Here is a 118,811-nt window from a genome sequence, read left to right on the forward strand (position 1 = left end):
TACCTGTACACAGCTGTGCACACCTGTACACACCTGTAACACCTGTAACACGTGTGCACAGCCGCACACACTGCACACTCGCACGCTGCAGTGCCCTGTCCGGGACATTTGGACACTTCTCGGGGCTGCGGCTGGCCCGAACCGAACCGAACCGAATCGAGCCCCCGCCCGGTCCTGCCCGGCCTCCGAAGGGGAGGCTGCAGCCGTGCCCGGGACCACCGGAACTCCTCTCCCCTCGGCGGGGACAGATCGCCGGCCAAACGCGTGGGCTTCGAGGAACCGGCGCGGGGAAGAGTCTCGAGGAGCGCCGCCCTCTCCTCTTCCTCCTCTCCTTCCTCCTCCTCCTTCCTCTCCTTCCTCTCCTCCTCCTCCTCCCCCCAGGGCTCCCGCAGCCCTCCCCGCACCCCCGGCCGGGCATTCCCTCTTCTCCCGGCCCTGACTCATCCATCGCGGTGCGGGGAAGCCGCGGGGACCGGCCGGGAGAGGGGAGGGTTGCGACCATCCTCGACCACCCCACACCGCCCCAAACCCGGGCCGCCCCCTCCCCAGCGGAGCCCCCGGAGCTGCGCATTGCGGGGAGAAGGGACGAGCCGCCCCCTTCCCCGGGCCTGCAGCACGGCCGTGACCCCGGATTGGGGGGGGTCCCGTGGGGGGCGTGGGAGTTTTTGGGGGGGCGTGGGGGGGGGGGGCTGTTTTTATGAATGAGCAGCGATTACGATGCGGCGCGCGCGCTCCCGCGCTGCCCGCGCGGGCGCTGATTGGCTGCGGCGCGCCATTGACGTCACAGCGGGGCTCGGGGCTGGGGGGGCCGTGAGTCACCCCGAGCCCCCCGGACCCCCCCGGCCCCGCTCGGCCGCTATAACTCGGCGGCGCCCATGGCAGCGGGGCCCAGCCGGGCAGCGAGCGCAGTGCGGGCCCGGCAGCGCGGCAGGTGAGTGCCCGGCACCGGGGGCACAGAAACCGGGGCACAGGAACCGGGGGGCACTAGCACCGGGGGCACCGGCACCGGGGGCACAGGCACCGGGGGGCACCGGCACCGGGGGGCACCGGCACCGGGGGCACAGGAACCGGGGGGCACAGGAACCGGGGGGCACCGGCACCGGGGGCACAGGAACCGGGGGGCACCGGCACCGGGGGGGAGCCCTCTCTGCTCTGTGGGGAGGGTGGCGAGGGCAAAGCCCGGGCAGGGGCTGCACTGCCCGCATAGACCCCCAAGGTGAGAAGGGATGCGCCGGAGCGGGTAGGAGGGGTCTGTTCCCGCTGATCGGGGAAGCAGGGTCACCCCCTTTTCCTGCAGCTTGGGATCCCCTCACTTTGGCCCCGAACTCCTCGCGGGGGAGGGTGTTTTCCTCTGCCAGTCCTGCTGCCCTGGATTTATCCATCAAATCGGGCAGTGTCCAACCCCCAGCAGCTCAGGCGGGCAGGAGCAGGGATGGTGAGTGTGTGTGTGTGTATGTGTGTGTGTGTTCCTTCCCCTTTATCCACCTATTTATTTTAACACTAAACTATCTCGTCCAGAAAAATCTCCTCGGAGCAAACAGTGAGCACACCCTCAAGCTTCACTGCCCTGCCCACCCTCCTGAAGACAACTTTGGAGAGGTTCTGTCCCGTCTGGGCGGCACAGGGGCAGCTCGTGGACAGCAGGTGCCGGGGGGCTGCTCTCGCAGGTCACCCTCTGCCATCATGATGGAGAAAGGGCCCCCCAACTCCAGCGAAGGCCAGCAGGGCTGGTTCTCAGCCCGGAACGGCAGCGGCAGCTCCTTGGATCTCGAGTCCGTGGTGCAGCCTCTCGCCCTGAACCCGTGGGACGTTGTGCTCTGCATCTCGGGGACCGTCATCTCCTGTGAGAACGCCATCGTGGTGGTGGTCATCATCTACACGCCGGCCTTCCGCGCCCCCACCTTCCTCCTGATCGGCAGCCTGGCCGCAGCCGACCTGCTGGCGGGTTTGGGGCTGATCCTGCACTTCGCCTTCGTGTACTTGGCCCCGTCGGAGGCGGTCAGCCTGCTCACCGTGGGGCTGCTGGTCACCTCCTTCACGGCCAGCGTCAGCAGCCTGCTGACCATCACCATCGACCGCTACCTGTCCCTCTACAGCGCCCTGACCTACTACTCGGAGAGGACGGTCACCAGGACTCACATCATGCTGGTCCTCACCTGGGGAGCCTCCATCTGCTACGGGCTGCTGCCCGTCCTGGGCTGGAACTGCCTGCAGGAGCCCTCGGCCTGCAGCGTGGTGCGCCCGCTGACCAGGAGCCACCTGGCGCTGCTGTCCGTGTCGCTGCTGGCGGCGTTCGCCGTGATGCTGCAGCTCTACGTGCAGATCTGCCGCCTGGTGTGCCGGCACGCGCAGCAGATCGCCGTGCAGCGCCACTTCCTCGCCAGCTCCCACGATGTCACCAGCCGCAAGGGCATGGCCACGCTGGCCGTCATCCTGGGCACCTTCGCGTCCTGCTGGCTGCCGCTGGCCGTGTGCGCGCTGCTGGGCGACGCGCGCTCCCCGCCGCTCTACACCTACGCCGCGCTGCTGCCCGCCGCGCACGGCTCGCTGCTCAACCCCCTCATCTACGCCTTCCGCAACCCGGACATCCAGAAGGTGCTGTGGGCCGTGTGCTGCGGCTGCTGCTCCTCCGCGCCGCCGTGCCGCTCCCGCTCCCCCAGTGACGTCTGAGGCGCCCCCCCGCACCTCTCGCTCGCCCGTGGCAGGGGGATGCGCTCCGAGCCTCCCTTTCCGTTCCCCGAGGCACATTGCAGGAGCTCCTGGAACCGAGCAGCTCTTCCTGGCCTCATCCTTTTTGGGCACAACGCTTTCTTTTCGCCTATTTTTCCACTTTTTGAATAGAGAGAGAAACGTATTTTTTATCCATAATATAATCTATATTTATGAGTGAGAGAGAGGGGGCAGATCCTCATATTTTCTTTATAAGTATTTATGATGCTTTATTTTCTTAAGGCTGGGGAAACACCAGGAACGTTCATCCCCCTCTTGTTTTTTTTTTTTTTATTACCTTGTTATTTACCTCAGACAGTCAAAATATATTTTTTACATTTGGGGAAGGGGTGGAGAGACTCGTTGCCAGAGGAGGAGGGACTCAATCCCCTGTCCTCCCCTCTCCTTCTCCTAGCCGTCCATCCATTTATTTATTTATTGGTATTTGAATTATTATTTAATTTGATTTCCGTGCCTCCCTCCCGCCGCCCAGCGCTGGGCCCTGCTGCCCTCTAGTGCTCGCTGCCTTCAGGAGGGGCTGCCGGAGGCTCTGCGCCCCCAAACCCACAAGTCTTGGGGTCCCCTGTGTGCTGTCACCCCCCCTCGCGGCACCCAGGGCTCCCCCTGCCAAAGCCTTTCTTTGCACTGGGGTTGGATTTGCACATTTCTGGGCTGGGGAATGGATGTGAGGGGCCCCTGGTGCAGGGGACCCTTGGGGATGGGGATCCCCTGGGGATGGGGATCCCTTCGGATCCCCTCTGGATGGGGCCTCTCGGTGCGTCTGGGTGGGGTGGGGGGGCTGCTTCTTGTTTACAGCTCTGGGAGGGGAATAAATGAATTTGTGGTACGAGGTGCGGCTGTTTGGTGTGGGGAGGGGTGGGATTTGTTTCCCGAGGGGGCAGACGAGGCTGAGGCTCCCGACCCCCATCAGGGCCCCCCCGCTCCGTTTCCCTGCTCCGGGTAAGAGATGCCGAGTGACAGCGCTGCCCCCACCCATCACATCCTGTTAGCAGGAGCTGGCCCGGGGGAGCAGCGCTGAGCCCCGACCATCCTCATCCTCAGAGCCCCGCCGGCACAGGGGCTGCATCCGGCTCTGCTGGTGACATCCGAATGTCCCCCCGCCCAGGGGTGGTGTTCCCACCCGGGCCCTGCATCCAGCAGGAACCTCTGCCTCCATCTGTGCCCCCCGGTCCCTCCCCTGTGAAGGGGGCACGGGGGGCCGTGCCCAGCACCCCCGCACTGATTCCGGCGCTCCCGAAGTCACCAGGCACACGGGATCGGAGCGCCCACCCTGCTGCCCCGGCTGCCCGCGGGGTCAATGATAGCACAGCTAATTAGGGCGTCCCCAGAGCCCCCGGAGCCCCCCGGGTGAGGAGCAGCGGGTCTCTCACAGCCCTTTGTGCATCCGCCGGGTGCGGCAGAGCCCGGGGCGGGCGAGTGGCCGGGCCCCTCTCGGTGCCCTGGGGACCTGGTGGCAGCCCCGGGGCCGGGGCTGTTTATTGCAAAGGAAATGAAGATTTGCATGGGCTGAGCGCTGTGTCAGCAGGGCTGGGGGGAGATGGGGCCGGGGGGGGCCGGAGGACCCTCAGATCTGCTCCTGCTCTCCCGGGCTGCGCTCGGCGCTGGGCACGGGGAATTTCGGGCTCCCCTTGTCCTTACCGAGGTTCAGCCAGAGCTGCAGGTGTTCGTTCTGCTCCAGGGCTCAGCTGAGCTAATTCCCGAGCCTGCCTCCCCCAGCAGTGAAAAATCCCCTAATTCCCAGCTCCGCTGCATTCAGGGGCGGTTTTTACCTGGTGATTCTTAGGTCACCATCACATGGCAGCTGAAACAGCTTTTCTGTCCCTCGTGCCTCCCTGCTGATGTCTTCAGAGGGAGCTTCTCCTCGGTGTGCGAGCCCATCCAGTTCCTGCCCCTCCCTGGGGTCGCTGTCACTTCCCCTGGGTGACACACCGGAGTGTGCAGGGCACCGTTCAGGTCTGCTGGAGCCCTGCTCAGGCTCCCACCCGCCAGGGCCGGCGGCGGGGGTGGGCAGGGGGCTGCAGCCCCCCCCTCCCAGCTCCGCCAGGGCTGTGCCGTGGCTGATGAGCTTCCCAGACGGACCGAGGGCATTCAGGGGGCTCAGGAGCCGCCGTGACCCACAGTGACAACGGGGCTTCAAAAGCCATCGCAGCTCAAGCCAGGCATTCCCCCAGGACCAGAAACTCGGGGGCAGTGGGAGCTGAGCCCTCACTGAGTTCTTGTCACCACCACCCTGAGAATGTCACCCTCACAGCCCCGTCCCCTGCTGCAGCTCCGTGTGCCCCTGCCCAGGTGGGAAGCGCCCCTTTGGCTCCTACCTGTGCCGGTTCCTGTCAGGATGGGTGAGGGTGGAGCACGGGCTGCAGGAAGCCACGAGCCGGCGCTGCCTGCGCTGGCTGCTCCCCCAGGGACGCTCCCGGCCCTTGGGGATGATGGAGCAGGCGGCACCGGGCGGGGAGATCCTGCAGGGCCCAGCCTGCTCCCTTTTTTGGCGGAGAAAGATGCAGAAAGTGAAGCTATAAAAAAGAGTCAAATCCATCCAAGAAGGTGCCAGAGCGCTGAGCAGCCACCCCCACGCCAGGGATGTGCAGGAGAGGCTCAGGGGGGACCAACAGCCCAACTTTGGGGTTAAAATATGAGCTGAGAGACGTGGGCACAGCCTCACCCCAGCTGTGCTTGCACATCTGGCAGGGCCAGCCCTTCCCAGCTCCCAGCAGATGCCGCAAGCACAGGCAGCTCTTGCCTCCCTTGCTGCAGTACAGGCAGGGGGAAGGGTTGGGGTTTGCTCCCCTTCTCCCGTGTGAGCAGCCCTGGTCCTGTTGGCAGCAGTGGAGCCCAGACCTGGCTCCCAGCACTTGCCCTTGGCCACCGTGCAGGTGAGAGAGCTGACAGCACCCACAACAGAGCCAGGGCTGGTCCCAAACCACCCGCCCTGGAGCCCCTGCTCCCGCCCTGGTGCCAAAACCATCTGGGTTTTGCCAGATGGGAGGAGGGAAGGAGGTTGCTGCGACCTCAAAACTCCTCCTGGCACCCTGAACCCCAAGTCCCCTGCCTGGGGCACAGCTGAGAGCTGCCCTTCCCCACAGCTCATGCCAGGGATGGCTCTCTGCTCTCAGTGCCTTACTGGAGTTCCCCACGATGGGACCACGAGTCCTGAGGTTCCTCCTGCCCCACCCTGGGACTGCCGGGCCGTGGGGAGGGCTGGCAGTTCCAGTTATGGGCCTGGGTTACATCTAAGCTAGAAACCTCAGCCCTGGCTGGGGGGATTTTGTTTCCTTGGAAGCAGGAGCAGGCAGGAAATGAAGAAAACACGGCCCTGCTGTAAGTGTTTTACCAAATGCCGGAGGCAGCGGGAGGCATTTCCCAGCACAGCTCAGCCTCGAGCATCATCCCCAGCCACCACCATGGCTCTGGAGGCATCAGATGGTGCTTCCCAGGGAGGGAAGTCTGTCTGAAAGGGCTGTGCTTGGTGGGAAACAGCAAAGTTCATGGAGAGGGGGTCAGCAGCCTCCCATTTCATCCCTGGTGCCGCGTGTGATGCAGAAGGGTTCGTGCCACGAGCCCACGGCTGTGCAGGGACCAGCAGGACCCTCTGCTCTCCCTGGGAAGCTCCCAGAGGAGCAGGCTGCCATGCTGGCTCGGGGCTGGGGCTTTGTCTGACTGCATAGGGAGAGTAATTCAGCCCTGGCCGCAGCCCCAGCTTCTGCCTAAGCCCTGGCCGTGCCGGCGCTGGCCTTTGCAGAGCGGCTGAGCCCGGCGCAGAGCTGCTGCCCTGCCAGACTGCAGAAACTTGAGCTCCAAATAACATAATTCCTCTGGCACCCCGTGGTTATTTGTGAGCTGCTGTGAGCAGATGGAAGAGTTACAGATAAAGCCATCCGCAGCACGGGAGCCGATTGCCTTCCCCACACACCCGCGTAGGCAACGGCAAAGGCAGGAGGAGGAGAGAAAAACCCACCAGGCAGCAGGAGAGCGAGAGAGGAGTCAGCCATTTCTGAGGGGCTGAGCTGCCATCTCAGCACACCTACGTGCGAGGAACGGGGACTTTCTGCTGGCACGGGGGGATGGCGAAGGGGGGATGCTCTCCCACCGGCCGCGGCTGCGGGGGCAGGGGCGGCGCCGGCCGGGGTGACATTGGCACGGCGGAGCCGCCGCGCCGGGAGCGCCGCCGCTCACGCTGATCCGAGCTGGCAGCGCCCGCGCTCGCCTCGGTCCCACGGGGGGAATTAAGGGAGAGAAGCTGACGTCAGTGGTGGAAAGGACACGCAGCCCACTCGTCCAAGGCAGCCAGCAGCATCTTCTGGGTGTTGCTAACACCACCTTGAAGGAGAAAATTAAATAGGTCTTTGGAGACGGGGGCTGCTGTGAAGGCACAGCGTGGCCAGCTGCGATGCTGTGCCGAGTGCCGTGGCAGACACCGAGGGGCAGGAGAGGGACCAAAGGCCGGGCCAAGGTCGGTGTGCCAAGGCTGCAGGGCTGTGGAGACGCTGCCCCAGCTGCAGCAGCAGAGGGCTGGGGCTCACACCATCCATCGACCTCTGCTGGGCTTCTCCTCCCTGCACCCAGCCAAACCCCAGCCTCCAGCAGCTCCCCGGCTCCCCGGAGGGTGGGACCACAGGGCCCTGTGAGCTACCCAGGAAGGCAGATCTGGGGCTGATTCCCTGGTGTTTAGGGGGTTAAACCAGCACAAAATTCACCAACACCCCCCGAACTCTGATGATGACTTCCAAGGGCTGTCACTCCTAAAGCCCAAGGCTATGTGCCCCGCACCCCAGAAAAGCAGAGGCAGCACCTGGCCACAGCCACACCCACCCGAAGGCAGCCAGGAGCTCCAGCTGCTCCTCCCGGGCTCCAGCTGGAGCCAAGAGCTGGGACATGCAGCTCGAGGGAGTGTGGAAGCCCCAGAGCTCCCTCCTTCCCTGCCCTCTGCGCCCCAGCATGACTAAAGGCCTTGCTTGTTCAGGAGCTGGCAAGGCCAATTAATCTAATGAGGTTTTGCAGCCAGGGACCGTTGTGAGCCAAGAAAGGCACAGCGCTGCGGAGCGAGGCACCGGTGCCTCCTAAAGCCAGGGGAATTTGGCAGAGCAGAGCCCGTGGTAAAAGCAGGGGCAGCAGCAGCAGGGACAGAGCCTTTTGTTGCTTTTCACCAGGCAGCAAGAGAACAGAGCCCCACAGAGCAGGGCCAGACGAGGCACCTGAGCTCGGGGCCAGCAGCCAGGGCTGCCAGGCAGCCACTGCAGCTGCGAAATGGAGGCAGAGCTGCAGCAGCCCCTGCCCAGCCCAGCTGCAGCCACTCTGCTCTAAGATGGAGCCTGGGCTCATCTCCCAGGGCAGGGGGGCTGGAGGCTGCTCCTGGATGGGCTTCCTTGGTGCTGTGACCCCCAAATGCCACTGTTAACAGCCCTCAGCCCACCCTGGCACGGAAAAGGTGCCTGTGCAAAGGTGTTTGCAGACACTCGGGAGGCACCAGCTTCCCTCGGCCTCCAGCCGGGCAGGAGGCACCTCCTGGCCTTCCCAAGGGCCACCCTGGTGGCACTAAGGACACAAGGACCGGCCCAGGTGGCCCCAGAGCTCTCAGGAATGAGCTGGGTTTGCCCAGCAGCTGTGGCTGTCCCACCCCTGGAGTGTCCCAGGCCAGGCTGGACAGGGCTTGGAGCAGCCTGGGACAGGGAGAGGTGTCCCTGCCCATGGGATGAGATGAGCTTTGAGGTCCCTTCCTGCCCAAACCTTTCAGTGACTCCAAGTCACACACAAAGCCACTGCAGCCCCTGTGCCAGCCCAGGCTCACACTCCCCCAGTGACACACACAGGCACTGACTGGATAGAAAGATTTTATCAAGTTTTAAAAAAGAATCAAAAAAATTATTACTTTTTTTTTTTTTTTTATACATGTACATTACAAAATATTTGCAGTTGGAATCTTCATCCAGGGGTTACTGAGCTGATTATTAAAAACAACAAAACAAAGCAGCAGGAAATCTGGCTTATACAGCAACCGACAGGAGAAAGAAGCACAGACATTACATGGGAATCCAGGAGGCAGGATCTGCACTGGGATGTGCCAGGATGGAGCAGGGGTGGGCTCTGATCCCCCCAGCACTGCCTCCCTGCAGAGCCCGGCCATCAGTGTTTATTCTGCAGGGGTAAAAACAAACCTGACACATACACGGTATTCTGCTCACATGTTTGGGGTTTTTTGTCCTTTTTTCTTCTTTCTAAGCAGAGTTTCACTGCTGAAACTCCTTTGGTCTGAAGTGAGGAGCCCCCTGCACCCTGAGAGCATCCATCAAACGTGGCCTGGCTGGGTCTGTGCAGGGCCCTTCCCACCCCTCCTCTCCCACCTTGCCTCCTGCCCAGCAATAAACCCCTAAGATACAAGTGGAATAATTACTCTTATAAATATATTTATATCATGTAGGAAAATAAGGCACTTCAGGAGGGGTTACAGCATGTCTAATTCTACGACATTCTAATCAGGAAGAAAAATGGGTTAGTTTCTGAAGTGAATTAAAATGAATGTTAATACAGTAATAAAAACATCGGATCCACTTCCACTTCAAGGCTTTGTTTAAAAAGGAAGAGAAGAAAGCACCCCCGAAATCCAACAGCAGTGAAACCTGACCCGGGGCAGCTGCATCTGCCCTGCCAGGCAGCTCTGTCCCAGAGCCCCTCCAGGGCAGGGACTTCCAAAAGAAACACGTTAAATAAGTTCATGTTCTGGAGAAAAAAAAAAAGGAGGAAAATCCACTCTACCCTTTCCCTGAAATGACACTGTGCACGGTTCCCCAGGCAGCAGGGAGCTCCGGGAGCCCCTGCCCTGCTCCGGCAAGGGGAGGAGGAGCAGGGAAGGTCCGGGCTGAGCCCGAGCAGCGCTGGCAGCGGGGGAGGCAGCGGGAGCAGGATTACCGGGAGCAGGGGAGGGGACACGGGGGGAGAGGGGACAGCGGGGAGAGAGGGGAGACACCGGGAGAAGGATTACCGGGAGCAGGGGAGGGGACACGGGGGGAGAGGGGACAGCGGGGAGAGAGGGGAGACACCGGGAGAAGGATTACCGGGAGCAGGGGAGGGGACAGCGGGGACAGAGGGGAGAGAGGGGACAGAGGGACAGCGGGCAGGGCAGGGAGCCCTGCCTGCCTGGAGCTGCAGCTCCCAGGATGGGAGACATGGCTGAGAGCTGGCAGGAGGCCGTGCTGGGGGCCAGCAGCTCGGGGGGAGCAGCAGCCCCTGCCCTGGGCTGTGGGAGATGCTCAGGAGCAGCAGCGCCTGCCCTGGGCTTTGGGAGATGATCAGGAGCAGCAGCTCCTGCCCTGGGCTGTGGGAGATGCTCAGGAGCAGCTCCTGCCCTGGGCTGTGGGAGATGCTCAGGAGCAGCTCCTGCCCTGGGCTGTGGGAGATGCTCAGGAGCAGCTCCTGCCCTGGGCTGTGGGAGATGCTCAGGAGCAGCTCCTGCCCTGGGCTGTGGGAGATGCTCAGGAGCAGCTCCTGCCCTGGGCTGTGGGAGATGCTCAGGAGCAGCTCCTGCCCTGGGCTGTGGGAGATGCCCAAGAGGAGCAGCTCCTGCCCTGGGCTGTGGGAGATGCCCAAGAGGAGCAGCTCCTGCCCTGGGCTGTGGGAGATGCCCAAGAGGAGCAGCTCCTGCCCTGGGCTGTGGGAGATGCTCGTGGCTCGCCCCAGCCCCACAGAAGGGAAGCTGTAAGAGCCCAACACGAGGGCAGAGGTGGTGGGGCAGCCCTGTGCTCCCAGCACAGCTGCTCTGCCTTGCAAAGGTTGCTTTTGGCACCTCTCCTCCTCCCCTGCTGCTTTCAAAAACATTGAGCTCACTTGGTGGCCCAGAGCTCTGTGATTTTGCAACCACACTCAGAGATGGTCCCTCTCTAGAGCAGCTGTCTCTCAGGGATCCCCACACAGGCTAAGCCTGCTTGGCAATCAAAGATTTAGGGGGGAGAAAAAAAGAAAAGAAAAAGCAGGAATCAAAGGAGATTTTAAAAACACTCCAACAACCAACCTCCCCCACCTGCCCACAACCCTTCTGATGAGGGTCCTGCAGCTGAATCCCGCCCTGGGACGGGGTTTGGGAGCAGAGGGTGTTCCCACTGTCCCTGCTGCTGCCTGGGGCCAGAGCAGCAGCTCCACCCTGAGCTGCCCACACGGCAGCACCCTGTGCAACAGGCAGAGAGGGCTGTGTCCCAGGGGCTCAGAAAGTGGCACTGCTCCCACACCCGCTCTCCTCCCCAGCCAGGGCTCAGTCGAGTTAAGGCAGTCTCAAATCCAGCCAGGGCTGGCATTTGTGGGCTCCTTGCCTCCCTGTGTGATCCTGCTGTCAGCCTGGCTTAGCTCAGGGCCTGTTTTTCCCAGAAGGTGTCTCCCAGAGCAGCAGCACTGAGAGGCAGTGCCTGTCTCATCCCCTCGCCCAGCCCTCAGCAACCAGCCCCTGCATTTCCCAGCGTGTCCAGGCGCCCCAGGCTCTGGCACAGTGCTGCTCAGGGGCTCCCAGCCCAGGGTGGGCACAGGGAGCTCTGGGGTCTCTCTGCCCCCCGCCCACGCTGCAGCCCAGCCCTGCCCGCAGGGTAGCACACACACAGGAGCCACTGGCAGCTCCAGGCACGGGCTGGAGCCATCAATCAGCTCCCAAGCAGGATTCCAGCAGGCCTGGGGCAGGGCCCAGCGTCCCAGGTATCAGCAACACCGGGAAAGGAGGCGAGGCAGGGACAGGCTCAGGCACAGCTGGCCAAATACTTCAGGAAAGGGAGAAAGATGGCAGAGTTGGTCTTAGTGGGACTCACATCCCACAACAGCTGGACCCATAACCTCAAAAAGGCTTTGGAATTGCTTTTTGCATGACCCTTACTGAGTCATGTCCAAATTAAAATACACATCAGGGTATCTGGGTTAGATTTCCAAGATATGCTCATATTCTATGTAAGGTAACATAAAACAGCAATAAAACTGAGGTCAGCTAGTTCAAGTTCCCCATTTTCCCCTGCCAGTACTGGATCTATAGTGAGCAGCCTGGGAATTAATTCACAGGGTTAGTGAGGAGAAAAAACGTTCTCTTAAAATTAACTAATGAATTATAACAACAAAATTAGGGTAGGTTAGGTCTGATGTAACTGATGGGCAACTCAGTTCACACACACAATGTTTTTAGGCACACAAACTCCCCTCCCCAGGGGAAAGGGATAAGAAGCAAAGGCAATACCAGCATTGAAGTCCCTGTGTTAAAGTATGGTCACCCCACTAAAAAAAGCACCTCTCAAACTGCCCTGGCAGGGCCAAAGACCACCACAGTGCCTGGTGTCCAGAGAACCCTCCCCACCCACCTCCCTGTCTTAGGCACTGGATTTGGAATTTCAAAACACAGTCTCAGCATGAATTGGAGAAAATCAGCCTGGCAAAGTCTGGCCCCTGCTCAGAGCTGACCACAGACGTGTCTCAGTGGGGCAGTGGCCCTGTTCTCCCAGCAGTGGGAAGCTGAGAAGGATCCTGCCCTGGTTTTACATCCCTCTGTGCAAGTCTCCTCTTGGCAATGCAGTCCAGGAGATTTGAGGAAGGTAAAGGCAGCTTCTAAAAATAAAACAGTCCCTCCTTACACTGCACCCAAGGCACTCAGCAGCCTGGGAGCTGGGAAGTGCACCCCACGCAGGGTGATCTGGAATTAATACTCAGGGGTCAGGGGGGAAAGAACTGTGCACTATTGCCAAAAACCTGATTATTTGACAGCGGGATGCAGCAGAGAACTGACATTTAAAGCCCATTTTCTTGCAGCACTACCAGTATTCACTGGCAAGGAAGAGCCATCAGATCAACTGTCTGCTGTTGCACTGAGAAAACCAGCTGAAAATGTCCTTCATCCAAAAGGCCACACGGCCACAACAGGATCATCCATCTTTACTTTAAAAATCCCTCAGGATGGAGGGTTTATGTGTGCTCTGCCTGGTGGCATCAAAAATCTGGAGGTTTAGCTCTCTTTTAAATAAGCAACCGTTACAGCCCCTCCAGCTAAATCCCAGCTCTGCATCCTCAGGCCCGCGAGACCTTTTGGAAAGGCAGAGCACGGATTGCTGCCAAAGCCGGAGGGGCGGCACAGGGGAGACATGCTGCTGGTTGTCTGAGAAACCCTTGGCACATCTTTGGTTAGAGGATGAGAAGGATGCGGCGCGGGGCTCGGCCACCTGATTCAGTGAGCAGCGAGCCCGGAGCGCAGGGGGAGGGCTGGGAGTGGCTAATCCGACCACTCGTCCTCGTCGAACTCGGAGGAGTCGTCCTCGGAGTCGCTGTACTCCACGGCGATGCGCCGCGACAGGATGGTGGCCACGTCGTTGCCCACCACGTCCCGCTTCTCCTGCTCCCGCTGCTCCTCCACCCGGCGCAGCTGGAAGCCTGGGAAAGGGCAGGGCAGGGCGCTCAGCCTGGGCTCACACTGACCTTTGTGGCAGTGCTCAGGCTGGGGTAACCCTCAGGGTGACAGGCTGGCTCAGGACGGGGATGGGAAGCACACGGGAACCCCACTGCTGGACTCGCCCCAACAAACCGGGGTGGCACCAAACCCGGCCCTGCCACCTCCAAAAGAGCTGGGGGAAGCACAAAGCCCAGCCCGGGGCTGCTGAGGGTGGGCAGCAGGGAGCCCAGGGCACAGCCCCGAGCAGGAGGCAGCCCCAGGGAAGCTGCCGAGGGTGTGAGAGGCAAAGGACGCTGCCGGCACCGAGCAGCACCTCACCTTGCCGAATGGCCGACAGCAGATCGCTCCTGGCGTCGCTGACCGCGGGCAGGGACGACTTGGGCTTGGCCGAGGAGGGGTCCGCGGGGGGAGGGGGCGGCGGGGGCCCGTCCAGGCCGGCGGCAGCCAGGGGCGGCGGGCCCGGGGGCGGCGGCGGCGGCGGCGGCGGAGCGGCCCCGGTGCCCGGCGCCGGGAGAGCAGCGGGGTAATCCAGGGCTGGCGGAGGAGGGGGAGGCGGGGGGGCGGCGAACTCGGGGTGAGGGGGGAAAGAAGGGGGCGAGGGCGGCGGGGGGGTGGCCGGGGAGGGGAAGCCCACGGGGGGCGGCGGAGGGGGGCTGCTCTCCATCGGCGGGGGAGGGGGAGGAGGAGCGGGAGGGGGAGCGAAGCCCGGCCTGGCTGCCGAGGGCGATCCGATGGGAGGAGCTGGCGGTGGGTGGCTCGGGCTGACCAGGCTGGATCGTTTGGGCCCTCCGGAACCAGAACCTCTTTGGTTGTCTGCAGGATAGCTGTGGCAACAGAACGAGAGAGACGGGGAATTAGCCCTGAGGCCACATCAGACTGTACAGTCTCCGTGTTAATGCAAATCATGTGTGTTTGCTGCAGTCCAGACAAAAAAATCCCAGTTCCAGCTCTGATGTTTCCATGAGATCTCACTCCTTGGTTTCAGCTCCCTCGCACTGTTTCTTTTGGCCTTCACCTCCAGAAAAAGGAAAGCTCCTAGGGATGGCAGGAGGTCAGGCCAGGGGCAGGCAGGGATCAGGGATCAGGGATCAGGGGTGTGTGCTGGGATAACCTGCACCAGGAGAGCTCTGAACACCTGCTGGGAATGGATCTCCTCTCTGCACTTGGAGCTGCAGTGCAGCACCCGTGTCTCGGTGATGGGGAGGACGTGGGAACCCAACCTGCTCTTATGGAAAACACCAGCGTGTGAGGGGCTGCATCTCCCACTGTGGGGCTCTGCTCATCCCACAGACTGCACTGCCCGTGTGACACAGTGACATCCTGTGCAATGGAAGCCCCAAACTGACACTTCCTTCCACGGGACAGAAAAATAAGGTACATTTGCCACAAAAACATCACCATTTTTAACAATGCTGATACAAAACAGACTCCTGGAGATCAAGTCTACCTCCCAGGGTTCCTTAAAAACAACCATCAAAACAAAACCAGAGAGGGGAGATCTGTGGGGTTGGGCAGAGATCTAAGCAACTGCAGAAGGCAGAGAGAGCTTCATCTGAGAGCTGGTGTGTGCTCTGCCCGAGAGGCACAGGCTGCAGAGCGCAGTGCTGGCTCTCTGACACATCACAGGAGCCTTTGCTGCAGCATTGCTGCCTTTGGATAAGATGGAGAGAAGCCAAGCAGCCCTGTCTATCAGACAGACTTTCTCTTGTTCCTCTTGACTCTGTTTTAATGTCTTTAAGAAAAAAAAGAAAAAGTCCACTTTTGTTTCGCCCTTTGTGTCTTGAGCCACTGCTGGACCGTAACTCTCATCTCTGGAGGTGCCTGGGAGTCACCATTTCATTCAATCCCAAGTAAATGACCTGAACTTGCACCCAAGTCTCTGGGAAGGAGGCAGCTGCTGTGCTCAAGTCCTTGCAATTTAAATACATCTCCATCTCCAGTGCCCACGTTGTGTGTTTCTCACAGATCAGAGCAAAGGAGGTTAAAGAAGCTGTTCTTTGCAAAGCTCTGTCATGGAATATCCTGAGTAGGAAGGGACTCACCAGGATAATCGTGTTCAACCCCTGGCCATGCACAGGACACCCCCAAGAATCCCACAATGTGCCTGAGAGTGCTGTCCAAGTGAAGATAAGGAACAGAAGTCCCTGCTATGGAACAACTGCACTGGAAAAGCAAGGCAATGGAGCCAAAGCAGCCGCTGGGACTCTGCAGTGAAGGTGCTCTGGTTCTCCCCTTGTGCCCGGGAATGGCGACGGTGGCTGGGACTCAGGGAGAGCCCTGCTGCCCGTGCCTCTGCCCTGCCTGCAGCTGCAGCTCCTGTGCAGACAGGGGCATTCTGGATACAACAGCCTCTGCCCTGCCTGCAGCTGCAGCTCCTGTGCAGACAGGGGCATTCTGGATACAACAGCCTCTGCCCTGCCTGCAGCTGCAGCTCCTGTGCAGACAGGAGCATTCTGGATACAACAGCCTCTGCCCTGCCTGCAGCTGCAGCTCCCGTGCAGACAGGGGCATTCTGGATACAACAGCCTCTGCCCTGCCTGCAGCTGCAGCTCCCGTGCAGACAGGGGCATTCTGGCATACAACAGCCTCTGCCCTGCCTGCAGCTGCAGCTCCTGTGCAGACAGGAGCATTCTAGCATACAACAGCCTCTGCCCTGCCTGCAGCTGCAGCTCCCGTGCAGACAGGGGCATTCTGGATACAACAGCCTCTGCCCTGCCCGCAGCTGCAGCTCCCGTGCAGACAGGGGCATTCTGGCATACAACAGCCTCTGCCCTGCCTGCAGCTGCAGCTCCTGTGCAGACAGGAGCATTCTAGCATACAACAGCCTCTGCCCTGCCTGCAGCTGCAGCTCCCGTGCAGACAGGGGCATTCTGGATACAACAGCCTCTGCCCTGCCCGCAGCTGCAGCTCCTGTGCAGACAGGGGCATTCTGGATACAACAGCCTCTGCCCTGCCCGCAGCTGCAGCTCCTGTGCAGACAGGGGCATTCTGGATACAACAGCCTCTGCCCTGCCCGCAGCTGCAGCTCCCGTGCAGACAGGGGCATTCTGGATACAACAGCCTCTGCCCTGCCTGCAGCTGCAGCTCCCGTGCAGACAGGGGCATTCTGGCATACAACAGCCTCTGCCCTGCCCGCAGCTGCAGCTCCTGTGCAGACAGGGGCATTCTGGCTGCCGTGCCAGATCCTCTGCTGGAGGATCTGGTCCTGCCCGAGCCGCGCTGTGCCGGCGGCTGCCCGCAGCAGGGGATGCTCACCTGAACTCCAGCGGGGGCGGCGGCAGGCTGTCATCGGGGGGCGGGGGCGGCGCGGGGGCGCCGGGCGGGGCCGCGGGCGGGGCCGCGCTGCCGTCCGTGCTCTGGCCCGAGCCGATGCTGCCGTTCTGGTACACCAGGGCCGGGGGGAACCTGCGGGCAGCAAGGGCAGCGCCTGCCTAAGCTGTGCCCCCGGCAGTGCCAGGCCAGGCTGCACGGGCTGGGGGCAGCCTGGCACAGGGGGAGGGGTCCCTGCCCTGCCAGGGCTGGCACTGGGTGCACTTTAAAGCTCTTTCCAAACCAAATCAGTCCGTGACTTTACAACATTTGTTTCTCAAAGGCTCCTATATGGAGAACCATGTATGTGTTTGCTCCATGTAATTCTTTGGCTAAAATTTGCTCAGGTGCTGCCTTGTTTATGGCTGCTGCACACCAGAACAGCAGGAGTGTGTATTTTAATAAACAAACACCTGAATAAATGCATTTTTCTTAACACCTGATTTTATAAAAACACTTAGGAGTGTTTCTACCAACTTGGACTTAAAGAACTTGCAGTTACACTGAGTATCATCAGTGGCAAGAACAGGAGATACTCAAAGATGACAAAAAATAAGCTCGAGAATAGAAGATTAAAATGGAAACTGCAATGCCATTAAAACAAGTACTCAAAGCTGGAATAGTACTGAGAAGAGACTCTCATGCTTTCAGTGGACTCATTTCACTGTGAAGAGGGGGAACCACCCTATTTTTGGGGGATCTGGACCCCAAGTGAATCCAAATGCAAGAACACACTCACAGGAGAAAAGAGAGGAGCAAGAAAATGGTGCTGTTGTGCTGCTCGATTCCCCAGCTAGAAACCAAACCTGTTCTCCTATTAAACTAAAAGCAAGTTTTATTTTTAGCTGGAGAGTGTGATTTAAAGAGAGATTTTTTTTCTTATATGAAAGGAAGCTGCAAGGAAGAAGAGCATTGTGGGGAATTCGGTCTGCTTCCAGCCTTGCTGGTGTCAAAAGTTAAATGAATTCCCAAGCCAGAAGTGCTAAAGAGAGATCTGTAGCTTGAAATGCTTGGATGGGGACAGCCCCCGCTTCAACTTTGGGGTGTGAAGAGCCATTTGTGAGATGTAACAAAGCCATCACACAATGGCACCGAGGTGTGAGGGAAGGGCACTGCCTGGGGCAGAGCCAGAGCTCCCAACACCTCTGTGCCCACAGGCAGAGAGCAGCCAGAGCCACTCCTGCCGCCCTGCTCCAAGCTGCAGCTCCCTGATTTATTTGGCAAATTTGCCATCAGCAGGCGGATTTACTTTGGAGAATGTGATTAGTGGCAGTATCGACCCGGGGAGCTGCAGCACAGGGTGAACTGCATCCCAATCACCCAGCCCAGAGTGCTTACCCAGCAGGACCGTGCTTGTCCTTTGACTCCACAAACTCCTGCCCCATTTTCAGCTTCTCCCACTCCTCTTTCCGGGTTTTGATTTTCCGTGGATTCACATTTCCTCGGTTCGGATTCTCCTTTTTCTCTTTCTAAGAGAGGAGGAATCAAACACAAGCTTTACTTTGCTTGGCATTCACTGGGAATAGAGAGGGGCAGGACAGACCTGGAGCAGTTACAGCAAGACACGTTCTCAAAGAGGATTTTTAGTTTACTTTCCTGATTGCTGCACTCTCCAAAGACCTTCCATATAAAAAAGCTGGAGCACACACAACATAAAAAATGCCAGACAACATCAGGTTGCCCAGTGCAGCCCAGACAATGCCATCATCACCCCTGGCATAAGCAGCTTGAGGGCAGAGTAAAAGCACAGTTCCCACACCAATACAGCTTCTGGCCTCTGTCTAGAGACCCAAATCTCAGCTCCACCCTGGTGTGTTCAGCGTTCTGGGCTGCAGGATGGACACTCACCCACAGAGAACTGGGCTGTAGATGGCCTCACTCAGAATTCTAACACACCCTAAATCTCTTGCTATTTTTCACTGAAACACAATCTGTTTTCATACTTAATACTCCAGTTTCTCAAAAGCTAAATTAAGTATGTTAAGACTACATCTCTTATGTAATAATTTAACATTAAGGCCCAAAGACACTGGCATTTGGAAAAAACCAATTAGAGGTATCTTTGTTCTCTTTTTTTTAATTAACAAGGATGTGGGTAAACCAGATAAAAACTTCCCTGAATTGATCCCATAGGAGTCCAAAAGTGCAAACCTGAATTTTGGATAGCAAATTTGGAGTCCAAAATTTATTAACACTTCCCAGGTCCTATTCTTCCCTTCCTCACCCTATGTTTCCGCTTTTCCTTCATGATATCCTTGGTGTCCTGGAGCATTTTCTCCCTCCAAAGGTCGAAGAAATATGAAGGATCTGTGTAGAATTTAAGCGCCTCTTTGCCATCGTCCCTGGAACAGGGAGGGGAGAAAACCACAGACAAGGATCAGGCCCATATTTCTCTAAGGAAACACAAGGCACTGTCTCAGAGAGTTCAGAAGTGCAGTGAGATGGTCACAGGTGCTGTTCTTGCCTCTGCCCCCATTTCAGAGCAGGAGGAGACCCCACCCCAGCCACCCCAGCCCTCCCAACCCCACTCCTTCTGCCCTCACACAAACCCTCCACTGCCCAGCACTTGAGCAGCTCAGCTGCTCTGAGCAACCACCAGGAGAGCAGCAGGTCTCTCACTTCAAATCCCTTTTGTTTGTGCTGTATTTTGGTGTGAAAAAGCCTCCTCCCCCAGCTCAGGAACCCTAAATCAGAGCAGCAGCGTCCTTGAAGCTCCTGAGTGAGTGCACAGACTCCCTCTCCTCCCACTCTGCAGTGCAGCCGTGTCTGGCAGGAGACAGCTGCCTCCAGCTATCTGTAATTACTTTTTACCTGCTCAGAAGATATTTATGGATGTGGGATAAGTCTCTGGATTCTGACCCCCTTTACTTCTACCTACAAGATGGAATCAGAGTGGGACTGCTCAGGACTGGTTACACAGCCAGTGTGGGTCCCAGCAGATGGCTCGAGCAGGCACTGGGGCCACAGGAAGCAGCAGCAGCAGCTGCAGCCTGCTGCACCCAGCTGGGTGAGAGCCTCCTCCAGGTGAGAGCTCTGCACCTCACACTGCAGCTCTCTGGAGAGGAGCCACTGGGCCAGGAAGGAGCAAACAAAAACACCTCATCTGCAGCACACCCAGCACAGCTCTGCAGTGCCAGCCACGCCTGGCCCCAAGGCTCTCACTGAAGTGACAGCAGAAAACCAAAGGGATCATTTTCTACCTATGTCCAGTTGTATGACCTCAAAAGCAAAGTTTCACATAACCCAAAGGACACTGATTTCCTGGTGGATTTGTTTAGCAACTCAATTTCCCAGTGGCAACAGCTACTTCAGTCCAGCACAGCACAGGAAAGGAGCTCCCCAGAGGTTGGGAGGAAGAGGTTCTGGTCTGCAAGGGAACAAGAAGGTACTGCAGCCCTACCTGTAAGGTGAGAGGATGTTGAGAGGTGGAGGGGTATTGCAGCTCCTGTAGGTTTCGAGGACAGGCACAGGGAGAGAATCTCTGTCAAAGAGCTTCTGGTCCTGAGTGGTGGAGCTTTTGAAGGCCTTCCTGGTGTTAATGCCTTGCAAGGAGACTGTAAGGAAGAGGAGAGAGCAAGTGAAGAACAGCTTGACCCAAGCCAACGACACTGAAGCCCAAGCAGTGAACATCTGACTTCAGTTGCAGCTCTTGGCACGCTTTGCAGCTCTTAAGGTCAGGTTCCCTTTCCCACAGACCCCTTGGGAAACCCAACAAATCTCCAAGTGCTGCCAAGATTCACTGCTCCACCAGCACAGCTCTCCCTCGAGGGGCCCTTGGGCTTTGGGAGCTCCAGCAGCTCCTCCACTGCCCCCAGGGCTGCAGAGTGAGTTCCCACATGGAGTCACTGAAGAGCAAAGCCAGAAAGGCTGTCCCAGCCTGTCCCAGGGCTCCCCTGGGCCCCAGAGAACACATTCCAGCACTCATGGCAGGGTCAGCTGCAGTTCCAGTGCTGAACCAACCACGCTGACTGGAGCAGAGCCTCCCCCTGAGCTCCATTACCTTCCTCCTCTTTGGGATCCAGCTGAGTGACTTTGACTTGCAAGCGGTCAACTCTCTCCACCAGAATATTCACCCGAGAGGCAAAGGTGTTGGCTTGAGTAAACAACTCTCCAAATATGTCTTCTGCAGATTTACCTGCAATATTGAAGTGTCCACATTACCCTTATGAACCACATCAGACCACACTCAGTCTCCCAGCCTGTTTTAAGAAAGAAAGAAAGAAAGAAAGAAAGAAAGAAAGAAAGAAAGAAAGAAAGAAAGAAAGAAAGAAAGAAAGAAAGAAAGAACCAACCACTCTTCTTTTCAAGCTTGTCAGTGCTGAGTCTAAAATCCAGGAAGAAAGTGCTTTGTTCCACCAAAACCTGACATTTCCAAGGGATCTTCAAGCAATAAGGAAACAATTGAGGCATACTTTAAAGTCTATTAAAGCAACAAACTAAAGAGGGCTGACAACACTACACTGGTCTGAATGGGGATGGATCTGAAGGTCCTTTAAGATTCTGTGCTGCTCTGGTATTAGACAAGGAAATACAGTTAGATTTTTATTGCTCTGGAGAATCTCAAAGGCTCCCAGTCTCTAGAAGGCCTGCCTCCAAGAGAGCTGGCACATATTTAAGCTCAGAGCACTCTGGAAGGAGAGAGAAGACCCAGCCCTGGGTGCCAAAGCTGGAGCTGCAGCTGACAGCACTGACCCTGCTGCTCCTTCAGGTGGCAGTGTCTGAAAAATTGATGCATTCACATTGATTCTAAATCAAAACCAAAGGGGAACTTCTCAGTCGGGGACATTGTCTCTGGAACAGTTTGGACTACCCAGAGGGCTGCTGTGACCAGCACCATCCATGGCTGGGGCCATGAGAGCACCCGGGGCTCAGACCAGGAGCTGCACCACTCACAGGAGTAACAGAAACACAGCCCTGTCCTCAGGAGCTCCAAACCTCCAGTGCAACAAGAGATGGCACAGCTAGGCAGAGGTGGGAGAGCTGAATAAACCCAAGAAGCTGCAGTGGGTGCTGTGTTTCTGTTTGCCCCTGGGCACAGCCCAGGGCAGGGAGCCCCAGCCATACAGAGCACTGGGCACAGGCACGGCCCTGGAGCTCCCACTGATGGGAAACATCTCCAGCCACGGCTGCTGAGGGCAAGGCTGCTCCCCATCAGCCTCTGGCTTTGAAGTGCATCATCATATGGTCAACAGTTTGTTCTGGAATCTGTCACTCTTAAAGATCCTCTCTGACATTCAGGGAAGAAACACCAGTTGGAAGTCTGATTTCAGCAGCAATTTTGGAAGTGTGGTTGTGTGCAGAGTCAGAGAGACAAAGCAGCCCCTGCCTGAGGGCATCCCCCAAAGGCCAGCTGCACAAACACCCCCATATCTAACCCCACATATCAACTCCTTGTTCCTGCTCCCAGGAGATCTCCTTACACTGCCAAGCACGGCGAACAAGCCAGGTTAAAATTCAACTTTCTCCACCCCTTCTGGTGGCAATGCCAGGTCCAAGTGTTTGTAGAAAGCAAATGCTGAAGGTTAACTTCAACTGACCTCTTCCTTCCACCCTCCCAGACAATGCAGACTGCACAAATGTTCAATTAACGAACCCAAACTCATGAGAAGGATTTTAGGTTTGGAGATCTAAGGTAGCTCTTGTCGTAGCCATGTTTCATGAAACAACTTCCATTTTCACCATTAGCCCAGACCAGCTCTCTTATTTGACCAAAGAGAGCAAAAATTTATCTGGGGGAAAATGTGAAACCTTCCAGCAACGACTCAAAAAAAGTAAAGTTTTAATTTCGCTTCTACTTTCACAAAAAGTGAAAAAAAAAAATTCTCAATTTCACAAGGAACTGCAACAAGCACTAGGGGAAAAATTAGGTACTTGGTTTGCAAAGTGTATTTCATGTATAAAATAATATATATCAGCATTTTCTATGCTGGTTTTGACCCCGGAGAGAGAAGAAGAGATGGTCTGTGCTCCCTTGCCTGTGTAAGAGCACCTGGAGTTATCACCCAGCATCTCTCACCTCACCTGAGCTTCACAAACACTTTTAGATGGGGTGAGACAGAGATTAATTTTTTTAGTTTAGTTACTTTGACTGCAAAAGTGCAGCCTGCAATCAGAATTATCTTTGTCATGCACTGGCAGGAAGACAGACGGCATGATTTAATAGGTCCTTCCATCTTTAGCTTGTGGATTCTGTACAATCACACAAAACTCCCAGCTGCGATAGTAACGAAGGGTAAACTCACTGGAATATCAAAGTTTGACAAGATTTATGTTTGCATCTTTGTAAAGAGACTGTGGTGCACCAGGCATGGCTGATTATTCACTTGACAGGGCTGTCACAGCCTACTGAACCTGCTCTACGTTCCTCTAATAGTCAAGGTGCAAGGAGAGAGAGAATTTGTTTTTGGGAGGGGAGAGGAAAGGGCGGGGGGCAGGAGTGTGGTCATTTGGCTGTGAGTTTAAACTTTGCTTTATTTAAAGCACTGCTGACCCTGGGGAAGTGGATGGTGCTCACGTTTCTCCTCTCACACCACGGGTCAGCAGCAGCACCTTCCTCAGCTCGCCCCCACAGCTCCCACCTTCTCCCCCCATGCCCACAGCCCAGCTCCCAGGGTGCCTTCCCAAAGAATCCAGGCTGTGATTTGGCTCCAGAGGCAGAGAAGCTCTGGGTACCTGTGCAAAGCAGGTCTGAAGCTGAGGGATGTGGCCAGGGCTGTCACACTAACCAGGATGAGCTCTCCCTGCAGCTGGGCTCTGCACAGCTCTGCTGCCTCCTTCCTCACCATTTCACATGCAGGAGATGGATCTCCCTCACGCTCACAGCCATCCTGGCTACCAGAGCTAGCAAATGAACACGGGGGCCAGTTGAGCACAGAGCCTGTGCAGTGACATTTCTCCAACCCAACAGAATGTGACACCGACTGGCAGCAAACACGGGCCCAGATTTCAGTGACAGCCACGGTTTGCACTGCTGGAAAGAGCCTGCACCCAAACTCTGCCTGCCACATGGCACAAGGCAAGGGCTTGCTTTGCAGAGCAAGCAGAAGGGCTTGTAAACACCCCAGAGAAGCTGAACAATAGATTAATTTGATTATCAAAGTCTTGCTTCAAGGACAAAGGTGGTTAATCAGAACCTAGAGCATTTCAAGAGTATGGAGTCATCCCGGAGAGACCACAATTAACTCTTTGTTTCTCCTATGGCACGTAGGCCTGTGTGCTCCCTCCAGCCTCTCCAAGGCTGAGGGTCAGCCCAGGCGTGGCTCCAGCTCACGCTGCCATTGGAGTGAGCAGCCCCAAACCACTGCTGCTCTGGAGGCACCACTGGGCTCAGCCCTTTGGGTCTCACAAGGCAACAAACAGCAGCAGGGGCAAAGAGGAGCTTCCGTGTGGGGGCTCTCATTATCTTTCATTAAAATAAGACTACTGACATGGTGTAGGTTCCACAGAGTCAAGCTCCATTTAGTGGCGCAGGCAATTACAGGCACGTTCTCTGACACAAGATCCTGCCTGCTCCGAGAGCCTCCCATTTTACAAGCCTGAGTTGTGCTCCATCCTTCCATCTGCAGTTCCACTGCAGCCTCTCACATGCACACACACATACACACACACCCCCCTCCCCATTTTCTCTTAGATAGGAAGGCAGTGGGACCGGGGATATGAAATTAGCATCAGATTTCTTTAGGAAAACATTTTAGCATTACCCAGGGAAGGCAGATGGGGGAGAAATAGGAACACGAGAGTAGAAAGGGAGCTAAATAAAGAGCAGCAGCGACTCCTGAGGGCACGGCGCAGGCTCGCCGTGGTACTCACTCAGGCTGCCCAGCTGTCGAATGACATTTGCCAGGGTGATGTTGGTCACGCATTCCAGCTCGCTCGGAACGCTAGGCAACGTCTGACGGCACAGGTGCCTTGGCTCAATGTTCCTCGTTACTAACGGCATGGTGGACCTGCTTCAGGCACTGTTCTGAAAGATGAAAAACAACCCAAAAAAGAAACAGGAAAGGATTACTCAACCGCAAATTCCAGGCACACCAGAGCCGTGGTGTTCGTTTTTCCTGCTCTCCAACGGCTTTACTTCTAAGCCCTGTCCCCCTGCTCCCCGCCCTGCGCAAACCGGCCCGTCAGAAATAGAGACGGCAGTTCCCGGGCTGGCGGAGCCCGAGCGCAGCCCGGCTCGCAGGAGAGCCCCGCTGGCAGCGCTGCCCGCCCGCAGGTGCCGCAGCCGCGGCTCCGAGCTGCTCCTCGCACCCGGCTGCGCCCAAAGCCGCTGCTAGACAAACCAGAGAGAACCCCGCGGCTCCTGCCAGCGCGCCCAGGCGCGGTGCCTCCTCCCGGAGCAGCCTCTGCTGCCACAACAGGAAGCGCTTGCAGCTGACCAGGAAACGGTGCGACTGCTCCTCATCCTGCAGGCTGCACCCTCCGCCCCGGGAATCCCCCGGGATGGGCGGCACGCCGCGCCATTGTTCTCGGGACGGAGCTCTGAGCCCGCTCTGCGCGCGATGCAGGACTGGAGTCAGAAACAAGTCAGGGTTGATTGTACAACAGGCGGCACAAACTTACAGTTCTTAAAAAAACTCATAAAAAAAAAAAAAAAAAACAAAAAACAAACGAAGAAAAGCTAAGTGTCCGGAAGTTATGCTTTGGACAGAAAATGCTTTTATGTGCAGGTCAGTGGCCTGAACTAACAAAAATCTCCTTTGCTAGCAGGCCCAAAGTGAAGCATCAAACAGCTCCCTCGCAGATGGTGCAGCTCCAAGAGGGAGAGGGAAACCTGTGTGACCAGCTCAGGAGCATCATACATGCCTGAAATCTTTAGGACTAAGTGCAACCAAACACATCCCAAGTTCTTGATTAATTTAGAAGGGGAAAGAATCACTTTTCTAGGTCAGCTGAGGAAGAACCCAAGAGAAGCAGGAGCTCCCATGTGATAGGCATGCGGATCTGCTCGGGCTGGGTGTAAAAATAAAACAGGAAGCGAACAGCTTGGGGAACATGGCTTCCTGTCACCACCAGCAAAAACCCAAGAACCATAAAAAATCAGCTGTTTGCTCTTGACTTTGAGCCACCCTTTGATAGTCTCTGTGGCAGCTGGCAGCTTATCTTTGAGGTCCAGGAGTCCTTCCTGGATGCTTTTCTATCAGGGTGTTAAGAGGAAGAAGTGGGCATTATCCCTCCTAATTACCTCAGAAGCCAGATTTTGAATTGCTAAATGTGACCCATTAAGGCAGAGGAGTTCAAGAGCCGCAGCACGGGCTCTGGGATGTCTCCCAGACAAGCAGATGTAGGTTGCCACCATTTTGCAACGCCTCTACACGAGGGATTTCACAGCATCTCAGAATGCCAGCCTGCTTTGGGCTGGAAGGGACCTTAAAGCTCATCCTGTTCCAGCCTCCTGCCATGAGACCGGGCTGCAGGGAGAGGGTCCCCAAATCCGAGCACCCCACGGGGCCAGATCTGCATCCAGACAAACAAAAGCAAGAGGCTGGAGCCCGTGCTGCTCTCCCCTGGGCACTGCAGCCACCAGCAGCTGCTGGGATATTTAAAGAACAGGGTGAAGTAAGGAAGGGCTCTGACCTTCCCTTCCCAGCACCCCGTGTTTTATTGATTCCAGCCCAAGCCCTACAATCTTTTGTCAGCTTTAGTGCTTCATGCCAGACAAAGTTTCCCAGCTCCCCCCAGACTGCAGTCTGCACCAGCAAGCAGCTCTCATAAACAAGGCAGCATTTGCAGGCTGCCTGCATCCAGCTTCTCCCCTGTGCTTCCCCAGGGCTTGGCCAGGGAGCACACACGGTGGGATCTGCAGAGCTGGAGTGGACAGCCTGCCTGGAAACCTTCCAAGGTGGAGGACAGACAGAAGGAAAACAGCAAGAGGAAAAATGAGCCTGGAAGTGGGGGGTGAGATGTGAGCGTACTGTACAAAAGGAGACAAAAAACCCCCAAGATGATGGGCAGCATGGGTGGATAAATGCAGGTAACACTGATCTCTGCAAGGATGGGGAAAACAGGGCAGAAAATGGGAGCAGTGCCTCAGATACCAACAAAAAAAAAAAGGTTCTGGATATGTTGCCTGTATACAGACACCCCAAAAGTGTCTGCCTTCAAGGCATGTTTTGAAAGTAAAAGCAAGGAGGAGTGGTGAGAACTGCTTTGCTTCAAAGAGAAACTCAGGTAGAGCACATGTACAGCACAAATCTGCACTGGTGCAAGAGAGCAGAGATAAAGGCTAAGGAGCAGACTCCCTTTGCAGCCCAGCTCATCCTCCCAGCCACACTCCACTGCAGAAGGGGAGTTTTGCCCTCATGATCACAGCAGCCTTTCCCAAGGCCACAGGGACAGCTCTGCTGCCCTAAACCCAGCCAGGATCCAGCAGACTAAGGGATTAAATGAACCCTGTGGAGCACAGGGGATGAGCAATGCAGGAAGGGCAGGATGGGCTGGGGACAACCACCCTGCTCTCCCAGCAGCTTTTGGAGAAGAGGCATTTTAAAGCAAAAATTCCTCTCTTCCAAGCAGAAGGATGAGGAACTTCAAGATTCTACAAAGGATATCTGGGACCTGCAAAAAGAACAGGTGATGCCAACAATAGAATACTGTGAGACCTTGCTTTTTCCTGGAGTGTTTGGAGGGTAGGGACAGAGACAGCAGCTAATGGGCTCCTGTAAAACCTTCATGCCTCGTGAGTAGGTGGGACAAAGATTAATAGTGTGGATGGGAAAATAAGTGTTGTATTTCAAAAGCACGAGTCAGGTAGGGCAGAAAACCAGGTGTGGAGAAGGGACAAGGTATGAGAGCAAAGGGGGAAGGAGGAAGAGGAAGCAAAACCCTGGAGGCAGCACAAGGGATGAGCTGGGGGCAGGGAGGAGTCACAGCAAATGGAAGAAGGGACAGAGGGGAGGTGCTGCTGTTATTGTCAGAGAGCCATTAGGGGTGAGTGACAGGGCAGAGCCAAGCAGGGGCCAGCCAGAGCCACCCCACTTTGTGCTCAGGCCGTGACAGCACAGCAGAACTGCAGCGTGGCCAGCCTGGTCACAGGCATTAGTCACTGTCACACCCGACCCACACCACACATTACAACTAAATCCTACCATTCAGATGCAACTCCAATGAATTGCAGGGCCCAAAATCCTTATCTTGGGGCAAAGATAAGCGTTTCCATTTGCTTATGAATGCTGGAGATTAGATTTGTTTCAGGAGTGCAGAGTTTTGGGGTGCACACACTGTTTTTAAAGAAGCTGCAAGAATGACATGGGCACAGAGGAGCTGCCCTGATCCTAGTGTAACAGGAGAGGAGATCAAGTATGTTAGAAGTAAAAGGAAACTGCCTCTAGAAACAGAAAACTCTGCAACAGATTTCTAATGAATATGGAAAACAAAGAGAGGCATTAAATTGAAACACAGTGAGAGGAAAGAAGTTCAGTGATCTCTGCTGGCTGGAAGAGCCGTAAGGAAAATCCACAAACCCTGCTGCATCAATCCACGTTCAAAAGACTCATCCTCCCGACCACTGTGCTTCACACCTTCTTAAAAACAAGGAAACAAGTGATTTTCCTCTCCCACTTGAGCCAGACCCTTCCTACCTGCTCCAAGCACTCCTCTGCAGCCTCCAAGCCATGGCCTGACCCACAGAAGGCTCCCAGAGCTTGCTGAGGTGGCAGCAGTGGCTAAAAGCCAAACCATGTGGAAAGCCCAGCTCTGCCCCACAGCTGCCTTCCCTCCCTGCCCCACCTGCAGCCAGCACTGCCAGGATGCCTCAGAATCCCCCTCTCCCAAATGCTTACACAGGCACTGCCGAGCCCTGGCCTGCTCCACACCAGAAAAGAGTTTGCTGAGCACAAAAAAGCCCTGGAAGCTGAACTCACTGCTCCTGCATTCCTACTGGCACCTTGTTTCTGGGATCCACTGGGTTTTTGCTCCCCAGCATCCCTCCCAACAGCTCCAGTCCTTTCTGCACACACCGTGGTCTTGGACACCTCCTGTTTTTCAAAGACAGCAGGATCCATGGGCAGAGCTCCTTCCCATGGCTCTGACACCCTGCTCCCACCACAGTAAGCTCTCACCTTGAACGTCCTGCTCACCAGCTTTTAAGAGGATTCTAACTTTGGCAATTAGTTCTGTAAATACTCTTGGGCACTGGGAAACAAGCGTGGCCCAGCACAGGCTCTAAAGGGGGAAAATGTGTGACTTGCAATTCTTGCCTTTCCAAACCCAGCACTTTAAGCAAAGCCAGGCAAATCCAAGATAAGCATGCTGCTCCAAGATTTCTTATCAGCAAGCCATCGACCACTCTCCCCATGAGCTCTGCTGCAGCAGATCACTCAGGAATCCCAGTTCTGGATTAGAATCAAGTGCAATTGGTTTGTTTCAAACAAGAACTGCCAGTCCATAAACCCCTCGTACAAAGCTGCGTCTTATTGACTATTTTTAATAAATAGGGCTGGCACAGTAAAATTGAACAATTGTTAGGAACAATAAAGGAGACAGACTTTGATTACAACTATTGAGAAGCAATACAGGGATGTTTTAGGATTGAGTATTTGCTTTCCAAGGCGAGTTCTGTCAACTGAAAACAGCAACTCAGAGCAAATACTCCTTAACAAGTGGTTTGGAGCAGAGTAGAAAACAGCAGTGCACAGCAAGAGAGGAACCAGAGCTGTTTTTTGGTGTTTTTTTTGTAGAGCAGGCAGATAGCACAGTCACTGTGGTGGTGCAGAGAAGGCAGGCAGGACTCCAGGGCGAGCCCTGCGGATGCAAGGCACACAAAGAGCTGCAAATAACAGGTGAGTTGGAGGGACAGACCTGGCAAGGCTCTCCCCACTGGGATCTGACCAGTCAGCACAGCCTTACTGGGAGTCACCTGGGTAATTCCCCGCTCAATGTGACACACAACCTCTCAGATCAGGGACCATCTGCAAATAAACCTGGACCCCAGCAGTGAGATCATCTGTCACAGTGTCTGGTGTAGCACAAAGCACCTAAGCAGGGCAGAGGGCTTTTTTTGGGGAAGGGAGGGGAATTTAGGCTTGATTTCCAAGTACATCGGGGTGACCAACACCCTGCCCTGGGCAGGGCTCACAGAATCCTCTGGACACAAACACAGCACGGGCAAGGAGAGCAAGCCTTCAGCTGAGAGCTTGGGAGAGCCACCTCCAGGAGTGCCCATCGGGCACTAGGCACAGCAGCAGGTTTGGGAATGAGGGGAAAGGAGATAATCAGATCTGAAATTCCCATCAGTATGAAATAAGACTTAACTCAGTAGCTTGCCAACGCAGACCGACTGTTCTTTCTAATGTCTGTGACAACTCTGCCTCAAATTTCAAGCTTCTCTCAGCAGTAACTACTCCCCCATGTAGCTGTAATGGCCAGAAAGAGACTGGCTTTTATGTAACCCCAAAAGACTTGCAGAAAGGGAAGCATCAGCCACACACACACACATACACACACAGAGGGAGAATTGAGGGGGAAAAAAAATCAGCAGAAGGCTGTGCTGAGTGCTCAGGGCTATATCCAAGCTCACAATGCAGCCACAGAGAAGTGGGATGCGCAATCAGAAATGCTCCAGCTCCACGCTCGGAGAGAGACCCAGCAATCAGTGCTGCATCCGAGCAATGGGGAGCGAAATTACAGAGCAAAGTGCCATGTGATGCCACAAACTGCTCCATCCCGCCAGCTGTAACAAGGATTCATTCCCAAAAACGTCACAGGCTCATCTGTCATTAGCAGCCCAGCCTGCCAGCAGCTGAGCAGGAGTCAGCACTGAAGGGCAGCTGCAGGGCTGCTTCCTTTCACAGTGGGCTATTCTCCCAAAGCACGGGGAGGAGGATGGAAACCCCCCCGGGGGGGCGTGCAAACACTGCCCACTGCCCCTCAGCAGCCGGTGGGATGGCAGCACACGCTGCCTTCTCAGCCACCAGCACACTGAAGCTCTGCTGGAGCAGGATCCTGCCAGCCTCTGGAGAACACACTTAGCAGATCACAAAAATCCACACCACGAGCCCTGTGCATCACCAAGGCTCTGCCACCACCGAGTGCAGAGCTCTGCAGGCCCAAGGTACACCAGAGGATGTTTGGGCAAGAGCAGGGCAGGAGCAGCCTGAGCACTGCCCCCCTGCCAGCCCTGATCCACCACTGCCCCTGGAGCCCCTGAGACAGCAAACACCCGGCCTGCTACAATCCCACACTAAAAATACACCTTTTTTTTCCCCTTCCCTGCCTTCCCCCCCCCTCCAGTCTGCTGGCTCTGAAAAATGCAAAAGAGGCTCAGAAAGCCATTTTCTGCAGGTTTTTTTGTCTGGCTCATGCATTATCATCATCATTTACTGCCCTCAAGGGGATTGCACAGGTGTGACTGAAAATTTGGCTCTTCCTTTTAAACTTTTTGTTATCAGCTTTGCTGAAGATGATCTTGCTGGAATAAATACCAGGCTGCTCTCCTGGAGAGGGACTCGCTCAGAGCTGTTGTCAGAAATCTGTCTGGGGGTGGCAGGATGGGGGTGTCACTGATGGGGAACATACAGATCCTCCTGGCTTCTGCTGGAGTGCTAATAGAGCCAGCAGTTTGACCTACACTTTTATTTTTTTAATTCCTAAAAAACAAACCATTGCACTAATTAATGTTTCCATTCATTTAGCTGAAAAACAAGTTAAACAAAGAGGGTCACCTGGTGCTCCTATCAATACCTGACTAGGATACAGGCAGAACAAATGCATTTAAATAAAACTCTAGAAGAGATGTGACAAGAGAAAGGCAGTTTAGCTCAATTAAAGAGAGCTGTCACAGGGATTTGATTCTCAGAATACAGAACTATTGATTAAGCGGGAATTAAAGCTCCAGAACAGAAAGGTTTCAAGGTCTTTGCTGTGAGGGTGTACATCAGGAGAGAGAGGCAGGACTCCTTCAGCACCACAAGAGCTCTGGCTTTGCTGCTTCCTAGGAAACAGGAGCAGCACAGGGAGCAGAATGCTCTCTGCTAGACCTGTGAATAATTTGGGCAAGGATACAAGGTCAGTGACAACACAGAGCGCCAATCAACAGGTAGCTCTGGTCCCGAGAACCCACAAAAGGCTCTAAAACATTTCAGCAGCACGGAGGGAGAGGCCTGGGCAGGTTTCAGCCCTACAATCCCACAACCCTAGAAGGGCTGGGTTGGAAAGGGCCTTAAAAACCATGCAGTGCATGGCAGGGCCCCTGCAGTGCCGAGGGGCTGCGGGAATGGCCAGGCAGCCCGGGCTCCCCTAATGAGCACAGCTCTGCTCCCTGCTCCAGCCTCCCTGCCTCAATACAGCAGCACACTCGCATTCCCGGGCAGATCGGTAATTAACCTGCAAACACAGCGCCGGCTTTTTTCCCCTAAATGACTTATTCGTTAAGTTCCAGCATATTTTAACCTTCCTTTTCAGCAGATAAACTCTGTCTCATTTGCAGCTAAGCTCAGCCTTCCCTTCTTTGCCACACACTAAACTATTTTGATTAATGAAAGAGTAGGAACAAACCAGTTCCAAGTGTTTTCTATAGAGCTCAACTGCTCTTTCAGTTTCAACTCACGCCTAGATAATTATATCACAGCTCTGAGTGCCCCCACCCTTCTGCTGCACTTGGGGAATACTGGAAAGATAAGTCTTTTCTTAATTATTAAATGTAAATAGCTCATTAAATATAATCCAATTACTTTAATTGTAAGAAAAAGGAAGTAATTACAATATGTACATGTATTCTTGCCTGAACAGTTTTAATATCTTAAATGAATCTTTGCAGCATTAATATTTTAAGTCAACCTTTGACATGAGGGGAGCGGGAAAAAAAAATGTCATTGACTGCCTGATATTTTCCAGAAGTTTTGTATCTGCTGGGATTTTGGTCACAAAAAACCAAGAGAATGGCCTTGAGCATCTAAATCAAAATTGTTTATAAACAGCATCTTAATAAAGTCAAAATAATGCACAGGCTTTCCATTGTGGAAGGAAAAAACAAATCTATAAACACGATGGCACAGGAGGAGTCTGAATGTGCTTGAGATCTCAGGAGCCACAGGCAGTACAGGCAGATCCCAGCACACAGCAGCAGCAGCCACCCCTGCTCAGATCCTCCCCACACCTCTGGTTTGTTCAGGGGTGGGGAGCAGGAGCAGGGCTGGGCAGAAGGGGCTGGGCACATCTGGGATCACCCAGCTGTGGCAGGGCAGTGTCCAGCGAGGGATCCCACGGAAGAGCTGCATGAGGAGCCATCTGTGCAGCACAGGCAGGGCACAGGCACAGGCAGGGCACAGGCACTGGCAGAGGCACAGGCAGGGCACAGGCAGGGCACAGGCACAGGCAGGGCACAGGCACAGGCACAGGGCACAGGCACAGACAGGGCACAGGCACAGACAGGGCACAGGCACAGGCACAGGGCACAGGCACAGGCACAGGCACAGGCACAGGCACAGGCACAGGCAGGGCACAGGCACAGGCAGGGCACAGGCACAGGCAGAGGCAGGGCACAGGCACAGGCAGGGCACAGGCAGGGCACAGGCACAGGCAGGGCACAGGCACAGGGCACAGGCACAGGCACAGGCACAGGGCACAGGCACAGGCAGGGCACAGGCACAGGCAGGGCACAGGCACAGGCACAGGCAGGGCACAGGCAGGGCACAGGCACAGGCACAGGGCACAGGCACAGGCAGGGCACAGGCACAGGCAGGGCACAGGCACAGGCACAGGGCACAGGCACAGGCACAGGCACAGGCACAGGCAGGGCACAGGCACAGGCACAGGCACAGGGCACAGGCAGGGCACAGGCAGGGCACAGGCACAGGCACAGAGCACAGGCAGGGCACAGGCAGGGCACAGGCACAGGGCACAGGCACAGGCACAGGCACAGGCAGGGCACAGGCACAGGCAGGGCACAGGCAGGGCACAGGCACAGGCACGGCACAGGCAGGGCACAGGCACAGGCACAGGGCACAGGCACAGGCACAGGCACAGGCACAGGCAGGGCACAGGCACAGGCAGAGGCAGGGCACAGGCACAGGCAGGGCACAGGCAGGGCACAGGCACAGGCACAGGGCACAGGCACAGGCACAGGCACAGGCACAGGGCACAGGCACAGGCAGGGCACAGGCACAGGCAGGGCACAGGCACAGGCACAGGGCACAGGCACAGGCAGGGCACAGGCACAGGCACAGGGCACAGGCAGGGCACAGGCACAGGCAGGGCACAGGCACAGGCACAGGCACAGGCAGGGCACAGGCACAGGCACAGGCACAGGCAGGGCACAGGCACAGGCACAGGCACAGGCAGGGCACAGGCACAGGCACAGGCACAGGGCACAGGCAGGGCACAGGCAGGGCACAGGCACAGGCACAGAGCACAGGCAGGGCACAGGCAGGGCACAGGCACAGGGCACAGGGCACAGGCACAGGCACAGGCAGGGCACAGGCACAGGGCACAGGCACAGGCACAGGCAGGGCACAGGCACAGGGCACAGGCACAGGCACAGGCACAGGCACAGGCAGGGCACAGGCACAGGCAGGGCACAGGCAGGGCACAGGCACAGGCACGGCACAGGCAGGGCACAGGCACAGGCACAGGCACAGGCAGGGACAGGCACAGGCACAGGCACAGGCACAGGGCACAGGCACAGGCAGGGCACAGGCACAGGCACAGGCACAGGGCACAGGCAGGGCACAGGCAGGGCACAGGCACAGGCACAGGCACAGGCACAGGCACAGGCACAGGCAGGGACAGGCACAGGCACAGGCACAGGCACAGGCACAGGCACAGGCAGGGACAGGCACAGGCACAGGGCACAGGCAGGGCACAGGCACAGGGCACAGGCACAGGCACAGGCAGGGCCCAGCAGCCCAGGCTGCCCTGGGATCTGCAGGCAGAGCTGCAGGGAGCTGTGAGGAGCACTCCTCTGGTTTTGCTCAACAGCATGACAACCCCTGCACTCACTTTCTCCATCCCTGCAGCCAGCAGGACCAAACAACCTTCAGCAGGCTCCAGCAAGGCCCCACTGTTTCTGTCAGCCCCCCAGTCTGACAGAGCAGGGTCGGGTTTCAGCTTGGCTGGGGTGACAGATGCCTGTGAAATCTCCTTGGGACAGGCAGAAAAATATTCGGTTTAAACTGCAGTTGTTTCCATTTTGCATGTTCTGAGCCCAGCAGTGATCTCACCTTACGTAATCTCCAGTGCAAACTCCAGGCTCTGGACCATCCTAAACTATTCGAGGGTGTTTGAAACCATAAAATCCCAGAATGGTTTGGCTTGGAAAGGGTCTTAAAGCTCATCTGTTTCTACCCCCTGCCATGGGCAGGGACATCTTCCCACTACCCCAGGTGCTCCAAGCCCTGTCCAGCCTGGCCTGGGACATTTCCAGGGATGGGGCAGCCACAGCTGCTCTGGTCACACTGTACCAGTGTACCAGGGATCACCACCCTCATAGGGAAGGATTCCTTCCCAAAAATCTAACTAAACATGTTCATTTATTTTGCAGCCATTCCCCCTTGTGCCATCCTCCTGGTCCCTGTCTGCAGTCCCTCTCCAGTTTTCCTGGAGCCTCTTTAGGCCCTGGCAGGTGGTGAGGTGCCCCTGGCAGCCTTCTCCTCTCCAGTGAGAACCCCCAGCCCTCCCAGCCTGGCTCCAGCCCACAGAGCATCTCCAGGTGTTCCTTGTGCTGGGGGCCCAGAGCTGGATGCAGTACACCAGGTACCAGAGTGCAGGGGGAATCATCACTTTATTGAGCTGATCTTTTTGGGAAAAGAGAGATTAGACCGCATTATTAGGGATGCTGAGGATGCAGGCCTTTATGGCCAAGCTCACCACAAGGTCTATAATAAGCTGCTTTATGGAAACCTCTCATGTGAAGCCAGCCCCTAGATGTAACCTCCTTGATACAAGATTGAATTCTCAATAGCAACCAAAAGGCTATTTTGTAAAAGTTAATGGCAGCCGTTTTTAAAGTGACTCCACGCTGCCCCAGGCAGAAGGCAGAGGCTCTCCACAAGCTGTGTTTACAGCCCCACGCGTTCCTGCAGCGCAGCCCCGGCCCGCAGCTGCCGCTGTTGAAAGAACAGGATCTGGGTGTGTGCACGGCTCTCTCTGCCGGCTCGGGGCTTTCGCAGCTGCAAGGCCGAGCCCATCCGAGTGCGTGTGTGCTTTTCTGACGGTGACAAAGGCGGGGTGCCTGAAAGGGAACTCGCTTCCGCTCTGGCAAGCACTCAACCAGCGATTTGCTGGGCTAAGGGGTGGTCGGGGAACTTTCACCCATCCATTCAGCCAGGGCCGCTATTCCCCCTCCCTCCCAATTAAATCCCATTTTTTGCACTCCATGCATGAACTGCAGCCACACCAATACATCAGATATTGTGGCTGATAGCCTCCTCTGAATGCCACTTAAAGCCCTCAGCGCTCTGAAAGCAAAGCACCGCTCATTCTTTGAGCCACAGAAAGGGACTTGGGCTATAGAGAGACCTGAAGCAAGACTAAGCAGTAGGAAAAGGGCATCCAGAGAAAGAGGAAATGAGAAATTAAAACCACATTCAATCTTATTAGTGGTAATACAATAGGTCAACAAGAGTACTTTGCACAGCTCCACGGCAGGGGAACAATTTCTGCAGAACTCGGAGCAGCGACACCGGCGAGTTTGGCGCCCACCAAAACCAGCACATTTTGTCAGCACTGCTGTAAAGTGCCCAGCTGGAGGGGAGGGGGCTGCAGGGACAGTGCCTCCGAGCCCTGCAGGAGAGTACACTTAGGAGAGCAGAATGTAAGGAATACTCCTGCTCCTCTTTTCCATCTGAAACATTTTCTCTCTCAAGGGATTTCCAGCATCTTACGAGCACAGCCTCTTTGAAGTGCTGCAAAGTGGCATTGCTCATCATTTCAGTAATGATAGTAAATAAGCTCCAGTATTTTGTTGATCCTTTTCCTTTTGCTTTACAAACAAAAGGTCAGAGTCATTAGCCCAGTTTGATGAGAAGGAGAAATGGAGGCTTGGAAGAGGCAGGTTGCTCTGGAACATCAGTGAGTGAACAAAAGTCACAGGACTTTGGAACAGCCCCGCTGCATCACCCAGCCTCCAGATACCCCATGTGCTCTCTGTCACAGCCAGGTGTCAGATGCAGCAAGACAAGAGCATGGCAACAAGGCACAAGGTAAGAGTTCTCCCTGTTTTTCTGTGCTGCAGCACCCCACTGCACCTTAGGACCAGGTGGAAACAAACATCATCATTTAACTGTCCTTCAGGGATTTCCCTTCCATAAACTGGTCAGATCAGCTCTTTAATTCATCAGTGCATCCATGAGATCCTGGGGCAGCAAATCCTACATTTATCGTGTTAGGTGAAATGACACTTCCTTTTATACCCTTTATACCAATTAGGGGACTTTAATCTCAAACCTATGTGTGGCTTTGCTTCACAAAGGAGTTACTCACATGAACTCCTCACCATTCATACACAGCAAGCCCCTTCTGAGCAGAGGGTTGGCAGGTTCAAGGCCAGGCTGGACAGGCCTTGGAAAAGCTGGTCTGTGGAAGCCGACCCTGCCCATGGCACAGGAATGAGATGAGCTTCAAGGTCCCTTCCAGCCCAAATTGCTCTGGGTTCTATGATCAAACAAGAGAAGAGCTCAGTTCTTACAGAGCACTTCCAGTATAAACCAAACTAAGAACTCCTGGTTTAGGTTTGATTTACAGCAGCAGTGAGAACAAACCACATTCAGTGGCTGGCTCTGTGTCTGACCCATCCTGGACCGTGCAGCAGGAATGCAGAACCCAAACCTCACAAACCAGTCACCAGTGACCTGGGACAGCTCACCTGAAGCAGTGACACAGCAGAGCCTCCCAGGCAGAACTTCCAGCCCTCAAGAGCCCAAGCCAACTGCTGCTGCCTCAGGCATCTCCTGCCTTCCTCCCCCAGCATCACAGCATCCCCTAAGGCATCACTCCTCCCCAAACACACCCTGGGGTGCTGCAGTGCAAAGGCAGCTGCCAGAGAAGGCACTGAGAGCAGAGCAGGTTACCACCGACCCTTGGGAGAGACATCCAGCTTCCTGTGCTTGAAATTCCTCCATCAAAGCCCCTGGCAGATGCACAGGGATGTCCGAGCTCCCCCACTTCTCCAGGAGCAACCTGACACCACAGAGCTTCCCTGCAATTTCAGCAATTGGGGCAGGATCCAGATGAGCTGTTTCCCAGGCCCAGTACTGCGGGGAAGGAGCTGGGATGGACAATGTGATCAACAGCTCATTTCAGAAAATAATGTGGAAGTTCAGATTTAAGTTCTTCTGAGAAGGGACCTCCCCTCCTACTGCCTCCCAGGCAGGGAAAAAAACACCCTGCAAACCTTCAGATGGAAAAAGAAATGTCACATAAATGAGAATTAGGCCTGAATCTGATCACCTTCTACCAAGCACTCCCTTCACAGTGAAGCCTGATCTGCCCCCCATCCTCAAAAAAGAACCAACATGTCTTTTTATTACACAGAGTTGCAAAAATACAAAAGGAAGTAAATGTCACCAGGGTGGTTCTGTTCTGAGCAGTCATTTGCTTATTACCCAGAAGCCACTGCCACAAGCCTTTTTTAATCCTGTGTTTATAAATACCTAAAGTATTTAAATAAATGTTAATCTGCGGTAACTAAGGCCCTGATCTCACAAATATTTATCCTTGCACAGTGAGAATAAACACTCAAATACACAAATTTCTTACTACAGATCTCATTTCAGCCAGAGTGTTGTTGAAAACAGGAACACACCAGAAGAGAGGCTGGGAAAATAGCTGCATTTTGCTCCCTGGGTTTTCCCAGCGTCACTCCTGGGCTGTTTCCTGTGCCTTTGCTGCAGAAGGAGCAAGGGCAGAGCTGAGCCACCGGACAGGGCCCGCTGTGGCTGCTGGACCCTCACAAGGAGCCCTTGGCAGGGATTTTCCTGCTGTCCCATTCTGCAGGAGGACAGCAGGAACTCTGTCCACAGCACATGCAAACACAATCGCTATTCAACCCCTTTCCTGGGCTGGGACTGACTCAGGAACAACGTATTCTGCTCAGCTGAATGGCCAAGGGCTCGCCATTATCATCAAACCAAGCACAGGCAAACCCAAACCCTTGCACTTAAAGTTATTAAACATTCTGGGTGCAGAAAACCCACAGAGAGAAACTATCGGGAAGGATTAAAGCCAAGTCTTAACACTTGCTGAAATCTTCTTTATTACAATCTGTCAAAGAAAAGTTGAATTTTTGAAAAACATTAATTCTACCAACCTTTGTTCGTCTATTGCCACAAAAAAATACCCCAAAATAAACCCAGGAGAGGAATTTGTTGCTGTAACTTTATGCACATGAGGCAATCACTGAAGTTTTAACCCCTCCACCCACACGCCCTGATTATCTAACATTGGTGAATGAAATCAACTTTTCCTAGACCAGCTCTGAAGAATGAGATACATTCAAAGCACGCTGAGAAACTGGGTGGGGACCGATCAGCAGGGTTGTATTCCCTGTCATGAATCACTGTCTGCAAATACCTTCTGAGTTGTAACTCACAAAAATACACCATTTCTGTGTGCTGGGTCACATTAGTCATAGGGAAACCACTTTGATACTGGCATGAGCCATCAGAAAGGCTTTATTTCTTTAAATTAAAACTATGGAATTTGGGACGTTTACTTTTTGATCTCATTACCAGACATGACAAAAAAAAAAAAAAAAAAAAAAAAAATCACAGTTCTTTTTAAAACGAGTGAAAAACAGGTAGTTTAGGGGAAAGTTTCCACTGAGTTCACCCCTAGAAGTTTGTCCTCTTACAATCCACATGTGGAAAGGCTCCACTCCCTGTCAGGTGAAGGGAGCTGCTATACCCACTTCTCCAGGCTTTAAAGTGTGCAGAAATCAGGCTTTGGAAGGTAAATCCAGAAAGTCTGATCCCAGCATCACCAGCACAGCCAGGGATAACAGTGACAGAGCCAAGACCGGGCAGCTCTGGCAAGCTCAGGTCACGCTCTGTCACTCAGACTTCATGTTTTGAAGCACATTCCTCAGAAAGGATAGAAGCCCCAAAGTGCCCAGAACTCTGGGCTGAGAGGAGGCTCCTGCTCGGCTCTGGGATCCAAAGTCCCTCTCTGCACATGCTGGCCGTGCTCTGGGGGGAGATGCTGCCTCTGGTTTGTTTTTAACTCGGTTTGGGATTAACCCACCAGTTGGTTTCTATGGCCAAACCCACCCAAGGTCAGGAAGGGACAAATCAGAAGGAAACTGTGGCAACGCAGCGTTCTGAATTCCTGCAGGGTTCAGCAGCAACTGATTCTGCAGCTGCTGAGATGGGTGGAAAACACAAATACTGCCCTTCCTCATGTGAGTGGGTGCAAGGCTCCGGACTTGCCACAAACAGGGACTTCCCAGCCCTGGGGAAACCCATGGCAGGGGTGGAATGAGAGCCTTTAACGTCCCTTCCAACCCTAACCACTCCCTGATGCTATAAAAGTAACATTTTGGCATCAGTTTTGTCTCAGGGGAGCACCTCCGTACCCCTCAGCTGGCATCCAACACCTTTTAATTTCAACTTCTCCCTCTCAAGAATCTTCAGGAAGGACACAGAAGTGTGAGGGTTACAGAGGGCTCCATCAATTATGACTCTGCCTGCAGCTGATGTATTTAACAGGAGTTTTTTTCATCATTATTAATAGAATTTCACGTCCACCAACAAAGATTTAAGACTTTCCGTGTTTCCTAGTGCTGAACTCGAGCATCAGCACATCCCTCAGCCCCACCAGTGCTCTGACCTATGGAGAGGTGCCCAATTCTGTTGGTGCTGCCAAAGAGAGCAAAACAGCAAGGCCAAACGTGAAATTCTGACAGGGAAATAAAAAATCCCAGCGCAGGAAGGTCCCTGAGGTCAAGTGACAGCCAGCAGGGAGAAGCTGCAATGCTCACCTTTCTGCAGACCAGGAGCACCCCAGAGTGACCCCAACACGAACCCCAACAATGGAGGGGCACAGCCATAAGGACATTCCCTCCCAAGTTATTTTTTCTCCACAAGAAAGGCCACCAGGAGGTCAGTGCACTAAACCGAACTATCCAACCACACCCTAAGCCTTTTTTCGGGGGGAAAAGACCCCGAAAACAGTTCCCTAAGCGCAATGCAGCCCCCACAGGGGTCCCATCAGGCAGCTGTGGATATTTTGTGCTGTGGGTGGTTCATGGACGGGGGTGACCCGTACCCACAGTGCTCGCAGACAGACGGAGGGCTGGAACAGAGGCAGGACAGAGGATCCCTTCAGCGACCAGACAGACCCTGGGCACGGACACGGACACGTTTCCACCATCCGCTGCCAAACGCCGGGAGGCTGCAAAGGGAGGGACCCCCCAAAGGGACCCTGCAGAACCCCCTGGAGTCCTGCGCTCCCCTCTGTGCCAGACCTCGGGACAGCGCGGGACAGACCCGGGACAGCGCGGGACAGACCCGGGACAGACCCGGGACAGCCCAGGACAGCGCGGGACAGACCCGGGACAGACCCGGGACAGCCCAGGACAGCGCGGGACAGCGCGGGACAGACCCGGGACAGCGCGGGACAGACCCGGGACAGCCCAGGACAGCGCGGGACAGCGCGGGACAGACCCGGGACAGCGCGGGACAGACCCGGGACAGCGCGGGACACCGGCCGGGACAGACCCGGGACAGCCCCGGGACAGCCCGGGACAGCCCGGGACACCGGCCGGGCCCCAGGACAGACCCGGGACAGACCGGGACACCGGCCGGGACAGACCCGGGACAGCCCCGGGACAGCCCGGGCCAGCGGACACCGGCCAGGCCCCAGGACAGCCCCGGGACAGCCCGCAGGCGGCACTGCCTTCAGCCGCCCGACACCCCAATTCCCCCCGGCCCGGGCCCACACCCGCCCCGAGCGCGGCCCGGGAGGGGCAGCGGAGCTGTCAGGCCGGGGATGGAGCCCCGAACCGGGACAGGCGCCCCAAACCCCGGCCCAGGCCCGCAGCAGTATCGGCTCACTATGTGGCAGGAAACACCGCCCGCTTCTGCCAAGTAACTCACTATTTGGCAAGGGCCGTGCGGCCCACTGCAGCGCCTCCGCCGCTTTTCCCCGGGCAGAGACGGCCCGGGGGCGCTGGGGAGGCGCGCTCGCCCCTCTCGCACTCACCCTGTCGGCGGCTGTCCCCTCCGCGCCCCCGCTCTCACTACCACCAGGGCGGGCCGGCCCGCCCGTCCGCCATTCCACGGCTCCCCCTCCCTGCCCCGCCGGGCGCTCGCCCCGCCTCCCCCGCCCGCCGCGCCGCCGCGCCATTGGCTGCCTGCCCGCGCCTGTTGCCGCGCCATTGGCTGCGGCTCCTGTCCATCAAAGCCGTCCTACGCCACTTTCGTACGGAGCTGGCGCCGCGGAAGAACCGCACCCAAGCAAAGAGAGCAAATGACGAGGACTGTTCCATGAGGGGACATGGACGGGGGAAAGCTGGGCAGTCTGGGGACAGATTACAGAGACAGAGGGGAGAACCGTGACACCAATCACAATTACCACATCTAAAACATACTTTTTTTTTTGCTTATGAAAGTCAGAACTTAATATTCTTCCAAGTGGCATTGGTGGAGCGGCGTCTCTGTCACTTCCGCACCTCCCCCGGAGAGCTCCGCTTTGGTGGCGCCTTTCGCCTCTATGGTCTCCCGCCTGCGAGGAAAGTTCCACCTGGGGGAGCGGGGGTGTCAGACCAGGCCGGGGCGGGCCTGGCCTCGGGGCTGGGGGATCTAAATACGGGGTCTGGGATCTGGGCTTGGGGTCTGGGCTTGGGGTCTAAATTTGGGGTCTGGGATCTGGGTTTGGGCTCTGGGCTTGGGGTCTAAATTTGGGATCTGGGGTCTGGGCTTGGGATCTAAATTCGGGCTCTGGGATCTGAGTTTGGGCTCTGGGGTTTGGGATACAAATTTGGGATCTGGGATTTGGGATGCTGGTGAGGAATTCCACCCCATGGCGTCCCGTTTCCGCTGGTGCACCTGGATTTGGATCAGCCTGCCTGGTGATCAGACCGAGCCCGTGGGCCTGGTGGGGAGGAGGGAGCGGGATGCAGGCTCTGGCAGGGACATCCATCTGCTCCCTGCTCTGCGCTCCTGCTTCCAGCCAAAGCGGGAGTAAACCACACCGGCCGTGCTGGCAGAGCCACGCCAGGGGCCTGTCCCTGGAGCCCTGCCTGTCCCTGGAGCCCTGCCCTGTCCCGTGTGTTCCTGCCTGTCCCTGGAGCCCTGCCTGTCCCTCCTGTCCCTGGAGCCCTGCCTGTCCCTGGAGCCCTGCCTGTCCCTGGAGCTCTGCCTGTCCCTGGAGCTCTGCCTGTCCCTCCTGTCCCTGGAGCCCTGCCTGTCCCTGCCTGTCCCTGGAGCCCTGCCTGTCCCTGCCTGTCCCTGGAGCTCTGCCTGTCCCTGCCTGTCCCTTGAGCCCTGCCTGTCCCTGGAGCTCTGCCTGTCCCTCTTGTCCCTGGAGCCCTGCCTGTCCCTGGAGCCCTGCCTGTCCCTGCCTGTCCCTGGAGCTCTGCCTGTCCCTGCCTGTCCCTGGAGCCCTGCCTGTCCCTGGAGCCCTGTCTGTCCCTGGAGCCCTGTCTGTCCCTGCCTGTCCCTGGAGCCCTGCCTGTCCCTGGAGCTCTGCCTGTCCCTGCCTGTCCCTTGAGCCCTGCCTGTCCCTGGAGCTCTGCCTGTCCCTGGAGCCCTGCCTGTCCCGTGTGTTCCTGCCTGTCCCTGGAGCCCTGCCTGTCCCTGGAGCCCTGCCTGTCCCTGCCTGTCCCTGGAGACCTGCCTGTCCCTCCTGTCCCTCCTGTCCCTGCCTGCCCCTTGTATCCCTGCCTGTCCCTGCCTGTCCCTGGAGCCCTGTCTGTCCCTGCCTGTCCCTGCCTGCCCCAGGGTCTCTCCAGCACTGCTGCCATCCCTCAGGACCCTGCTGGAGAGATGGACACACAGACATACCGAAACTGCCATTTCTTGCCTGATGTTTTCATCACTTTCCTCCACGAGTCCCACCTCTGCAGGGTGCTCAGCCCTTCCTGGTGCTCGCTGCTGCCCGGGGCTGTGTCCTGGCAGGGTGAAATGGGACACACGAATGGGGGGTGGGGTGCACGGACACCTGGGGTGTACGGGACACCTGGAGTGCACAGGACACCTGGGGTGCACGGACACCTGGGGTGCACAGGACACCCGGGATGTACAGGTACCTGGGATGTACAGGACACCTGGGGTGCACGGACACCTGGGGTGCACAGGACACCTGGGGTGCGCAGGACACCTGGGGTGTACGGGACACCTGGGGTGCACGGGACACCTGGGGTGTACAGGACACCTGGAGTGCGCAGGACACCTGGGGTGCACGGGACACCTGGGGTGTACAGGACACCTGGAGTGCGCAGGACACCTGGGGTGTGCAGGTGCCTGGAGTGTGCAGGTGCCTGGGGTGCACAGGACACCTGGGGTGTGCAGGTGCCTGGGGTGTGCAGGTGCCTGGGGTGCCGTAGGGCACAGGGATGGAGGGGGTACCTGGGGGGCTGCCCCAGGACCCCAGCCCGCCCGTGCACCCCCAGTTCTCGGCTGTGGCTGCGGACCGGGGGCTGAGGTGCTGCTGAGGCCGCTCAGCTCCGTGTTTTCCAAGCTGCCAGCGAGCCGTTCCCTTGAAGATCTGCCTCTATCTCAAGGTGTCACAGCCTCAAGGGACCTACCTAATCTGTATCTGCACTGCAACCTTTATCTCTCCTGCTCTGTTTACAGCTGCTGAATAAAACCTGCTAAACTGCAGGATCCAGCCCCCCCCCCCACCGCCGTGCCCCCCGACACTTTTCCCCTGGTGCTCCTGCCTGCCAGGTACTTTCCTGTGTTCTGCTGGGGGTAAATGGTGCTCCAGGGGATGGGCAAGGGCAGCCAGGCTGCTCCTGCCTCCTGCCTCCCTCCCAGGTGGGCTCCAGCCACGTCCAAGCCCTTGATAACCCCAGACAGAGCCTGGCACAAATCACTGCCTCGTCCCAGCTCTGATTCCCTCAGGCTGGGCTTGGATTCTGCTGAAAACCAGGTGGGATCCAGCAGGTCCGGCCTCATCCTTTCTCTGCGTGCCCCGGGGGCTGGGAAGGGGGCATTCTCCGCGGGAGGGAGGAGATGGCAGCTTGTTGAAGCCTTGGACGTCTCTTCCCTGGCCAACTGCCCCCATCCCAGCAGGCGCAGCTGCATCCCTGCTCCCTGTGGGAAAGGAGCCAGGGCTGCCAGCCCCAGAGCTGGGAGGATGCTTTGAAAACGTGCTCCCGAGGCTTCTCCTGCAGCCCTGATTGCCACGGACCCGGGATTCGCAAGGGCTCACACGGGGCGCCTGTGGGGCACGGGGTGCAGTGGAGCACACGGGATGGAAAGGGTGTGGGGGATGCTCAGGGGGTGCCCAGAGTGTTGGAGATGCTCAGAGGGGATACCCGGGGTGTTGGGGATGCTCAGAGGATGTTGGGGATGCTCAGGGGTGCCCGGCGCGCTCAGGGTGCCCAGCGTGGCGTGCCCGGGATGCTCAGGGAGTTTTCGGGATGCTCAGGGGGTGCCGGGGATGCTCAGAGGGGATACCCGGGATGTTGGGGATGCTCAGAGGGTTTTGGGGATGCTCGGGGGGTGTTGGGGATGCTCGGGGGTTGTCGGGGATGCTCGGGGGGTGTTGGGGATGCTCGGGGGGTGTTGGGGATGCTCGGGGGTTGTCGGGGATGCTCGGGGGGTGCTGGGGATGCTCGGGGGGTGTTTGGGATGCTCAGAGGGTTTTGGGGATGCTCAGGGAGTTTTCGGGATGCTCGGGGGGTGCTGGGGATGCTCGGGGGGTTTTCGGGATGCTCAGAGGGTTTTGGGGATGCTCAGGGAGTTTTCGGGATGCTCGGGGGGTGCTGGGGATGCTCGGGGGGTTTTCGGGATGCCCGGGGGGTCCCGCGCGGGGTGCCCGCCGTGTCCCCACGCCGGCGTGGCGCGGGCAGTGGCTGTGCCGCTGACATTTACTAATCAGCTCTCACCCAGCGCACACCCGCTCCCTTCTCTTGCTGTCTTGTCTCCATGGAGACTCCGCAACCTTTGCTCACTCGTTAATGGTATCTCAGCAAAAGAAACTCCAACGCCACCCAGCCTTCCCCTCCCGGCCCCGGGAGAAATCCTCGCCTCTCACCTCCATCCCCATCCCCTCCTGCCGCCGGGGATGAAAGGGACGAGTCCTTGTTAGCGAAGGACCGAGCCACGGGGGCAAGTTCTGACGGTGGCGCGGGGAGGAGGGAGAGCCACCATCATCCTCCTCGCAGCCAAAAAAACAAGGCCGGGGGATTTTATGGCTGTGGCAGCAAGGACGGGCTCCATCCGTGCGGGATTCCAGCCAGCAGCCCCTTTCCTGGCTGATTTATTGAGCCACGAGGCTTGGCACATTATTCTGCCTGGGTTTCTGTGTTCCCCCATCCCAAACCCACACCCCAACATCCACGGAGCTGCCCAAAAACCATCCGGAGGGAGTGGCTGCTGCTGGGAACATGCTCCGTCCCCGGTGTCCTGCTCTCGCTGATTCTGTTTTCAAATTAACATGGGAAAGATGCCCATTACCTGCTTCCAGATAATGACTATGATTAGGCAGAGCTCTGCTGCCAGCCGAGATCTGAAGGATTTCTGTGCTCTCCAGCAGCGCTTTGCCAGTGCAAAAACAAGAGCAATAAAGTGTAAATAAAAGACTAAAGGAAACCGTGGGTCCATCAGCGGATGGGGTGTGTGGAAGGGGCTCTAATGATGGGCTCTCTGTGGTGGGCTGCTGGCTTCAGCTCGCTCCAGGCAAGGGAAAATTGGAGAGGGGCTGTCCCAGTGCCTCCACCCCGTGTGTGAACCTGGCTCGGGCCCTGCTTGCTGGGAACGGGGGGTTTGGGGCAGGAAAATTCAAGATGTGCATGTACAAGGCTGTTCTGGGGGACTGCTGGCCCTGCAGGTAGAGATGGGGGCCCAAAGAGGGGGGAGAAACAGCTGGATCTCCTGAGATGACTGCACCAGCCCCTGGAGCAGTCAGGGTGCTCCCACACCTCTCTGCCTTGTGGTGTGACGCTGCCCCACAGAGCAGGACAAGGGTGACCCCTCTGTGCCAGTGTCCAGGGGCACCTCCATCCCCAGGCCACCAGAGACCGGCCAGGGGATGCTCAGGATGCTCGGGGAGCAGCCCAGGACCCATCAGGGCTGAGCTTGTCCCCACCCTCTGGGGATGCTGCACTGGCACTGGGGCTCCCACCCTCATCCCACTGCTGAGGGAGGCACAAATCCCCTGCCTGAGTGGCCAGGCTGGGCTCCAGCTCCCTCTGGGCCTGCCAGGATCCCCCCAAACCCTCCAGGACCCCCCCACCGTGACCAGAGGAGATGAAAAATCTTGGCCATGGCCATGAGCTCACCCTCACCAGGAATGACTCTCAGCATCTCTGGGGCAGAACTCCTCCTGCCTGGCCCTGCACTGCCCGTGGGGATGTCACCCAGGGTGGCAGGGTGTCGCAGGGACAGGGTGTCACAGGGACAGGGTGAGGGTGATGGTCCCCACAGCCTGAGGAAGCTGGAAGGAGCTGCCATTCCCTCTGGCAGCAGCTCCAGCCGTACCTGGCCTGTCCCAAGGCAGGTCCCACCCCTGGCTCGCAGGGCAGGGGGTCCCTGGGGACCCCGTGACCCCGAGTGACCCCCAGGAGCCCACCCGAGCCGGCTGGAGCAGGAAGCTAATCTGTGCTCTGTTTAGGCAGAGTTCCCAGCAATGGAGGTTTCTTCTTTTTTCCTCCCCCCCCACCAGTGATAACAAATAATAATATAATCCCCTTAATCCCTCCCCGAGGAGCAGCGTGCACTCCCGGCCGGGCAGCGCCGCTTCTGCCGCCGCTGATAACTCACACCCAGCCCGGAGCAGCTCTGCCCACAGCCTGCCCCAAACCCCACTGCTGCCCTCTGCTCCCTCCCCCAGCCTGCCCCAGACCCCACTGCTGCCCTGGGGGGATCCAGCCCCACTGCTGGCTCCTTCCCGCGGAGCGAGGCCACAAGAACCCTGCAGAGCCCCCAGACTCAGCCAAAGGGGCCCTTTAGGGACCCCCACGGGGACTCTCAGCTCCCCCTCTCAGCTCCTGCTCCCTTTGCAGCAGGGAAGTGGCAAAGCCCCAGGAAGCTCAGCACCCCAGGTGCCCCTGCACCTTCTGCTGCCCAGGACAATGCCAGGTGTGTCCGCCCTGCACCCTCCCAGTCCCCAGGGAGACACTCTGGGGGGTCCTGCAGCCCCCCAAGATGCCCCAGATGAGCCCCAGTGCTTTGTTTTAGGGATGCTGAAGTGGGGAGCATCACCTCCTGCCCCAGCTGAGTCCCCAGGAGTGCTGGCATGGACCCTGCAGCCCCCACCCATCGCTGGGGTGCTGGGAAGGAACCCCTGCATCCAGCTGCCAAATCCCCCTGCCCTCCCAGGGACCCCACTCTGCTATTCCCCCCTGTGCCGAGCCCTCCCTCCATCTCCATCCAGCAAATACTAATAACAACCCTGCAAGCGCCTGTGCTTTTATTCCCTGGCTTTGCTGGCCCTGGCTCTGCTGAGCTCAGCTCCTCTGGCTCCAAAATGCCTTTTAAAATTACCAGAGAGTGGAGACCCTTGCTAACACCGTGCCCCCGGCCGCCCCCTCCTCCTGGCACCGCCCCGGGCCAGCAGCACCCATGTGCCATGCGGGGAGCTGGGTGCCATCCGCCCCCCTCGCTCGAGAGGCGCCAGGCTGGGCTTGATTAAAACCCAAGTGAAAGCCAGAGCCAGGGCAGAGAGGGGGATTAGATCGCTCCGGGGAATGTTAATGGACTCCAGAGCTTTCTGCCGGGCTGGCGGCTGGGATGAGTCCAGCCCCGGGTGGACAGGCGGGTGCAGCGAGTGCGTCAGGGCTCCGCTGGAGCCCGGAGGAGGGTGGAGGGGACAGACACACGGGGGCTTGGGAGCATCTTCCGAGGGCCTGGCGGCTGCTGTGGGACAGGCAGCGCTGCTCTGCTCTCCAGCCGGGCTCTGCCGCCCCCGCCGCCGGCGCAGGGGGACACCAGCACCACCCGCGCACCCACCGCGGCCGCCCCGGGCTGGGGACAAGGACAGCCCGGGATGGCACCAGCCACGGGGGCTTCAGCGGGGCTGAAGGGGCTGCTGGCTGGGGGCTGCCGCTGTTGGGGTGCCCGCGCCCCCGACGCGGAGCTGCTCCCTCCCGGCTTCGCTGGATTGCGGGACTGACGTGGGAAATCGCCTCCCTCCCTCGTTAGCTGTGATTAGCATGTCAAGTGGTTGAAGTTGGTGGGTATAAAGGATGCGAGCGAAGAATAATGGCTTCAATTTTCTTCGCGGCACAGCCATTAATTTGAAGGAGAAGGGGGTGTCCGAAGCTCCCGGCGGCTCCCGGCGGATCCGCGGCCCCAGCGCTGCGGGGCGAGGGCGGCTCCGGTGCTGCCCTGCCCGGGGTGCGGGCACGGCCCTGCGGAGAGCCTGGCACGGCACCGGCACCGGCATCCCCCTGCTCCTCGTGCCAGGGCCAAGGCGCACATGGGTGTGCAACGAGTGTGCATCCCGCATACCGCACCCCGCACACACAGCCCCGTGCATCCCGCACACCACCCTGTGCACCCCGCATACATAGCCCGCACCCCGCACACACAGCCCCGTGCATCCCGCACCCCGCACACCGCACAGCGCCCTGCGCATCCCGCATCCCGCACAGCGCCCTGTGCACCCCCACACACCACCCCGTGCCCCGGGAGGATCTGCCCCGGCTCCAGCCCCAGGGGAGGGGCAGGAGGGGCAGAGGGGGCAGGAGGGACAGGAGGGGCGGGAGGGCGAATTCCTGCCGTGTTTCCAAGGGAATAGGAACAAGTGGGAGTGCGGGCAGAGCCGCCTCTGGCAGGAGCGTGCGGGGTCCTGGCGCAGCCCCCCGAGATCCTCACACCCCTCTCCCCACGCATGGAGGGGCAGAGCTCTGCCCAGCCCTTGGCGCCTCTGCCGTGGAGCATCCCCCATCCCACGGCCCTGCAGCATCCCTGCTCTCCGAGCCCCAGCATCCTGCGGGGCCAGAGCCTCCTCCCAGCAGAGCCGCTTAATTAAAATCATCATTTCCATCCCGAGGTACAGCCAGGCACCAGGACCTGGCTCACCCCCATCCCTGCAAATGGCCATGCCGGCCTCGCCCTGGGTGCTCCCAAAACCACCTCCCAGAAACCTTCAAAAATCCATGCTAAACAAATAAAAAACCAGCAAAACAAATATGTCCCCCTCCACATTTTGAGATTTTTCCTCCTTTCCCCCACAAACCCAGGGCTGTGCTGATCAGTCCCCAACAATCAGCCCCAACACGAGGTTTTTCAGGCTCCAGAGTGGCTCATGCTGCTTGAGAGATATAATTGAGGTGTTAAAAAAAGACAAGAAATAATAAAATAAGTGAAATCCAGCTGTGGTCGAGCAGCCGGTCACACCGTGCGAGGCTCTGGCTGTGCCAGGTGATGCCTCCAGGATTTACCTGTGATCCACCAGCACCTGGAGCCCCCCTGAGCCAAATAAACCCCCCAAATGCCCCAAACCACCTCCACCTGGGGCACGGGGACTGCCGGGTGCTCCCCGTTTCCTCCCAGCACCCCGAGTTTGGGTGGGGGGTCCCGTGAGCTCCTGGGTGCTCAGCGTGCCCCTGGAAGTGGGGAGCGGCACAGGCCTGGGCCCCCCCAGCAAAGAGGGGGTCCCCCAGATTCCCCATACCCCACCCCCAGCAAAGAGGGAGTCCCCCAGCGTCCCCCACACCCCCCCCCAGCAAAGAGGGGGTCCCTCAGCATCCCCCACACCCCCCCAGCAAACAGGGGGTCCCCCAGATTCCCCATACCACCCCCCCAGCAAAGAGGGGGTCCCCCAGCATCCCCCACACCTCCCAGCAGCCCCTGCCCCCCCAGGTCCCCATCAGTATGCGCCGTGTGTTGCTCTCCATAGCAACACCCCCGATCCCCCCCGAATCCCCCCCAGCCGCAGCCCTGACCCCTCTGGCCCCTCTCACCTCTCCCACCCGCAGGTACCTGCGCCCCCCCGCGCCCCCCCTTTTCTGCCGCCGCCGCCGCCTTCATCCTCCCCGCCTGGAAGTTGGTGGATTTTTGAATTTTGCGTGTTTTGTCCTTATTTTCCTCCTTTTCTCGCTTCTTTCTGGCGCTGACGCTTCTCCCATCCATCACCGGGGGGTCTCCGTGGTTCCTGCGCCCCTTCCCCGCGGTGGGCCCAGGGAGGGGTGGGCGCGCCCCCCGCCCTGCAGAGCCCCCAAAGTGCCGCCCACCCCCAGGGAGCAGCAGTGGGGTCGCACCGCGCCCGATCTGTAGCAAAATTCAGTTTTCTTGGTGAATCCCCAGCTCCAGCCCGATCCTGGCACACCCCCCAAACCCAGGGAGGGTCAGCACCCCTCCCCCCCGGCACAGCCAGGCCGTGCTCCCCAAAAAAGAGAAGCAAGAAAGCAGCGGGCATCGCTCAATATATAGGTTTCTTTTTAATATAAAAAAAGTGCCTATTAAAAATTCCTTCCTAAATAACACAAAAAGACCGTTTGAGGGGCAAAGCGGGGGCCGGGGGGGCTCACGGGGCCCCTCTGGCCAGGGCAGCACAAGCACTGCACAGGGCAGCTGGGGGGGGGGGGACCGGGGGGATTTTGACCGAATTTGGGTATTTTTCCCTTTTTTTCTGTGAATTTTGCCTTTTAAAATCCATTTTAGGGTGGTTTTCTTCTCTTTGTGTGTGTGTGTGTGTTTTTTCTCTTTTTTTTTTGCACAACCCACGAAGCTGTACAGAGATTGCCAAACTCTGGAGGAGGGGGGAACACCCAGGGAATTTGTGGGAGGAGAGGACCCCAAAGCCCACCTGGCACCCACACACACCCACACCTGAGCTCGTCACCGCCTCGGGGACCCTGCACAGGAACCCCCCTTTACCCCGGCCCCCCCCACTCCCCCTCCCCACCAAGAGGGTCTGTGATTGATTTAATCCTTATTTTTTTTTCCTTTTAAAATTTTTTTTTTTTTTTTTTTTTTTTTTTTTTTTTTTTTTTTTTTTTTTTTTTTTAAACTCCTTTTCGTTTTTATACAAATTTGGATCTTTGGGTGTGTACTGCCAAAAAAACCAACCAAAAAACCCAACAAAAAACCAAAAACCCGCCTTCGTTCTTCAGAATAATAATAAAAATAAAACTCAAATCATCATCGAATCATTAAAAAAAAGGCAACGGAAACCCAAGGAACCCATGCGGAAGTTGCACACCACAAAACCACAGCAGATGTACAGAATGCAATATACAAGACACGATTTATAATAAAACATTATATACAATAAATAGGTTATTGTTACTTTTTCTTTTTTTCTTTTTTTTTCTTTTTTTTTTTTTTGTTGCTCAATCTGTAAATAAATTTTTTCTCAGTGCATACTGGGGGGGTTTTTGCTCTTTTCTGCTGCATATTCACCTCCTGGATGCTTTAGGCCTGTTCTCCATCATTTTTGGATTCTCCCTCCGGTGCGTGATTCTCTCTCTCCTTTTTTTTTTTTTTTTTTTGGCGATTTTTCAGCTTTTTAATTTTTTTTTTTCTATCCTTAAACATTTTTTTAACTTCTTTTCTTCAAAAGTATTTACAATTGCTGGTTTTGTGCAGAAAACGAAAATTAATAAAAATAAAAAATAAAACTTAAGAGTCCCTCTGCTTCTGGCTGGGAGGAGAGAGAGAGAACGCGGCGCCGGCGCCACGGCCGAGGCGGGGCCGGGGGCGCGGCGGGGCCGGGGTCTCCTCCGGAGCTGCCCCCTCCTCTCCTCCTCTCCCTGCCCCTCCTCTCCTCTCTGATCCGGCGGCCGCGGGGCGGGGGGCGCAGGGCTGGGGGCGCTGGGGCTGCAGGAGAGGGAGAGAGCAGTGAGGGAGGGTCCCACCATGGGGGGTCTGCCCACCCCCAGCACCCAGGGACCGGGGGTCTGGTACCCAAATACCAGGGGTTTGGGGTCCTGTACCCCCCCAATCTGGTACCCAAATACCAGGGGTTTGGGATCCTGTTCCCCCCAATCTGGTACCCAAATACCCAGGGGTTTGGGGTCCTGTTCCCCCCAATCTGGTACCCAAATACCCAGGGGTTTGGGGTCCTGTTCCCCCCAATGTGGCACCCAAATACCAGGGGTTTGGGTCCTGTACCCCCCAGTCTGGTACCCAAATACCCAGGGGTTTGGGGTCCTGTACCCCCCAATCTGGTACCCAAATACCCAGGGATTTGGGGTCCTGTTCCCCCCAGTGTGGCACCCAAGTTCCTGGGATCTGGGGTCCTTCCCACCCACACCCAGCAGTCTGGAGCCTGCTCCTTCTTATCTGGCACCCACAAACCCGGGGGTCCTGGCTCCTCTCCCCCCATGGGGGTCTGGGGCACCCCACACCCCCTCAGCTCTGGCACACCCGGGGTCCTGCGCCCCAGCCCGGGCTCCAGCCACCCCCAGACTTCGGAGCCCCCAGGGTCCCCAGGTTGATGGTGGGTGGGACAAAACCCGGGACAGAGAGCCCGAGAGGGGTGGGGGGCACCCAGAGGGGCTGCAGGCGGGGCAGAGACCCCAGCAGGGCAGGAGCCCCCAGCACACCGCGCTGGGGACCCGCTGGCACTCACCTGGTGCTGGTGGCGTCTCCGAGGCGCGCTGGTGACGCTGCCAGAGCCCGGAGGGTCCCCGCGCCCGCAGCACCCTCGGTGTCCGTCCGGCAGCGAGGGACGGGGAGCACACGGACACAAAGAATCCCCAAACAGCCGAGGGGCCCGGCCGGGCGCGGGCAGGGGGCACCCAGCGCTGACCCCCAGAGCCCCTCCTGCCCTCCCTGCGCTGCCCGTCCGTCCGTCCGTCCGTCCGATTGTCCTGCTGCGGGGCGGGGGGGGGGGGGCGCAGTCCGGAGAGCAGAGCCGGAGGTGGAGCGGGTTTGAGTGCGGAGGGGGGAAAACGGGGCTTTCTCTCTTCATCCATTATTATTAATTTTTTCCTTTTGTTTCACTTATTTTTTATCTTTTTTTTTCCTCTTTTTTTTTTCTTTTTTTTCTCCTTTTTTTCTTACTTTTTTTTTTTTTTTATAGAAAACAAACAAACAGTTCCAATCCCAGTTAAATACAGAACTTGAAAAGTGTTCCAGAAAAAAGTGCTGGCTAAATTACCTCTGAAAGAGAAACACAACACGGAGAGAGAGAGGGGGACATGATGAGAAGGGCCCTGAGGGTCCCCTGTGCCACCCTCACCCCCAGGCTCTCCCCCACCTACCCTGTAACAAAACCTCGTTGTCCGGTTGGCACGTCAGCAGACACTACAATGAGGTGACCGTAAAAGTGTCCTCAGGGTGCTGTTGCTCTACCATGGGTCCCAAAAACCCGCTCTTCTGGGTGGGGGCCATGACGGGGTGCCCTTGGGGTGCAAAACTGGGGTACCTGTAGTTGTCCTGCAGCTGCAACATTGAGTCTCTCGGTACGGGGGAGATGTTCAAGTCATTGATCAAGGGACAAGCGTAGGGTCCCCGGTGGTGAGCCCGGGACATCTCCAGGGGCTCCTTCTCGCCCTTGGAGGGGTGGGTGCCGCTCGGGCTGCTCAGGTGGGGGTTCAGACACGGGGGGTCCGTCCTGCCCATGAAGTCCACCAGCATGCCGGGCCCCGCCTTGCCGTCGTAGGAGGGGCTGCGGGTGCTGGCGTTGGGGGAATACCAGTACGGGGGGTTTTTGCAACTGGGGGAGTCGTAGTGCGGCTGAGGCATGGGGAGGTCGCGGCAGGCCAGGTGGGGGGCGTGCGGCAGGGCCCCCCCCTGCATGCTGTGTTTGAGCGAGTCGCAGGCCGGCAGCTTCCGCATGCTGCCTGCCCGCAGGTCCTCCTTGAAGGCCAAGGTCGGGGAGCAGTTGGGCGAGAAGGCTTTCTGCAATCCGGCCTCGAACACAGTCTGCTGGCCGGGGGCCGCCAGCTGGTGTGGGAGGGCAGGGAAGTGCTTGCTCTCCAAATCCGGCTGCCCCAAACCCGGGGAGTCGCTCTGGAACCCCTGGACAAAGGTCCCGTCCGAGGGGGTGGAGGGGTTCATGGAGTAGGGGCCGGAGTAGTCACAGGGGTCCCGCTCCCCCACCCCGAAGCCCCGGGACTGGGAGGGCAGGGGGGACATGCTGCTGTCCCCGCTGTAGTAGTCCAAGCCCAGGTCCGTGCTGTCCTGGAAGAGCGGGTTCACCGCCTGTGACTTGGTGGGGAACTTGGCCTTGCCCGTGCCCCTCTCCTTCTTGGAGGCACAAGCGCCTCGGGAACCCCGGGGCTGCCGGGGTCCCGTGTTCCTCTTGGAGGGGTACACGGAGGAAGAAGAGGAAGAGGAGGAGAAACTCAGGTGGGAGGTGTCGAACATATCCACCTTCTTCCGCCGCCCTCGCCCGGGCTTAGAGTTACTCTGGAAGAGCACGCTCTGGTTCCAGTTGTAGCCAGGGGCAGAGGATGCCTCATTCCAGTCCATCATCAGCTTCTCCAGGCTGGACAGGCTGGACTGGCCCTCGCTGGAGGACGCCTCGCTGTTGGCGCGCCGGTAACCCGCCGGCTGGTTGAACTGGGTGCTGTCGGAGGAGGACTCGGAGAAGGTCTCGGAGACCGTCTGCTGCTTGGCTTTCTGCGGGGTGTAGTTGGAGATGTCCAGGATGACGTTGGGTTCGTTGAGGTGGCACTCGAAGCCCGGGTTGTAGAGCTGGCTGAAGGCTTCCGAGCTCCAATCCAAGCCGCCATAGCCCTGCCGGAAGGCCCAGGGCGCGGCGCTGGGGAACTGCCGGCAGTTTTCAGGTGAGGGCTGGAAGGAGGAGGAGCCCTTGGGCACCATGTAGCCGCCGGGCGAGACGGTGCTGGCCCGGCTGTCGCAGCGCAGGGGGGTGTGCGCGGCGCTGGAGAACTGTCCCCCCTGCTCGGCACTGTTGAAGAAGGCGGCTTTCCCCAGCGGCAAACTGGGAGCAGCTGTCGGTGGCGCGTAGCCGGCACTGTGGGCGCTGCTGGGCGAGGACGGGAGGCTGCTGCCGCTGCCGTAGGCGAAGCTGCAGTCCTTGCTGTTGGGGCAGTCCTGCGCTGGCGGGTACTGCTTTCCCGGTGGGAACACGCTGGCGGGTGCCACGCTCTGCCCGGCGCTGCCGTAGCTGCCGTACGGCGAGTAGCCGGGGGTGCCGCTGGCCGCCGGGTGAGCCGTGGGCGAGCGGGACACGGCCGATGGCGGGGCCAGTTTGGGGAAGGACTCGGTGCCCCGGCACTCCGAGGAGCCCTGGCTCACCCCGTAGCCGCTGGAGGCGCGGCCGGGCGGGAAGGCCGGCCGACCCTGCATGGCCGCGTGGAAAGCGGCCTCGGCAGCCGGGCTGGCCGCCGGCACTTTGCCCCCGCGGGACGAGTAGGCGGCCAAGCCCCGCTGGCCGGGCAGCGCGGCCGGAGCGGCCGTGTAGGCGGCCGCCGATTTGCGGGACTCGGAGCGGGACGCGGAGAGGGCGAAGTCCAGCAGGTCGGAGGAGTCGTCCGAGTCCAGCAAGGAGCGGAAGTAGCCGGTGAAGAGGCTGTGCCGCTCCGGCCCCGCGTCCGCCTGCGAGGACGGAGCGCTGCTGGCGTAGAACCCGGCGCGGCCGGAGGAGCCCGAGTCCAGCCCCGCCGCGTGGAACGGCCTCGCCTCGGCCCCTTGGTAGCCAGCGCTGCGCCCCGCCTGGCTGCCGGGGTGGCCGTGGTGGGGGGCCCAGGGGCTGCCCTTGTCCCCCCCGCCCCACTCGGCGGCGGGCCCGTCCCCGAAGCTCTGCCCGGAGCTGGGCTCGGGGAACAGCGCCCCGTTCTTGCGCGCCCGTCGCTTGCGCTTGGGTTTGCCCACGGGGTCGGGCTCCAGGCGGCCGCGCTTGCGGGGGTGCACGGGGTCAGCGTGCAGGGCGCTGGGCGCTTTCTTCTTCTTGCCGATGCCCTCGAAGAAATCGCTGAAGGAGCAGCGTGCGGCGCGGGCAGCGTGGCCGCCCCCGCGCCCCCCGAAGCCGCCCGCCTTGCCGCCGCGCCGGCGGAAGCCCTGGACGCGGTGCAGAAAGTGGGAGATGCTCTGGGTGTCGGGGGCCTGGTGGATGGACTCGGGCTCGCTGGGGGTCCAGCAGCGCGGCGGCGAGCAGCGCCCCGAGCACTGGCTCTGCCGGTTCAGGAAGGCCAGCTTAGCCAACACGTCCGAGTAGTCGGCTTTGCTGTCGTTGGTGTCGGCGATGTAGGAGGGCTGGGGCGAGGCCAGCTTCTGCTTCCTCCTCCTCCTCTTCTTCACTTCCGGGGTGGGCTCCTTGGGCTTGGCTTGGCCCAGCAGCAGGTTTTTGGGAGGCCGGCCCCGCTTGCGCTTCAGGATAATGGGCATCTCGCCGGGAGGGAACACCACCACCACGTTGCGCCCATTGTTCTTCATCTTGAGCAGCGGCGTGGGCTCCATGGAGCTGCTGGCCGCCAGCTCCTTCCCCTCCAGGTTCAAGTTGCTGCTGAGCGATGACACCTTGTAGGTGGTCTTGTTCCTCCTCCCCAGGGACACGGGGATCTTGGCCATCTTCACCACCATCTTCCTCACCCCCCGGCACTTGTTCTTCTTCCCCGCCGTGGGCGCTTTGGGCATCTCGTCGGGGTCCAGCGTGGCGGGGGGCGGTGGCGGTGGGGGGCTCAGCACCGGGGTGTCGGGCTCCTCGGGCCCGGGGGGCATCTCGGCGGGCAGGGCGAGGGGGGACAGCACGCGGGTCTCAGGGGCGATGTCCATCCGGCGCCCCCGACCCGCCCTCCTCCTGCGGCACAGCATCTTTGGTTTGTCTGTCCGGCGCAGGGCGTACTTGCGGTGGTCTTCGCCACAGCGCCCGGCCCCCCGGCCCCCACAGGGACCCCGCTTCACCATGGTGCTCAGGGGACACCCCCCGAGCCGGGGCTGCAGCCCGTGGGGCCGCAGAGGGTCCCCGGCGCCGGGCTGCGCCTCCAGCAGCTCCGAGACGGTTCCCAGCGGCTGCGGCTCCAGCAGCGAGGGCTCGGGGGGCAGCAGCGGCGGCTCCAGCGCCCCGGGCAGCGGCTCCAGGGTCTGCAGCCCCAGAGGCTCCGCCAGCGGCTCCAGCGACTGCAGCTCCAGCGACTCGGACAGAGGCTCCAGCGACTGCAGCTCCAGCGACTCGGAGAGCGGCTCCAGCGACTGCAGCCCCAACGGCTCCAGGTTTTGCAGCTCCAGCGACTCTGGCAGCGGCTCCAGGCTTTGCGAATCAAGCAGCTGGGGCTGTGACTCCAGGGACTGGGAATCCAACAGCCGGGATTGGGAGTCCAGCTCTTGGGCTGGCAGCAACTGGGGCTGCGGCTCCATCGCCTGCGACTGCAGCAGCTGCGTCCCCGGGCACGCCAGGGAGGCCAGCTCGTTCAGGATGTCCGCCTCGGCCAGCTCCGAGTAATCGCTGGCATCGGGCTGGGAGCAGCCGGCTTCATCCGCCGGAGCTTTGGAGACGTCCCCCACACCCACGCTGTGTCCTGGGGGCTGCGGGGCGCTCCCCCCGCCTCCGTCTGCCTCTCCATCGCGCGCGGGGGGCCGGGGATGCCGCGACGGGTCGGATTTGAGGAGCACCCCCCGCTCCTCGGGGCTGCGGATGCTGTTGGCCAGGGAGGGAGAGGAGAAGAAGCTGTACTGGAGGTCACGGTCAGCGGGCAGGAGGCGGCTGTCCTCGTGAGCCCCGCCGCCACCGCGGAGGCTGCCACAGTCCAGGTGCACCCCACTGTTTTTGAGGTCCTCGGAGAGGCGGTTGAGGTCCTTCATGATGTCGATGAGCTGCACCACAGGGTGGAGGTTGATGTGCCCGTTGCCGCACTTGCTCCGGAGCAAGGCGAGGATGCTGTCTACGTTGCAGCGGCCCGAGGCCAGTGTCGCGTTGGGGAAGGTTTTGGGCGCCCGATCGCGGGTGGATGTCTCCTCCGCGCTGCCCCCCAGGATCCGGGGCTCCCCGGCGCAGCCCAGCAGGTCCTCGGCCGCCTTGGTGCCCCCGTGGACGCTCTGGCAGCGGTCGGCCGGGTCGCCGTGCAGCAGCGAGCCCGCCTGGTGCTCCCGGCCGAGCGCGGGGCAGGAGCCCTCAGGGAAGCTGAGCACGCTGCAGGACAACGCCTTCTCGGCCGGGCAGGCTGGGGGCCGCTGCACCGGGTGTCCGGGCGGGTAGAATTTGGGCTCTCGGACGTAGTCGGGCGAGCCACGCACAACGCTGGTCGTTACCACTGGGCCCGGGGGCTTCACGCGCATCCTGACCTCCTCCTCCCCCGCGTGCCGCTTGGCCGAGCAGTTGCTGACATGGGGGTCAGGAAAGGTGACACCAGGACCTACGGGCGGCAGAGAGGGGAACAGTGAGGCTCCACAGGCTCTGCCAGCCAAAAGAAGAGCCTCACTCCATCCCCCGGTTCTCACGGATGAAGTCCCCGTATGCATCCCCCGGCTCCCTCTGCCCTGTCACCAGCAGGGACCCGGCTGGCACCGCAGGAATGTGACAGCCCTGCTCACAGCCGGGAAAATGGGGCCTCGGGGGAACTGGATGCCTTCCCCAGCTCAGGAGTGGGGGGCTGGGTGTCCTCCCCACACCAGGACAACTCGTGCCAGACTCCAGCACAGAGCCCGCTCCCCGATGAAGGGGGCTTCCCGTGGGGGTCCGGGATTTCCCACCCCCGCATAGGGGCAGAGTTTGGCTGTCTGAGGGCTGGGGCTGGAACTTACCCTCGGTTTTGCTGCTGCTCCTGCTATTGCACTTGAGCTCTCTGCAAAGGAAGGGGTGTGCAGAGTCAGCCCCACGCGGGGGGAGTCAGTGAAGTGCCCCCCACCCCTGTGCCAGACCCTCACGGGACACACCAGGGGCTGATCCTCCCGAGCTCCCAAGGCCGCCCCTCACTGTGGCGTCGGGATGGGCGAAGAGGAGAAGGCTGCCCCTGATCTGGGGTACAGAGGGGACAGGTTTACGGCCCCCTCCCATCCCCAGCAGCACCACCAGCCCCTCGGTGGGGCGGAGGGGCGGGGGTCCTTCGGTGGCGCTGCCACTAGGTGTCCCCGGCGAGCCGCGCTCCGGACACGCGGGGGGGTCTCCGCCCGAGGAGGTGGCTCAGCACATCCCACCCCCCACAGCCCCGGACCCACCCAACCCAGGACACCCCACGCGCAGCTGTGCACCCACCCGCCGGGCACTGCCCGCTGCCGCCCCTCCCCTCGCCGGGACCCCTCTGTGGCGCCTGCCTCAGTTTCCCCCCGTTGGGATGGGGTGTAGCGAGGGTGGTGTTGGGGTGGCTCAGGCGCTCGCGGGTGGGTGCCGGGCACCCCGCGCCCCCTGCACAGGGGCTGCAGCTCCTCTGTTCACCCCAAAATCCCAAGCCGGGAGGCTGTGCAGAGCCGGGGAGACTCTCGCTCAGTGTCTCCCAGACCGGGATGGACAAAACATCGGCAGTGACATGTGCCGCCAACCCCGCCTTGGTGCCGCAGCCCGTTTTTGGGGTGAGGCCCGCAGGTACCTGTTCCGGGGGTGTTTGCAGTGCAGGTTCACTCGGAAGCTCCTGCTGTCGCCGTCGCTGCCGGGCTGGCGGGGGCCGGAGCCCTGGGCACGCGGGAACCACTCGGCTGGCGGGCTGGCACCGTTCTCCAGTGCGAGGGGCTGGCAGGCGACCGAGCTCCCATCTGCCCGAGAGAGACCCCGCACATCAGCCCAGCGGCCCCCTCCCCCGGGAGCACCGCTTGCCGCGGGTGCCCGCAGGGCTGGGCACACCGTGTGCCACCCGTTGACGCCTCCTCCTCGAAGCCACAACCCACGGGGACACCCAGGGGACACCCAGGCTGTGCCCTTCGCCCCATCGCGGGGTGCCCAGGGTGGCGTTTTGGGGACGGACAACTCTTTCCTCCCCACCGTGTCTATGCCTTGAACCGGAGGCTGCCCATCCGAGGGCGAGCATCTCCCCACCAGGCTGCAGGCACCCGTGGAAGCTCCGGGCCTCCACTCTCCGCAGGAGGTCGAGGCACCCACGGCCGCTGCCCATGTGGCACCGGGGGGCAGGTGGAGCCCCTCAGCCCCTCGCAATCCCCCCGTGCCAGCACGCCCGCCTGTTTTCCCTCCCCAGCGCCGCGTGTGAATCCCTGCCGCTTGGCTCCCTCCCCCAGCACACACCCGCAGACACACACGCAGCCGCTCGGCGTGATCCAGGCTCTTCCCGGTGTCTGGATTAGCGTGACAACTTATCAACAAGGCAGGGAAAGAGAATTCAAACCTGTCAGTCCATCCGCATCCCCCCCTTTCCCCGTCTCCCCGCCAGCCTTTGGGCGCAGCGCTGGCACCGCGGAGATGCGGGCACCTCGGTGTAAAGTTACACCAAGGGCTGTGCGGAGCAGGAAAATACGTGCTAGAAAGACCGGTCTTGTCTCTGCTGAGGCTGCTGGTGTGCCCAGGGAGCTGTCGGAGGGGAGGCAGGCAGGAAGGAAACAAACGGGAGGTTTTCCAGAACAGCCGCCGAGAGCTGGTCCCCGCTGCACACGCGGCTCGCGGGGAGGTTCGGGGTGTCGGGGGGTGTCGGGGGTGTCGGGATGCACCCCCCTGCTCTGCGCCGCCATCCCCCGGTGCGTCCGTGGCGCAAGGAGCTGCCGATGCTTTGGCAAACACTGCGGGACGCCCGGGGAGTCCCCAGTGGGGTGTGCGGGGCTTCTGGACACCCCACGGCCCGTGTTCTGCACGTTCGCCTTTGCCCACGTCCATCCCCGGGCTGCGCACACCCCGCCGCTCTTACCCCGCACCACCGGTGTCCGGCCTCGGTCCCACGGGGGCCACGTGTCCGGTGACACGGGGGACACTCCCTGCGCCGGGACCCCGCCCTTGCCCTGTGCAAACCTCCCACCTGCCCCCCAAACGCCCGCCGTGCGCGGGGTGGGCAGCAGCACCGTCCCCCGGCCCGCACCGTGCGGGGCGCAGGTGGGAGCCCGGCAGGGCCGGTGGGGAGGGGGCTGCGGTGGGGAGGGGTCTGCGGGCGCAGCGAGCGGGGGGGGCGGGGGCAGCGGGGCGCACCGGGATGTTCGCCGCGCCGCCGCGCTCACTTTCACCTCCCCGCTCAGCCCCAGGCAGCCGCCACATGTTTCCCATTAGGTTCTCCGGACCTCGCCATTCCTGGCTTCCTCGCCAGGGGTAGGGCCTTTTTCCTTATTTTTTTATTTTCCCCCTTCAAAAAAAAATTTCTTTTAATTTTTTTTTTCTCCTCCCTGGTTACAAAACACCAGCCGAGACCACACAAGCGAGGAGGGACGGAGGGAGAAGGAGAGATAGAGATGGGCGCCGCGGGCGGGGGAGAGCCGGCCAGACCGGGTGCTGCGGCGGGGCCGGGGGGGTGAGGATGAAGAGCGGGGGGATGAAGCGGGCGAGATTGCAGTCACCTCCGCTTCCCACCTCCTGACCCCGCAGCCCTGCAAAGATAACAGCCCCCGAAGACTGCTGACTCGCCTCGCAGAAATCCAATATCCTCGCCTGGTGAACTAATCGACTACCTGGGCTCCCACCTCCCCTGCCCGGGCTTAATCCTGCTGCTGCAAAGCTTTAATTAGTTTAACGGTTTGAGGCTTGACGGAGGTTGGCGGCGAGAGGAATCAGAATCATGGAATGGTTTGGGTTGGAAAGGACCTTAAAGCTCATCTCCTTCCAGCCCCCTGCCGTGGGCAGGAACACCTTCCCCTAGCCCAGCTTGCTCCAATCCCTGTCGAACCCGGCAGGATGTTCCCCCATCTCCCCCACTCCGCCCAGACATCTCCCTCTTTATTGGGAAGGGTGCCGTGGGGTGGCAGCATCAGTGCGCGGGGGACTGCAGGCGCCCCCGAGCCCCCCTGAGCCCCCCAAGGCTGCTGGCACCCAGCCCCGACCCGCAGCGCTGGCACAGCGCGGGCACGGAGGGGCCGCCTTGGCACCGGCCTGGCGGCGGGGGGAAGGAGGGATGGCCCCGCAGGACACGGACGTGGTTTGGTGCCCGGCTCCGAGGCCACCCAGACGTCAGGGTGGGGCCGGAGATGCCACCGGGAGACAGGCAGGCGGCAGGGACACAGCCGCCACACAGATGGGGACACGCTGGCCCGACGCCTCCCCCCCGCCGGGGCGCCGTGCCCAGCAGCCCGCGGCGCGGACGGGGCGTCCTCCCCGCTGCCCGCCGCCTCGGGGGTCCCTGGAGCGCTGCGGAGGGTCGGGGCGCCCCTAAGGACCCCCACAGGGGCGTAGGGTGCCGCCGTCACCCGTGTGCGCAGCTGGCCTCCCCCTGCAGGGGTGGCACGGGGGGCGTCCCACTCGTGTGGCACACGGGGCCGCGGTGGCAGGGACACTCCCTGCACACTCACAAGGTCACACTCACTCTCGCACCATGGTGGTTTCCCTCCCCCCGCCCCCACATCTGGGGGTACCACGGGGGTGCAGCTCCCCTGCACCCCCCCCTCCCCGCCCCCGCGGGCATCGGGGAGCTTTTCCCTCCTGCGCCCCGTCCCTCGCACCCCCCGGTCCCCTCCCAGGCGCCCCCAACCCCCGCCCCACGAGTTCCCCAGCCCGTCCTGCGCCTGCTGACACCATGGAAAATCCCCTCCAGTGACAGCTTCCTGGCAGGCACTCGCCGAGGGTTTCCGTGTTCCTCAGCCAGCCCCCAGTGGCCACCTCCTCCCCGAGCCGCGCGGGGGGTCCCTCCACCTTCACCCCCTCCACGCCGACCTCCACATTCCCTCCAATCCAGCACCACAGACCCCAAAGCAGCCGGGTCCTGTCCCTCCTCCTCCTCCCCACACCCCATCCCCTGCCAGCACCCTGCCCTCCTCTGACCTGGGGCACCCGTCAGAGCCAGGGCTCTTTGGGGTCCGCTCCGTGCCACCGGCAGCTCCCAGAGCACCCACCCGCCCCGGGGAGCCTGTGACTGGGAGCAGGGCGAGCAGGGGGCTCAGAAGGGTGGCCACGGCTGGGTGCTGGGGCACACAGCGCCTGCAGGCAGCTCTGACCCTTCTTCAGTTGTCACCCCGTGGCTGGAACCCCGCTGTCACATCCCCCCTGCCGTCACCACGTCCTCCCGCTGCCCTGACTCCTCTGCCATGCTCTTAATTACGAGATGGAGCAGATGGCGCCTGGGTTTCATCTTAGGTAACGGGTCCAGACGAGCTGCTTGGCCGCCAGTTCCCTTTGTGGGGCTTTCAGAGGTTTTTTGGGGTTCCCCACCAGCAGGGAGCTGGTGGGGGGACGTGTCCCTCTAACATGCCGTGGGGGTGCTGCAGGGATGGCAGTGCCAGGAAGGGACTGGCTGGCATCTGCAGCAAACAATCCCGGGTTCTGCCCTCGTATCATCCCAGGGTGTCACACCCTCAGGACAGGCTCACACACCCGCCCTGGCACCGGGAGGGAGGGTCTAGGACCACTGGGTGCCGAAGGACATCTCCTCACAACCCGGAGCTGCAGGAAGGTGCCTGGGGAGCTCATTTCCCTGCAATGCCCCTGCTCTTGGCAACAGGGCCCCCAGGGACACTCCCTGCTGCTGGGGACAGTGCTGAGTCAGGGGACACTGCCCTTCTCCTGGGCCTGGCTCGGGATGTGCCAGTGCCATGGGGGTCTCCTGCAGCACAGCCCCCCCCGGCTGTGGCCTCCTGGGGCCTGGGGGTCCTGGAGCCGATGGCACCCTGGACAGGTTCAGTCCTCAGCACCAGAACGTGGCACAGTGCCCTCGATGTGGGCAAGGGGGAATGCCTGGGCAGTTTCCTATTCCTGCTGCTGGAAGAAACCATCTCCTCTGCAAGGACCATCTCCCTCAGGAGGAACCATCTCCCCTGCAAGGACCATCCCCAGGAGAAAATCTATCCTGAAACGGCCACCTTCCATGCAAGGACCATGTTCCCTGCACAAAACCATCTCCCCTGAACAGCCACCTCACTGCAGTGGCCACTGACCATCTCCCCTGTGAGAACCACGTGGCCCTCAAGCACCATCTCCCCCCCAGGGACCATCTCTCCTGCCATGACTGACAATCTGCCCCTTCACGACCATTTCCCCTCTAACGACTGTTACTCTCAAAGACCATCTCCCTGTACTGCCCCTCTGCCCCACAAGAAACCAACAACCAATCCCTCTCCAGCGACCATTTCACCCCACAATCATCCCCCCAGTCACAAGCCCCTTCCCTGGGGAACCCTCCCCAGCCACCCCCCAGCCGTGGGCACCCCGCTGCCCCCCGATGCTGGGGCGCGCTCGGGTGACCCCAGTGGCACCGCGCAGCACGGATGCAGCCCCCCAACCCCTTTGGTCGTGGAGGGGTCTGACCCCCCTCCCTGGCTTGGGGGGGGGCTCCAGAGGGCTGGGGAGCGGCTCGACAGATGGACGGCAGCGATGGTGGCACCTCGGCCGGCTGGAGCCCAGCGCCGCAGTTCAGAGCTAGCAGGGAAACGCTAAATTTAGCTCTTCCCTCGGTGCCAGCTTTGTTCCCCCGCCCCATCGAGCCGGCGCGGGAGGCGAGCAGCCCCCGGGCCCCCTCCCCTGCCCTGTCCCTGCCTGCGGGAGGACACGGGACACAGCAGCACCGCTCCCTCGGGGTGCCACTCGGGGTGCCCGGCGCTCCCCGGGTGCCGGCTGCATTTGCTCCCGGCGGTGCCAGGGGGGCTGTGCCCGGCGTGGGGAGCGCACCCCGGGCCCCCGCAGTGTGCTGGCAGCCCCGAGGCTGCGCAGATGGCCGCGGCCCCCCTCCCGGGCTCCCTGTTATAGCCACAGCATGAGTCACAGCCCCGGTGCGTCCCTGCCCAGCGCCGGCCGCGCCGGGTCACGGAACGCCCGCGGCCGCGTTGGGGGCTCCGCCGGCTGCCCAGGCTACCCACAGCCCCAGCACTGGCACCTGGGCAGCTGCAGAGCCCCCCGAAACCCCGCCGGAGCCCCCCGGGGGTCCCATGGCCGTGCCCAGCTCGGCCCGCTCCCCGCCGGGGCGCTGCGGGTTAACGGCGAGCGGAGCCGGGATCCTGCGAGGCCAGTAACATTTGGAAGGCGCCAGATGGACGCGTGCCCGTGCCGAAGGCTCGCTCGGCACAGCCGAGCTCCCCCGGCGCTGGGGCTGGGGGGCTGCCCAGGGCAGCAAGGGGCGCCCGCCGGGATGGGAGGGCGCTGACAAAGCGCCCACCGGGCCCTGCCGGTGCCACCCGGCCCCCGTTCAGGGCTCCAGCGCCGCCGGTCGCACCCCACCCGCAATGGGTGGCGGGGTCCAGGTGCTGACACCGCGCCGGGGCGACCAGGTGGGGACCGAGGAGGGGTCTGGGCGGGGGGAGAGCAGCCAGTTGCCTCCCTTGGCCAATTTTAGAAACTGGCTAGACAAGAAAAGCAGAATGAGCCGGGCAGGATTAACGGCCGTGCTGGTGTCAGGGTGGTTTTTTTTTTCTTTTTTTTTTTTTTTTTTTTTTTGTGGGAGGCACACACGAGTAGAGCGGAAACTCCTGGCTGTGGATCCTGTTTCCTGGGAGATGTGGCCGGTTGGGGCTGAGCTGGGGTGTGGGAGCCACTGGGGACGATGCCAACGGCGGCGTGATGGGGCAGGGGTGTGGGGAGGAGGGGGCAACCCCTGCCCCATCACGCCAGTGACCTGGCACCCCCAAACACGTGGGCATGGAGACGGTGCACCCACCAACACACCGGAACGTGCCCAAGATGGTTGTGCACACGCAGGTTGTGCACAGGTACACACACGGGGGAGGATTTGCACACAGTGTGCAGACACGCCTCGGACAGGTGCACACACCTTCAGCGCTGTGGGTGCACACAGGTGCAGGGACACGTGTGGGCACCAACGTGCACACGGGTGGGTCACACGTGTGACAAGCGCGTACAGGGACACACAGACAGGTACAGGGACATGCACAGGCACTGGTGAGTGCCCTGATGGGTGCACTCCTGTGTTACAGGTACACAGACAGGTGTGCTGGCACCTGGACATGCAGCACCCACATCTGTGCATACACAGGATCACACCTGCTGGAAGGTACAACACCCCATGGCAGCACGCACGAGCTCCAGGGGCCCCCAGGCACCCCAAACACCAGCACAGCACTGCAGACCCCCATCCCATCCCATCCCATCCCATCCCATCCCATCCCATCCCATCCCATCCCATCCCATCCCATCCCATCCCATCTCATCCCATCCCATCCCATCCCATCCCATCCCCAGGTGCTGACAGTGCAAGCCGTTTGACCCCAGAACACTTTTCACCCTCCCCTTTGAGAGGCCACGGTGTTGCACCAAAAGCCGGGGTGTGGAGGGTCCTGCCAGTGCAGTGCAGCGGGGGCAGGAATAGGGATGGGGAAACTGAGGCAGGAGCAGGGTGGGCAGTGCCCGGGCGCTGATGGAGACAGGGAGCTGCAGCCCAGAGGACCCAGGCGTCCTGCAGCGCCCCAGCCCAGGCTGGGCTCCCCCCCAGCTGCCCCCATCTCCGGTTACAGCTCAGGCTCCCAGGGGTGGGGATTGGAGCACCCAGGTCTCTCTGCACCCCCCACACGGCGCTGGCGCCCCCAGCCCAGCCCCCCGGAGCACACACACCTAGAGACACACCCATGTTCGCTCTCCCCCCTCGCCGGGGAGCTTTCCATTAAAATTGGAAGAACACAACTTGCCGGCAGAGCCCCGGCGCGGATCGTACACAGCCTGTCACTCACACATCACTTTGTAGATGCCCATAAATTGCTTCATTACCTCTTCTAATTGAGGAGAACGCAGCTGCTGTGGGGCGGTGACGGAGCGCCTTCCCTTTGAAGGATGCCTCGCTCGCCAAAGACGGGTCCGGCAGAGCCGCAGAGCCCCACCAACATCCCAATAATAATAATAATAGTAATAATAGCCATAATGACAGTATCCAAACAAAATGCCCCGGGAAAGGGCTCACATGTGATGGAGCCTGCTTGAGGGAGGGGGCTGAGATGACCCCATATCGGTGGGGAAACTGAGGCACAGGGAAGGATGCACCATGCACAGAGAACGGACGGGCACGGAAACACCTGCACACATTGGCAGCGTGAAGGAGAATATGGTGGTGACAACACTTGGGGAAAACCCAAACTCCGAGGACTGAACATCTCCTTACCCGCAGATTTGGGGGGCCAGGGGAATGCACAGCACCACCCAAAACTCCCTGGAGAACTTCCCACCCTGCTCAAGGGCTTCATTCTCCCATCCTGGCCGGCACAACGCCAGGGGGTCCTGCCACCCTCTGGTGCCCTGGTCCCCTGCGCCCCAGCCCCGCGGGGCCCCCCGTCTTTGTCTGGCGGCGGCAGGCGGCTGCGGCTGGGCTCGGTCCCCTTGCAGGATACTGCAGAAGGATTTACTGTATTGCAGCTTGTGCTGGCTGCAGCCCAGCGCACAATAGATTAGCTGTAGCCCAGGGCAGCACGTTGCGGGGGAAGGAAGGTGGGATTCATCCGGCTGCAGATTGCAGGGCATTTGCTGCAGTATCCTGCAGGATCTGGACACTCGCTCTGGACACCCCTTCACCCTGCTCCAGCCGGGCACAGGAACCTCGAGGCACCCGTGCAGCCCCCTCCTCATCCCCTCCACCAAATTTTATGGCAGGAACGTTCATCGTGGCCACGTGGGCTGGGGGACACGCTGTTTGTTCCCTATCCCCATTCGGGGGTCCGGAGGGACTGCAGTCCCCGATGGCGCACAGGTGCTGCGGGGGACACCGGGGCCCCCCTCGCTGGGTGCGACAGCACAAAGCTGGTGCAGGGAGGGAGCCAGGGACTGCAAGCAGCACTAATTGATCGCGATTAATTCAGCTCCTACCTCCTCGGGTGGCAGGAGAGATGCTGAGACACAGGCGCAGCCCACAGAGCTCCCCAAACAGGCTCTGCTTTCCCACCCCTTCCCCCCGCGGGGGACCCACGCTGCCGGTCCCTGCAGGTGTGGGGGTCTCTGCTGGGTGCCCGGCTCCTGCTGCTGCCTCAGAGCTGCTGGGGATGGGTCCTTGGTGTGGAGCCACGTTCCCGGGGCGCTGTTTGAGGGTGAGGGTCCTGCTAGCACAGCACCCTCTCCCCCTGAGATGCAGGGATGGCACATAGGGAGATGGCACCCAGCGATGGCACAAGGGAGCAGATGGGCCAGGGGTCACTGACGGCCGCGTGGTGACACAGTGACATCTTCAGCAGTGTCACCAGCCAGTGGGTGCAAACCACGGGACGCAGGAGCGCTGCTGTCACCGCCTCCGGTCCCCAGATGCCACCGCACTGGGGACATCATGCACCCTGTGGCACCCCGCAGGCGCCGTGGGCAGGGGGGCTGCGCTGCGGGCGGGGGGACCCCGGTGACCGTCTGGATTTGGAGGGGAGTTTGGAGCCTGCGGATTCCGGCTCCATAATCCTACGTGGGATGCAGTTTCCACAGCAACAGCGGGTCAGAGGGCAGCGAGGGGAGCCGGCTGCTCCGCTTGGGATTGCAATGCTGCCGCTGCTGCCGCTGCCGCCGGGCGCGGGGCCGGGGCGCGGGGCCGGGGCGCGGGGCCGCGGTGGCGAAGGCGGGCGGAGGAGAGGGGGCCGCGGGGCGCGGGGGCGGCCGGGCTGGTGCTGCCGGGGAGGCGGCAGAGGCTCAGTGTGGCGTTGTCAGCAAAGATGTCACTAATTGTCTGCAGGAGCAGCAAACTCTCGTTAACCCTTGGGCAGCCGGCGGCGGGAGCGCTGGCGGGGCCGGGGGCACTCGAGGACCCCAGTGACCGTCCCACCTCTGCCACCGCCCCGCTTGCACGGCTCCGGACGAGTCACTGCACCCACCTCCCCCCAGCGCGGCTGCTGGGACACCAGCGCGTCCCAGGTGGTGACCGTGGGCAGCCCATTTGTCCCACAGACTCGGCCTTGTCCCCCCTGCCCGTGGTTGTGCCAGCACCTGGGCAAGCAGGAGCACAGAGGCAAGACCGCTGAGCAGGGTCACCTCCATCCCTGGCCACTCCATCCCTGGCCACTCCATCCTTGGCCACTCCATCCCTGGTCACCTCCATCCCCGGGCACTCCATTCACCTCTAGTCCCAGCCACTGGTACACCCAGGGGCCGCAGTGGGGTACAGAGCGCTCCCCAGCACCCAGCCCATGGCCACCACCCAGCTCACAGCACACTGCACACCTCACCCACCACGGCTCCATCCTCGAGGGACAAGGGCAGATGACCCCGGGGTGATGCTTGGGCACAAGGGATGAGCACCCACCCTCCCCGGGAGGGTTTGGCCGGGGCTGGCAGAGGCGCAGGCACCGGGGCAGAGGCAGAAATGGCTTTTCCACCTCTCGGCCAGCTCCAGGTAGACCTGGGAGCGCTGCCGGGAAGCGCTGACGTCGGCAGGAGGGGTGGGGGCGGCGGGGGGAGGCCGGGGCCGGGGCCGCCGGAGCGGGGTCAGCAGAAAGCCTCTGGCTGCACTCTCTCCTGCCAGCCGTTCCGACCTTTTGTTCCCATCCTGCACCTTCCCAGCACCTCCTCCCGACTCCTGGGGTCCTGTCCGGGGGGCTGGGGCAGGGGCTCCTCCCATACTGTGGGGTTTGGTGAGCAGGATGTGCCCAGCGTGGCTCGTGGCACAGGGACCCAAATGATGATGGGGACGTGGGCACATCCAGCCCCAAGGTGAGGTGACTGAAGGAGCTTGTGGGAGATCTGAACCCATACCTAAAAACCTGACCCCACCTCCCTGACAGCCCTGGGAGGGGTTAAGGAGAGGGAAGGAGGTAACATGACTCGAAACCCCAGTGTCCTGGAGCATCCCGTGAATCCCCACTGTCCCAAAGTACAGCCAGCCTGGCGAGCCCAGGGATCCTGAGCAGCAGTAGAGAGCGGGTACAAAACCAGTGCTCCCACTGCAGGCAGCCACTGGGGCTGGAACACTGCAGGGCACAGCCCTCTGCCCCCACTCCTCGTATCCCAACAGCAGTTGGGACACATTACTGCTGGCTGAAGCTCACCCTGCATGGTGACAGCACCGGGGACCCCAGGAGAGACCCCAGGAGGGATCCCAGGAGGGACCCCAGGAGAGACCCCAGGAGGGCCCCCAGGAGGGACCCCAGGAGGGACCCCAGGAGAGACCCCAGGAGGGCCCCCAGGAGGGACCCCAGGAGGGACCCCAGCTCTCCCCGCGCCCCCACAGCCGCCGCTGGTGCCTGGGAGGAGCCGGGCTGGGCAGGTCTGGACACGGCCAAGGACTCTCCCAGCCTCCAAGGACTTTCGGCTGGGATTTCCTGGGAGGGATGCAGGTTCGCAGGTGTCACAGCACTCTGGGATTTCTGCTCCAGGGGCTCGACACTCAAGTCAGCCTTGTGGGTGTCCATTGGTGGGGAATCCTTTTGCCAAAGCTCCCGGGGCAGCACCGTGAGACTGGGACAGAACCCTGCCCAGCAGGGTTACTGCTCCTCCGGGCATCCTGAGCCCTTCCATGCCTTCCATGCCTTCCAGCTGGGGTGCAAACACTGCCCTGGAAGCAAATTCATCCCACTGCAGGGTGCAAACCCATAGCTGGATGAACCCCTCCCTGGGACATGAACCCATCCCCAGACACAAACCCACCCCAGATACAAACCCATCCCCGGGTGCAAATTCATCCCACTACAGGGTGCAAAGGCACACCTGGGTGAAAATCCACCCCATAGTGATAATTTATCCCTAGATAAATTATCTAGATGAATCCCTGGGCCCAAATCCACCCTGGATGCAAGCCCCGGGGTGCTCCATCCCATTCCACGCCTTTCCCGGAGCACCCCGGTCCTTCCCCAGCCGCCCCAGCCCAGCCCCGCCCGGTGCCCCCACCAGCGGCACCAGTGTCCTGCTGCCAGCCGCGCCCTCCGGATCCGGCAGACAGGTCTCTCCCCCCCAGGCTCCCTGCTCGGTGTCTGGCTGAGCTAAGCGTATTTAGCGCTTTTAATTGTTCTTAATAAATCAATCCCGCCAGCCCCTTAAATCATTTTTGTGGCTTCCCTCGCAGCCGTCCCCGCGGCCGTGCCGGTGTGGAGCCTGCTGTCTGCAGCGCTGCCGGGGGAGGTGGCGGGATGGGGGGGTGGGGATGCACCGGACCCCCCCCCCCCCCGCAGCCTCCCCGCTGCTCCTCTACCCGGGGGGCTCTGCCTGCGGGGGACGGCCCCGTGCCTCAGTTTCCCTCCCTGCGGGGGGTGCGGGTTCAGTCACCCCAACATCGCCATTTTCTGGGGACACCGAGGGACCACAAGTCCCTTTTCTCACGCGCCCCTCCCCTCAGGGCCAGGCGCGCTGCGAACAGAGGTGGTGGCAGTGGATGTCACTGCTGTCCCAGCCTGCACAGACGTGTACTGTCCCCCGAGCCACCACGGACCCCAGGGCACCCCCTGCCCATGGCCAGCCCAGCCCCGAGCCCCCGAGGGCACAGGATGAGGCCGATCCAGCCTGGGACACCGGGCTGGGATCACTGCAGCCCCAAGACCCCTGCGAGGCTGGGGCGATGCTGACACCCAGCTGGGTGACAAGACTCCTGTTTTTGGGGCCACACCGTGCATTCACACCATCCCCAAGGTCCTGCAGCATCCCCCGGCATGCTGAGCTCCACCATCCCACCCATCCCACCTCCCATCCATCATTTCCATGGCAGGGATGAACACCCAACACTCAGGACACCTGCTGGAGGAATGTCACCAAACAGCCCATGCTGGCTTTGGGTGAAAAGCAAACCTGGCAGGGTGACACCCCAAGCAGAATCAGTGCAGACCCCAACCCCTCCTGGGGCTTGGTGCTGCACAGGGACAATGGTGACATGCGGCTGGATGACAACACGCCTGTTTTGGGGGTTACATTCCCCAGCCCTCCCCACCCTGCAGCACCTCCCAGCACACCCACCCCCACCTCGTGCTCCACCCCCCATCCAGCAGGGCATCCTCATCATCTCACCAGCCAAGCTGCATCCCACTCCATCCCACTCCCCAACCCTGCACCCTGCACATCCCAGCACATCCCAGCACACAGATCCACAGCCCATCCATCCCATCCCGCCAACCACTCCAGTCCTGCTGACATTTTTCATGGAGAGGATGAACACCCAGCGCCCAAGTGTAGCCCCCAAACCCTCTCCAGGTGCTCAGAGCTCAGAGTTGCACAGGGGTGACAGTGACACCCAAACAGATGGCAATGGTCCTATTTTTGGGGGACACACTATGCACCCCACCCCACCACCAACACCCTGCAGCATCTCCCAGCGCACCCAACCCCACAGCCTGCTCCATCCCACCACCCACACCCGCATCCTGAACCATCCCATCACCTAAACCTCATCCCATCCACCACCCAACCCCACAACCACCATCCCAGCAACCCCTCCAGCCCCGCTGGCATTTTCCACAGCAGAGATGAGCACCCAACAGCCAGGATGGCTGCCGGGGGACATGTCACCGAACAGACTGTGCTGGCTTTGGGCAAAAAACAAACCCGGCAGGGCTTGGAGGGAGAGAGCTAACCTTGACACAGTTGCAGCAGTCACTAATAGCAGGCAATATGCCTGTTCTTGGGGGACTGTTGCAGTTGCTAAGATACTGGCAGCCGTGTGAATGGAAATGGGTCAGTAAACCTGTGGAGAGATAGTGTGACACTGTAACCGGCACAGCTGTTGCAGCCTACATCGAAATCCCACCCTTTCAATATTTATCACTCTCCGCCTTCGGTTCCTTCCTCCCAGCAATTTTTTCCACGTTGGTTTTGCCCGGGGTTGGTGAAATCACCCCCAAGACTTTAATGAGATGAGAGGTGGTGGAGTGATGGGACGGGGTGGAAAAGGCGTGGTGCAGGGGGTGAGGAGGGAAATTAAAGCCCCACTTTGGGTGGGTGTCTGTCCCCTCCTCCCCACCCCACTCCATGGGCAGGATGGAGCCAGTTCTTGGAGAGATTTAACAGGAAACAGGCTATAATCCCCCTGGTAGGAAAACGGGTGAAAAGGTCAATTTACTTCTGTCCCTCGTTTAGGCACTGTGGTGAAATTACACACTTGCAGGAGCCGCTGCACACGGCTGGGAGAGGAGGGAGCGGCACTTGTGTCCGTCTGTCCTCGGCTGTCTGAGTGTCCACCCTGCCTGCTGATGGCCTGAGCCTGCCCGAGGCACCCACGGGGCCAGAGCAGCACCCACAGGACGAGAGCAGCACCCATAGCCCCAGAGCAGCACCCACGGCCCCAGAGCAGCACCCACGGGGCCAGAGCAGCACCCACAGGACGAGAGCAGCACCCACGGAGCCAGAGCAGTACCCACGGGGCCAGAGCAGCACCCATAGCCCCAGAGCAGCACCCACGGGGCCAGAGCAGCACCCATAGCCCCAGAGCAGCACCCACGGCTCCAGAACAGCACCCACGGGACCAGAGCAGCACCCACGGCCCCAGAGCAGCACCCATAGCCCCAGAGCAGCACCCATGGCCCCAGAGCAGCACCCATGGCCCCAGAGCAGCACCCTCGAGCCCACAAGTGACAACTCCCACTGTCCCATCCCGTGTCTTGGCACTCGCCAGGCCCTGCATGCCCACAGATGCCCAGTCCTGGCCTCAATGCTCCAGCACCCCCTAAAATGCTTCAGCACTGCCCCCATGCTCCAAATGTTCCAGCAATCTCCTTAATGTTCCAGCAATTCTCCAAGCCCCCCAGCATCCATCCAACACTTGAGCATCCCCACCCCAAGTACTCCAGCATCCCTCCAGTGTTCCTGCATCCCCCAAACACTCCAGCACCCCCATGACAAATGCTCCAGTGTGTAAATGCTCTAGCATCTGCCCAAATAGTCCAGCATCTTCACCGCAAGAGCTCCAACACCTCCCCAAATACTCCAGCATCTCCCCAAACATCCCATCACCCCCAAAAGGCTCCAGCATCCCCACAACATCAAGCCCTGATGCCACCATCCCCTGCCCCACACTGGGCTCAGCTCCTCGCTGCCTTTGGTATTGCCACAACTCAGCTGGGGTGGGAAGGATTGACTGTGCCTTGCAGCTGGGCACTGGGAGCTGGGACACAGCCACGGGAGGGGACACAGCCACGGGAGGACGGGAGAATGTCCCCTGTCCCTGTCCCCGTCCCCTGTCCCCGCCCCGGGCGCTGTCCAGGTGCGGGCAGGGGGCGGTGCCGCTGTCCCGGCTCTGGCCCGGACCCTGCTGCAGGGAGGAGGGTGAGAACATCTGGTCGCAGGGAAGAGGGACAAGTCCAGGGAAAAATGCCGAGCTCTTGGAAGAGGCCCCCACGGCCGCGGCTGGGGTGGAACAAGCCCCAGCATCCCTCCTGCGCCACAGCTGCGCCGGCGAGGGGAAACTGAGGCACGGTGCAGCCAGAGAGTGTGATGTGGGGTCACGGAGCCGTGAGCGCCGGGGTCACCCCCAGCTCCCAGGCTGGAGGAGCATTGCCCGAGATTTACAGCCCGGGGTCTGGCACCGGGGGCAGCAGGGAAGGAAGGGAGGCTGCAGGGAGGGAGGGGAGCGGCGAGATCTCCTCCTCCCAAAGACGCTCCCTGCCACCCCCCCGCAGGTGGCTGGAGCAGAACGGTTGATATGGAGACAGGGAAGCACAGACTGTCTGGGTAAGGTGACATTCGACAGATGCCAGGTTCAGACTCGCTCCAGCCAGTATTCCCACCCCCCTGCCTGCCTGCCTGCAGCCCCTGCGCAAAGGCATGTGCAGGGAGTGGGGCAGCCTGGGCAGGGCAGAGGGGGCAGTGGGGCACCCTGTCATCTGCTGGGAGGTGAAATGACACCTTGTCCCCACCCTGAGGTACCAGAACCCTGAGTGCCCCCATGCCAGGGCAGGTTTGGAGCCCGTAGACCCCCAACCCTGGACCTCACGGTGCAAGCAGAGATGCCGTGACCCCTGTGAGCACCCACCCAAAACGATGGGGGGACCCTGCCCTGTGCCAGGCAGGCAGGAAGATTTGGGGGACACATCTGGGGAAAGGATCCCCTCCCGCCCCCACCTCCCCGACTGCAGAGAGGGCAATCAGCTGATGCCTAAGAAGAGATGCCCCAGGTCTGGGGGGAGTACAGGCTTCGAATCCCCCACCCAGGCAGCTTGACACTGGGCATGGCAGCCCCTTGTCCCCAGGTTCACGTACCTGGGAGGGGTCCCAGGCTGCCAGAGCCCCCCGGGCTGCAGTCCTGTCTCTCTGCACCTCGGCAGGGTCCCTGTGCCCCTCATCCCCCGGGCTGGAGATCACGGGGATGCGGGGAGGGATTCCTGGCACACAACCCGCGGGGAGCCCCTGCTCCATGCGGGCAGGGGGGTCGGGCACCCCCCGCACCCAGAACAAGGCTCACGGTCTGCAGTGAAGGCAGAGGGCGGTTTGGCAGGGAAGGGAAGGAGCAAACACAGGGGGTGCAGCACAGGGCGGGGCGAGCCCCCAGAACTCTCAGACCCCCTTTGGCAGGTCCTGCTCAGGGACCTGCAATGGCTCCCGGGCTGAGCGGGATGACAGGGGCCACCAGCCCCAAAAAGCCCCTCAGCCTCTCCCCGCGCCCCGGCTGCTGCTCGCTGACCCCCAGTGGTGCTGAGCTCGGCCCCGGGCGGCCCCGGCAGGTGAGGGGCTCCCCGGAACGGCGGGGACTGCGTGAGGGGCTGCAAAGCCCCCGGCACGGCCGGGATGGGCTCCAGCGCTCGCTCGGGCTTCTCTGTCTCCTCTTCATCACCCTCTGTCCCCCAAATACCCCCAATCTGCTCCGCAGTGCTGCTCGGCACAGCGCCAGCTGGGACACGCACTGACCTGGGGACACCCCGCACCCCAAGAAGAGGTGACACGGCCCCTCTCCTTCCTGCTCCCTTCACTGCGTTCCACCCTCCTCCTCCTCCTCTCTGCCCTAAAGCCAGACGGATTTCACCGCTCTGCTGAGCTCCAAACTCCACTTCCAGATTTTCAGTGCGACCTTCTGGCTACCTGGATCCAGCACTGCAAGATGCCCCTTCTGATCCCCCCTCCCCTCCGGCCCCCCAGCATCCCCGGGGGAGCCAGGGCTGGATGCAGCCAGGAGCAGGATGCAGGGGGAAGCTAGGGGTGGCCGGGGAGGAGGAGGGAAAAGAGGAGGAGAAGGAGGAGGGAGAGGTCGGGCTGCACCTGGATGCAAGACCAGCCTCAGGAGGCTCGGGTTGTTGTGTTTAATCCAGCCTGGCCCAGGGAAAAGCGGGAGCATGGTCAGAGAGAGCCTGGCAAACTCGCTGCTCGTGTGGGAGGCGCTGCCGCGGCTCCCGGGGCAGCCTCTGACCTCGCTGCCCACGCGGAGGGTCCTCTCAAAGGGCCCCCGCTCTCCTGGGACACTGTTCTGCAGGGATGTGCTCCCTCCCCAGGCTGCTCTTGGCTCCCCCAGCCCGGATCCTGCCCTAGGGGGCAGGCAAGGGTCTGTGGGACCCTGTGTCGGGCTATCACTGATCACACATAACCAGGGGGAACAAGGGGGGAAAGAAGGGAGGAAAGACATAAAACTCCCCAGATACCCCAAACCTCCGTTCAGGCACATGAGGCACCACGGGGTGTGGAAAAACAGCAAGAAAAATCCACGGAAACAGCTGGGAAAAGCCCCAAAGCCCCAGGTCACCCCCACACGCTGCCCCCTGCCCTCGCTGCTCTCCCCGCCGGTTATTTCCAGCCCTCTGCATCCCCCCTCCTCCTCCTCCCCATTCCCTCCCGGCACCCTGCTCTCCTCCGCTCGCTCTTGCATTCTGGTATTTGGTGTGTTCCTCAGCTGCAGGAAATTCCTGATGCTCTCCATCATGCAGCCTGTGCTCGCATCCCCCGCCCTGCCCGGCTCCCCTCCAAAGGACAGCCATGTGCAGGACAGCCAGCGCCGCCATCGCTCCCCTCCCAAAAACAGCATTTACTTCTCCCTCTTCGCCTTCTCTCGCTCCTTTGTTTTATTTTCCCTCAATTATTTCCAACTCTAAGCCTGCAGAACAGCCCCTCTCCATCTGCGGCCAGGGCTGAAGCCGCCCAGCTCCGGCCATTCCCCTGCCTGGCTTTTCCCTCTTCGTCTTCCCCTCTTCGCGAGACCGCTCCTGATCTTATTTTAATTCGTCTCAGACGGTGTTGGAGTGTTATTTTAAGAGAGAGGATATGCACAGACATTGTGTTTTCTGCTTTTTCCTGGCCCCAAGCCAGGCTCTCTGGGCTGTCAGCTACCCACTGTGTTGCAGTCACGTGTGGGAAGAGGCAGCCAGAGCCAGCCTCACAACTCCTGGTAGCAACATGGAAATCAAGTGTGCACTTTCTTCCCTCTGTATGTGTCTGTATTATTAATAGCGTCTCTCTCCGTGAGTTATCCATAATGTATCTTAATACCTGTCCGTCGGTAAATGATGTATCGCCACGGCTCTGCGCGCCGGCGAGGGGGGACAGGCACTGTGGCAGTGCCACCATCACCCCCGAGGTGTGGCACGGGGATGGGGGACAGGAGGAGGGGTGGGCACGGGATCTGGGAGCCACGAGCTGCTCTGGTGTGTCCCAGCCTGCTGGCAGCCTGGTGCAATGGGCATGTGGGGAGCAGCGGGGCCAGCTGGCACTGGGCTGGCCCTGAGCGAGCCCTGGCACTGCCAGGAGGTGCCGGGGGACACCGGTGTCCCATGCTGTGGGCACTGACACTGGCTGCTCCAAGCTCACAAAGGAAGGGGACACTCACTGCACACCCCAGGGACTGCAGGAGGCCAGGGAACAGCAGGGAAGGTGCAGGATGGACTGGCACCGCATGGCACGGGATGGATGGACATGGCACGGGCTGGATGGACATGGCAAGGGCTGGATGGGTGAACACAGCACAGAGCTCAGAGCTCAACTCTGCAGGACACAGATGTGTCCCATGAGGATCCACTTCAGCAGAAGCCACCCAGAAGAGTCCAGGGGACTCCCAGCAGGGCTCCCCAAAAACCACACACATCCACCCAGAACTGGGACAGCACCCCGGCCCCTGCATACCGTGACAGCTGGTGCTGCCCCTGCCCAGGCTGTGAGGTCCCTTGTCCCCTCTGCATCCTGGGGATGGAGACACCAGGGCAGACAAACAGCCCGGGACTGGGGTCTTCCCAGTGCTAACCAGTAATGTAGAGACCAGTATTGACCCATACTGTGCCTAGACCCCTGTGACACCTATAAAGCACATGTGCATGCAAGAGCAAGTGGGCACGGACATCACACCCACCCTGTGCAGCACCTTGACACACAGATGTGTGCAGGTGTTGTTTGAACTTGTCGGTACATGGAGCTGCCAGCAACGTCCCTCCCTTCAGTGTCCTGTTCCCACAGCACCCCCTGCACATCCCTGCTGGGACACGGTGCCATTCCCACACCGTGCCCATTCCCACACCGTGCCCACTCCCACACACCATGCCCACGGATGCTGCAGCATGCATGGACAGGGGAGGACCCCAGCCCCAGGCGGGGCACCCCGACACACAGTGGGAGCAGTGTGGGTGCCAGCACCCAGCTGGGGTCATGGGGAGCAGGAATCCAGGAAGGCGAACTGGAGCTCAAAGCTTCACATTTCTGGATTCTGGTTCCCGTTTCTGCTCCCGGCTGTTTCCATGGAAACTGGCGTCGGACCTGGGAAAATAAGGTTAGGGTTTGCAGCGGGGGCCCAGTGCCAGCCCGCCTGCCTCTGCGCCCCTCGGCCCTGCCGCCTCACCAGGGCACACGCCCTGTGCCCCCACACCTGCACCCCGTGATGCTCAGCTCTGGGGGCTGAGCTGCCCTGGCACCCCCTGGCATCTTCAGCACCCTCTGTCCTTCCACCTGGTGACCCCTGGGAGCCCGGCACACACCGGGTAATTTGGGAACTGGGACCACCACGCTGTCCCTGGCACGCTGGTGACAGTGGCGAGCTGGCGGTGGCACCCACTGGACCCCCAGCCCTTCCCTGCCAGCCCACTCCCCTCCCTGGTGCGCCAAACACGGCACAGCTCAGCCCCCATGGAAACTCCCCAACAGCGCTCATGGGGCCATGACACCCCACCAGCCCCACGGGGACGGGGGACACTGGGACTGTCCCCACTACCCATCTGGGGTTTTACAGGGACCCAGCCTCGACAGCAGCATCACCCTCCCCTTCCCCAGCTCAGGATCCCCAATTGCTCCAGGGAAGGTGGGGAGTTGGAGGGGGGAAGAGAACCAGGACACGACACCTCGGGGGAGCCGTGAAGACTAATGAATGGAGGCTTTTAAAAAGCACTTTGACTGAGAAGTGCTATAGTAGGAACTAATTATCCCTCCCGCCTGCGCGCACCCTCGCACGCCGGCGCAGCCGCGTCCTGCTCCCTCCCGGAGCCACAGCTGCAAAATCGCAGCCAGCCCCGGCACCGAGCACCGCGGCAGCCACGCCAGCCAGCCTGGGGAAGGTTCCCTCCGAGACTGCACTGAGTCCCCCGTGTGTCCCCCGTGTACCTGTGCCCCCCACTTCGCTGCCGTGGCCGCCCTGGCAGAGCTGGCAGCAGCAGGCTGGGGGCACAGGGTGGTGCTCGCCCCCCCTCCTCGCGCTGGGGTTTTGGGGAATGTTTCCTTTTTAATTGAAATCCGCCATTTTCCGGCCATGGCAGGTAGGCAGGGCACCAGTCCGTGTGATGCTCAGGAAGGGACGGCACTGGCACGGCGCGGGGGGCACAGAGCCGGCACGGAGCGCGGCCCCTCGCCTGGGACCCTGCAGCCCAGCCGGGGGGCAGCCCAGCCCTTCTCCCTGCAGCCCTCACAGCAGCCGTGAGCAGCAGGGACACAAGGGGACGCCCCAAAGCGCACCCCGCTCAGCCACGCAGGTCCCCACAGTGCCAGCCCACAGCACCCACGGTTCTGGGGCGGTGCCGGCGCTGCTCCCTGTCCCTCCGCACCGGGGTGGGATCTGGCGCAATCCCATCCTGTCCCAGCACTGCCCGCTGCCCCATTTCGCATTCCAGTGTGGGCCGGCCCCGCTGCCCTCTCACTCCCACCCCCACCCCGGGCTGCGTTTCAGCTGTTGTTGAATTCTGTCCAGGCTGGATTCATCACAAGAGCCCTCAAGCGGCTGCAAACAAACAGAAAAAACAGGGAGCAGGAGCGCGCGGAGCGATCGATCGGCGCTGGGGGGGCCTGAGGCCCTTTGGCAACGCCAGACCAGCCTCAAATTCCTCACTTCCAAGAGAAAAGGAGCTGGGGATGAGCGGCAGGAAGAGGGGGATGGAAAGCACAGCAGCCACCAGCCGCCGGACCACGGCAGCGGAGCCCCGGGCACGGTGCTGCGGTGACGGGCACAGGGTGCGGGGGACTCTCCCTTCCTCGCGGAGACGGGCTCGTACCGCTCTGAAACTTCCCTCTTGTGGTTACTGCAGTTAAAAAAGCAAACAGGAGGCTTGGGTGCATTCAAAAAGAAATGGGAAATGGCAAAAAGGGTGGGAGCCCCCGCAGGGATGGGGTGTGCCCAGCGGTGGGTGGGTGTTGGGTCAGGGTGCAGCTCCCCGGGGCAGGGACAAGGAGAGCCCCCTCACCCTGGCACTGCAGAGGGGACCGGGCACGGGGAGCACGCGGTGTGTGACGGGCAGCTGCAGCCCCAGAGCCCGGGGGGACGGGAAAGGCAGGGGAAGCAAACACCGACACCGCTCCGGCGGGAATTGCCACCACTGGAGCTGTGGGGTCAGGTTGCTGCGCCTGGGTTTTTAAGAGGGGCTGGATAATTTTTACCACCACTAACGATCCCATCTGCGCCTGACACGCTCCAGCTCCGAGCCCAGCATTCCGGCAGGGCTCCCACACCTCCCTGCCAAGCTTCTCCAACTCGCCTCCCCCTGCCTTGACTGCTGACAGCACAGGGCATAGATATGGCCCCTGCCCAGTGCTGCTGGCACAGGGCAGCCATGCCCCTGGCATCGCCTGGTGCCACCACTGTACCCACCCGCGGTGCTCTGGAGCACTGGGGTAACAACCACGGGGTGGCCAATGGGCAGAGGTGGCAGTGACAGGGATGCTGCACAGCCTGGGGACGCAGAGGAGCCTCTCTAGCTTCAAGGAGAATTTAACAGGGCTTTTTTTTGGCCGTGGTCCCTTGCAGGGTGACACTTGCTGTCCTCGCTGTGCAGGGATGAGGACACTTGGATGTGCTGGCACCATTTGCCCTCTTCCCAGCTCCAAACAAAGAACTGCTGGAGGATGCTGCTTTTTGGGCAGGGGGTTTGCTGCATCCTGCCTGCAGAGCTCCCTGCCAAATCCCATCCAGTCAGGAGCTGAGGGGCACAGCACCGGTGTCTGCAGCACAAGGCTCCTCTCCCTGCAATGTCAACCTGCTGCTCCACATCCAAGGCTGCCCTTGGAAAAGCTGTCGGCTGCGCCGGCTGGGTTGCCAAGCCCAGGACAAGCTCTTTAGCTCGACTCTGCCAGAACAGATGCCTGGGCGACTGTAATTCTTCCTAGCATGGATGGAGGGGGGGATGTGTGGAAAAAAACCCAGCCTCATTTAAACATTGCAGTGGCTGCTCCTCCCTTCCCCAGCATCCCCGGCGTCGCAGCCCCACAGAGGGTCCCCCCAAAACCTGAGGGGCGAAGCGGGAGGGGCTGGGTGGTGCCAGGAGGGAAGGCAGAGCCCGGAGGGATGGCGTGGCACAGCACATGCTGGAGCTGAACATGGCTCTGCTGCCAGCTGGGGAGGAGAGAGCGACCCGCTGCAAGGACAAGTGGGAAGCGCGAGCTCAGCGTGCCACTGGTGTCCTTGCAAACGCTCGCCTGCTCTGTCTCGATGCTCCCCACAGAACAACAAGCCCGTTCTCATGGCAATGTCCTCTCCAAAGAGCACAGGGAAGGGAGCACGGTGACACGCTCTGGAGGGGCCGTGCTCCTTCTCCCCCCAGCACAGCACGGCTGTGGGGCAGCAGCTCCAGCCACGCCACTGCACTGCTGGAGGAGGCCGGCAGCATTTCCACATGGATATTTTCTTCCACTGGCTGCAGTTTGGGGCTGCCAAAAGCCAAAACAAGAATGGAAACATCCCATTTTATTGGCAAAAATTCAAGGCAGGGTTGGGGTTTTTTTCTTTGGTTTCGGCTTTTTCCTTTTTTTTTTTGTTCTTGTCTTTGGTTACGAACGGAAATTCCCTGCCATGAAATCATGATGAAACCCCAAACCAAAACACAGCTTGGACTGAAACCTTCACCCGATTCCCTGTGGATCCCTTGTGGGGCTGGTCCCAGGGCTGGGGATCACCCCACACAGCCCTGGGACACGGCACCGAGCCCAGACCCCATTGCCAGCCCCAGCCCTGTGTGAGGTGAGGGGATGTCGTGCTTTGGGGATCCCTCCAGGGACCCCCATGTGATTCCAGCCTTGGAAAGTCCCACACCACCCTGCCTTGGTGATGGCACCTGGGAGCTGGCACCACGCCTGGCAAATCAAAGATTTGTCCAAAGGGAAACTGGTCCCCCTGGATGGGGCCAGGCAGGGACCAGGTTTGGGGTGCCAGTGTCTCCAGGCATGTCCTTAGAGCAGTGCTTGCTCCCAGGAAGGTGCTTTGCAGGAGCAGTTGCTGGGAATGGCCTCATCCAGCCCATCCCAGGGAGTCCGGATGTGGCCAAGCCCGGGGCTCACCCCTGCAGCCTGCCCAGCATCCTCTCCTCCCATCCCCTCTCTCCACCAGATGTTGGGGCTGGAGGATGAAGCAGCTCTTCCCAGCGCAGTCCCCGCCGCATCTCCCTGCAGCTCCCGTTCCGGAGCCTGGATCCAGCCACGCAGGCTGAGGAAGGCTGAGCCTTTGTCCAGCTCCCCCCACCGCGCTTCCCTTATCTGCTCGGGCTGCCTTGCCAAGAGCAGGCAGACGATGGCGGCAGCCCCGGGCTGCTCTTCTTCTCCTCCTGCCCCAAAGCCCCTGCGGCCACTGCCCCCCCCCCCCCCGCTAAGTGCTGCCAGCACCTCTCCTCCATCCCTGGCTGCTCCCCAAAACGGGGAGATCCCCCCCAAGAGCTCCGTGCTGCACCCCAAACCTCCCACTGAGCACAGCATCACCCCCTGTGCACCCCAAACCTCCCACTGGGCACAGCATCACCCCCTGTGCACCCCCAGTCTGCTCCTCCCTGGGGCTGCGAGCATCCCTGGGGGGCTGCAGCCAAGGCAGGGCTGGGGGAGGCAGGGCAGGGGGAGGCAGGGCTGGGGGGGGCAGGGGTCCGGGGCACTGTGGAGCCGGGTTATCTGTCTGCAGAGCTCCGTGCAGCAATTAACCTCAAGAGAGCAGCCGCGGCTCCTGCCAAGAACCACATTAGGTGTGTGTGGCAGCGTCTAGACATGTGAGAGACCAGAGGCCTTGATCTGGAGGAAGGCGGCTCCATCCCTTCCCCCACCGCTTGCCCGCCTGCCCCACAGGGACCCCCTCGCTGGGTCTGGCCAGCAGCGAGGATGGAGCACCCGGAGGGGTGCAGGGACGGGGGCGGGAGGCTGGGCTGAGCCCCGCGTCCCGCCGGGTGGGTGTGGTTCCAAAGAGCTCCATGCTGGGCTACCAAACCAGGCTCTCCTGCTTGCCACACGGCACGGCACGGCACGGGCACAGCATGGGCACGGCGTCCCCATGGATGCACACCCTCAGGTCCCCAGCCATCAGCGGCAGGAGGAGGAGAAAGGCGTTTGCAAGCACTACCTGAGCCATCTCCCACCAGGAGATGTGACAAACATCCCATGGAGCCAGCAGCAAACCCCGTGACGAGCGCTGGAGCAGAGATGGAGCTGGGAAGAGACCCAGCTTGCTGCTTCCCCGTGCCAATCCTGTCACCTGGGACAGGTGGGATGGAGCCAGGTGGGCACCGTGGGGGCTGGGCACCCTCCCTGCCAGCGCCCCTCACACCCATGACACCACCTTGCTCTCACCTCCCGGGTGCAGCCACCCCAGACGGCTGCAGGATGCTGGGGAGAAGAGATTTTCCCGACGTTAATTAATTAAAATAAACAGCAAATTAAATACAGCAAAATTAAAATAGCTCCGGAAATTAATTTTCAACAAAACCCACCTGGAAAGGCTGGATATTTAAAGAATTAATGGAGCCCTCTGAGACCATAAAGAACCGCTGAGCTCCCAGCATCCAGCAGCCCCTCTGAGCCTGCCCGGGGACCCAGGGCTGTGGGGAGCTGGGATGGGACCCTGGGATGGGACCTTAGGAAGGGACGCAGGACGGGACCCGCACCTCCCGGCAGCTCCCGCCTTGCAGCTGCCTGCACATGCCCGATGCTGCCACAGCGGGAGGGAAGGATGCTGGAGAAGGATGTAGGGATGCTCCACAGCATCCCAGTGGGAAGCACCAGCTCCAGCTCCAGCTTGGCTTGACACAGGGCTCTGCAGGGACATTGAGCTCCTGCCGGCTGTGCCCGGTGACTGGGACAAACGTCGTGGTCCCTGTGTGACCTGCTGGAGCACAAGGATGTCCCCATCACCCTCCTGACTAGAACCCACCGCACTGAGGGAAACCTTGATCTCTAAACCCATCTGCCTGGGTGCTCGGGGCCCCCCAGAGCTCTCCCCACACATAATCCCCCCGGCCAAGGCGGGATTAGGGTGCGAACTGGCCGTGCAGGCGGACAAAGCTCCTTACCAGGCGCGGCGGGCGGATGGATGGGCTGCCGAGGGGCGCGGCGGTGCTGGGGAGCATCCCCGCATCCCCGCGCCCGGCCGGGCTCCGGCCCCACACCAGGCACAGCTCGTCACACGCTGGGCTGTGCCAAAGCGCCCGGGGCTGGGAGGCCCATCCGGTGCCAGCCCTCCCACGGCCAAGGCGGCGTTTCCTCTCCCTGCGCCCAGCGTGCGCACAGGCGCAGCGGCACAGACACCGGCGGGCGAGAAAAGGCTCCGGAAGGAAATGGAGAAAGAAAACGAAGCTGGCAGGTGGAGAGCAGGAGGGGCCGCGGTCACCCCCGCCCCGCTGCAGGGTGCCAAGGGGCATCGGGGGGTCCCCAGCTCGCCGGGGGGCACGGCCGCGCTGCCAGCACTGCGCTGCTCTGCTCCATCGTCGGGGAAACTGAGGCACGGCGAGCCTCGCGCGGAGCCCCCCGCTCTCCCGGGAGGGAAACGCTCCCCCGCCCGGCCGGGATGACACCAACTCCCCATCCTCCTCCCGCTCCACCCTGTTCCTGCAGGAACCCGGCAGTCCGGGCTCCGGGCCGGCGGCCAGGGCCTCCCTGCTGCCCGCACCTCCCGCCCGCTGCTCCGGCCCTGCTCCCGCAGCCCTGCCCGCTCCTCGCCGCACACACCTTCCCACCGCGGGTCAGGGCGACCTTGGAGCGCTGCCGCGGCCGCTCCGTGCCAAACTTCCCGGCGATGCCCACGGCACAGCCGGGGGTGACGGATCGGCAGGAAGGGGGATTTTTTTCCCCATTTGTTTATTCGCGGGGTAGGTTTTTTCCCTGGCTGGAGACAAAGGCAGGCTGTGTGCCCGGGCGCGGGTCCGGGGGTGCCGGCGGGGCCGGGGCCCTGTGGCGATGCCGGGCCAGCCGCGCCGGGGGCTCTGGGTGGCCGGTTTCCTCCGCACACAGATGGCTGTTTCGACTCAGTCGAGCGCTTGACCTAAATCTCCTCCTGATCCACAGGAGCTGCAGTCCCTCAGCAGCACAGCTCAAGGCAAGGAGGAGGAGGAGGAGGATGAAGTGGGGGACCGCGGCCAGCTGCGGACTGGCGGGAGGGTCGTGCCGGAGGGCCCCCACCCCGGATTTGGCAGCAGGGCCGGCGGAGGCGGCGGTGGAGGGAAGGAGGGAGGGAAAGGGGGGGTGGAAAAAAAAAAAAAAAGTCTCCCACGCTTCGAGCTCCAGCGCTGGCCGCCCGCGCCTGCGTGCTGCACCCACCGGGACCGGGCAACCGCCCCGGCGGGCTCGGCGCCCCGGCGACCACTTCCTCGGAGAGGGGCCCACCGGAGGAAGCTCCAACGGCTCGAAAGTTTCGCCTGTGACTCAACCGCTGGCTGGGGTGACGGAGCCGACCCCCGCAAAGGGGGGGCCCTGGGATCCCAGGGGTTCGGGGCACTGGGGTGGGGGATTTTTTTGGGTTCCCCAGACGAGGGTTGTCTGCGAGGCATGGCGCTCCACCCCCAGTGTCGGAGCAGCCCAAACCGGCTTCCCAGCGACAGCAGAAAGCTTTTAAAATCCCCTACGCGCGGCATGACTCACTCCAGAGCCAGTGCCCAAAACAAGCTCCGACACGGAGAGGAATGGCGAGAGCAGGGATGCTGGGGGCGGGCAGGAGGGGCTGGGGAGGGCCGGGGAGGGGGAAAGGGGGAGACAGAAGGAGGGAGAGAAAAGAGAAGAGGCAGAAATAACAGCATCTGAAACTCTGCCTGCTGGAGGCTAATTGGTTCCGGCACAGCCTGGTTTGTTTGGCAATGTTTCCTCTAATCCTTCAGGCTCCGCGCTCCCGGCCCCAGGGACATGGGGACATCTCGACACCCGGCCAGCGCCACTGCGGCACTCCCAGCTTGGACCCCCTCCCACTCGGGGATGCAGAAGGATGATGCTGCGACCGGCTCTGCCCACCCTGGGGTGCCCCCGAATCCTTCAGGCTCTGCCCTCCCAGCCCCAGGGACACGGAGACATCTCAACACCCAGCCAATGCCTCTGTGGCACTACTGGCTTGGATCCCTCTCCCACCCTGGGATGCTGAGGGGTGATGCTGGGACCACCCTGAGTGCTGCTGGGGCTGCACCCTGCCGTGGTGACACCCTGGGGATGGGGCCGGTGGTGACACTCTGGGGAAGGGCACAGGGATGCTCAGAGGGCTGGGCAGGCGATGGCTGGGGCGGCAGAGGGAAGGGAGGGGAAGGGACGGGAAGGGAGGGGAAGGGAAGGGGGGCCCCCGCGGCCCAGCATGGCCGAGCCAGAGCACTAGCCAAGAGTCGGCAGCTTTGTTCCAGGTGCCGGCTCCCTTTTTTTCATTAGGCTAATGGGATGCGGATGCATTATTCCATTCCACATGCTGCTAATGAACCACTCAGGCCAGTGCATTTGCATTAATGTGCAAAGCACTGGAGGAGGGTGGAGTGGCTGCATCTGGCCAAGGCTGACCTTCCCTGCACCGCCCAGCCTCCCCAAGCCGCGCTGCACTCCCACCACTCCCCCACCACCCCACCGGGCCCAGGAACTCCTCGGGACAGCCCCGACGCACATTCCAGGACACCAGAACCAGCCCGAGCCACCTCAAACTTGCTGCCCACGTTGTCCTCTTGCCCGCACAGTGCCTGGCCAGCTCCACCACCCCCTCCCAACCATATGGGTCATGGGTGACGCCCCCCTGCCAGTGCCCACTCTGTAACCCATCCCCAGTGCCAAAGTGACCACAGCATTCCTCCCATGCTCTTCACTGCCCCCGAAAAGCGATCACTCCCACCTCTGCATGCAAACCTGCTCAGCGTGTCCCTCCTCCCCAGTTCCTGGTGCTGGGACCTCCCAGCAGCACCCAGAGCTCCCCTCCAGCAGCCCAGGGGAGCGGGGGGCCCTGTCCCGAGCCCCCCACCCCCGAGCTGGCAGGCAGAGCCGGGCACGGGCGTCACTGCAGCCCTGGGGTTGTTTGTTACGGCTCCCAACTGCCTCTGTCCCCGGAGAGGTTTCGAAGGCGAGTGACCCACGAACTGGAATGTGCAAAGCCTCCAGCAAACAGAGCCAGCTGCCTGCGCCCGCGCAGGGGGGGCGCTGAGGGGAGAGCAGCCGGCCCCGCGCTCGGCACGGCACAGCACGGCCCCACACCGCTGCACGGCCCCGCTGCCCTCCCAGTGCGGGACACCACCTGGCTGAGGTGAGGCAAGAGCAGCCCACTGGTCTTGTCAAATCCCCAGTGCCATCAGCTATGATGAAGGCCTCCAAGCTCCCATGTCCCACTTCCTTCCTTCCTCCCAGCCTGTTATTTGGCAGCACATGGCCTCCCAGAGCTGTGCTGGGATCACGGTTTGACTCTCCTCTGGCTGCAAGACACGAGTCCTTGGGCGGCCGAAGGACCTTAAGGATATGGGACAACACAGTGGCAGTGCCAGACCCCTGGCCCTGGTCTTTGCCACCTGCCCAGGTGCTGGAGGGCTCCCAGGTGCAGTCAGTGTGGCTGAGCAGGGCTCTGCCCGCCCTGGGTGGGCACGGCAGGGTCTCAGCTCCGTGCCCGGCCGGTGTGCGAAGCCCCCGCGCCGCAGCGCACGCGGGTGTCTGGGTTTGTCACAGCCCGGTGAGCAAGTTAATCTCAGGCTCCCTGACACGTGGAATAAAATCGCGATCCCATAATGGAATTCATTTATCTTCCTGTCCAGGCAAAGAACGAGCCCCTGCTGCCCGCTGGGGCCGGGCTGGGCCAGGCCAAGGTGCCCAGCTCCCAGCCGGGGGTCCCTAACCACACCCACCCTCCTCCCTGCCATGGCACCGGGCTGGCACTGAGCAATGGTCCTGTGGGGCCAAACCCTGGGTGCCACAAGGCGCTGCCTTCCCTGGGGACAGCAGCCATGCCTGCGGGGGCAGCTGGGGTCACCGAGGAGGGCCAACTCCCCCAGGGTGATCCGGGGCCTCCTGTGCTGCAGGGCAGGCACAGCACTCATTGGGGGGGGGGAAGGGAAACTGAGGCAGGCAGCTTTTGGGAAAGGGCAATCCAGGTGGTGTGAAGGGGACAGGGTCTTTCTGTCCCTGCAGCTCCTTCTCTACTGCCAGTGCCTTGGCCAGCCCTAGTGCAGAGCACCCATCCCAGGGACTCTGCAGGGATGGCACCAGTTGGGGCACCCAGCACATCCCCAGGGACTGCCTCACCCACAGCCATGGGTACAAGCAATGGGGAAAATCTCAGGAGTCTGGGCAGGCCAGGAGGCCACGGGGTTGCCATGCTGCTCTGTGCCTCATTTTCCCTCTGGCACCCAGGCTGAGGCCACCCCCAGGCAAGAAAATGGCCCAGCGGCCAGCAGAAGAGGAGGAGGAGGAGGAGGAGGAGAAGAAGGAGGAGGAGGAGAAGGAGGAGGAGAAGGAGGAGGAGGAAGAGGAGGAGAAGGAGGAGGGCTGCTCCTTCTAGGGCACACAAAGCCCCTTTCATAGGGGCTGAGTTTGGTTTTCTTCTGCCAGCCCAGCACCTCGCTCCCTCCTGGCCTGCCAGAAATGCTGTGGTCAGAGTGGGAGGCTGGTGGGTGGGACACCTGGGGGGACACAGGGACCTTCAGGTGATTTCATCCCTCACCCTGACTGTCCCCATGATTTTCGCCTCCTGTCAGCTCTTAATTATACCCCTAATAAAAGTCGCTTTGCAGGGGAACAGGAGCTTTGTTGCTCAGGAGCTCATCTGCTCCTGCTGCTCCTTTCCTGCTTTAAACCATAATCCTCAGCTGGGGACACTGCAATTAGCCACCGTGGAGCTGGGCACCGTGTCACCGAGGATTAGGGCTCTCTTTGCTGGGGCGCTGGGGCACCCAGCCCTGGCGTGGACCAATGGCTCTTTGCAGGATGGGGTCTCCCCCTACTGCCCCCAAAAGGGGGGGACGAGCTTAAGAGCCCCTCTGAGCCAGGCAGCTGCGCTCCTCTGGGCACCCACTGCCCTGCGCTCTGCATGCCATCAATGCCACCAGGTTGTTTTTGGGGTGCTCAGGGCCCAACTGTCCCTGTGCCAAACGCCTGGAGTCAGACCCAAGCAGCTCTTCCCAGGGGTCGGGTGTACAGTGTGACTCTGGGGACAACAATGGGGCTGGGAGCCTCAACCCACACATCTGCATGTCTGGGAACACGGTGCCCATTCCCGAGGCCCTGTGTCCCCGAAGGGGGCGGGGGAAACTGAGGCACAGGGCACCGGGCATGGAGAAGCTGAGGACAGCTGTGACACCGGCGCAGCTCGGTGCCGCGGGAGGAGCAAAGGCCACGAATGCAGCCGGGCAAAGGGGTCGCGGGACCCCCGGCACCCCTGGAAGGAGCCCGCGCGTCGCACCCGGTGCTGTCGCCAATCAGCCTCTTCCCGGGGCTGCGAGGGAGCGCGGGCGCTCGTTAGCAGCCGCTCATTAAGAGCCCTCCGGGAGGATGAAGGTACCGGGGGCACCTGCACCTCCGTTTAATGAGCTGCAGCACCATTAAATTTTGGAGGGGACCGCGGGCACGGTGGGCGGTACCGGTGGGGGGGCCGCCCCGCACCCTGACCCCCACCCAAAGCAGGGTGCGGGTCCCTGCGCCGGCCTGGCCTCGGGAAAGGAGGAACGCGGGAGTTGAGTCACGGTGACAACTGCAATGGCGGTGGCAGCTGCTGCCAGGAATACCCCGAGGTCCCCACCGGCGCCGGGGGCACCCTGGGGACTCACGGGCACCCACGGGCGCTGCGCACAGACGGTGACCAGAGCGCGACAGCGGTGCCGGGGCACCACAGGACCTCTGCACCTCAAGGCGGGCCCTTCCCCTCTGGGCGGCCCAAACTGAGGAGGGAACTGACATCCTTCGCCCCAGGTGCTCAGCCAGCGCCCAGAGCTCCCAGTCTAACCATTAACCGCAGCACCTCGAGGGGACCCTGGGGGAGCCCGCCGGGCGCCCCGCACACGGGGACGGCGTGTCCCCCGCCGCAGCCCCGCAGGACGCGCGGGTCCCCCGCTCGCACCCACCCGCGTGGGGCTGTCCCCTCGCTCGTGTTTACACGGGCTCGGTAGCGGCCGGCACATCGCCATGGCAACCCCGCAAGCTGCGCGTCGCCATCCGCGCCACTGTCGCGAGGCTTGGGGACGTCCCCACGCGTGGGGTCACCGCGGGCACCGCCACCGCTCCCCCCGGACGTGTCGGGCGGGGACACGGTGGGGTGCAAGGGGAGGGGGAGCGCAGCAGGGCTCGCCCCCTCCCCGCCGGGATGGCGCGGCTCGGTGTCACCCTGCCGGGCTGGTGGCACCCGCCGCTCGCCCCAAGCGCGGCCGCCACGCCAGGGCTGCAGGCGTGTGCGGGCACTGCCAACACGCCTGGGTGCTGCATTATTTATAAACCGGAGGAGCAGAGGGTTCGGCAGCAGCTGCAGAGCCCTCGCGGGCCACCCTGCCCGGCGTCACGCAGCCAGCAGCCCACTGGCACGGCGGCACCGCGGCCAGGAGGGACGGCAGGGACACGGCTGCCTGTGGGGCTGGCGGAGCCACGGGGCACCCAGATGTCACCCTGGCGTCCCCGTGGATGTTGCGGGAGGCTGGTGCAGCACGCGGGGATGTCTGGTGTGTCCCTGTGTCCCCAACCTGCCTCCTGCCACTCCAACCTGCTCTCGCCACCCCAGCCTGCCTCCGGCCACCTCAGCCTTCCTGCTGCCACTCCAACCTGCTCCTGCCACAACCTCCCTCCTTCCACCGAATCTCCCTCTTGCCACCTCAGCCTCCTTCTTGCCACCCCCACCTGCCCACTGTCACCCCAGCCTGTGCGCGACCCCACTGCAGATGGAGCTGGGTGGTGGCAGCAAAGAGGTGTCCCCATGCCAGCTCCCGTGGCACACGGCCGAGCCCCGGCTGTCCCACAGCTCCGTGCAGAAGGATGTAGCCCCAGCATCTTCTCCCACCACGGGCTCTCTTGGCTACGGCAAACAGGTTTTCCTTAAGCTTTGCTGAATCCACCCACCTCCTCCCCCCCTACGAGTCCCACCTCCAGGCTGATGGGGAGAAGGAAGGAGGGGGGGAGAGGCTGAATTGGGGCTTTTAATTTTTCATTATTAATTTCCCATCGATGCCGAGAGGCAGCGGGGCTCTCTCAGCCGCCCCCAGCATCGCCCCCCGCGCTCCCGCGCGCTCTCCCGGAGCTCTGCACCGGCTGAAGCCGAGCCAGGCTGCCGATAGGATTAATTCTGCATGACTGCCCATCTCCGCGGGGGGATCTAAGACCCTCAGGCCTGCAGCAATCTTTAAAATTCCTCCAGCCCAACTTAATTCCCTCTTCCTGCAGAGCTGGCGCATCTGCTGCAGTCAGGCACGGAGAGAAGGAGACGGAGGGAGAGGGGGGGGACGACGGGCACCCAGGACCGCCGTCGGCTCCGGCGCCAGGCGGTGGCCCTGCTATGGTGGTCGTGGTCCTGCCTTGTCACTGTGGGGTCACCCAAAGCCTCGCCAGTCACCCATCCCATCGCTGTGGGTGGTTTGTACTGGGGATGGGGGAAACTGAGTCGCACTGGGGCAGCTCTGGATGCAGGGTTCCCCCCCGCTTCCCCCTAGACAGGGGATAGATGCAGCCCCCTAAACTGGTGTCACCTCCCTGTCCTTGCTGGGACTTCCCGAAGCTGGAGATTGAAGTAAAATTGTTTTTTTTTTATCACCTGTGAGATCTGTCTCTCCAAGCAGCTCTCATTCAGCCTCCCCACCCCTCTCACCTCCCACCGTCCCAAGACAGACTCCCAGGGCTGAACGTCATCTGGGAGCGTTCAGGGCTCCAGATTCCCTGGATCTTGGGATGGCTCACAGGAACAGAGCTGCTGCTTGGGAAAAGCAGCGTGGGGGAAAGCCTCCCCTGCTCTGCCTCAGTGTCACCCCGGTGGGACCCCCTGCCCGTTCAGCCCCTCGGAGCAGCGCGAGGACAAGGAGCCAGGCGCAGCACCCCCCAAACCCCGCCGTGCACCGCGGCAGCCTGGGGACGCCGCGTGTCCCCGCGTTTGAAGGCTCAGCCACAGCGAGGCTGCAGCCGGCGGGCAGAGCTAACCTTCAGGGCTGATGGGGAGATGGAGGATGGAGGGGTGGCTGCATGGAACAGCCACCGTGCTCCGAGCCTGCTGCACTCACATCCCTCAGCCCCACGCCCGCATTCCCGGGGTGGATCCAGAGCCACCCCTGCACTCACATCCAGCCAAACTCCCGGGCTGCTGGATCCAGAACCATCCCCTGCACCCACATCCAGCCAAACTCCCGGGCTGCTGGATCCAGAACCATCCCCTGCACCCACATCCAGCCAAACTCCCGGGCTGCTGGATCCAGAACCATCCCTTTTGCCTTCCTGCCTCTGAGCTGCCCAGCTCACCAGGCAGCTGAGGAGTGCAGCCCAGCCCAGCTGCTGGTGGAGCTGCGGATACACGCATTTAAATCACTTATATCTTTACTTTCTCCTGCGCTGGCTGTGAGATGGGCTTTTTTTTGCATGCGTAATTAGGGGGTGGAACAGATGGCGGAGGGTTCGTTTAAAGTAATGCATCCATTAAAATAACCTTCGCTGTCGGGGACTGCGCTCCGACAGGGGCCTGTTTCACCGGGGGTGGTGGGGAGGGTGGGGGGGCTTTGTTTGGTGAGGAGGGGGGTGTTGGACATCGGGAAGGGGGACGGGGCGCACATTCCCTGTGGGATGCACCATCCTGGATCATGGCGTGAAGGATACACCAAACCCCGCTGTCACGGGTGGGGTGGGAAGAGAGCTGGGGCCAAACTCCAATCAAACTGGGGGCAAACTGGAATCGAACTGGTGCTCTTCAGGGCTCAGTTTCCATGGCAATATGATGGCAGCGAGATGGTGGGGACGCAAAACCCAGGTTGGGGAGGATGCCAACAGTTCTTGAGGCAGGCACAGTGCTTGTGGGTACCCCGGGGTACCCTGTCCAGAGCTGCTCCCCGTGGGGACTGTGCCCTCCTCTGCCCCCCACCCATCGCAGAACCCAGAATGTGCCTGAGGAGGACATTGCCACGCAGCAGCAGCCGTCTCTCCTGTTCCAAACCCCAGGTTCCTGGGAGAGGCAGGAGGGCTTTGTTCAGGCACCGGAGGAGCGGAGGCCAGAGAAAGCAGGAGTGCCCTGCCAGCTCTTGTGTTTCACTCCCAAGGAATGCCGGGGAGGGGAGGGGAGCGCTGCTCCCCCCCTTCCCGCCCCGCTGGGCGCCCAGCCCGGCTGCAGGGTGCTGAGGCTGGGAGGAAGAGGAGGGATGAAGGATGGGGAGGCGGGCGTCGCGCGGATGCCGCGGCAGCACCACGTGCAGCCCGGGCTGGCAGCGGGTGGGCTGGGGAGGGGGGGACACGCGATGACACACACCCGGGTTGACACGGTGATGCCAGGCACTGCCTCAGTTGGAGCAAATAATTCTGAGCAAGAGCTGCTGAGCAAATATCACACCCCTCTCTGGAAGGAAAGAAGGACCACCCACTGAAGGAAAGGAGGGGTACCCACTAAATTTGGGGAGTCCAGAGGAACCAGAGAAGAGGATGGGGAAGGGTGAGAGCAGCAGCGGTGCTGGAGCCACCCAAGCGTGTTCAAATATTTAGTGTGCACTTGCGAAGGTGCTTCTGCTGCCTTTAGGGCATCGCTTGTTGGAAGCATCAGAGAGGTGGGAACTGGGGGATGGGGAGCAAATGCCAGGGATGTGCTGCAGGGGGGTCTTCCTTTCCAGCTGGGCTGGGAGGAACAAGGCATGTGGAGTCCAGGAAAGGCTGGGGTAAGCTCAGCTTTGCCCCGAGACCAGCCCCTGCCTCATCATCCCTCCCTGGCCACAGCTCCCAGAGCCCATGGGACTGCACAGCCCTCCATTCTCCTCCTCCTCTTCCTCCAGCCCCATGAGCCACTCTGGTTCCCCGCATTCCTGCTCCCTGGCACCCTGGGGTGTCCCCAAGCACTGCCATGGCCTTGGGGACTGTTGGTGGCTCTGGCAACGTGGCACATGACATCTACAGCAGCGGGGAAGCGCCGAGCGAGCGATGTCAGGTGCTGGGCCAAGGGACCAAGGGGACATGTGGGATAGCAGGGCTCAGTGGGGACCACTGGAGAGATGCCAGCAGCCAAGAGGGGATCATGGCAGGATGTGACTCGTGGGGTGACAGAGGTGTCCAGGCCAGCGAGGTCCCCCCCTCCGTTTTGACCTCCCCGGCCCCACACACGCATGAGAGGAGCTGCTGCGCTGGCAGAATGAGGGACAGAGGGTTTTGCCCCGTTCCCCCATCTTCCTCCGGCCACAAGCCCCTGCCCCACCACCCCCACTCCTGCTCACTGATCCAAAATTCCCTCTGCTCACCGCTGTCCTCTCACCTGCCATCACCTCCCCATCAAACGCCCGTCTCCCTTTGCCTCTCCGGGTGTTTCGCGAGCTCCCTTTGGTGCACCCCAGCACAGTGAGCTCTTCCCACTCCCCAGCCAGCAATCCGCCGGGAAAAACCGGTCCCAAAACCCTTCCCCACATCCGCGCCAGCTCTGCGGGTCTGGGGGGGCCGCGGCCGGCCCCCTGCTCGCCAAGAACAATAGCGCCTTGTTCCAGCTCGGCTCCGTCCTCTCCTCCCTGGGCAAAGCCCTGGCCACTCTCACCTCTACGTTCCTCTCGCTGTTTCCCAGCTCCCTCCTGCCAAATCCCCGTTCCCGAGTGCTTCTCCTCCCCGCGGGTCCATATTAAGCTACATTCTCCTTTCAGCTGGGTGGAAAACAGCAGTAATAACCATGTGGAGAGAGCCGTGCCCCCCACCTCCACTTCCCTCCCACTTTGGGGTTCAAATTTCATTTCAGCAAAAAAGCTTCCCCCGCCTCCAATTTCTTCCCCCAAACCGAGTCGCTGTCGTTGCGTCTGATCTCGGCAGGGGCCGTATGGATGCTCAGCTCCTCCTGGTTCAGGATCTGCTGCCAATCTGGACCTTGCAAACTGGTTCTCACACAGCTCCCGCGTAGCACCTCCCTCCCAGCAGTTATTGTCCCTCCTCAGCCACCCCAACCCAGCGCACTCTCCTGCCACCCTGCTCCCTTTCACCTTCCATCCCGTTTCACTGCCACCTTGCTGCTCTCTCACCCCTTTCCCATGGCACCCTGTTCTCCTGCTCCCTCTTCATCCCATTCCTGCCACCCTGATCCACTGTCACCCTGCCACCCCATTCCCCTGTGGCTCTGCTCTCCCTGTCACTGTTTTGTTATGACCACGCTCCATGACACCCTGCCCTTCTGCCACTCCACTCCCAATGCCAGCCCCACTCCCTGTGCCACTCCTCTGGGGCTCCACAGGGTGCTCCTGCCCCTGCCTCTGCTGGGCACATCCAAACCAAACCAAACCAAACCAAACTAAACCAAACCAAAGCACTGACTTCACCAGGCAGGATTTATTCCTGGCGTTTTCCCGGGGGACCAGTGGGGCTGGCAGCTGGCAGGGAGCAGAGCGTCCCTGCTGCCTCCAGCCCAGCAGCCTCCCTCTTTCCTGCAGCTGAGGAGCTCATCTCCCTCGCCCAAGGCGCTCCATCCTCCTCCAGATATTTTAGGCCCAGGTTTTGCAAGGAATGTTCAGGCGCTGAGCCCAAGCCGATGCGCTGAAGTCAGCAGGAGGCGAAGAGGGAAGAGGAAAGAGGGAAGAGAGAAGAGAGAAGGGAGAATGTGCGTGGGGCTTGAGGCCCTGGAGGCGGCAGCAGCATCTGAGGGATGGCGTGGCATGGCATGGCATGGTGCTCCCTCTGCCTGGAGCTGGTTCAGTGGTGGGAAGGGCAGAGGACTGGAGCTGGAGGATGCCAGAACTGCTCTTCTCTCCCTCTGAGAGGATCAATACCACACTCTGCATCTCCCCTGCCTCTCTGTATTGTGCCAGCCCAGGCTGCACCAACACTCTCCCCCTGGCATTTGGAATGGGAAGAGGGATCCCCAGCACTGGCAGTCCCCGTCACTGGGGAGGGGAAGGAAGTATTTTTGCCAGGTGGGTACCCTGCCAACACCTGCCTAGACCCACCTTAGCACCCATGATCTCCAAGCCAACCTCATCCCTGTACATCAATCTTTGCCTGCACAACAAACCCTGCAAGCACACCAAACCTGCCAGTACACCAAATCTGCCAGCACACCAAACCCTCCCTTTGCACACCAAACCCTGCCAGTACACCAAACCCTGCTGGTACACCAAACCCTCCCTGTGCACACCAAACCTGCCAGTATACCAAATCTGCCTGCAACACCAAACCCTCCCTGTGCACACCAAACCTGCCAGTACACCAAACTCTGTCTGCAACACCAAACCCTCCCTGTGCACACCAAACCTGCCAGTACACCAAATCTGCCAGCACACCAAACCCTCCCTGTGCACACCAAACCTGCCAGTATACCAAATCTGCCTGCAACACCAAACCCTCCCTGTGCACACCAAACCTGCCAGTACACCAAATCTGCCAGCACACCAAACCCTCCCTGCGCACACCAAATCCTGCCAGTACACCAAATCCTGCCAGTACACCAAACCCTTCCTGTGCACAACAAACCCTCCCTGTGCACACTAAACCTGCCAGTACACCAAACCCTGCAGGTACACCAAACCCGGCAAGCACACCAAACCCTCCCTGTGCACACCAAGCCCTGCCAGCACAACAAACCTCCCAGCACACCAAACCTGCCAGTACACCAAACTCTGCCTGCAACACCAAACCCTGCAAACACACCAAACCCTCCCTGTGCACACCAAACCCTCACTGTGCACACCAAACCCTTCCAGCACAACAAACCCTTCCTGTGCGGACCAAACCCTGCCAGTACACCAAACCCTGCCTGCACACCAAACCCTCCTTGTGCACACCAAACCCTGCCTGCACACCAAACCCTCCCTGTGCACACCAAACCCTCCCTGTGCACACCAAACCCTCCCTGTGCACACCAAACCTGCCAGCACACCAAACCTGCCAGTACACCAAACCCTGCTGGTACACCAAACCTGCAAACACACCAAACCCTGCCTGCACAACAAACCCTCCCTGTGCACACCAAACCTGCCAGCACACCAAACCCTCCCTGTGCACACCAAACCCTGCCTGCACACCAAACCCTCCCTGTGCACACCAAACCTGCCAGCACACCAAACCTGCCAGTACACCAAACCCTCCCTGTGCACACCAAACCTGCCAGCACACCGAGCTCTACCTGCACACCAAACCCTTCCTGCACGCCATCCTCTGCCTCTGCACCCAGCCCTGTCCACACACCCTACCTGCGCCAGCCCTGCCAGCGCTGCCGACGCTGCCCATGCACGTGCTGTCACCTCCCGCTCTCACTCCCCTCCCTGCCTGCGCCCCACTGACCCCGGCACGGCCCCAAGCACCCCGAACCTCCCCAGCGCCCCCCGCACCCGGGCAGCTCTGAGCCGGCTCAGGGCCGGGGTGTCTCGCAGCTCCGGGGGATCCCGGCCCCTGTCCCGGGCTCGCTGGCACGGCGCGCCCGGCGTGCTCCGACAGGTGAGCGCCCGGGGCCGCGTTCCTGCCCGGGCCGGCAGCTGTCCCCACCGGGCAGCGCTCTGCCGGCGTGTTCCTTCCAGCACGTCCCTCCCTCCTCCCTCCGCATCCAGCCTCTCCCGGCCGGAGAAAGGGGGGAGCCGGCAGATTTTAATGAGCTCCCCGGAGGCATCGCTGCGCACCCCCCATCCTCCCGCCTCTTCCCGCGCCCGGGAACCGATGCTCTGAAACACAACCCTCGGTGGCAAGCCTGGAAAAAAACCACAGGGCACATTTTCCCCCGCCTTTTCCCTTCCCTCCTCGCCTCCCCCAGCTTTTTTTTTGCTCTCCTGCCGATGCCAAAGACCCAGCCGGGCTCTTGTGCTTTCACTCGCAGCTGCAGCTGCCGATTTTCGCTGTAAGCCCTTGTGCCTAGAAGGCCCAGAGCGAGGGATTCTGGGACGCGGTGATTGAAGACAGCACCAGCACGGAGACCATTGCTCAGACTTTCCCTGTCTGTCGCCCCAACGCTCAACCCACAGAGAGGGAGGGAAAAAAAAAAAAAAAGAAAGAAAAAAGGAAAAAAAAAAACGGAGAAGGAAAAAAAAACAAAAACCAAAACCCCACTGGACTGGCGCTTGCCCCTTCCCACCCACGCCGAGAACACGCTCCGCTGTGGCGGCACCGAGCACCCAGGCAGGCAGCACACAGGGATGGGTGAGCCCCCAGCCCTGTGACACCCTGGTGAACTCCGAATCCAACTCCAAATCCCACCAGAAGTGCGCTGGATCCCTCCCACCGTTCAGCCCACTGTACATCACCCTAAAAACTCCCAGTGGGAGCTAAGCACAGGCCAGTTATTTCCCTTTTGTGTTATTTTTAAGGAAAATAATAACAAGGCAGCTTTTGAGCTGTCTGCAGCACAGGGTGAATATCGGGGTGTGGGTGCGAGGGGTGGTGACAAATGAGCGCGGTGCCAGGTCCTCGTGGGAAGCTGAACGCTCACCACAGTACCGGGGCTGCCAGGATGTGCCCCCGAGCCAAGCAAACACCCTGGGAACGTGTCACCCTGTCCCCGCTGCATGCAGAACCCCCCGAGGAACAAGGTCCCCGGCACCCTGGGTGTCCAGACATGCCCGAGAAGGTCCCATGGGAACAAATCCTTGCCCTCCAGCACGCGCGCGGGGCCAAGGCACAGCTCAGCGTGCGCCCTGAGGCGGAGCGGGAACAACTCCGGCCGGGATGGACGGACGGATGGACACGCGGTGAGGACAGAGGGAACCGGCTGTGACCCCAGGCACCCCCGTGCCAGCCGGAGGAAAGGATGTGCTGAGCATCTCCTGGCCAGCTGAGCCCTCACATCCCAAAAACCTCCCCCTGCATCACCGGCTCCCCGAGGACCGTGCCCGGACGCATCCCAGCGCCGAAGTTTGGCGGGCAGTGGGGCGGGGAGGGGACGGCAGTGGGGGAGGACACACATCTGCGATGCATTCAGGGGCCATCCCGCATCCGGGCAGCCCGGCCACAGCCCAGCATCCAGGCGGCCGGCCCCAGGGGGGGAACGCTGCCATATCACCAGGCAAAAATCCCCCCCGCATCCCTCCCGCTCCTGTTACCGAGCCCGGAAGAAGGAAACAGCCCTCCCCACCGCTGCCCTGTTTACCAAGAGCTGGTTCCAAGCACTCGGGAGAATAGCAGGAGCATTTCAAGGCCCTGTTTCCACTCGGCTGACACACACTATTTATAGAAGCCCACAATTCTCCCAGAGCTTTCCTCGGGATCTCAGCAGAAATAGCCTGCCCCGGGTCTCTGCTGCCTCCTCTAAGGAGGCCAGGGCAGCGCCAGCCCCCCCAGGCTTCCCGTAACCTTCCACGGGCTTCCACGGCTTCTCCCCTGCCGGCCGCCCCGCTCCGGGATGTCCTTGGCCGCCCCGTCCCCGCCGCGCTGCCAACCCCTCGCCCCAAAACCATCTCCACCTCTGCCCGAGCGGCTCCGGCCGCCGGCCGGGCGGGAGCCGGGCTGGGGCTGCCGGGCTAGCGGGGCACTCGCCAAGAGCCGAGCGACAGCCACCTCCCGCCTGACTGCATCGGAGCGCGGCAGAGCCCCGGGGGACTCGCACCGGGGATGGAGTTGGCCTATTCAGGTTACAGAGACATGGCAGAGCGGAATTTGGCGCCGCGCCATCCCTTCTCCAGCCCCCCCTCCGCCCTCCTCTTCCACCCCCCGCTCCCCACCACCACCACCACCCTCCCCTGCAAATTCCACAGCCCAGCAGGAGAAGCCAGTGTAAGGGGACACCTGGGGGGGGCGAGGAAAGGGGGAGAGGCTGGGGAGGGGGGGCCTCGATTCAGACCACGGGGCCCCGACTCGGACCACGCGCCCCCGACTCAGACCACGCCGGCAGCAGGGTGGGAAAGGGAGCGGGGCAGGATCCGTGCCCGTCACCCCGGGGGTTCGCTTCTGCTCTCCGTCACGCCAAGATAAATCTGGAGTGACTCCACCGCGCGCTGTGGCACACAATGAGCTCACCCCGCTGCTTTTGGGGGGCTCCCCCGGCAGCCTCGGGCAGACGGGCTGGATGCACGAGGCCACCTGGTCGTGGGCACAGCCACGTCGTCCCCCCAGCACATAAACAAGCGGGGACTCAGGTGTCTCCACCTGCCTCGGCCTCGGGGACACCAAGCACACAGAGCCTAGCGTCAGCGTGACCCTGTGGGGTGACTCCTCTGGCCCCTGCCAAAGCCACCGCGGTCCCCCGCGGTCCCTGTCGCAAGCACCGAGGGGCCGCGCGGGGGGGTTCAATCAGCTGATCGATAAAAACAAATCAGAAGGGGGATGACAGGCAAGGGAGTAACAACCGCTCGCCGAGCCCCGCGCCACGGACCACGCAACTTCACCGGCGGGGCTGGGGGCGCCTCCCGCACACCCCCCGGCCCGCAGCCCCCCCGGGAGAGCCCCCGCGGGGCCCCCGCCGCTCCCCGAGCCGGCCCGCCTGGGCGAGGGGCTGCGAGGCTGCGCCCCGAGGGTCCCCCGGTTCTCCGGGGAGCCCCCCGAGCCCCCCGCGCTGCTGCCAGGCTCTGCCTTCTAGCGGCCGGAGCGGCTCTGACAGCTGTCACTCACCGCGCACCGGGGGCAGGGCCGGGGGTGTCCGGGGGAGGCGGCCGGACCGGCGGCGCTGGCAGCCCCCGCGCCATGGGGGGCTCGCCCCGGGCCCCCCGCGCCCGCGCGCCCCTCCCCACCACAAGTGCCATTAAACTCCGGCAATTTGGCACCAACTCGCCGCGCAACTTCAGCGGAGGGGACGGCGCGGGGGGGACACACACACGCGACACGCCGCCTCCCCCCCCCCCCCGCTCTGCCCAAAGGGGGTGTCCCGTGTGTCCTCCCCCCTCCCAGCCCCACACAAAGGCGGGGGTCCCCGGTACTCACCCGCCGGCTCCTGCGCTCCGCGCCCCTCGGAGCCCGCCCGCTTGGGGAGGCTCCTGCCGCCCGCCGGGGCTGCGTCCTGACCGGCCGCGGGGGTCCCGGAGCCCTCGGCACCGCTCGCCACCTTCAACGAGAGCATTTCCAGCGCCTCCTGCTCACATTCTCCCCAGGCAACTCCGTTCCTGCCAGCCCGCCCCCTCCTCCGTCCCCTGCCTGCTCTTTCCTCCTTCCCTCTCCCCCCCCTCCACCCCTCTATTTTATTTTTTCCGGGATTTTCTCTCCCCTCTGCCGCTTAGCTTATTTTTCCCCTTTTTTTCCTCTTTTTTTTTTTCTCCCCCTTTTTTCACCTTTTTTTCCCCCTTTTTTTTCCTCCTCTTTTTTTCTCCCCCCCCCTTCGCCTCTCACACACACACAAAAGGCAGCGGAGCGGGAGGCGGAGGGGAACCGACCTCCCCTCTGCGCCTCCGCCGCTCGCCGCCTGCGGAAAGCAAAGAAAGACACAGCGCAGCAGAGCCCTGGCTTGCCGCTGCCTCCCCCCTTCCTCCTCCTCCTCCTCCTCCTCCTCCTCCTCCTCCTCCTCCTCCCTCCTCCTCCTCCTCCTCCTCCTCCTCCTCCTCCACCACCTCCTCCCTCTCTCTTGCCTTCTGCCGCTCCCGGCTTTGTGGGGGCTGGGATAAAAGGGGGGGAGCAGAGCCGGCGGCCAGGCGCGCCCAGCCCCTCGCTCCTCTCTCGGTGCGCGGCGGGGACCGCGGCTCCGCTCCGCTCCGCTGTCAGCGGCACGGCCAGCATCCGGCACCCCGGGGAGCCGTGCAGCACCGCCGGGGCATGCCGGGCCTTGTAGTCCTTCCTTTCCCCCCCTCTTTTTTTCCCCTCCTTCCTTCCCCCCCCCTTTTTTCTCCTCCCAGTCGCTGCGAAGCGCGCAGGGAGGGGCTCAAATGCGCGCGCGGCCGCTGAGCGCCGCTTTGGGAGGGGGTACACTCACAGAGAGGGGATACTTTGGGGGGGGGGACACCCCGGGGGCGGGTAACCCCCCTTCCCAGGCTGCCCCCGCTCCCCCAGGTCCCGGTGCGATGCGCGGGGCATTGCTGCCCTCTCCCGGGATGCGCCCGCACTGCGCGCCCCTCGTCGGGACTGCAGGATTTGGGCACACACCCCCGTCTGCAGCCCCCTCCCCACAGTCCGGCTGCACTTCAGCACCGTCTCCAGGTCATTCACCCCATGGAGCCAGGTGTGCCCATGGAGCCAGGTGTGCCCATGGAGCCAACGGTGTCGTTTTTTCCTTCTCCCCCCTCCACTTCTAACTCTTTTTTTTTTTTTTTTTTTTTTTTTAAATCAAAAGCTCTCTCTGAGGCCTGGCAATATCCCTGCTGTTTGCTAACACCCTGCTCCTCCAATTTTTCGGTGTTTCCTCCTGGCCATGTGCCAAAGGCAATGCCAGGAGGAAAGGTGGCGAACGAGGCCCCTCGGGACAGTGGTGCAGAGCAGGGGCTGCCCCCCAACTTCCTGAGCACCTCAGAACCTCCCCTCCCCACAGCCCCACGGAGCATCTCCCCAGCACCAAGTCGCGTCGCTGCTAATGTTCCGGGAGCTGGGTAGATACAATATAATTAAAGTAGATAATACCGGTGATGTTTGTTATGACATGGTGGTTTTGTGAGTGATGAGTGAAGGGTTAACTCCAGGGAATTGGGAATATTGCTTGGCTGCTAATAACACGTGAGTCATCGATGGAATAACACATGGGTGCAGGGAGAGACACAGCACCTGGCTTTACAGCAGCCTGTGTGGGGCAGGTTGGGGTTTCAAGTGTGTTTTTGGATCAACAGGCAGCAAGGAAGGAATATGAACTCCAGACATAAGCTGTTCTCCCCGGCTTCACTACTCAACTGGGATGAACTGGTGAGCTGGGGTCATGCTGAGAGCTGTCTGCCAGCTGGGACCCACTGCAACAGGAAAGGTGTCAGATCCATCCCCTCCTGCACCCCAGGGGTGAGCAGGGCTGGATTTGGGGCCGGCTGGGCTCTGCACAGCCTGGATGAGGATGGGGAACAGGCTCATTGCTCCTGGAAGAGGAGCAGAGTGGAGCCTGGGCTCCAGCCCGGTCAGCAGAGGAATCTGCACACGCAGACAGGATCGCTGCAATTGCTGGTGGCTGAGTGAGCAACTTTGCAGGCTTCCTCGTCCCCTCGCCCTGAATGTCAGCCTTGAATTTTCTTGCTATTTTTAGGGATGGTTAAAAAAAAAAAAAAAGAAAAAAAGAAAGAAAGAAAAAAACACTGAGGAGTATCCCCTCCCTATTGCTTTGCAGGGCTCTGTGCCCCATGAATATTGCAAGGCTGTGGATTACTGTACCTGTGCAGAGATGGGGGCAGAGGGACAGAGGGACAGGGCAGGCAAGAGAGAGGTCGTGCAAAAAATATGACATTGCAAGCAGAATGGGTTAGAATGTAAAAGATTTATTAATTTAATCCAAAGCATTAAAAGGTCATGTATTAATCAAAGAGATGCTTAAAACTGTCAAAGTCCTTTGTCAGGTTTGAAGTGCATCTCTACAGTTATCATAAAATATATATATCAGTCTGGCATGGAGCCCCGGGCAGGGCTGGAGGAGGATGAGGAGTTAACTGAGGCTCTTTGCAGTGGGTGGACACCCCCAGCTGGCCCCGCCCGACTCCCGGGGGTGCCCAGCGCCCCCGCACTGACCTGGGAGCCTTGCGGCTCATCCTGCTCGTCCCCAGGCCTGCCTTTGTTCCCTCCCAAGTCAGTGCCCTGCGGTGGTTTGAGGGTTGTATTCGGAGTCTGAGTTCGGGGTAGAGGGGTGGGTTTGGGAGCGGGGTCCCCAGCTGTCCCCGTGGGCACAGATGTGGCAGTGGGCACTGGGGCGGGTGAGCTGTGCCCGTGCCACCCGTGTCACCGCCCCACGGGTGCCCAGCGCAGGTTTCTGTCTGGCTGGGGAGGGGGCGGCTCCCGGGGCCACCCGGGTCAGCCGGGCAGCGACTCGCAGCCAAGTGCTGTGTCAGCAGCGTTGGCGTGGGCTTACGCTACCATCTAGCGGCTGCTCTGCCACCGCTGTCCCCGCTCAGCCGTGTCCCCGCAGCCCCCCCTGCCCACCCGCGGGGCCAGCGCCGGGACCAGCGCGGGGCGAGCTGCCCGGGACTGTCCCCCGAAAGCTGGGGCTGGGGGGGGGGGTGGCAACTGTGACCTCCAGAGACACCAGCCCCCCGGGGTGGGAGCAGGGGGGAGGAGGCAGCGGGGGGCTGTGGGGGAGAGCTGGGCGCATGGGGACAGAGGGGCGAAGAGACGGAGGAAGGTTTGTGATGCTCTGCTGGTATCCAGGAGCTGCCGTTGTGGGGAGCGCAGGCCAGAGACCCTGATGGGTTTGGGGGGGGGGAGGTGGCTCCTGCCCCTCCAACGTCTGTGGAGAGTTGGGGATAACCAGGTTTTGCTTCCATAAAGGTAACTGGGGCGGAAGAGCCCAATTCACCCCCGAATTCCAGCAGCTGGCTGCCCCGGAGCAGCAGCAAAGCCGTTCCTGATTTCTCCCAATAAAACCATTTCCGAGCAGTGCCCCCTCCCCACTGCCTGTGTTTGCTCTGTCACCCGACCGTTGCCATCCCAGAAAACCTCCGTCCCCAAACCCTGCTGCTCCCCCACTGCTGTCACAGATGCTGCTGCTGTCAGCGCACAGCTCTTCCCAGTTATCCCTTGTTTTTCCATGGAAAAAGGTGTCCCTCACAGTGACTGGTGCTCAGCTGCTGGGTGATTGCAGATAAAGCCATCTGTGCCTCAGTTTCCCCTCTGGGGGGACAGTGCCTGCAGGCCTGGACAGCAGGCTCAAGCCTGGTCAAGTCCAAACCCACATTTTTGGCCATTTTCCACTGTTGTCTGGCCGCTGCTGCCGCGGAGACGTGGCTCCGATCCACGGCCCAGGAGCTCTGCGGGTTCTGCGGGTCCCCGGGGAGCGGGGCCGGGGGGCACAGGGACAAACCCCGCCCTGCCGTGGGTGGGGACGGCTCCTTCCCGGCCAGAGGGTCTCCAGCAGCATCGGGGGGCTCGGGGACCCCCGGGAGGGTGACAGTGCCGCGGGTGCCCCGTGCCAGGTCTGCAGCACCAGCCATCTGCAGCGTGTGACACCGGTGCCCGGCACCGCCGGGCCCGCTGCCTCCAGACCCCTGCCCGGGCTGACCCGGGCTGACCCGGGCTGGCAGAGCAGCCAGCCAGAGCCGGGCCTCATGGGCTGAGTGGGGATGAGGCTCCTGCGGGGACGACAGGGCGAGTGGTGCTGAGCTGCTCTCGCCCCTCCGGAGGTGCTGTAAGGACCAACCAGCCGGAGGAGAAGGGGCCAGAGCAGAGCCCCAGCTCTGAGCTTTGCTCTTCAAGCCCCCAGCGCAAGCTCTGAAGCAAAAACGAGCCTGCAGCAGCTCCGGAGCGGTCCTAACCTCTGCCCCCACCTCCTCGTCGCTTCTGGCCCCAGGGCGGACCCTGCTGGGGCTGCAGGAGCTCTGTGGGGGCTGGTTCCGGGCTGGCTGTGCCCACCCGCAGCCGTCCCTCCATCCCCGATCAATAGCGCCCAGCATTAACATAAAATCGATGCCCCTGCCCTGCCCAGCCTGTGGTCACCCTGCAGCAAAATCCTTTAAGCCCCTCACCCCTCCTGCGGGCACCGATGCTGGGAGAGGACAGAAGGACGGGAACCAGGGCGCGGGTCGCTCCCTTCAGCCCCTTCCCACGGGTACCTGCAGTCGTGGGCCCCTCCCCATCCCCGGCAGCTTTCGCGGTCATGACAGCAAAATGGGGGACACACATGGTGCCATGAGAATGGCTGCGCAGGATCACGGAGGCACAGACACGTGCCTGCCCCACTGCTGCCAGGGCACTGCTGGGGACAAGGGGCCTCGGCTGGGGACATGCAAGGGGGGCCTCGTTTCAAGTTGGGAGCTGGACAGAGAATGGTGGGATCGGCCCCTGTGAACGCACGAGCAGGCAGAAACGGGCAGGAAGGGACAGGAATGGGCAGGAACAGGGCAGGAATTGACAGGAATGGACAGGGACAGGGCAGGAATGGGCAGGAAGGGGCAGGAATGGGCAGGAATGGGCAGGAATGGGCAGGAACAGGGCAGGAATGGGCAGGGACAGGGCAGGAATTGACAGGAATGGACAGGAACAGGGCAGGAATGGACAGGAATTGACAGGAACGGACAGGAACAGGGCAGGAATGGAGAGGAAGGGGCAGGAATGGACAGGAATGGGCAGGAACAGGGCAGGAATGGGCAGGAATGGACAGGAATGGACAGGAAGGGGCAGGAACAGGGCAGGAACAGGGCAGGAATGGAGAGGAAGGGGCAGGAATGGACAGGGATGGGCAGGAATGGACAGGAAGGGGCAGGAAGGGGCAGGAACAGGGCAGGAAGGGGCAGCCCTGCTCCACTCTCCCGTGTGCTCGGGGATCAAATGCCCTTGGAGGAGGTGGGGTGAAGCTGGAGCTGTGAAGATACCTGGTGGTACCCAGCGATGGTGGCATGTACCCAAGCCTCCTGGTACGTCCCCAAACACCTCAGCATATCCCCTGAGCCCCTGCCATGTCCCCAAACACCTCAGGATATCCCCTGAGCCCCTGCCATGTCCCCAAACACCTCAGGATATCCCTTGAGCCCCTGGCATGTCCCCAAACCCACTGGCATTGGCCCCCTGCCCCCCTTCCCATATGCCCAGCATTTTCCTCATAGCCTCAGCCCCCCTGGCTGGGGTGGGGGCCTGTCCCTCCTTCCCATCAGTGCTGAGGAATTCATTACCGGCACAGCTGGGCCCTGCTGGGGAGGCCAAGCTACAAGGAAAATTAACCTCTTCCTCCCCAGCCTGCAAGCTCGGGACCCCCCCTGTCCCAGCTGGCAGGAAGGAACAGTCCCCTCTCGGGGAGCACTGGGGGGCAGGGGGCTGCTCTGTATGGGGGCACCTTTGCCAACCCAAATGCTTCCCAACCAGCGTTTCCAGGCTTTTGTTCACAAGGGAAGCCGGTGTGCCCCCTTCCCACACGGCCTTGGGGGCAGGGGGGACGTTCTCTGCTCACCCCCTGCATGGTGGGGCTGGAGGGGGTGAGGGGGCATCACTCAGTCCCGGCTCAGCTGAACTTGGAGGCCCCCCACCATGGGATGGGTGTTCCCACCCCAAATCCTGTGGCTCACCCTTGCCCTCCCAGCTCCAACTACCCCCAGTGCTTTTGCCCACCTGGGGCAATTCGTCCCTCCAGGGGCGGGGCAGGGGCAGAAGGACCTGGGGTACCCCCCGTTTGTTAGAAAGGTTTTATTTCTCTGTATTTACAGACTTAATAAAAAAAAAAAATTAAACAACGAACCCCTCCCCTGCCCTTCCCTCCCCCCTCCCCCATGGCACTGCTGCCCCCAGCCCTGCCCTGGGGATGGGGGGGCTACTGGCCATGGGGCACAGGGCTGGGAGCGCCGGAGGGGCAGCAGGCTGGGTGGAACCTCCTCCCCGAGCCGTCCCATTGCCCTGGACTGGCGCTCCCCAGCCCCCGGTGGATCCCTGTGCAGCCACTCCCCGAGTGCTGGGGGTGACCCCAGCCCGTACCCTCGCCCTGCCCCCGCCCTGCCGGGCCCCCGTACCCCCCGTGCAAGCAGAGGTGTGTGCATGGCTTCAGGACTTGGCTCTACCGTAAAGCAGAGGAGATAAGGCCAGGGACAAGGGGGTCCCCCAAATGCTGGGATCTCTTGGTGGGGGCGATGGCTGCTTGGGGGAGGCATATAAAATCTTATAAATTAAAGGAGATATGAAGGGAGGGAGGGTTGAGATGACCTCCCACAGGTCAGTGCCAGGATTTTGGGGGCATGAAGCCCACCCAGCTGTGCTCCAGAAGAGATTGGGTCTGGCATGGGGAGCTCCCCTCAAGCCCTGTGCTCCTGTGGGTCAGGGGGTGTATGGGGGGCTCACAGAGGTTCCCCATAGTCCCCCTGCAGCCAAAGCCCTTCTCAGGTTCAAAGCTGGGTGTGAAGGCAGTAAAGGAGTGGGGGAAGGGGGGGCTGGGGAGCACTGCTTTGTCTCCTCTCTGAGTCCAACATCCTTGTGCAAAGCCCTGTGTCCTCCCTGAGCACCCCCCAAAAGGCATTCTGGGGGGGCACAGCTAAAGGAAGCAACCACCTCTGAAGAAAATAGGAGATTGACCCCTAAGGCACCCCAGCGCTTGCTGGGGGTGCCAGCCGCGGGTCACTGGTTGTCCCCAGGCTGGTACTGGGGCTCGGTGGCAGTGAAATAGTCCTCGAGGAAGGACTGGAGGTACTCGAAGGTGGGGCGCTCCTCGGGCTCCCTCTTCCAGCACTGCACCATCACCTCGTGCAGGGAGGGGGGGCAGCTGCCCGGGCACTGCATGCGGTACCCCCGCTCCACCTGCTCCAGCACCTCCCTGTTGTTCATCCCTGCCAGACAAGGGCCCCCCAGTCAGTGACAGCACCCCCGTGGGATGAGCCAGCGGGAAACTGAGGCACGGGACAAGCCTTGCCATGTCTGTGCCCTGCCCAGCCCACCCCAGGGCTGCCCCTGCCCCAGTGGGCCATACCTGGGTAGGGCACCCGGCCTTTGGTCACCAGCTCAGTCAGGAGGATGCCAAAGGACCAGACGTCCGACTTGATGGTGAACCTGCCGAAAAGCGCAGCCTCCGGCGCCGTCCACTTGATGGGGAACTTGGCACCTGCAAGGGGAGACAGGTGAGCCAGGGCTGGGGCTGCACCTACACCTGGAGTACCATACCTGGGGCACTCACAGCTGGGACACCCCACAGCTGGGACACCCTACAGCTGGGACATCCCACAGCTGGGGACATCCCACAGCTGGGACACCCCACAGCTGGGACACCCTACAGCTGGGGACATCCCACAGCTGGGGCACCCACAGCTGGGACACCCCGCACCAGAGGCACCCTCACCTGAAGCACTGAGGGTGTCCTGCACCCGGGGTACCCTGAACAGGGGACACCCTGCACTGGGGAGACCCAGCACCCATCAGACCCTCTGCCTGGGGCAGCTCCCACACGGGACACCCAGCACCCTGCACTGGGGACCCAAGGTATCCATCACCTAAACACCCATCAGTTTGGGGTGTCCATCACGCAGGCTGCCCATTCTCTGGGGCACCATCATTTGGGGTATCCATCCCCCAGTCACTCGGCCCCAGGGATGGCCATGTCCAGGCAAAGGGACACAAGATGGGGAGACGGCGGGGTTCCCACCCTGCCGTGCCGTGTACTCATCGTCCTCGATGAGGCGGGCGAGGCCGAAGTCAGCGATCTTGCACACGAGGTTGTCTCCCACCAGGATGTTGGCAGCGCGCAGGTCCCGGTGGATGTAGTTCATCCGCTCAATGTACGCCATGCCCGCCGCGATCTGGGGGGCACGGAGCAGTGAGGGCCCCCAGAGCAGCCCTGGGGGGTCAGTCCCACCCTGTACCATCCCCCAGAGCAGCCCTGGGGGGTCAGTCCCACCCTGTACCACCCCCCAGAGCAGCCCTGGGGGGTCAGCCCCACCCTGTACCATCCCCCAGAGCAGCCCTGGGGGATCAGTCCCACCCTGTACCATCCCCCAGAGCAGCCCTGGGGGGTCAGTCCCACCCTGTACCATCCCCCAGAGCAGCCCTGGGGGGTCAGTCCCACCCTGTACCATCCCCCAGAGCAGCCCTGGGGGTCAGCCCCACCCTGTACCAGCCCCCAGAGCAGCCCTGGGGGGTCAGTCCCACCCTGTACCACCCCCCAGAGCAGCCCTGGGGGGTCAGCCCCACCCTGTACCATCCCCCAGAGCAGCCCTGGGGGGTCAGTCCCACCCTGTACCCTCCCCCAGAGCAGCCCTGGGGGGTCAGTCCCACCCTGTACCACCCCCCAGAGCAGCCCTGGGGGTCAGCCCCACCCTGTACCATCCCCCAGAGCAGCCCTGGGGGGTCAGTCCCACTCTGTACCATCCCCCAGAGCAGCCCTGGGGGTCAGCCCCACCCTGTACCAGCCCCAGAGCAGCCCTGGGGGTCAGTCCCACCCTGTACCACCCCCCAGTACCTGGGCAGCCATGTCCACCAGCTGGGGCAGCTTCAGGTAGCGACCGTCCCCATCCTTCAGGAAATCCAACAAGCTGCCTGCAGGCGGGAGGAGTCCCCATCAAAGACCCCCGAAACCCAAGGGTGCCCCGCCCCATGACCCCACTGCCCGCTCACCCTGGCTCATGAACTCGGTGACGATGTAGATGGGCTCCTCCGACACCACGGCGTAGAGCTGCACCAGCTTGTCGTGCCGCAGCCGCTTCATGATCTGAGCCTCCTCCAGGAAAGCCTCGGGGGACATTGTCCCGGGCTTCAGCGTCTTCACTGCCACCTTGGTGGTGCCGTTCCACGTGCCTGGGTTGGGCACACAGAGTCACCAGGAGCCCTGGCACAGCCTGGCACAGAGCGGTGTGTGCATGGATGGATGGGTGGATGGATGGGCAGGGATTCAGGGCAGAGCAAAGAAGGGATCCCTTGGCGGGGTTTGTGATCCCACTGCATCCCACCCAGGACAAGGAGTTCCCCTCATCCCAGTACCAGCCTCACCCCATTCCCAAACCCTTCATGGATTCTGTGCCGAATCTCCACCTCCCCCATACGAGTGGGTACCACCTGGTGCCCTGTGGTGCTCCCTGCCAGGACGGGACAGGCTCCTCCTGCCCCCTGTGCTGCCCCACCCCGGCCGGCTGGGCCAGCCTTACCCATCCACACATGTCCGAAACATCCCATGCCAAGTTTCTGCTCGAGGGTGATGGATTCCCGTGCTATCTCCCAGGCGTCCTTAGCTAATCCCAGGGTCTGGGGCTTCACAGCAGGGCACGGGTGGGTGAGGAGGTGGCACAACCCATCGTTGTACTCTGCAGGGGGTGGGGACAGGCAGGGAGGAGGAGGGAGGGGATGTGATGGGATGAAGGCAGCATGCATGAATGGAGGAAGCAGAGGACACTGGAGGAAGAGGATGACGAAGGTGGGACCCCCTGGCCTGGTCTTGTGGTCCCTTCTGCAGTGCTTGCCCATGCAGAGGTGACATGGGACATTTTGGGGTACCCGTTGTGAGCCCAGAGCAGGCCAGGGGATGATTCCTCACTCCAGCGAATTGGAGGCACTCAGCCTGTCCTGGCAGGCAGGGGCTGGTCCCAGTGGGGTGCCAGGCCTGGGGGTACCCCCATGTCCCCCCTGCCTCTTGCCCTGGCTTGCCCACCAGGCCCTACCCATCCAGACTTCCCCGAACTGCCCATTCCCCAGCTTCTTGAGGAGCTGGAGGGACTCGCGGGGGATCTCCCACACGTCTTTGGTTTTGACTGAGAGGTCGGCCAGTTTGGGGGTTCCCTTGTGGCACGGCACGGCCAGGCGGCAGCACAGCCCGGCCGCCCGCTCTGCAGCGGGACAGGGGCACACGAGTCACCCTGGGCACGGACCCCCCGCCCTTTGCCCCCCCCCACCACCCCAAGGCTCCCAACACACAAATGCATCCCCTCCACCTGCCCCAGGGACGGCTCCGCACCCCCCAGCTGGGCTGCACCACCATTCCCCCCCAGCTGCACCCAGGGGTGGGTGATGCCTCCCCCCCCACCGGAGACCAGAGGAACCCCCTGCACCCTGGGCATGGAAAAGGGGAGACCCTCCAGGAATCTCCTAATGCCACCCACAGAACAGCCCCCTCCTTCCCCCGCTCAACCCCGCCAGCCCAGTCTCTTACCAAAGGGTCTTCGGAGCTTTCCCTACCCCTCCTGTTGCCCCCCCCTTGTGCCCCTCTCCCCACCCTACCTATGTAGTGCTGGACCAGCTGCTGGACGGTGCTGAACTGGGCTCGGGTGGTGATGTAGTACCCCCCGCTGTCCAGTTTCCGAATCTTATAGTGCTTCACGTGGTCTCCCTTGGCCTCATCCCAGTCCCGGATGGAGAGCGAGTAGGCACCTACGTGGGGATGCTGGTCAGGGAGGGACGTGGGGCACAACCCCCGGTGTCCCCATCCCTGTCCCTGTACCTTTCGTCGTCTCGCTCTCCCGAATGAGGAAGGTGCCTCTGGAGTTGCCGTGGCACAGGAGCTGCCGCTCCGCGTCTTTGCGCCCGATCTTCCCGAAGTACCACCTGCGGGTGCTGCGCTCAGCGCCGGGAGGCACCGCCGGGGGCCGGGAGCCCCTGTGCCAGCCCGGGGCAGGGCGGGTTGGGGTTTGTGCCCACCCCTCTTCCCCCGCTACTCACTCTTCTGCCTGGATAGAGTCCACAGGGGCCACGTAGTTGCTGGGGATGTAGCCCGTGGCGCCCGAGCTCAGGGACCTCGCCTCCCACCAGTCCCCCTCCCTAGGCAGGGAAATAGAGAACGTGGAGGAAGATGGACAGACAGACAGACGCGCCCACCGTGTGCCTCCTCACCCCGCACACAGACCCCGCTGTCCCCCACCCCTCTCTGCTGAGACCGTGAGGGTCCCCAGCCTGGGTCCTGGGCGCCACCAAGGCGCAGAGGCGCCTCCCGGGCTGGTGTGTGGGTGCTGGGGGTGGCAGCAGCTCCGGGGGGCTCACGTGTTGTTGATGATGTGGAATTTCTCCCCTTTCTGGAACGTCAGGTCATCCTCCGTCCTGGCCTCATAGTCGTACAGGGCGATGAAGAGCGTCACCCCCCCGCCTGTGGCACACGGAGGGGACCACGATGAGCCCAGAGCGCCCGGGGGCGCAGCCGGAGACCCTTCCCCACCGCCGATCGCGCTGCTGACCTGCGATGCCCCCGCTCCGCGCCGGCAGCACGCCCGAGGTGAAGCCGCCCGGTTCCGCCAAGGACGCGGCCAGCGGCACCACGGGCCCCTGGAAGTTGTTGAAGTCGGGGATGCGGGTGAAGATGGCCCCTGGCTGCGTGGGGTCGGGGTCGTATTGGGAGGCGGGGGGCTGCAGGGAGCCCCCCTCGCCCCCTGCCTGCCCTTTGCCAGCCCCCTTCTCCTTGCAGGGCACGCAGCCCATCCTGGGCACCGCCTGCGGGGCAGAGGGTCCGTGAGCCCCGCGCCCCCCCGGCAGCACCGCGGGGCACCCTGGAGTGTCCCAGGCACCCTTCGAGGGGGGCTGTGCTGCCCGGGGCGCCCCCCATCCCCCCGGCACCCGGGGGTGCTCCACGGCAGCTCCACTCACTGCGACGGCTCCTCGGGTCACTTCAGCTGCTCCATGTCACCTCAGGGAGCACAAGAGTCACCTGTGGGCACCAGGGAGACCATCAAGTGGTGGGTAATCCCTGCAGAGGTTGAAGCACCCTTGCCGTGGGCTGTGACACCCCTCCGTGGGGTAAAATAGCCCTGTACGGGCTGCAACACCCCTGCATGGCCTGGAACAGCCCTGCACATGCTGGAACACTTCACCATGGGCTAAAGGACCCCTGAATAGATTGAAACACCCCAAAACAGGATGCAACACTCCTGCCATGGGCTATGACACATCTCCACGGACTGCAGCACCAACGACGAGGACTGCAACACCCCTTGCATGGGCTGGAACAGCTCTGCAGGAGTTACAGCACCCTGCTCTGACTGAGGCACACATGCACAGGCTGTCACACCCCTGCACGAGCCACAGCACCTGCATGGGCTACAACACCCCTTCAGAGGCTGCAACCCCCCTGCATGAGCTCAAATGATCTGCAACACCCCCACAAAGCTGCAACATTGCTCCGAGGGCTGCAACACCCCGGTGCGGGCTGAAACCACATCCTCAGTGGGTTTTTCTCTCGCCGTGTCCTCACCACACCGCTCACGTCCTTTCGGGGCAGCTGCGGCCCCGAGGCTGAAGGGGAGCCTGACCCGAGGAAGGAGCCCCAGAGCGTCCCCACGCCCACACCCTGTGCTCGGGGGAGTGGGTGTTTGGGGAGGAAAGTCCCCGCTCACATTGCAGTGGTCAGGACAGGCTCTTCAGCCACATGTGGTGAGAAGGTGTTGAGGAGGAGGAGGAGGAAATCAGACCTCTCCTGTTGTGGCTGTAAGGAAACATCCATCCCCAGCCCTGTCCTTGCCCTGGCTGCACCCACCCACACCAGTCTGCCCAGTTTGCACTGGGCAGAGCACTCCAGTCTGCAATATGCCAGAGGTCACTCTGCCTCCAGCTGAGAGCAGAGGGAAGGAGCAGGAAGGTGTCCTGCCCTCTGCACTCCAGCAAGCTGGAGGAGACAAAGGTTTTGGGGTGGATGAGATGTCTCAGGCAGGTTTTCCCAATCATGGTTATTGATTCCCTTTCCTCTCTCTCAGTAGGGGTGGAAAACCCAGCTCACTCCTTCCATCTTTGCTTTCCACACTGGTGGTGTGGCAAGGCCACAGCCGTTGCTGACAGGGCAGTGTTGCCAAATCTGAGGAAACTCGGCTGGTTGGGGATTTTATTCCTGATGATAATTAGTGGCTATTTAAACTGATGAACAACCCTGGCTCTCACAAACCCTGTCCCTCCTGGGTAGGAATCACCCACTCCCCACATTCAGAAACTTTCAATTTTGATGAATTTCAGGGCTGACCAGCAGGGATGGCAAGGAGCATCTTCCAGGCAAGTGCTACCCCCCAGTACCACAGCATCAAGGGTTTAGGTGCTGTGCAGCAGCACTGCACCCAGGCTTCCCCTTCCCTGCACGCCCAAGAGCCCTGAGCTCGCCAGGGTGGCCCAGAGCCACCTCTCGCTGCCCATGGGAAGGGGACACAGCTGCTGCCACGTCCGTGGCTGCACGGTGGTGTCTGGCTCCAGCCTTTCCAAGGAGGAGCTGCTTGGAGCTGGGGAGCAGATGGCAACTGAGCCCCCGTGGGCCTGGCTCCCCCAGCACCAGCCCCGGACGAGCTGCCAGGTCCCGCCCCGCTCAGACCCGGCCAATTGCTCACCCCTGTCCCGCCGGGCACGGAGCAGCCACAGCCCTCACTGCCCGTCCATCTGCTCTGCCCTGCTCCCCAGGCCCCTGGGACACGGGCAGCTCAGCCCCATCCCCAGCTCCCAGGCAGGGCACAATATCCCTTGCACACCCAATTGTCACCCCACATGTCACCTGCAGTGCTGAAGCTCCCTGGGGTCACCTCTGTCCCTGGCCTCCCCTCCCCTCGTGGGAACGACAGCAGTGGGCAGCTCGGGCTCTGGGAGGATGCGGCCACATGGAGCAGCATGGGGGTGCTGGGAATATCACACCCGTGCTGTGGGAACAAGCCACGGTGACATTTGCCAGGCTGAGGGGCCACAACCCCACCGGGCAGGAGGCAGCTGCCAGAGGAACTCACACAGCTACACAAGGGAAGAGGAAGTAGCAGGAACACGGTGTGGGCTGGGGGGAGGAAGAGAATGGTGCTGTGGCCATCAAGGGGCCACAGGAGCAGCAGGACCTCGAGCCCTGGTGGCAGCTGGGAGGGTCAGGCAGGGGTGGCTGCAGCCCCCTGGGTGTCCTGAATCCCCCCTCGTCCCACAGTTGCCCCTGCACTGCTCCGAGGTGAGGCAGCTCCCGCTCCCTGGGAAGAGGAACCGAGAGAGCTTCTCAGCCCAGCCCGCTGCCGCCGAGGTTCCTCTGTCACTCTGCGGAGCTCCCTGCTCCCAGCAGGAAAGCTTAGACATGAGGTAGCTGCAGCGCAGAGGGGAAAGTGGCTCATTAGGACACAGGACCTTGAGCTGTGTCCCCATCCCATATTCAGGACCCCACAGACCTGGGGAGGCGACAAGAGGCCACATCTGCCTCCCCCATCTGCTCCTTGTTCCAGCTCTGTGGCAGATGGTGGCGCGTCCCGGCCTCCTTCCTGCTGCCCCCAGCCCCAAGTCCACCCAGGTGACACCTGGAGATGGAGCACTGCTCCAGCTCCAGTCCTCCCAGTTCACCCAGTGCCTGCTGAGTCCCCTGTGGCTCCCAGTGGGAGCAGGTTCCTCCAGAACAAGGGATGCAATGACGCCCACAAGTAGGGATATTCCCTGGGATGAAAAATGAAGGACTTGCCAACCCCCAAAAGTGATTTTCTCCACAAGCCCACCTGTCAGCCACCAGAGCCACGACAGAGGGGTCCCCTTGCCCCTCTCCCTGACAGAAGATGCTCAGTAGAGAGGGAGCTCCCTTGGCCGGGCTTCCAGCCCCATCGCTGGCTGGGAAAGCAGGATTTCCGCTGGAAGAAGAGCAATTCCCGGATCCAAGGGGCTGCAGGGGCGGAGGGAGGGAGCCAGCCAGGGCTCCAAATACAATGTCCCGGGAGGAGCGGGGTGGGGAGGGAATTGTACAGGGCAGGAAGCAGCGAGTTCCTGTCCCTCCTTGGGACACACCAAGGATCAGGGACGGAGCAGAGCTGCAGGGAGCGGGGGGAGCATCCGCTCCGGCTGGGGCCTGAGCCCCCTAGAGCTCCCCCAGCCCCAGCCCGGCAGAGCTCAGCCTCCAACACAGCCCCGGAGCACGGGCTGGGCTGGCAGCCCACGGGCACCTGCAGGCAGGGGGGCACAGGTGTGCGTGTCTCCCAGGGCCGTGTGCTGTCCCCTCCCCAGAACGGGTCCGGCACGGCTGAGGGCACTGCGCTGTCACCGCCAGTGAGAGCCGGGATGGTGCAGCCGGTGGTTGCCCCCCGATCTTCACACACATCCCCAGCCCCCGCTGCCCTGCTGCCCCCCAGAATGGCGAGGACGGGGGTCTCCTGCTACCCCCAAGCGTTTCCCAGGGCAGCAGTGAGGGCACAGTGAGGGCAGGCCCCCAACAGACCGGGACCCTCTGTTCCCAGAGCTCAGTGCCCGTCCCACCCGGGACCCAGAGCCACCCCACACACGGAGGGAGCATCTCTCAGCAGATCGAGCAAGGGGATGCAAAGACACCCCCGCCCTGCCAGAGGTGAGCCCTCCATCCCCGGCAGCACACACCGCGCACACACCTCCTACCGTCAGCTCTGCTCCGGCTGGCATGGACCCCCCGCTCCCACCGGGACCACCGGGACCACCGGCCGGGCAACCAGGGCAGCCCCGCCTCGCCCAGCGCTGGGCGCGGGCCGGCAGCCGCGGGAGAGCCGGAGCGCCCGGCCCGAGCTTCCCGTGTCTCTTCGGCGCTCTGGCAGCCGAGCAAGAGCTTCCCCTCCCCTCGCCCCCCCCTTCCTCCCCGCGCTCGCAGGCAATGGTTCATTGTACCAGCCAGCCCAGCCGGCTGCTGGATCCCCCTTGGATCTCCCTCGGATCCCGCTCGGATCCCTCTCCGGATCACCTGGCACGCTCTCTGTGGAGCACAGCCTGCCCGTGGCACAGCGACATCGGGGGGGCTCTGGTCCCCAGCAGCAGAAGGAGACGCTGGCGCGGATTCCCAGGCTCTGCCTGCTGGGATTTACGGGGCAGTGCGCGGGTCCAGCCTGTGCCGCTGCCAAAGCCTGGCACTGCCTCCCTGAGTCCCCCGAGAGAGCCCCGGGGCAGGGGACAGCGAAGGGACATCAAATCGCGCACAGAGCCCTGTGGCCTTGCAAGGGACGGGAGCAAGGTGCCCGTCTGGTGGCAGGACACGCAGAGCAAGCCCCCCGTCCTGCTGGCACAGGCTCGCAGGGGCAGGGCAGCCCACCGCCCCCGGGAATGGCAGGGAGCTGGGGCGTGTTCCAGGGGCGGCCCCCAAGATGGGGTGCAGCTCTCAGGTGGCTCAAGCCAGTCCTGTGTCCGTGGATTGCTCACTAGACATCGGACCCCTTATTAACCCCTTGTCCGGATAATGTTGCTGGTGGGATGAGCCCAAGGTTTGGCATCGGTTACACCAAGCCTCAAGCTTCAATGAGCTCTGGGTTTGGGGTAAACCATCCAGACCCCTGTCTGAGTGTGTCTGCACCCCGCCTGAGCACCTAGCATCGTGTAGGATCGCCCTGCACCTTGTCTTAGTTCCCCTGCACCCCCTCAGAGCCTCCCCAGCGCTGTCTGGGCCCCCCTGTATCCTCTCTGAGCCCTCCTGGAACTCTGTCCCGGCTCTACCACGATGTCCTCCCACACCGCTGGGCTGCAGTGGGATCCATCTCTCCAGAGCCTTCCTCCTCCTCCTCCTCTGGCTGGGGACCTG

General features: G+C 61.2%; 4 protein-coding genes and 1 long non-coding RNA gene across 13 annotated transcripts; 1 reads left to right on the forward strand and 4 right to left on the reverse strand.

The window, feature by feature from the left end:
* Nucleotides 1-1,238: 1,238 nt before the first annotated feature.
* Nucleotides 1,239-3,426, forward strand: GPR3 (G protein-coupled receptor 3). The gene has a single exon (XM_079325779.1). The coding sequence runs from the start codon at nucleotides 1,684-1,686 to the stop codon at nucleotides 2,668-2,670; it is 987 nt and encodes a 328-aa protein (XP_079181905.1). The 5' UTR covers nucleotides 1,239-1,683; the 3' UTR covers nucleotides 2,671-3,426.
* An 8,190-nt stretch (nucleotides 3,427-11,616) lies between these two features.
* Nucleotides 11,617-41,692, reverse strand: WASF2 (WASP family member 2). 2 transcript variants are annotated; one of them, XM_079325647.1, is made up of 9 exons: nucleotides 41,564-41,692; nucleotides 24,245-24,398; nucleotides 20,436-20,570; nucleotides 19,836-19,989; nucleotides 18,660-18,777; nucleotides 17,774-17,904; nucleotides 16,382-16,531; nucleotides 13,445-13,950; nucleotides 11,617-13,107 (listed from the first exon to the last, which is right to left on the reverse strand). In XM_079325647.1, the coding sequence occupies exons 2-9, from the start codon at nucleotides 24,372-24,374 to the stop codon at nucleotides 12,950-12,952; spliced, it is 1,482 nt and encodes a 493-aa protein (XP_079181773.1). In that variant the 5' UTR covers nucleotides 24,375-24,398; nucleotides 41,564-41,692; the 3' UTR covers nucleotides 11,617-12,949. The 2 variants fall into 2 exon arrangements, with proteins under 2 accessions (XP_079181773.1, XP_079181774.1); XM_079325648.1 differs by having other exon boundaries at nucleotides 24,245-24,393; nucleotides 41,564-41,685.
* Nucleotides 41,693-51,705: 10,013 nt separating this feature from the next.
* On the reverse strand, nucleotides 51,706-53,142 carry LOC306811865. Its single transcript, XR_013776755.1, has 2 exons — nucleotides 53,051-53,142; nucleotides 51,706-52,296 (listed from the first exon to the last, which is right to left on the reverse strand). It is a non-coding gene; the product is annotated as an uncharacterized lncRNA (long non-coding RNA).
* A 30-nt stretch (nucleotides 53,143-53,172) lies between these two features.
* Nucleotides 53,173-102,461, reverse strand: AHDC1 (AT-hook DNA binding motif containing 1). Of its 4 annotated transcripts, none has more exons than XM_079325630.1 (6): nucleotides 102,436-102,461; nucleotides 101,798-101,918; nucleotides 59,913-60,075; nucleotides 59,131-59,171; nucleotides 53,685-58,742; nucleotides 53,173-53,583 (listed from the first exon to the last, which is right to left on the reverse strand). In XM_079325630.1, the coding sequence occupies exon 5, from the start codon at nucleotides 58,663-58,665 to the stop codon at nucleotides 53,728-53,730; it is 4,938 nt and encodes a 1,645-aa protein (XP_079181756.1). In that variant the 5' UTR covers nucleotides 58,666-58,742; nucleotides 59,131-59,171; nucleotides 59,913-60,075; nucleotides 101,798-101,918; nucleotides 102,436-102,461; the 3' UTR covers nucleotides 53,173-53,583; nucleotides 53,685-53,727. The 4 variants fall into 4 exon arrangements, with proteins under 4 accessions (XP_079181756.1, XP_079181757.1, XP_079181754.1 ...); XM_079325631.1 differs by lacking the exon at nucleotides 102,436-102,461 and adding an exon at nucleotides 102,244-102,339; XM_079325628.1 differs by lacking the exon at nucleotides 102,436-102,461 and having other exon boundaries at nucleotides 101,798-102,095.
* A 6,017-nt stretch (nucleotides 102,462-108,478) lies between these two features.
* On the reverse strand, nucleotides 108,479-118,052 carry FGR (FGR proto-oncogene, Src family tyrosine kinase). Of its 5 annotated transcripts, none has more exons than XM_079325645.1 (13): nucleotides 117,661-117,858; nucleotides 113,945-114,005; nucleotides 113,539-113,791; nucleotides 113,348-113,450; nucleotides 113,030-113,128; nucleotides 112,812-112,915; nucleotides 112,592-112,741; nucleotides 111,526-111,681; nucleotides 110,999-111,178; nucleotides 110,844-110,920; nucleotides 110,031-110,184; nucleotides 109,362-109,493; nucleotides 108,479-109,221 (listed from the first exon to the last, which is right to left on the reverse strand). In XM_079325645.1, the coding sequence occupies exons 3-13, from the start codon at nucleotides 113,777-113,779 to the stop codon at nucleotides 109,013-109,015; spliced, it is 1,605 nt and encodes a 534-aa protein (XP_079181771.1). In that variant the 5' UTR covers nucleotides 113,780-113,791; nucleotides 113,945-114,005; nucleotides 117,661-117,858; the 3' UTR covers nucleotides 108,479-109,012. The 5 variants fall into 5 exon arrangements, with proteins under 5 accessions (XP_079181771.1, XP_079181772.1, XP_079181770.1 ...); XM_079325644.1 differs by lacking the exons at nucleotides 111,526-111,681; nucleotides 117,661-117,858 and adding exons at nucleotides 112,036-112,200; nucleotides 117,984-118,052 and having other exon boundaries at nucleotides 108,480-109,221; XM_079325643.1 differs by lacking the exon at nucleotides 111,526-111,681 and adding an exon at nucleotides 112,036-112,200 and having other exon boundaries at nucleotides 108,480-109,221; nucleotides 117,668-117,857.
* Between the last annotated feature and the right edge of the window lie 759 nt (nucleotides 118,053-118,811).

Source organism: Erithacus rubecula, assembly GCF_903797595.1.
Source record: "Erithacus rubecula genome assembly, chromosome: 23".
Taxonomy (NCBI): domain Eukaryota; kingdom Metazoa; phylum Chordata; class Aves; order Passeriformes; family Muscicapidae; genus Erithacus; species Erithacus rubecula.

Bases quoted from the DNA above. Each gene is read 5' to 3' on its own strand.
- AHDC1 (XM_079325628.1), bottom strand. From the start codon at position 101,933: ATGCTCTCGTTGAAGGTGGCGAGCGGTGCCGAGGGCTCCGGGACCCCC. The intron at 60,076-101,797 runs GTGAGTACCGGG...TCTCTCGGGCAG, and splicing joins CGGAGCGCAGGAGCCGGCGG to ATGGGAGCTCGGTCGCCTGC. The intron at 58,743-59,130 runs GTAAGTTCCAGC...TGCCGCCCGTAG, and splicing joins GAGCAGCAGCAAAACCGAGG to GTCCTGGTGTCACCTTTCCT.
- GPR3 (XM_079325779.1), top strand. From the start codon at position 1,684: ATGATGGAGAAAGGGCCCCCCAACTCCAGCGAAGGCCAGCAGGGCTGG.
- WASF2 (XM_079325647.1), bottom strand. From the start codon at position 24,374: ATGCCGTTAGTAACGAGGAACATTGAGCCAAGGCACCTGTGCCGTCAG. The intron at 19,990-20,435 runs GTAATGGAGCTC...TCTTCCTTACAG, and splicing joins GGATCCCAAAGAGGAGGAAG to TCTCCTTGCAAGGCATTAAC. The intron at 13,951-16,381 runs GTGAGCATCCCC...CTGTTGCCACAG, and splicing joins CCGCCCCCGCTGGAGTTCAG to CTATCCTGCAGACAACCAAA.
- FGR (XM_079325644.1), bottom strand. From the start codon at position 113,779: ATGGGCTGCGTGCCCTGCAAGGAGAAGGGGGCTGGCAAAGGGCAGGCA. The intron at 112,742-112,811 runs GTACAGGGACAG...ATCCCCACGTAG, and splicing joins GGAGAGCGAGACGACGAAAG to GTGCCTACTCGCTCTCCATC. The intron at 110,921-110,998 runs GTGAGCGGGCAG...TCCCGCCTGCAG, and splicing joins CACCGAGTTCATGAGCCAGG to GCAGCTTGTTGGATTTCCTG.